The sequence below is a fragment of the Hemitrygon akajei genome, chromosome 22, assembly GCF_048418815.1.
Source record: "Hemitrygon akajei chromosome 22, sHemAka1.3, whole genome shotgun sequence".
Lineage (NCBI taxonomy): Eukaryota > Metazoa > Chordata > Chondrichthyes > Myliobatiformes > Dasyatidae > Hemitrygon > Hemitrygon akajei.
In genome coordinates, this window is record NC_133145.1 from 9,237,866 (window position 1) to 9,375,518 (window position 137,653).

General features: G+C 42.2%; 1 protein-coding gene across 1 annotated transcript; it reads right to left on the reverse strand.

Moving 5' to 3' along the window:
* Positions 1 to 26,756: 26,756 nt before the first annotated feature.
* On the reverse strand, positions 26,757 to 109,850 carry LOC140714962 (envoplakin-like). Its single transcript, XM_073026667.1, has 22 exons — positions 109,614 to 109,850; positions 90,332 to 90,419; positions 84,118 to 84,272; positions 80,872 to 80,995; positions 78,174 to 78,305; positions 73,775 to 73,816; positions 72,088 to 72,249; positions 70,623 to 70,730; positions 67,103 to 67,198; positions 61,297 to 61,419; positions 60,570 to 60,716; positions 60,078 to 60,232; positions 58,851 to 59,002; positions 58,468 to 58,625; positions 56,927 to 57,105; positions 50,477 to 50,615; positions 47,268 to 47,461; positions 40,127 to 40,277; positions 38,692 to 38,775; positions 37,622 to 37,732; positions 34,631 to 34,723; positions 26,757 to 30,550 (listed from the first exon to the last, which is right to left on the reverse strand). The coding sequence occupies exons 1-22, from the start codon at positions 109,655 to 109,657 to the stop codon at positions 27,089 to 27,091; spliced, it is 6,099 nt and encodes a 2,032-aa protein (XP_072882768.1). The 5' UTR covers positions 109,658 to 109,850; the 3' UTR covers positions 26,757 to 27,088.
* Between the last annotated feature and the right edge of the window lie 27,803 nt (positions 109,851 to 137,653).

The following is a 137,653-nucleotide window of genomic DNA, read 5'->3' on the forward strand; positions in this document are numbered from 1 at the left end:
TCACCATGTATACCTAGCAACTGAATCTTCCTAACTAACCTCCCATGTGGGACCTTGTCAAAGGCCTTACTGAAGTCCATGTAGACAACATCCACTGCCTTCCCTTCATTCACTTTCCTTGTAACCTCCTCGAAAAACTCTAATCGATTTGTTAAACATGACCTACCACGCACAAAGCTGTGTTGACTCTCCCTAATAAGTCCCTGTCTATCTAAATACTTGCAGATCCTATCTCTAAGTACTCCTTCCAATAATTTCCCTACTACCGATGTCAAATTTACCAGCCTATAATTTCACAGATTACTTCTAGAGCCTTTTTTTAAACAATGGAACAACACGAGCTATCCTCCAATCCTCTGGCACCTCATCCGTAGATACCGACATTTTAAATATATCTGCCAGGGCCCCTTCAATTTCAACACTAGTCTCCTTCAAGGTCTGAAGGAATACCTTGTCAGATCCTGGGGATTTATCTACTCTGATTTGCCTCAAGATAGCAAGCACCTCCTCCTCTTCAATCTGTATAAGTTCCATGACCTCACTACTTGTTTGCCTTATTTCCATTGACTCCATGCAAGTTTCCTTATTAAATACAGATGCAAAAAAAGCCTATTTAATATCTCCCCCATTTCTTTTGGTTCCATACATAGCCGACAACTCTGATCTTCAAGAGGACTAATTTTATCCCTTACTATCCTTTTGCTCTTAATATACCTGTAGAGGCTCTTTGGATTATCCTTCACCTTGACTGCCAAAGCTACCTCATGTCTTCTTTTAGCCCTCCTGATTTCTTTCTTCAGTATTTGTTTGCACTTTTTATACTCCTCGAGTACCTTATTTGCTCCCTGTCTCCTATACATGTCATATATCTCTCTCTTCTTCTTTATCAGAGTTCCAATATCCCTTGAAGACTAAGGTTCCTTATTCTTATTCATTTTGCCTTTAATCCTGACAGGAACATACAAACTCTGCACTTTCAAAATTTCTCCTTTGAAGGCCTCCCACTTACCAACGACGTCCTTGCCAGAGAACAACCTGTCTCAATCCACGCTTTTTAGATCCTTTCTCATTTCTTCAAATTTGGCCTTTTTACAGTTTAGAACTTCAGCCCAAGGACCAGATCTATCTTTATCCATGATCAAGTTGAAACTAATGACGTTATGATCACTGGAACCAAAGTGTTCCCCTACACACACTTCTATCACCTGTCCTAACTCGTTTCCTAATAGGAGATCTAATATTGCACCCTCTCTAGTTGGTACCTCTACATGTTGATTTAGAAAACTTTCCTGGACACATTTTACAAACTCTAACCCATCTAGAGCTTTAACAGTATGTGAGTCCCAATCAATATGTGGAAAATTAAAATCCCCTACTATCACAACTTTATGTTTCCTGCAGCTGTGTGCTATCTCTCTGCAGATTTGCTGCTCCAATTCTCACTGACTATTGGGTGGTCTATAATACAACCCCATTAATGTGGTCATACCTTTCCTGCTTCTCAGCTCCACCCATATGGCCTCAGTAGACGAGCCCTCTAATCTGTCCTGCCTGAGCACTGCTGTAACATTTTTCCTGACTGGCAATGCCACACCCCCCCCCCCCCCCCACCCTTCATTCCTCTGCCTCTATCACGTCTGAAACATCGGAACCCTGGAACATTAAGCTGCCAGTCCTGCCACTCCTGTAGCCAAGTTTCACTAATGGCTACAATGTCATATTTCCATGTGTCAATCCATGCCCTCAGCTCGTCAGCCTTCCCCACAATACTCCTTGCTCTGAAATAGACACACCTCAGAAGATTATTACCACCACACACAACCCTTCTATTTGTGACTTTGCATGAAACTTTAACATAATTTATTTTCACCCCAGCTCCATTATCTACTCTGTCACTCTGGTTCCCATCCCCCTGCAAATCTAGTTTAAACCCTCCCCAATAGCACAAACAAACCTCCCTGCAAGGATATTGGTCCCCCTGTAGTTCAGGTGTAACCCGTCTCTCTTGTACAGGTTTTGTTATTTTTTTTTGATACTTCTTTATTATATCCCTTTTTGAGGCTTTATTTTAATATAGTTTTCTGAGAATTTGTTAAAATTGACCCTTTTTCATTTTTGAATACTGAGTTATTTGTCTTTTTATGTTGTCTCTTGGCAGGGACATAATTTGAACTTGAAGGACTGGAGTTTCTGTCAACAGGATTTTTTGGGGAGGGTACTTAGTTCTTAGCTCATTGACTGCCTATTGGTCAGCCTTCTGGCTTTGGGTGGGGGAGGGGCTAGGGCCTATTTCTTTCTGGGAGCTGCGTTGGGTTGATTATATGATTGCCTGTTTGACTACCTTACCTTACCATTTGCTTTCTAGTTTTAAAAGCTTATGGCCAGATCTTTTAATTACATGATGATTTGTATTTAAAATGGTTCGAAATATTAACTTATTTAGTTTGAATATGAAAGGGCTGAATCACCCCATTAAACGAAACAAAGTGTTTGCTTATATTAAAAAAATTAAAGCACCCATTATTTTGTTACAAGAAATGCACATACACAGCTGTGATAGCTTACGTTTTTTTACTTGGTGGAAGGTGTATCCAGTGATACCGGCCACGTGACAGATGCACTGCCACCTGGCTGGTCGGAGGACACACCACATGCCAATCAACATTTGGTCCCTCCCAACTAATCAATGCACACCTAAATTATTGGTCACCTTAATTGGATTATCGCACCCAGCCCCATGCTATAAAAGGTGAGACTTGTCCCTGGCTCGGTCTCTCTTACAGACCACCTCATTGAAGGTAAGTGCATTGATTTATGTTTGGGAAGGTCTATCGTTTGTCCTGGTAAGGGAGCCGCGGCTATCCAAGGTCAAGGGGGATAGCTGTTGTAGTGCTTTTCCCTTGTTCTTTGTATGTGTAACTGTACCCTGTCCCCACACCGCTTCCTGTGTATTGTAGTTGCTTGTGTTGACCCGACTTCCCCTTTAATAATAAATTCCTTATTATTAAAACTGTGTGTGTCCAGGCCTCTACTGTTGAGACTCAAAGAACCAGTTATTTCCATCACAACAGAAGGGTATGCAATTTTACTCTTTGTTTAATGCAAAATCACGTGGAGTTTTGATTTTTATAGATAATACAGTTTCCTTTATTCAGCATAAGTTGTTTAGGATCCTAATGGTCGATTTGTTATTGTACCAGGGAGTTTAGACCGTAAATTGATTGTTTTTGCTAATGTATATGCCCCCAACATAGACAATCCAGGATTTTTTGAACGTCCATTTTTGTTTTTTCCAGATTTGTGTACTTACTCTCTTGTAATGAGAAGAGATTTTAATTGCTGATTAGATCCAGTATTCGATCAATCATCTGTCAAACCAGTCACACTTAAGAAATCAACTAACCAGGATTGATTATTTTTTTATTGACTGTCGAATGATTCCATTGAATCGATCGATCGAATGCAAAGAGATTGCTATTTCTGACCACTCTCCTGTACTTCTATCTTTAAATCTTCCTGGTCCTATCCCTATGAGTAGATTTTGGCAATTTGACTTAACTCTGCTATCCGATGAGGACTTTTAAAAAATTTATGAAGAATCAAGTTACTCTTTTTTTAAGAAAATGCGTTGGAAGAGACGTCTAGCCTTATTATATGGGATACTTTTAAAGCATATATCTGGGGTCAAATTATTTCTTATACTGCAAACATCATTAAAAAAAGCTAACAAAGAGAGAAACAAACTAGCTAATCAGTTAAATATGCTTTGGTACCTGATCCTGAAACATATAAGAGGCATATTGAAACCAAAACTAAGTACAATCTCCTTTTAACGTATCCAATTGAAAGCCAGCTTTTAAAAGATAGAATTCAATTTTATATTCACGGAGATAAAACTGGTAAGCTACTGGCTAATCTATTGAAGCCATTTATAGCCAAGCGGCAAATTAAAGAAATATGTAAAATTAATGGGGATATGATAACTGATCACTTTGAAATTAATGACACTTTTAGGGAATTTTATTCCAAATTGTATAGTTCTAACTCTATTAATGATAATATTGCAATGAATAATTTTTTAGATCAATTGAATATTGCTAATCTTTCAATAGATGATCGTAGGCAATTGGATCAACCCATTTCCCAGGAGGAAATTGCTCAGGCTATTTGAGAATTGCATTCTGGGAAATCTGCAGGACCTGATGGATTCTCTGGAAAGTTTTATAAGGCTTTTTCCTCCTTGCTTATACTACATTTATGTTCTACCCTTACAGATTCCTTCAAAGTAGTAAGTCTTTTTACGAAGCTTCCATTTCACTTATTCTCAAAAAATTGATTCTCAAAAAGAATAAGAATCCTACTGAATACTCTTTGTATAGACCTATCTCTTTATTCAATTTTGATACTAAAATTTTATCTAAAATGCTGGCTCGCAGACTTGAAAATATTATATCTTCTAAAGTTTTGGATGATCAGGCAGGATTTATTAAAAATCAATATTCCTATTTTAATATATGGCATTTGTTAAATGTTATGCATTCTCCATCTAAGGAAATATCAGAATGTGTGATATCTTTGGATGCAGAGAAGGCCTTTGACAGAGTTGAATGGAATTATCTTTTTACATCCTTAGAAAAATTTAATTTTGGACCTAATATTATTTATTGCATTAAATTACTTTATTTATTTTCCTCCGCTCGGGTTCTTACTAATCTTCAGAATTCTAAACCCTTTAAACTCCAACACGGAACTAGACAAGGTTGTCCTTTGAGCCCTCTGCTTTTTGATTTAGCATTAGAACCCTTAGCAATTGTTTTTCGAGAGTCTAAAGAGATTACTGGTATTTTAAGGAGAGGTACTATTCAAAAAGTGTTGCTCTGTGCTGATGACTTATTGCTTTTTATATCTAATGTTACAATCTCTTACCATTTGTAGTCTGTTTATTGACTAATTTTAGTCAGTTCTCAGGATATAAATTAAATTTACATAAGAGTGAACTGTTTCTTTTAAATAGTTTAAACCAACTGATATTAACCTTTTAAAATTTTAAGAAAACAATTTACATATTTAGGAGTAACAATTACTAAGAATTATAAAGATTTATTTAAGGAAAAATTTTTAACTTTTTTTCTACAAACAACAACAAAAAAAGATACAGCACATCCACAAAAACCATGACCATAACAAAATCAAATTAAATATTGAGCAGCAAAATGGAGAATAATATAAAGGCAAAAGTAAACTTACACAGCAGAGGTGCACCGCACCAAAAAACCTCAGTCCTCACCCCGTATGAAATACAGGGCCCCATATCCTTTCAAAGATTACCCCTCTGTCCTCATTACATAGTCTCAGTCTCTCCAAATGTAAAGTATTTGCCATTTCTCTCAGCCACAGATCGTATGTAGGCACAGTGTCCATTTTCCACATTTGCAGGATTAACTCCTTAGCAATCACCATTCCATAAAATACAGCCATTTTTTCATACTTATTGGCTGAAGATGGGAAGCTTGTTGCTCCAAAGATGTCTATGAGCGGGTCCAGTTCCCACTGCTTCCCATGAGCCTCAGAGAAACAGTGAAAAATACTTTTCCAGTATGCATAAAGCTTACAACATGACCAGAATGAATGTGACAAGTTACTGTTCTCAGATTTACATCTATTACAAACTGGTGAAACATCAGGATAGAAACTGTGCAACTTTTCTTCGGAATAATAGAGTCTATGCAATGTTTTAAATTTAAAAGTCTGTGTCTGACATTGACCGAACAATCATGTATACTCTTTAAATACTCAAACTAAAGGTAGTAATCTCAGGATTCCGGCAATGCCATGCAACAGTGAGAATAGGAATAGAATGAGGTGGAGGATAAATGTGTGGCTGAGTGATTGGAGCAGGGGGCAGGGATTCAGATTTCTGGATCATTGGGACCTCTTTTGGGGCGGGTGTGACCTGTACAAAAAGGACGGGTTGCACTTGAATCCCAGGGGGACCAATATCCTGGCGGGCAGGTTTGATAGAGCTGTTGGGGAGGGTTTAAACTAGTTCGGCAGGGGGATGGGAATCAGAATGTGAGTGCAGGGATTAAGGTAGAAGGACAAGGGCATGATGCTAAGAGTTCTGAGTTGATGAGGAAGGACAGGCAGGGGACAGAACATAATTGTAGCCAATTAAAGGGGTTGAAATGTGTCTATTTCAATGCTAGGAGTATTAGGAACAAAGAGAATGAACTTAGAACATGGATTAGTACGTAGAACTACAATGTTGTGGCCGTTACTGAAACTTGGTTGGAGGAAGGGCAGGATTGGATGATGCAGGTCCCGGGGTTCAGGTGTTTTAAAAGGAATAGGATGGGAGGTAGAAAAGGTGGGGGGAGTGGCATTGCTGGTCAGGGATAGTATCACGGCTATAGAAAGGGAAGACGCTGCACAAGGAGTGTCCACGGAGTCAGTCTGGGTGGAAGTCAGAAATAGGAGGGGATCAGTCACTGTGCTGGGAGTAGTCTATAGGCCCCCAAATAGCCCTCGGGACACCGAGGAGCAGATAAGCAGGTAGATTTTAGAATGGAGCAGGAAATACAGGGTAGTAGTTATGGGAGATTTTTTTTTAAAAAAAATAAATTTTTATTTAATTTTAATCTATAATTTTTTATACATTCATAAGTACACATTGAGATAATATAAAAGGTAATAAGGCACTTAAATAGATAATTATGTGCAGTTGTAATTCCAACCTATTAGACTAAGCAATGACAATAATTGTTAAGAAAAATAGTAATAATAGTGGATTAATAATAATTTCCATGTATCTCTTCTGAACCATTACTTCTGGTCCAAAATATTATATGTAACCCTATGTAACTACCATTGTAGGATTTTATATCCTAACTCATTCATGTTTGCTCCTACCCCCAAACATAATTATCCAATTCCTATGTATTTATTTACTTAATTTTTCCATATTTTTCCCCTTTCCCAAATCTTTTCCTTTACTTGAATTAACCCTATTTTCAAAAAAAACAGTAAACAATCGAACCAAGGGTGCTTACATGAGCAATATTACTGTGTTGATGAGAAGAGCAGTATAAATCATTAGGAGAGTCAACCAGAGTCTGCTCTGTTATTCAATTATATATTCAATCCATTTATTCCAAATTTGATCAAATTTTTCTTATTGAATTCTCAAAGAGTAGGTCATCTTTTCCATTTTAAATATTTCCAAAATAATTTCATGCCAATCTTCTAATGTAGGTGATATTGGATTTAGCTACTTTCTGGTGATTGATTTCTTACCTGCCACTAAGAGGACCTATAGCAACTTTGTCTTTCTTCTGATCCAAAAACAGTACATGTCCCAAATAGAGCATTTCAAAGTTCACAGGTATCTGGGTCCTAAATACCTGACCTAAAGCTCTATGAATAACTTTCCAATATAAAATTAATTTAGGGCAATCCCAGAAAATATGGAAATCATTTGCCTCCTTGGAGCCACACCTTCTCCAACGCTTCACGTTTGTGTCTTTATATTTTTCCTGATATGGGGTCTTGAAGTATCTTATAATATTTTTCCAACAATGTTCTCTCCAAATCAAAGAGTTAGTCGAATACCACCGAAAGCTGCATATTTTCCCCCAAACCTCCTCTGAAAGTACCAACCTCGCTTCTTTAGTTATGGGTGATTTCAACTTCCCTCATATTGACTGGCACCTCCTGAGTGCAAGGGGGATAGATGGGGCTGAATTTGTCAGGTGTGTTCAAGAAGGATTCCTGACATAGTATGTGGACCGGCCGACGAGAGGAGAGGCCATACTGGACTAGTTCTGGGTATTGAACCTGGTCAGGTGACAGACCTCTTGATGGGGGAGCATTTTGGTGAGAGTGACCACAACTCCCTTGGCTTCAGCATAGCTATGGAAAGGGATAAAATCAGATGAAATGGTAAAGTGCTTAACTGGGGAAGGGCTAACTTTGAAGGGTTGAGGCAGGAACTAGCGAGAGTAAATTAGAAACAGATGTTCAAAGGGGAAAGCACAGAAGTAATGTGGGAGAAGTTTAGGGACCACTTGAGCTGGGTTCAGGATAGGTTTGTCCCAATGAGGCAAGGAAAAAATGGTAGGAAAAGGGAACCGTGGCTGACGAAACATGTGAGGCAACTCATCAAGAGGAAAAAGGAAGCATATGTTAGATATAAGAAGCAGGAAGTAGGAGGGGCTTATGAGAAATATAGGGTGGCCAGGAAGGAGCTAAAGAAAGGACTTAGGAGAGCTGGAAGGGGGCATGAGAAGGCCTTGGCATGTAGGATTAAGGAGAACCCCAAGGCGTTCTAGGCATATGTGAAGAATAGGAGGATGACGAGAACAAAGGTGTGACCGCTAAAGGATAAAGAGGGCAACATGTGCCTGGAGGCGAAGGAGGTTGGGGAGGTCCTACATGAATAATTTGCATCAGTATTCACAAGTGAAAAGGATCTTGATCAGGATGAGGTCGAAGTACAGCGGGCCTGTGTGCTGGACAATGTGGAGATTAAGGAAGAAGTGCTGGATCTTCTTAAAAACATTAAGATTGATAAATCCCCAGGGCTGGATATGATCCACCCCAGGTTGTTCTGGGAATTGAGAGAAGAGATCGCAGGAGCATTAGCCATGATTTTTGAATCCTCTTTGGTTGCAGGGGAAGTGCCGGAGAATGGCAAATGTAGTTCCCTTGTTTAAAAAAGGTAATAGGGAGAAACCTGGGAACTATAGACAGGTGAGTCTTACATCAGTGGTATGCAACCTACTGGAAAGGATTCTTAAGGATAGGATCTGTGAGCATTTGGAGAAGTACAGTCTACTCATGGATAGTCAACATGGCTTTGTGAAGGGAAGATCGTGTCTCACGAGCCTGATTGAGTTTTTTGAAGAGGTAACAAAAGAAATTGATGAGGATAGGGCAGTGGATGTGGTCTACATGGACTTTAGCAAAGCAGTTGACAAAGTCCCTCATGAGAGACTCATCCAGAAAGTCATGAGGCATGGGATAAGTGGAACCTTGGCTGTTTGGATAAAAAATTGGCTTAAAGGAAGATAGCAGAGGGTAGTTGTGGAAGGAAAGTATTCTGCCTGGAGGTCGGTAACTAGTTGAGTGCCACAGGGATCTGTCCTGGGATTCCTGCTATTTGTGATTTTTATAAATGACCTGAGTGTAGAGGTGGAAGGATGGGTGAGCAAGTTTGCGGATGACATGAAGATTGGAGGAGTTGTGGATGGAGCTATAGGTGGTCGAAGGTTACAAGAGGATATAGGCTGCAGAGTTGGGCAGAAAAATGGCAGATGGAGTTCAATCCGGACAAGTGTGAGGTGATGCATTTTGGAAGGACAAACAAGAAGACTGAGTACAGAATTAATGATCAGTTACTTAAGAGGGTGGACGAACAAAGGGACCTTGGGGTTCAAATCCATACATCCCTCAAGGTCGCTGCACAGGTTGATAGGGTAGTTAAGAAGGCCTATGGGATGCCAGGCTTCATTAACAGGGGGATTGAGTTCAAGAGTAGAGAGGTCCTGTAACAACTCTATAAATCTCTGGTGTGTCTGCACTTAGAGTATTGTGTTCAATTCTGGTCACCTCATTATAGGAAGGATGTGGAAGCTATGAAGAGGGTGCAGAGGAAATTTTCCAGGATGTTGCCTGGTTTGGAGAACAAGTCATATGAAGCAAGGTTAGCAGAGCTGGGACTTTTCTCTTTGGAGCGTAGAAGAATGAGAGAGGACTTGATGGAGGTCTACAAGATTATGAGAAGCATAGATAGGGTGGATAGTCAGTACCTGTTTCCCAGGGCACCAATAGCAAATGCCAGAGGGCATATGTACAAAATTAAGGGAGGGAAGTTTAGGGGAGACATCAGGGCTAAGTTTTTTACACAGAGGGTTGGGAGTGCCTGGAATGACTTGCCAGGGATGGTGGTGGAGGCTAAAACATTAGGGGTATTTAAGAGCCTCTTGGACAGGCACATAGATGAAAGAAAAATGGAGGGTTATGGGGTAGTGTGGGTTTAGTACTTTTTTTAAGGATTATATGGGTCGGCACAACATGGAGGGCTGAAGGGCCTGTACTGTGCTGTAGTGTTCTATGGTTCATCCCAGATCTCCTCAGTCCGTTCTATACTCAATCCACCCATGCCTGTTTAATACCTGCAGTATTCACCCAAGCACCATTATGTAGGATCTGATAAAAATAGGATATGGCACTACGAGTAACCGGATCAAATTTTTTTATTGCCTCCAGGGACTCATGTTTGTCTAAAACTTCGAAATTAGGTATATATTTCCTAACATAATCTCGAACTTGTAAATATCTTAAAAAAAAAAACTAGATGCAGGGATATTGTAAACTGCTTGTAACTGTGCAAATGAGGCAAAGTTTACATTAATATATAGGTCACCTACACTACAGATGCCACTCTGTTTCCAGGACGAAGAAACAGTATCATTCAGGCCAGGCAAGAAGGTATGATTGTCACAAATCGGAGTGTCAATATAAGTTTTTGGGGCCTTAATGTGTAGTTGAATCTGCTTCCAAATTCTTATAGTGCTGCCAACCACAAAGCTTTTACTAAAATGTGACTTATTAACTGCAATGGAGCTATTAAGGAGCGCTGGTAAGGAAGTCTTCTTACAGAGCACTCGCTCTGAGTAACCATGCTGGGCACGAGTCTGAGGTAGATGGTGGGCCTTTCTTCCACCATGCAAGAATGGATAGGTGGGCAGCCCAGGAATACATTTTAATGTCCGGTAGAGCAAAACCTCCTGCTTCCTTGGACTTTGACAAGTGTTTTTTAGTAATTCTAATGGCTTTATAATTCCAAATAAAGGGTATAATAATTGAATCCAATTGCTTAAAATATGACAGAGGAATAAAGCATGGAATTGACTGAAAAAGATGAAGAAATCATGGCAATACAATCATCTTGATTGCATTAACCCTCCCCACCAAAGAAATTGGAAGGGTTTTCCAAATGTCAATATTGCATTCAACCTGTTCAACTTTGTTTCACCAATTCACTTACAAAAGGTCATCTGGGTTTTTTGTAAAAGACACACTAAGATAGGAAAAATTACCATGTTATTTTAAAGGGAATAGACTGTAAATACTCTGTATTAACCACTGCAGTGACTGACATTAGTTCACTCTTATCCCAATTAATAGAGAAACCTGAGAAGCTACCAAAATTATTATTTAGAGTCAGAAGGGCGGGTATTGATGTTTGTGGGCTGGAGATATATAAAAGGACATTGTCAGCATATAACGAAAGGTGATGTTTCATATCAATGCATATCAATGGGAGATATCAAAGGACACACACAAAATGCTGGTGGAACACAGCAGGCCAGGCAGCATCTATAAGGAGAAGCACTGTCGACGTTTCAGGCCGAGACCCTTCGTCAGGACTACTGAAAGGAAAGATAGTAAGAGATTTGAAAGTAGTGGGGGGGGGGGGGAATGCGAAATGATAGGAGAAGACCAGAGGGAGTGGGATGAAGCGAAGAGCTGGAAAGGTGATTGGCAAAAGGGATACAGAGCTGGAGAAGGGAAAGGATTGCGGGACAGGAGGCCTCGGGAGAAAGGGAGGGAGGGAAGCACAGGAGGGAGATGGAGAACAGGCAAACAACTAAATATGTCAGGGATGGGCTAAGAAGGGGAGGAGGGGCATTAACAGAAGTTAGAGAAGTCATTGTTCATGCCATCAGGTTGGAGGCTACCCAGCCAGTATACAAGGTGTTGTTCCTCCAACCTGAGTTTGGATTCATTTTGACAGTAGAGGAGGCCATGAATAGACACATCAGAATGGGAATGGGATGTGGAATTAAAATGTGTGGCCACTGGGAGATCCTGCTTTCTCTGGTGGACCGAGCGTAGGTGTTCAGCGAAACGGTCTCCCAGTCTGCGTCGAGTCTCGCCAATATATAAAAGGCCACACAGGGAGCACAGGACGCAGTATACCACACCAGCCGACTCATGGGTGAAGTGTCGCCTCACCTGGAAGGACTGTCTGGCGCCCTGATTGATGGTGAGGAAGGAAGTGCAAGGGCAGGTGTAGCTCTTATTCCGCTTACAAGGATAAGTGCCAGGAGGGAGATTGGTGGGAAGGGATGGGGGGGACAAGTGGACAAGGGAGTCACGTAGGGAGCGATCCCTGCGGAAAGCAGAAATGGGGGGAGAGGGAAAGATGTGCTTGGTAGGAGGATCCTGTTGGAGATGGCGGAAGTTTCGGAGAATTATACGTTGGACCTGGAGGCTGGTAGGGTGGTAGGTGAGGACAAGGGGAACCCTATCCTGAGTGGGGTGGCGGGCAGAAAGGGTGAGGGCAGATGTGTGGGAAATGGCAGAGATGCGTTTGAGAGCAGAGTTGATGGTGGAAGAAGGGAAGTCCCTTTGTTTAAAAAAAGGAAGACATCTCCTTCGTCCTGGAATGAAAAGCCTCATCCTGAGAGCAGATGCGGCAGAGACAGAGGAATAGTCCAGGTGGCTGTGAGAGTCCGTAGGCTTATAGTAGATATCAGTAGATAATCCATCTCCAGAGATGGAGACAGAAAGATCAAGAAAGGGGAGGGAGGTGTCGGAAATGGATCAGGTAAATTTGAGGGCAGGTTGAAAGTTGGAGGCAAAGTTAATGAAATCAACGAGCTCAGCATGCGTGCAGGAGGCAGCACCAATGCAGTCGTCGATGTAGCGAAGGAAAAGAGTGAGACGGATACCTGTATAGACTTGGAACATGGACTGTTCCACAAAGCCAACAAAAAGACAGGCATAACTGTCTGATGCTAACAACCAGTGGCTCAATGGTAACTGCAAACAAAAACGGAGAAAGGGGGCAGCCTTGACGAGTCCTACGATGAACTGCAAAAGGGGAGGAAATATTCTTATTAGTGATAATAGAGGCAGATGGGTGTGAATAAATTATCTCAATCCATTTGATGAAAGATGGTCCAAATCCAAATTTCTTAAGCGCAAACATCATATATGGCCATTCCACTTGGTTAAATGCACGTTGCGCATCTAATGAAATGACTACAGCCTCTTCTGCATGTTTTGTATATAAAATATTGAAAAGATGACGTAAATTACCTGGCTACCTGGCATAAAGCCAGTTTGATCTGGATGAATAATAGCACAAATGCATTCTTTTAACCTATTGGCCAGGACTTGCCCGAGAATTTTGGTTTAAATGCGCAGCAGCAAAATGGGGTAATATGATGAAACCACCTCGGGATCATGGCCTAGTTTTGGAATTAGAGAAACATTGGCTTTACATAAAGTAGGTGGCAATCTGGAAGCTGTCCTGGAGTGATTCAACATTCGTAAGAGCAGAGGTGACAATTTTGGACCAAGTACTTTGAAGAATTCCATGCTAAAACCATCCGCACCCGCCGCCTTATTAGTGGGGAGGGAAGAAATGACCTTCTTGATCTCATCTAGGCTTATATCAGCATCAAGTATATTTACTAAACCTGTTGACAGCGTGGGCAGATTCAGATTATCAAAAAATGCTTCCATAGCTTCAATGTCTGGACCTTCGTGTGGTTGGTAAACATTAGCATAGAACTCCGCAAAACACTTACTAATTTTTTCCGTGTCCGTCAATAAAAAGCCATCTTTTGCCTTTATACGATGTATGGCCCTGGAGGACTGCATCTGTCTTAACTGATGGGCTAATAACTTATGGGGCTTTTCACCAAGCTCAAAATACCTCTGTCTGACTTGTGTCAGTAGTTTTGCAACACTCTTCGGCATTATAGAATTATACTCATACCATAAGGCAGTAATCTTATTAAGTAATTCTGCTTCCTAGTTTATTTTATAAGAGGCTTCCAAATTTGCCAACTGATCATCTATTTCAGTTAACCTTCCCTTGAATCTTTATTTTTGCTGTCTCATATGCTATTATGCAACCTCTAATAACTGCCTTCATGGCCTCCCAAAGAGTGGAATCATCCTTTAAATAGTTTAATACCAACTGATATTAACCTTCCTTCTAAAATTTTAAGAAAACAATTTACATATTTAGGAGTTAGGAATTACTAAGAATTATAAAAAATTATTTATTTTTTGTAATTTATTTTTTTATTGAAGTTCATCATCAAACAAGCATTTCCATAAGATGTATTTCAGACATTGTACATCTATATCATATATATCACAAATCTCCACAAAGTATTTACCTGCCTGAAGTATACACTTATAGAAAAGAGTGGAAAGAAAAAACGAGCAAAAGGAAAGAACTATGTACAAGTAGGGAGTGATTTTTTTTTTACAACAGATTCATTGATTTGTGAGAATAAAATCAGGCCTATGAGGCATCATCTAGTTAAACCATTTTTCCCAGTATGAATCAAATTGTTCCAGCGTATGATTAACAGATGCTGTTATCTTCTCCATTTTGTAAATGTCCATTGTAATTTCCTTCCATGTATTTAAAGTTGGGCTCTCCTGTGATAACCATTTCCTGGTAAGAGTCTTTTTACCAGCCACCAACAGTATATTCATTAAATATTTATTTCTTTTCAACCATTCTTGAGGTATATATCCAAAATATATGGTCTTACTCTCTAAGGGTATTTCATATTTAAAGATGTCTTGTAGGGCATTGTGTATCCCCCTCCAATAGTCTTTGATAACAGGGCAATCCCAAAAAATATGATAATGATTTGCATTTTGATTTCCACCATTTCTCCAGCAAACAGGGAGGTTACTATCATAATGGGATTTCTGAGAGGGTGTAATAAAATATCTTATCAAGTTTTTCCATCTGAACTCCCTCCATTTCTGTGAACTGGTACACTTCCATTGATACCTCCATATTATTGTCCATTCTTCCTCTTATTAACATATTGTCTTAAGGGTCTTATTAACATATTGTCGCATCTGTAAATACTGATTAAAAAATCATGTTTTTCTAATAAGTGTTTCTGTTTAAGCATTTCAAAACTGAACAGTGTTCCTTCTTTCATTATGTTGCAAAGAACTGTTATTCCTTTAGCTGTCCAGTCCTTAAATCTAGCATCCAATTTATTTGGTGTAAAATCTGAGTCATATGCACACCATTTAAGAATTGCAATATCTCCCTCTAGATTATATTCTTTTATAGTAGTTTTCCATATTTTAAGAGTCAATTTCACCCATGGGTTATCAATAGTATTTATGTAACTTTGCAGGTTGATATCAGCCAAAATTGCTTGTATGGGGATGGGAAGTGCCCGCTTCTCAATGTTTTTCCATTGAGCGTCATATGATGGGTTGCACCAACATATCACAGCTCTCAACTGTGCTGCAAAATAATAATCTCTAAGAGAAGGTAGGCCCCATCCCCCCTTTTCATTTGCTAATTGCAAAGTTTTGAGACGAACTCTAGGCCTTTTACCCTGCCAAAATATACCTTGATAGCATCTTGTTCCATTCATTGAATTGATTTTGATTAATCTCTATTGGTAGGGTCTGAAAGAGATATAACAGTCTGGGCAGTATATTCATTTTAATAGACTCAATCCTTGAACTGAGACTGAAAAAAGTAATCAGGTTCCATCTTGCCATATCTTCCTTAATTTTTTTATATAAAGGCTGATAATTACATTCTGATAATTTTGCCAGATCTTTTGGCATAATGATACCCAAATATTTGAAAGAGTCTGTGTGCCATGCCCAGGGGTATCAACTTTCAATTTCTCTTGGTGGGCTATAGTAATATGAAAGTAATTGGGTTTTATCTATGTTGATCTTGTATCCTGATAATTGACCATATTGTTCAAAGGATTGCATCAATTTAGATAGAGTATGTTGGTTGCCCTGGATAGATCAAAATGTCATCTGCATAACAAGCCAATTTATGCTCTGTCCCTTTAATAGTAATTCCCCTGATATCTTCATTTTGTCTGATGTATTGAGCTAATGGTTCCAGATATAACGCGAAGAGTAGCGGTGACCATGCACAACCCTGTCTCATGCCCCTTTCTAGGGTAAGACTATTTGATAAATATCCATTGATTTTAATCCTAGCAGTAGGGTTGTCATATAGTGTCTGTATAGTTTTAATAATTGTGTCTTCGAAACCAAATCTATGTAAAACTCTGTAAAGAAAATTCCAATTAACCAAATCAAATGCTTTTTCAGCATCCACGCTTATCACTATTGCTTTAATTTTATTTTTTTGTATATGATCCATAATGTGAAGTGTCCTTCGTATATTGTTTTGTGTTTGGCGTTGTCGTATAAAACCTGTCTAATCATTACGTATCAGTATGGGTAGAAACTCTTCTAATCGTTTGGCCATGATGGAGGTAAATAATCTATAATCTACATTAAGAACGGTTATTGGTCTAAATGACCCGCATTCCATTTTATCCTTGCCTTCTTTCGGTATAGCTGAGGTTATCACTTCCTTCCAACTGGGTGGCATTTGTGCCTTTTTTCGAGCCCAGTTCAGTGTGGGGAGTAAAACAGGAATTAACTCATTTTTAAATTCTTTGTACCGCTCTGTCGTATACCCATCTGATCCTGGTGACTTGCCTGCTAATTGCAGCTTTTAATTCAACTTCAGTTATGTCAGCAGTCATCGTTCTATTTTGTTCTTCGCTTAAAGTGGGTAACTCTAGAGAATTCAAGAAGGTGTCAATTTGGGTTATGCTTCCCCCTGGAACTTTGGAATATAGAATTTTGTAAAACACTTCAAAAGCTTCTTGAATTTCACTTAGCTTATTTTTTATCATTTTCGTTCGTGGGTCCCTAATTCAATGAATTGTATTTTCTGGGGTTTTTTCAGCTTCCACGCCAGTATTTTCATAGTTTTAGATCCATTTTCATAATGTCTCTGTTTCAGAAACATTAAGTTTTTCCTGATTTCTTGCGTAGCCAAACTATTTATTTCATTCTTAATTCTTTTAATTTCCCCTAATGTATCCTGTGCCAAATTCAATTTGTGTTTTTTCTCTAGTTCCTTCAGCATATTTTGTAATTCCTGTTTTATTCCTTATTTTTTTCTTATATGAAGATATCGCTATAATTTTCCCTCTTAAGACCGCCTTCAGAGTATCCCATAAAATGGGAGGTGAAACCTCTCCATTATCATTGAATTCTAAGTAGAGACCAATTTCTTTTTTAATTTATTCCTTAAAGTACGGATCATTGAGTAGACTTGTATTTAGTTTCCAAATAGTATTCTTTGGTTATAGGTCAAAATCAACAGATAAATATGTAGGTGCATGGTCACTTACATCTATTGTCCCAATTCCACAGGTGTTTATTTTGTTTGTCTTTTCCAAATGTTATGAAATAGTCTGTTCTTGTATATACAGAATGGGGAGCAGAATAATGAGTGTAATCCCTTCTGTCAGGGAAAAGGTCTCTCCATATATCAACATCCTCCAAGTGTATTAACTTATGTAAGGATTTTGTTTCATAGGTTTTTCTATTGGAAGAGTCTAAGTTTGGTTGTAATTGTAAATTTAAGTCTCCCCCACATATCAGGAGACCTTCTGTTTCCGTTACCATAATATCAGTAATTTTCTGAAAGAAACCAATATCACTTCCCGGAGTTGCATATATATTCAATAGAGTAACTGAATTTCCGTCTATATTCCCCCTTACCAGAATATATCTGCCCTCTTTATCTCCCATTTCAAATACTTTTTCAAAATTTAGCTTACTTGAGATAAGAATAGCAACTCCTCTCCTATGTCCTGATTTATATGAGGAGAAAAACAGATTAGTGAAGCCCATTCTCTTTAGTTTTTTATGCTCATTATCACTTAAATGAGTTTCCTGTAAATATACTACATGGGCTTGTTCTTTTTTCATTTTGGATAGAATTCTATTACGTTTGATTGGATTTAATAGCCCATTGACATTAAAAGAACTGAATCTTACCTTGTCCTTAGCCATCTGTATTTATCTGTCAATGTATCATTGAAATTAGAATAAAACATAATCGATCTACTCCCTGAACAAATAAGAACAAAGAAATGCAAATAACAAAAATGGCAATGGACATGTGATTCCAAGGCTGCGGTCTCTAGTAGATGACCCTGCGTTGAGCTAGAAGAAATGTCTAGCTGCAGGGGATAACCCCTCCTTCTTGTGAGTACATTGCAGTATTCATAAAAGTCTGTGAACAAATCCATTACACAGAAAAGATTTCCCTGTGTACTCCTATATATACATATACACACACATATATACATACACATATATAGACGGATTTTGGTGGGGAAAACAGAGTAAGAGAGCAAATAAAGAATAACAACTAAGTAATATAAAATCCACATTATAATAAGTATTTCTCGAGATAGGTACATCATCGTGTACTTTTACTTCCGTTTAGCTTCTCAACATTTTAAAAGTTAGCCAAACCTTATGGCTCTTCTGGAGGAGGTGAGGACTGTCTTTGGAAAACTCCCGGTCTCTTCCTGATATATTTCTCTCGACCTCCTCCCGTCTCCTGCCTTCTCGATTCTCACTATTTCCCAAGCTGAGCGGGATAATTCCTCAGCCAGGCTTTCCCTCATTTTGGTCACGCTGACGGCCAGCCCTCTGGCCTTCATGTCTGTAGTCACCTCTTCCACTGTCTGGTACAACAGCGTCCCGTTGTCATAAAACACTTGAAGTTTAGCAGGGTACGGAGTTTGAAATCTAATCTTTTTTTGCTTTAGTACTTGCTTCACTTCAGAGTATTCTTTGCATTTCTGCAGGACTGCGGGGGGGGGGGTGGTTAATCTTGGTCAAAATATATTAATTTATCCTCTAAAAACACTCTTCTTACCCCAGGTCCTTTGTAGAATCTCCACCTTGGTGCTGTACCAAAGGAACTTAATTATTATTGAGCGTGGCTTATCTTGGGTAGACTTCGGGACTAACTTGCGGTGGGCTCTTTTGACTTCCAGCTCCGTAGCCGAGGGAACATCCTGCATGTCCCGCAATAACTTTCCGACAAACTCTGTCATAGACAATCCCTCCGCTCCTTCGGGAACGTTGTAGATTCTGATATTTTTCCGCCGTGATCCTCCCTCCAGGTCAAGCAGTTTACCTTCCTGGTGATTTAATATTTTTATTGTCTTACTCAGTATCCGTTCCACGTTTTGAACGTGATCTTCCACCTTCTCAATTCGAGTCTCTGCCACCGCTATTTTTTGATTGACGCTGGCGAGCTCTGACTTAATATCACGGAGCTGCTGCTTTATTGCTTTCTGGAACTCCCTTATCTCTTTCAGAATTTCAATCATATTCGCCGCTTCGCCTGAACGAGGCCCAGTGTCCGCCTCACTAGCACGCGGTCAGGTAGGCGAGCCGCTCGCTGCACTCCTCTTGGCTGCAGGCTCCGCAGTGTCGCTTTTTTAATTTCCATTCTTTTTCCCCACTCTTGCCCCTCTTTTCAGTTCAAATATTTTTTGAAAAATACTATATTTGATGGGTTAAATATTTGAGGAGCTAGTGACTTAAACTGCCATTCTCAATGATGACATCACCGGAAAAAAACTAAAGATTTATTTAAGGAAAATTTTTTAACTTTAATGAATTATGTTTTAAAAAAAAACACTTTCTAATAGGTCGCCTCTCTCTTTATCACTGATTGGTCGAATTAATTCTATTAAAATGAATATCTTACCTAAATTTATATACCTTTTTCAAGCTGTACCTGTTTCTGTTCCTAAATCTATTTTGACTCTTTGGATTCAATTCTTTCTTCCCATATATGGAAGAATAAAAAACCTTGAATAAATAAAGCTCACCTTCAACAAACCAAACAGAATGGAGGCTTTGCCATACCCAATTTTAGATTATACTATTGGGCAGTTAATATACGAAATATTATGTTCTGGATATTACATTAACCGTGAGAAATGCCCTATATGGGTTTCTTTGGAAGTCAACCCTGTTACAAAATTTTCCATTATTACTTTACTTGGATCCTCGCTTCCTTTATCTTAAAATGAACTAACTGACAATGTGGTGGTCAAACATACTTTGAGGATTTAGTTACAGTTTAGAAAACATTTTGGTTTATTGAGATTCTCCCTCTCGAGTCCCATCTTTTCTAATTGTATTTTTAAACCATCTTTAATTAACCTATCTTTTAAAGAATTGGATAGATTGGGTATTAAACAATTTCAGGATTTGTTTGATGGAGGGAATCTCTCCTTTTGTGCAACTTCCAACAAAATTTAACCTTTCCAATACTCACTTTTTTCGGTACTTACTGATTAGAGATTTTTAAGATCCCAACTACATACTTTTCCTACAAGTCCAGATAAGAACATTATAGGTATTATTTTTAATCTGAAACCTTTTGACAACAGTTCAATATCTCATATTTACAGTCTGCTGTTGGGACTGAAAAAGGCATCTTTAGATAAAATTGAAGGAGACTGAGAAAAGGATTTACTGATTTTTATATCTGAAGAGAGCTGGAAGATTATTTTAAAACTGATTTATTCTTCATCATTATGTGCTCGTCATTCTTTATTACAATTCAAAGTGGTACATAGAGTTCATATGTCTAAAGACAAGCTTTCTTGTTTCTATGCAGATATTTCCCCCTATTGTGATAATGTACTAATGGAGTGGCCACACTAATTCATGTTTTGGACATGTCCAAGCCTTGAAAAATTTTGGAAAGATAACCATATAACAATCACAGCACGGAAACAGGCCATCTCGGCCCTCCTAGTCCGTGCTGAACTCTTAATCTCACCTAGTCCCACCTACCCGCACTCAGCCCATAACTCTCCACTCCTTTCCTGTCCATATACCTATCCAATTTTACCTTAAATGACACAACTGAACTGGCCTCTACTACTTCTACAGGAAGCTCATTCCACACAGCTATCACTCTCTGAGTAAAGAAATACCCCCTCGTGTTTCCCTTAAACTTTTGCCCCCTAACTCTCAAATCATGTCCTCTCGTTTGAATCTCCCCTACTCTCAATGGAAACAGCCTATTCACGTCAACTCTATCTATCCCTCTCAAAATTTTAAATACCTCAATCAAATCCGCCCTCAACCTTCTATGCTCCAATGTATTTCAAACTTTTTCTGTACTTTTCAATGTTAGTTTTAAGCCTAATCCCTTGACTGCCATGTTTGGTATTGTTGAGGATAGTATTACAAAACTGAAGCCAATCTAATTTGCGGGTTTTGGCCTTTATGTCTCTTATGACCAGGAGGGCGATCTTGCTCAAGTGGAAGGAGGCTGCCTCACCCACTCATGTTCAATAACTATCTGAAATTATGTTGTGCCTTGATCTAGAGAAGATTCGTTGTTCGATTTCTGATTCTAAACATGATTTTCTAAAGTTATGGGGACCCTTTCTGAGTTATTTTCATAATCTTTGAACTGTTATTAAAGTATGGATCTGAGCCATTATTATTATAATATCATATGGGAAGGTACTTTTTCTCTTTTTTTTCCACCAACCGGCTCATTTTGGTAGTGGGAGTAGATTTTCTTTGTAATAAAATACAATTATTTTTATTTCATTTCATAATTCAATTTTTTTCTACATGATTGATTTGGAATATGGGATACTGTGATCACATTACTGTGATTTAAATGTAATGTGATTCATATTAGTTGTATTCTTATAAATTTTCTATTTGTATTCATGCGATTTATATAATATTAATAAAAATATTGAAAGAAAATGAGACAGGAGAAATAATAATGGGGTACAAGGAGATGGCTGATGAGCTAAATGAGTATTTTGTGTCAGTCTTCACTGTGGAAGACACCAACAGTATGCCTGATATTGTAGTGTGTGAAGGAAGAGAAGTGAGTGCAGTTACCATTATAAGAGAGAAAGTGCTCAAAAAGCTGAAAGACCTAAAGGTACACAAGTCACCCGGACCAGGAGAACTGCATCCTAGGGTTCTGAAAGAGGTAAATTGCAAATGTTACTCCACTCTTTAAGAAAGGAGGAAGGCAGCAGAAAGGAAATTATAGACGAGTTAACCTGACCTCAGTGGTTGGGAAGATGTTAGAGTCAATTGTTAAGGATGAGGTGATGGGGTACTTGGTAACACAGGACAAAATAGTACAAAGTCAGCATGGTTTCCTTCAAGGAAATCCTGGCTGATGAACCTGTTTGAATTCTTTAAAGAGATTACAAGTAGGATAGATAAAAGGGATGCAGTGAATGTTATGTATTTGGACTTTCAGAAGGCCTTTGACAAGGTGCCACACATGAGGCTGCTTACCAAGTTAAGAGCCATGGTATTGCAGGAAAGTTACTAACATGATTAGAGCATTGGCTGATTGGTAGGAGGCAGCGAGTGGGAGTAAAAGGATCCTTTTCTGGGTGGCTGCCACTGACTAGTGGTGTTCTGTAGGGGTTGGTGTTAAGACCACTTCTTTTTATGCTGTATATAAACAATTTAAATGATGGAATAGATGGCTTTGTAGCCAAGTTAGCAGATGATACAAAGATTGGTGGAGGGGCAGGTACTGTTGAGGAAACAGGCAGGATGCGGAAGGACATAGACAGATTAAGAGAATAGGTAAGGACAATGTTGCAAAATGCATGGTCATGCACTTCGGTAGTAAAAATAAATGTGCCAACTATGGGATCTGAGAGGCAGAAGGAATTGGGAGCTCTTGTGCAGAACACCCTGAAGGTTAACTTGCAGGGTGAGTCAGTGGTGAGGAAGGCAAATGCCATGTTAGCATTCATATCAAGAGGTCTAGAATACAAGAGCAAGGATGTGATGCTGAGGCTTTTTAAGGTACAGGTGAGAATTAGAAAAGATCTTAGAAAAGATGTGCTGGCATTGGAGAGAGTCCAGAGGAGGTACACAAGAATGATTCCAGGAATAAAAGGGTTATCATACAAGGAACATTTGATGGCTCTGGGTCTATACTCACTGGAATTTAGAAGAATGAGGGGAGAATCTCATTGAAACTTTTCAAATATTGAATGACTTAGGCAGAGTAGATGTGGAAGGGATGTTTCCCATGGTGGGAGAGTCTAGGACAAAAGGGCACAGCCTCAGGATAGAGGAGCAGAGAAATTTCTTTAACCAAAGGGTGGTGAATTTGTGGAATTTGTTACCACATGCAGCTGTGCACATGCACATATCATTCGATGTATTTAAGGCAGAGATTACTAGGTTCCTGATTGGACATGGCATTAAAGGTTATGGAGAGAAGGCTGGGAACTGGGTTTGAGGAGGAGATTAAAAAAAAAAAAAGTATCAGCCATTATTGAATAGTGGAGCAGAGTCGATGGGCCAGATGGTCTAATTCTGCTCCTACGTCTTATGGTTTAATATAAGGTGTTGCCCCTCCAACCACAGATCATAAGACCATAAAATATAGGAGCAGAAGAAGGCCATTTGGCCCATCGAGCCTGCTTTGCTATTCAATCATGGGCTAATCTAATTCTTCCATTCATCCACACTCCCCTGCCTTCACCCCATTCCCTTTGATGGCCTAGCTAATCAAGAACCTATCTAGCTCTCCCTTAAATACACCCAATGACTTGGCCTCCACAGTTATTCGTGGCAACAAATTCCACAGATTTACCACCCTCTGACTGAAGTAATTTCTCTGCATCTCAGTTCTAAATGGACGTCTTTCAATCCTGAAGTCATGCCCTGTTGTCCTGGCATCCCCTATCATAGGAAATGTCTTTACCATATCTAATCGGTTCAGGCCTTTTACCATTTGGAATGTTTCTATGAGATCCCCTGTCATTCTACTGAACTCCAGGGAATACAGCCCAAGAGCTTTCAGATGTTCCTCATATTCATTCCTTGAATCATTCCTGTGAATCTTCTCTGAACCCTCTCCAATGTCAGTATATCCTTTCTAAATAAGGAGCCCAAAGCTGCACACAATACTTCAAGTGGGGTCTCACAAGTGGCTTATAGAGCCTCAACATCACATCCCTGCTCTTATACTCTATACCTCTAGAAATGAATGCCAACATTGCATTTGCCTTCACAACTGACTCATCCTGGAGTTAACCTTTAGGGTATCTTGTACAAGGACACCCAAGTCCCTTTGTATCTCTGCATTTTGAATTCTCTCCCCATCTAAGTAATAGTCTGCCCGTTTATTTCTTCCACCAAAGTGTGTGACCATACACTTTCTAACATTATATTTCATTTGCCACTTCTTTGCCATTCCCACAGAGTGGCCTTATCATTGCAATAGAGGAGGCCAATGGACTGACCTGTCATAATGAGAATGGGGACTGGGATTAAAACAGCTTACCCGTTGCAGAAAGGGAGAAAATGCTCAACAAAGCAGTCCTCAATTTGTTGAGCACCTTCTCTCCATCTGCAATGGGGGGGGGGGGATCACCTTCCAGCTGTACTCCTTCCTCTCCCCCCACCTTCTTACTCTGGCTTCTTCAGTCCTGATGAAGAGTCTCGGCCCAAAATGTTGACTCTTTATTCCTCTCCATAGATGCTGCCTGACCTGCTGAGTTCCTCCTGCATTTTGTGTGTGTTACTCTGAATTTCCAGCATTTGAAAAATCTCTTGTGTTTATGTAGAAGCTAATGCTCAGGTTGATGTTGGGATGAAAGAAAAATACAAATAAACCCTAAACTATTCCCATCTGAAGTCAAAGAGTTGTAGAGCTATAAAGCTGGAAACTTCCCTTTCAGCCCAATTGGGCCATGCTGAACAAGATTCCCATTTAACTTCTTCCCATTGCCTGCATTTGGCCCATATTCCTCTAAACCTTTCTTATCCCTGTACCTGTCCAAGTGTCCTAATCTGTCCAAGTCCTTTTGCAATCTTACTCCTTCCTCAACACCTCCTGCCTCTCCATCTATTTTGTATCTTCAACAGACTTGGCCACAAAGCCATCAATTTCATCATCCAAATCATTGACATAAAATGTAAAAAGATGTGGTCCCAACACAGCTCCCTGCACAGCACCACTAGTCACCAGCAGCCAACCAGAAAAGGCTTTCTTTAATCCCATTCTTGTTTCCTACCAGTCAGCCAATCCTATATCCATGCTAGTATATTTCATGTAATACCATGGGTTCTTAACTTGCTTAAAAGACTCATTATGTGGCATCTTGTTAAAGGCCTTCTGAAAATCCAAGTAAATATTATCTATTGACTCTGTCTACCCTGCCAATTATTTTCTCAAAGAATTCCAACAGATTGGTCAGGCAAGATTTCCCCTTAAGGAAACAATGCTGACTTTGACCTATTTTATCAAGTGCCTCCAAGTACCTTAAAACTTCATCCATAATAGTAGAATCCAACACTTCCCCAACCACTGAAGTCAGGCTAAATGGCCTATAATTTCCAGACTCTTGCTTCCTTCTCTTAAAGAGTGTAATTTGCAATTTTTCACCAATCCAAAACCATTCCAGAATCTAGTGATTCTTGATCAATCACTATTAATGCCTCCACAATCTCTTCAGCCTCCTCTCTTAGAATCCTAGGGTGTAATCCATCTGGTCCAAGTGACTTACCTACCTTCAGCTTCAGTGTCTGTTCCTTAGTGATAGCAACAACACTCACTTCTGGCCCCGATACTCTTGAATTTCTGGTGTACTTGCAAGTGCCTTCCACAGTGAAGTCTGACGCAAAATACCTATTGAGTTCATCCGCCATTTCTTTGTCTTCCCCCCCCCCCCCCCCATTACTACCTCTCCAGTGTACTTTCCCAGGGATCCTTTCTTTGTCTGTATTTTGGCCCATATCACTCTAAATCCATCCTAACTATGTACTTATCCAAATATCTTTAAAATCTTGTTATTGTACCTGCCTCAACCACCTTGATGCACCTTCCCTGGGCATGGGACTATGTATGTTTCATCTATTTCACCCCATCGTTTTATACATCTTGATAAAGTTATCCCTCAACCTCCTTCATTCAATTGAATAAAGTCCTAGCCTACCCAACCTCTTCCTATAACTCAGGCCCTCAGGTCCTGCCAGCATCCTCATAAACTATACACAGTAGTTCAAGTGAGGTCTCATCAATGTCTTGCACAACTGCACCTAAAGTTCCAGCTTCTATACTCAGAGCTCTAACTGACAAAGGCCAGCATGCCGGACTCCCTCACCACCCTCTCTACCTGTGATGCCACTTTCATGGAACTCTGTACTTTTACTCCCTCTGTCCACAACACACTCCAGGGCCTGACCATTCACTGTATGTCCAACGCTGATTTGACTTCCCAAAGTGCAATACTTAGTACTTAACTACATTGAACACCATTTGCCAATCTTCAGCCCACTTACGTAGCTGATCAAGATCCCTGTGGTAATTGATAAACTTCTTCACAGCTGATGACACCACCTATTTTAGCAGCATCTGCGAACTTACTAACCACACATTGCACATTCACATCCAGATTGGTTATGAACAGTTATCAGGAATGGAACCTTGTTGTAAACCTGGGACATCTTGTAAAACATTATCATGAGGGGATATTGGACTTCAAGTTTGTATTCCTTCCCCTCCCCCCACCCAACCTTCTTCCCAAGCCACACTCTCTTCCAGCCCATCGAGTCCCTTACCCTGGACACTTCCACTCAATGCAATAGCTCTTCCATGAGGCTGAGACACCTAGAAGAGGTGAAAAGAACTCAGGACCACTCTTTGACCCCCAGCCAAAGTCAAATATATGCTTAATGTTTTTAAATTTTCCTAATATTTAGAGGCATTTTAAAATTACATGAGTCAATAAGTATTTTTTAAGTAATTGAATTAGCCTATGATAACATTAATTGTTTAACTGAATGGAACAAGACTTGAATATTTTTCATATTCATCTTTATTAATGAAATATTTGATGCTGTAATGAAGTCTCTATGACACAAGAGCAGACCAATGTTTCACATCCTGCACCTTACCATTTTCCACACACTTACTATAGAAATGTGGCAGACAGAATGAGATAGCATTGAAATCCCCCATTATATAAACCTTTAAATATATAAAAAAGAGACTTGATTAGAACAGCCTTAAACCCATGGTGAAAGAAAGTAAGGAAACACGTAATATAATTCAAAACAGTTAGTAAGATTGTTTGTTTTAAAATTTGAAGGTAATGCATGCTTAACACTCAGTGGTATCTGTTGGCAGTGGTTAATACAAGCCAGAGTATGAAGAGTAGTGAGGCCCAGTGTCGAAGCGGCTTGGTGATTGATAGCTGGAAAACACATGTGGGTCTGACTTGGCTGGGAGAAGCAAGAGGCCAGAAAGCTCATCTTTCTTGCAGCGCTTCATCAGTTCTTTGTAATTGACTCTCTCCTCTGTCATGGGATCAACAAGATCCCTGGCATAGTTGGATTCTTCCTGGAGGACTCTGGCGGTGTTGTTATCGATCATGTTCGACATGAGGGCATCCTTGGTAGACACACGGCCGGAGCGGTTGGGGTCCACCAGTCCCCCAGTGAGGTACTGGGCTTCCAGGTACTGGTAAGCAACATCATTGGGCAGCCAGCCCTTCTGAAGAGCCACCCCCACAGAAAGGCGTTCCTTGGTGACAGGGTCTTCAAGCCCAGTGAAAGCCTTCTGGGCATTGAGCAACCTTCTCGCATGGGTTCTGTCAATCAGGCTTCTGTCTAAAGCCTTATGGACTGAATGCCTTTCCCGAGTTGAGATGTCTATGATCCCACCTGTAGCTGCCTGTGCTTCCAGCAGCCTTTGAGCTGTGATGGGCTCGAGTAGCTTCTTGTTTAAGGCACTGGTGATGGATATCTTTGTGTTAGTGGTGTTGTCAAACACTCCAGCTATGGGTTGCTGATCACGGTCAGTGTGCCCCCGGTAGGTTGCAAAACCTGGGCTAGAATAGTTTGTTGATTGATACCTTGAAGAAATTGGTGGCATGGAATTCACGGTGCTGATATGGAATGCTGTTGGTTTCTCTTCACCTGCTACCAACAGTGCAAACTCAGATATTGGAAGCTTTCCATCCCTATAGCGTTTCAGCTCTTCCTTTGTGATTCTTCTGTCTTTCAGAGCAGCATCAATGGAGTATTCTTTCCCACTCTTCTTGTCTCGAAGGACAGAGGTTTCTCCTGATATTCCATGGGTGAAAATCTCTTCCCAATCACACTCCAGCTCTTGTAGGTTGATGTATTGTTCCCGATCTATTATGTTCCTTCTGTAAGCCTCATAGGGTGACAATTCCTTTCCAGTATCTGGATCCACAATGGATATCTTTGTAGACAGATTGGTTTCTCTCATCTGGATGTCTCGTTGACGCGCTTCTTCCCTGCTGATCTGTGACTCAAGGTTTCGGATTGTGTACTCTTTCCCGTGGACTTTGTCCCTCTCCTGCATGATTTCCTTCTCTATCCATGATACTTTATCATCCAGCTCTTGTTTTCTTTGCTTTTCTTTCACATGGTGCTGACTCAGACGTTTGAACTCCTCTTTATGGACAAAGGTCTTTTGTTCTCTTTCTGCCTCCAGGTTCTTCAGTTCATCCTCCAGTGCTGACTTCTCATGGAAAGCATTATCTCTGGCTTTTCTCAGATCTGATTCCAACTTAGTTCGTGATACCATCGTGTTTTCCAATTTCTCGCACCTGTCCTTAACCCTTCTTATTTCCTCTTCTATGTCCAGCCTGGAATTCTTCTCCTTGTTGTATAAATCTCGTGTGTGGGCACGCTCTTCCTCCAAGGCCTTGTCTTTTTCTATCCGGATAACTTCCCTGCAGATGAGTTTTTCTTGGGATTTCTCTTTGTGGAGAATCTCCAACTGGAGTTGAATTTTCTTGATTTCTTTGTCCAAATTAGTAACTTTATTCCTTTCTTGGTCTAGCTGCTGACGTAAGGATCCAGCTAATCTTTCGAGACCTTGATCCTTTTCTACCTTGAGGACTTCTTCGGTGACAATCTTCTCTTCCAAGGGAGGAGGATTGGACTCTAGGTTGCGTATTTTATATTTGATTCCTTCCATTTCATTTTTGATGGTCTGGTGAATACTCTTTTCCTCCTCAAGGTTTAGTTCTTTCTCTCTTTCCTCTATCAGAGCTTTCAGATGCTGGACTTCCCTCTCCAGGTTCCGCCTTTGGTTTCGTTCTTCATCTAAGGTTGTGTTCAGGCTGTAGTGTTCTTTGGCAAGTTTTGGATCCTTTTCTAAGCGAACCATTTCCTGAACCACAATCTTCTCTTCAGGCTTTTGCCTCTGCAACTGAGAGTACATATTCTGCAAATCAAACACTATTGCTTCAATATTCCTTCGTTTCTCCGATTCTTCACGGATTATTGTTCGGAGTCGCTTCACTTCCTTATCCAGCATTGGGTCATCTTCATACTTCACAACATCTTTGGTCACTACTTTGGTCTCAATCTTTGACCGTTCTTTCCGCCACTCATCTCTTTCATTTTTCAACCTCTTAATCTGTACCTGCATATCACCATGTTCATCATCCATTTGAGGGAGTTTATGTTTGAGTTGATCAATCTCCTTAAGCATTTCTGGGCTTTTCTGAAGCTTCACAACTTCCTTGGTGATATCTTTATACTGAATTTGAGGTTTCCTGTCTTTCAGCACTTCTAGGTCCCCATGGGCGATGGTGATTTCCATCTCCACATCACCCCTTCTCTTTGCAGTTTCTCGTATTTCTTTTTTCAATATTGTTATCTCTTGCTCAGTTTCAGGAAGGATACGGAAATTCTCTTGAACTATTTCTTTTGTTTCTATTTTTGGTTTCTGATCATAGATAATTCTGTACTTCATCTGCAGCTCACTCAGTTCTCTCTCTAGATCACTATTACTCTGGCTTTCTTCCTCACAAAGCTTCCTGAATTTGACCAAGTCCTTTTCAAGTTGAGGATCCTTTTCTATCTTCTTGATCTCCTTAATCATTACCTTTGGACTAGTTTTTCCGGCTTGTTTCTCCAAGGTCTCAATCTGAGTTAGCATATAGCGTATCTTTTCAGTCAGCACCTGTTTTTTATGACACTCGTCTTCAATCTCGCTTTGAAGACTTTTGGAAGCCTTCAACATATTCGGGTCTCTTTCTACCTTCACTTTTTCAACCACAACAACCTTTTCTTTAATGTTGATTGGCTTCTGCTCAAGGATGGTGACCTCTCTTGTTAGACGATCCCAGTCACTAATAGTTATCTGCTTTTCCCTTCTCAGAGTATTAATTTCACTGCGTAGATTTTCAGCTTCAACATCCAAAGCAGGGAGCCTCTCAATTTTCTTCACCTCTTTAGTGAGCAGCCCAGTATTGGCATTTTTCTGATCATCTGCCAGCAAATTAATTTTCTGCCTAGTTGAATTTATATTACTCTGGGTGTCCTGTCTCTGTTTCCGCACTTGGTGGATTTCATTGCGCAAGTCAGAAAGGCTGGCTTCTATTTTGGGGTCCCTGTAGTACTCCACCACCTCTTTCTCTTCCATTTTATCCACTGGCCGACGTGTTCTTAGAAGACTAAGTCTCTTGCTCTCCTCCTGAAGAGTTTTTTCAGCTAATTTGGTCTTCTTTGCCTCATCTTGGTATTGTTGTTGGATGTCACCACCTTTGCTGGCAAATGTTGACTTCACATTCTGTTGCATAACAACGTCATCTATTGGACTTTCTTGGTGCTTAAAAGAGATAATAATAATAAGTTTTAGATCAATGTACATTATTTACACAGTATTGCATGTTATTAAAAACAAACAGGCCATTTGCCCTCTAACAGTAGTACTTATATCTTTCACTATTAAACCTTTTCTGCATATCTTTGCACTGCTTTCCTAAAGTATTCATTTGCCTTAACCAACCTATAAGGTGGTGAGTTCCACATTCTAACTACTCTCTGCATAGAGAAGATCTCCAAGTTTTTTTTATTGGATTAGTGTTGCCCTAGTACCGGTGTATGTGAATCAATGTTCAGTCATCTGACCATCAGACATAACAACAAAGCTTAGTCTGACAAACCACATCACAGCGGGTCATCCAGTCATTGGGGTTCATTAGTTGTCATTTGCAACTTTCATAACATCTTCTTTTAGTTGATCAGAACTGACTTACTTTTTGATTTTTAACTGCAAAGAGTCTGTCTCTGCTTTAAGAGGAGGGTTTGAATCCAAACTTTAAGACAGAAGCCTATTATTGTGGGTAAATGTGAAGCCCATGACCCATAATCAGTCTTATTTAGTGTGGTCTGGTACAGTGACACAGACAATGACACTGCAGATAATTTCAGGTCAAGTGAAGCACACAGGTATGGAAATTCAACCAGAGCCACACACACAGCAGAAAGTACTCCAATTCTGAAACTCAAAAGCAAGGCTTAACATTGTCACCACTACATTTATCCATTTTGATAACTATGCAAGAGCAAACATCCTATGTTTTGTCCATAATCGAGAAGTACTCTGTAAATAATGAGAGGAAAATAAAATGAAGAGCCCATATTTAAACAGTGAATGACATGCCTTCTGTTACAAATATGTCATATGATGTTGTTAAACCAGGGATGCTAGTGATCTGTAATGAACATCACTAAAACTCTCCCTCACTCAATATTCAGTTCCTCCAGATGGCAGAGACCGTGTTAGAACCCAAACCTATTTGGAGAAGCTACCTCAGCTTTGGTTTGCCTAATGTGGGAAAGAGAACATTGATTAAGGTTCTCACTTTCTGATAGCTGGCTATTTTCCGAGTAATGACTTCTAATAACATTGTCCACAATAGTGTCTTGAGAGGCAGAAAGAGGGAGGAAGCTCAGAATCAAAATCAGAATCGGGTTTATTATCACCAGCATGTGACGTGAAATTTGTTAACTTAGCAGCAGCAGTTCAATGCAATACATAATCAAGCAGAGAAAACAAATAATAATAATAAATAAACAAGTATTTTGCTTTAGTGTTCACAATGAAAAAGGATCCTGGTGATTGTAGGGATTGCTTACAGCAGACTGAAAAGCTTGAGCATATAGATATTAAGAAAGAGGATGCACTGAAGCTTTTGGAAAGCATCAAGTTGGATAAGTCACCGGGACTGGAAAAGATGTACCCCAGGCTACTGTGGGAGGCGAGGGAGGAAATTGCTGAGCCTTTGGCAATGATCTTTGCATCATCAATGGGGACAGGAGAGGTTCCGGAGGATTGGAGGGTTGCTGATGCTGTTTCCTTATTCAAGAAAGGGAGTAGAGATAGCCCAGGAAATTATAGACCAGTGAGTCTTACTTCAGTGGTTGGTAAGTTGATGGAGTAGATCCTGACAGGCAGAATTTATGAAAATTTGGAGGGGTATAATATGATTAGGAATAGTCAGCATGGCTTTGTCAAGGGCAGATCATGCCTTATGAGCCTGATTGAATTTTTTGAGGATGTGACTAAACACATTGATGGAGGTAGAGCAGTAGATGTAGTGCATATATATTTCAGCAAGGCATTTGATAAGGTACCCCATGCAAGGTTTATTGAGAAAGTAAGGGGGCATGGGATCGAAGGGGATATTGCTTTGTGGATCCAGAACTGGCTTGCCCACAGAAGGCAAAGAGTGGTTGTAGATGGGTCATATTCTGCAAGAAGGTTGGTGACTAGTGGTGTGCCTCAGGGACCCCTACTCTTTGTGATTTTTATAAATGACCTGGATGAAGAAGTGGAGGGATGGGTTAGTAAATTTGCTGATGACAAAAAGGTTGGGGGTGTTGTGGATAGTGTAGAGGGCTGTCAGAGGTTACAGAGGGACATTGATGAGATGCAAAACTGGGCTGAGAAGTGGCAGCTGGAGTTCAACCCAGATAAGTGTGAGATTTTGGTAGGTCAAATATAGTATTAATGGTAAAACTCTTGGCAGTGTGGAGGATCAGAGGGATCTTGGGGTCCGAGTCCATAGTTGACTCAAAGCTGCTGTGCAGGTTGACTCTCTGGTTAAGAAGGCATACAATACATTGACCTTCATCAACCGTGAGATTGAATTTAGGAGCCAAGAGGTAATGTTGCAGCTATATAGGACCCTGGTCAGTTCCCACTTGGAGAGTACTGTGCTCAGTTCTGGTCACCTCACTACAGGAAGGATGTGGAAACCATAGAAAGGGTACAGAAGAGATTTACAAGGATGTTGCCTGGATTGGGGAGCATGCCTTATGAGAATAGGTTGAATGAACTTGGTCTTTTCTCCTTGGAGCGACGAAGGATGTGAGGTGACCTGATAGAGGTGTATAAGATGATGAGAGGTATTGGTCACATGGTTAGTTAGAGGCATTTTCCCAGAGCACGAGAGCGCACAGTTTTAAGGTGCTTCGATGATGGAACAGAGGAGATGTCAGGGGTAAGTTGTTGTTTTTTTTCTCAGAGTGGTGAGTGCATGGAATGGGCTGCTGGTGATGGTGATGAAGGTGGATACAATAGGGTCTTTTAAAAGACTCCTGGGCAGGTACATGGAGCCTAGGGAAATAGAGGGCTGTGGGTAACCCTAGGTAATTTCTAAGGTAAGGACATATTCGGCACAGCTTTGTGGGCCAAAGGGCCTGTATTATGCGGTAAGTTTTCTATGTTTCTAAGTAAATCAATTACAGTATACGTATATTGAATAGATTTTTAAAAACATGCAAAAACAGAAATACTGTATATTTTTTTAAAAAGTGAGGTAGTCTCCAAAGATTCAATATCCACTTAGGAATCAGATGGTAGAGGGGAAGAAGCTGTTTCTGAATCGCTGAGTGTGTGCCTTCAAGCTTCTGTATCTCCTACCTGATGGTAACAGTGAGAAAAGGGCATGCCCTGGGTGCTGGAGGGCCTTAATAATCGACGCTGCCTTTCTGACACACCTCTCCCTGAAGACGTCCTGGGTACTTTGTAGGCTAGTACCCAAGATGGAGCTGACTAGATTTACAACCCTCTGTAGCTTCTTTCAGTCCTATGCAGTAGCTCCTCTCCCCATAGCAGAAGTGATGCAGTCTGTCAGAATGCTCTCCACGGTACAACTATAGAAGTTTTTGAGTGTATTTGTTGACATGCCAAATCTCTTCAAACTCCTAATGAAGTATAGTCACTGTCTTGCCTTCTTTATGACTACATCGCTATGTTGGGACCAGGTTAGATCCTCAGAGGTCTTGACACCCAGGAACTTGAAACTATTCACTCTCTCCACTTCTGATCCCCCTGTGAGGACTGGTATGTATTCCTTTGTCTTACCCTTCTGGAAGTCCACAATATCTTTTCCAGTAAGTGTTTTGGGATTCCACACTGTTCATGTAAGGTCCATTGTAATACTGATACAGAGAGAACTTGCTAAGTAAATCTAAGATTCCACAAATAATTGACCCACGTAGTCTCCCCTGCAATCATTTTGTAATAGTTGTACCTCTGGTGTATTCCAGGGTATAAAAGTCACGTGCATGTAGGAGCAAAATTCTGAGCACTGGCCACTGGATGATAAACACTCACTGATGTGAATTTCATGAAACCATGAACTGTAAAGGGCATTGGGCATCCTGAAGTGCAGCCAAATGTGAAGGGAAATGTTATCTGAATTCATCCAGGAGAGCCTCAAGGAGTCAGCTCTCCCTGCAGCCCATGATAATGAATTATGGATCTGCTGCTGGGTGGCAGGTTAGACCTTGGAGAGTTGTACCAGAATTAAAAGACGGGCGAGAGTACATTCATCAACAATGTGTAATCCTTAACTCTCAGGTGCCAAGAACTCTCAGCAGCTATCACTTTAATTACCTTTTGCTTAACCTTTGTCACAAATTCCAGCTGGCTCAGCAGCTGATCATTTGACGATGAGACTTCAGCAAAGCGTTTGACCATGTTCTTCTCCTGTAAAGGAAACAAAGAATGTTATTTGGGAGTCACATACAGTATATTCACTGTAATTGGTGTCTGAAAAAGGGTGAGTGAGGGACAAGGACATTAATTCACACGACACAGAAGAAGTCCGGCCAACCCATTGTAACCATATTGGCTTTTAAATTATTATATAATCAGTTCCATTTCCATAAGACTATAAGACGTCATGGCTGATCCTTGATCCCACTCAACCCCATACACCTGCCTTCTTGCCATAACCTTTGATCCCTGACCAATCAGGAGATTATCAACTTTCGCTTTAAATATACCCGTGGTCTTGGCCTCCACAGCTGCCTGTGGCAGAGCATTCCACAGATTGAACTATTCTCTGGCTAATAAAATTCCTCCTTACCTCTGTTCTTACACTCCTATTCCTTCCTTTATTTAAAAAAAATAAAAATAAAATACACAGCTACATTTTGGGGTTTTTTGTGTCTGCTTTATCAGCTCTTCAAGTAGTGTGGCCCAGGTTGTAACAATCGGTGACACCAAAATATTCTCCTCTTCTTGCTGTCAGTTTCCAAACATCCTGTCAATGGAATCAGCTTACTTCCCCTATTAGAACCATCTGCTATGTTTAAATATATTTATTAAATCTTCCCTTCACCTTCACTTCTCTAAGCAGAATAATCTTGACATCTTTGAGCTTTCATTATAATAGGTGTACCTTACTGTTCTTCTTACTATAACCACTTTGAATCAATTTGGATTTGTAGGGGTTTATGATCTAATTGTGTTCTTTCATGTTAAATTATGTATAATTTATGATTAATTCATGTTTTTTTTCAAGTAAACATTGTGTATGTGATTTTATGTTCCTGTAACACACAAATTGCTGGATGAACTTAGCAGGACAGGCAGAAAATATGGAAGAGTAGACAGTCAACATCTTAGCCAAGACCCTTCTTCAGAATCTCAGCCCAAAAACGTCGACTGTACTCTTTTCCATAGATGCTGCCTGACCTGCTGACTTCCTCCAGCACTTTGTGTGTGTGTGTGTGTGGATTTCCAGCATCTGCAGATTTCCTTATGTTTATGTTCCTGCAACATTTTTCATTGTACCTGAATTTTTCATTAAACTTGAATGAGTCACCTTTCTACTGTGACGAGATCTGAAGGATTATTCTAAAGTGGACTGTTCCTGTAACAAGGGAAAGAGGGAGCGAACAGCTTGTGTGCTAATTCAGCAACAGGGAGAGAGAAAAAGTCTGAGTTGCCTCGGAAACTGAAGGACAGAGCTATCTGATGGACAGCTGGTGTTCTGCACTATTGAGATATATACAAGGTCGGTTGACTTTTTAATCAGACGCACAAGAGACACACGACACCAGAGGCAAGGAGGACACTGGTGAGCTTTGTGTGCCCATGGGTGGGGTTTTGCTCACAGTGTGGACAAAGGAGTGACTAGTTGGGGAGCTATCGGTGTGTTTAACCCTGGCCTGGGTTGATAGCTCACTGTGGAAAAACCGGCATTCCTCTTTCTGTGGTCACAAGTTGGTGACTTTAAATAAGTTTCGGGAGCAGGAGGATGACATGGAGGATTGGCATCGGCATTGGGAAGACAAACCAACTTTCTATCTCTCTCTCTCCAACTCTATTCAAATCAAATTCCAGAACTGAACTGATTACTTACTATACCACCGTAAGACTGTATCACCTAACCACCTGAGCTGGGGAAGCATGGGAACCTTATTTACTCACCTATATATATGCATATACTTTGCTAACCTGTTTACGGAAGACTCGGACCCCAGGTGTGTCCATTTCTGCTGGTTCTTTTTAACCCTTACGGGATATGTAACACTACTATGAGATGCATAGTCCATCACAGAGTACATCAGACCCCAGATATCACCAATAAAGGAACTTGAGTCACAAATACTTGTACTGAGCTCATGCCACAGTGACTGCAAGAAATTGCAGAGAATTGTAAACACACCTTCCCTTCTATGGACTCTGTCAATACTTCCCATTGCCTTGGTAAATCATCCAACATAATCAAAGAGCCCCACTAATTTTGGTCATTCTCTCTCCTGCTTTCAACCAATGGGCAGTAGCTGTAAAAGCTTGAGGACACATTCCACAAGGCTCAAGGGCAACTTCTATCCTTTTGTATATAAGACTCTTGAATGAATCTCTTGTACAAAAAGTACTCATGACCTCACCATCTATATCGCCATGGCCCTTGTACTTTATCAACCTACATACACCACACTTTCTCTGTAACTGTATACTACATTCTGCATCTGTTATTATTTTTCCTTTTGTGCTTCCTCAAATAATCTGTCTGGATGGCACACAAGCAAAGCTTTTCACTGTCTTGTAGACATGTGACAATACTAAACCAATTACCTGTAACCCAGTCACTGTCTTCAGCACTGGCTGAAATCACTCCTGATGTCTCACCAAATTTCCCCAAATGTTAGCTGATCTGCATTCACCTGGAAGATTGAAAATGATTTTGGCATGGACTAGATGGGCCAAAGGGGCTGGTTCTGTGCTGTACTTTTCTATAACTCTATCTTATGACTGATGGTTGGTTCATGCTGGAGTTGCTAATCTCCTTAAGTAAAGAAAGGCAAGTGGTCATTGAGATGACATGACTGATCAGACGTAGATTACACGGAGTTTTAGAAGTCATACAGAACATACGCTAGAGGGAAAGGTCTTTGAGTCCATCAGATTGAGTCAGCATTTGTATTTCCCATTGTATCTTCAGCTACCCCTCCTTTTCCCCTTTTCACTTCATTTAACCTATCAGCATATGTGTCTTTACTTGAATATATCCATTCTTTTCACCAAACCTCTTCCCTGTGGTGATAAGCTGCACATTCTAAGCACACCTTGGTGCCAAGATCTTGTCTTTACCTGATCCTTAATGCTGTCTTGCAGTGTCTGAGTTCTTAGCTTCTTCGGGCCAGATGGGCCAGAGATAGGGTCCAGAGATGCTCGGTACTTGTCATTGTTGGTTTCATAATCCTTTGGGGAAAAGAAAACAAGCAAAACATTACTGATTTCATAAATGCAGGCCCAGAGAAATCCCCTGTGTCTTGAACCCCATCTTTCCCTCTTGTTCAGAACCTTCAGCTCAACGCCACCTTGTGAGGAGTGGGTTGGGGTGGAAGAGGCTGGCTAAATTAGGCAGCTGGTCCAAAACAGTGCAATAATGTGGCTTTGAGCTGAGCAGAAATTGTTGGGGTGGAGGGGAGCAAAGAAATAGAAGAATGTGACTTTGAGCAGCTCAGAAATTTGGGGGGCAGGTAAGAAATAGAAGAAAGTGATTTTGAGCAGAGTAGAAATTGGGGGGGGTGTAAGAAATAGAAGAAAGTGAGTTTGAGCAGCTCAGAAATTTGGGGGGGTGGGTAAGAAATAGAAGAAAGTGAGTTTGAGCAGCTCAGAAATTTGGGGGGGGTGGGTAAGAAATAGAAGAATGTGACTTTGAGCAGAGCAGAAATTGGGGGGGGGGTAAGAAATGGCAGAATTTGACTTTGAACAGAGCCAAATGCAGCCATCCTCAGCTGAAGTAAAACTCAACCTCTTCCCACCCCTACCTCAAAGTGTAAATATCATTATTGCAAAATGTCATTATTCTAATCCAAACCTCTGTGTTGTAGAATGGTAGAATAATACAAGTCATTCAGCCCACTTATCCATGCCAATCTAACCTTGTCTGATCTATCTGCACTTATCCCATGACACCTCCAATCCACGTACCTGGCAATGCACAAAATTAATCCTTTCTTCCTACCTCCAATTTTTTTTCTGTTGGTTTCTTTGACACCTGGCTGTTTCTAAAGCTGGAATAATCTTTTTAAGTTAAACATCTCCCTGATCCAGGGTCTACTTTGCCCAATCATGTTTGGAAGCAGCAGTTACACCTGACAACAGGAGTAATCAGGTGACGAGAAATTGGGAGAATCTCTAAAGCCAACACATACCTTCAGTGTTGACTGCAAGTCTTGAGAGAGATGGACAAGTTCATCTTTCTTGGATTCCTGGTTCTTGATATCGTCTACCAGTTTCTGTAAAATCAAAGATGTTACAATGGAGTGAGCCTAGGTCCCCTTGGCTCTAACATGTGTATCAGGTTGAAGAATAAATCAAGCTTGAGAAGCATCTCAATCAATGTTTCCATCAAGTTGGGTGGAAGCTCAGAAGGCATCCACCCAACTTGTGCCAAAGATTGCATTATGCCAAACCCTGGTTATCTTCAGTGAGGTGATATTAGCTCAGGCTTGGAAAATATTGTGCGCTTGATACATTGTTTTCAGCACAGGTACGTTAACGTGTCTGCTTCTTTTCATAGTCCAAGAAAAGTTGTCCATCGAAAGTTCACCAGGTGGATAAGGAGTACACACTTAGAGTTACAGCTTGTAACAATCAGAGATCATCAGTGTGACCACCAAGGTGTTATTGATCTTGGGGGCAATATCTTAGTTTCTGATTTGTTTTCTAAAGAAATGCTATTCATACAAAAAGAAGTGTGCCGTGCTCCTTGAAAATGTGAATGATTACTAATGCTCGAACTTGAGTGATTACAGCCATTCCAAATAAGTGAACTGCATCAATACAAAACTGAAATGTGATCACCACAAAATATGGACAGGATTACAATTAAACAATGGATTATTTATTCATTGTGATACTGCACAGTGAGCTGCACCATCCGGTTATTCCCCGATTAAACCCTGGCCTAATCACAGGACAATTTACAATGACCAATTCACCTACCAACCAGGATGTCTGTGGAACATGAGAGGAAATCAGAGCACACAGATGAAACCCATGCAGTCACGGGGAGAATGTACAAACTCCTGACAGGCAGTTACGAGATTTGAGCCCTGGTCACTGGTACTGTAAAGTGATGTGCTAACCACTAGGCTATCATGCTCCCCCCATGAAAATGAAGTAGATTCCCATGAAATAGAGTGGATTACCATGATAATTTGGGTAAATTACCATGAAAGAGTTGATTGCCATGAACAATTGATTGGATTATCATGAAACAGAATAGATTACTAAACAAAATTGAATGGATTACCATCAAATTGTGTGATTTTTCTGTGAAAATTTGATTGGATTACCATAAAAAATGAGTGGATTTCCATGAAAAAGACTACATTGATGCAGCATGTGTTATTTTTTCTTCATTGTTCTATCTAGTTTGACAAGTTAAGTAAAGGAACTTCAAACCAAGTATGGCGTATTGAAAATGAACAATAGTCGACAGCAGGACACGATGTATCAGACTTCATATCATGTGGTACAATAGTTTTAAAAGATTCATACACATGCAATACATACAATTGTTATCAAACATGGACTGAAAGAGAGGTTTGAATTTCTACTTCCTTGTGCTTAAATAACATGTACCTTCTGGGCTTGGAGTTTGTTTTGGACTTCACTGAGGCTGGCAGTGGGTTGCACTTGGTTGTTAGGAAGATTGTCCATCCAGGTGTTGAGTTCCTGCAGGGATGTTTTGTAACGCTGTTGGGCCATATCAGCATTCTGAAGCATGTCCTCTCTGAAAAGATGAGAGAGCAAGGGTGAAGCTCTGGCACAAAGAAGCTAATACAGTGAATAGCTCATGCCTACACTGGTCAGGTATGTAACATTTATAAGATTCTCCCAATGGAAGCTTTAATGATCAAAGGTTTGTTTTGGAGGTATCGATCTACAACATCATGCAAGTGCAGTGGGAGATGGACATGAGTTGAGCTGGATGCCACCCCTACCTACCCAAAACTCTAGCTAAGGCCACAGCATCTCCTCACCCTAACATATCTTTGCACTCCAAAAAAATGAGAACCCAAAATTCTACAGCTGTGATGGTGGAGAAAACAGCAGAAAGAGAACAGCAGCAAACTAACATGAGAAGCAGTAGTCTGCACAGGATCATCATGGTACTCTGTCTTTAATAACAGGATGCTTGCCTAGGTTTTTAACATGCAAACACTTGTATTTCAAAAACTATCAATCAAGCTGCCCATAAATATTGGAAATGTTTTTACAAACAGTTGATAAGGAAACATAAGAATTATATTAGAAATAGGGCAAGATTCAGATCAGAATCCGGTCAAGATGGCACCAAGCTGCAGTCCCTGTTGAGGGCATGGCTCAGACTTTGTTTTTTTTAGATTTGTACGGATGATTTTCAGAGCAGAGGGTGAGTTAGGGATTAGGTTAGGGTTTAGGGACAGGGATGTAGGGAAGTTAGCGGTCATGCTAGATTTGAGGTCTCCACTTCACACTCCATATTCGAAGACCAGCGATGTGGATGTGTGACAGAGGACATCCATAAACAGAAGTCACATTGGCAAGCACTGTGGATGAAGACCAGCGAGGATGAAAGCTGGAGGCCCCAAAGATCCAAGGTCATTGGGTCCTCCCACATCAGAGAGACTTCCAGGTTGGTGGTTCCTCCTAGGACAGTGAGTCCTGGAATCAAAGGTTCAGTGGGCAGGACGCATAACAATGACTGACCCCCTAAGTATGTGACTCAGCAAGTCTAGAGTTCAGGGTCAGGGTTCAGTAATTGACAAATCCAGAGTTTGAGGTCTGGAGTTAGGGGCACCGTCATCAGTGAGTACTGTGGGTGATATGAAAAACTGAACGGAAGTCTGGAAGTCAAGACCCGATGGCTGAAGTACTGTGTCTGTGAGTCTGGGGAAGTTGAGGCGCAATGTCTGCAAGACCACAAGTCCGCTGGAGGCCCAGAGGTGGCCTCTTGTGAGGTTAGAGGATGTGTGTGAGTAGATTGGTGGGAGAGAGGAAAGGGGGTTGTTTTGCTATTGTTTGTGTTCTGCTGAACATTGTGAGCATGCTATATTGGTGTCAAGATGTGTGGCAGCACTTGTGGGCTGCCCCAGTACATCCTTAGGTCATGCTGGTCGTTAACACAAATTATGGACTTCACTATGTTATAATGTACATGTGAAAAATAAATTAACCTGAAGATTTTGATCAGAATCTCTCAATTTCCTATGTTCCAAGGAGCAAAGTCCTAGCATGTCTAACCTCTGCTTGGTTAAAGTCCTGAGACTCCCTCTGCAGCAACACACTGTGAGTCAATTTGCCACAGTGAAGAGTTGAAGTAGCTGGTGCACCACTACCTTGAGGACCTGGCAAATACAACATCTCACTGGGGATGACCTTTTTCTTTTAAATTAATTTTTTTATGTGTTTCTACAGTAAAACTACAAAAAAATCAACATGAAAATTAATACAGTACAAAACAAACGTATCTAATATATAATTCATAACAATAAAGAAAATGCACCTGAAAGGGGTTTCTTTTATGTTACTGCTAAGGCTAATAAAATGGCTTCTTTGTTATGTTAACTGCTGAGAAAGTGCTTTTCTCTCGCAGCTTGGTTGGGTTATAATTACTGATAACTAGACTTGTATTCATTTGTTAACCAATTGGGATAGATGTTATTCTTTCTTGTGGGTCTGTAAGCTATTGTTTCGCGGACTTTGGGGAGAAGGCGCGATGGGGATAGAGAGAGGAGACGCGATTCTGTAAGCTAGGCGACGGAACAGACCCCGAGCGGGAGTCCGAGGCCCAGGGTCTTCAGCGATGAGAGGAGATGAGGACAGATTCATGTGCAGTGTCTGGTCGACCACCGTTGTTGCGGTGGCGGGTCGAGGAGGTTGGAAGGGATCGAATGGTGGCAAGAAAACGTCGTTAACTGAGCTCCAACGGTTGTGCATGAAGTGGTTGGACTTTGGTGCCTTTTAATTTTCCTTTTATACTGCATCTCTATTAAGTACAGAGATCCAGTAAGATCTATAAAGTGTAGTCATTTAATCGCATATGGTGTACTGTCTGTTATTTGGTATGGTGGGGACATCACACAGCATCTACACAAGCTGATTACCAGTTTGGTGGGGCCGAAGGCTGCTCCCCCTAGACGGAAGTGAGCTGAGCGAGCCTGAGGCTTACGAGGGGGTTACATTGTGGGGGCTCGTCCGGGATTGGATTTTGTGGAAGCTGTGTGATCGCCCTCTTTAAATTATGCATGCTGTGGGGACGGAAAGCTGGTGTGCCTCTGTGGGATTGCTGGTTATCACTGCATGTGTGTTGGGTGGGGTGGCTGTTGGTACCCTGGAGGTCGTTGTTCAAGTTGAGACTAGTGCTGATGAAATGGTGGTGGGACCATGGACTGTCCATACTGTTAGGAGAGAGAGGAAAGACTGGTCAGAATGTTCCAGCTATAGTAGGCTCTGTCCGGTTGTTGGAATAATGTCCAGCCCTAAAGGGGCAGAGTGGACCTCTCAGTTGTTTGGTGAGTGGCAATGCTGGCTGAGGGAAAGCGGCAGGGATTGGTTGGAAGTTTGAGTAGGCAGGCTGGTGACGTTGTTAGAATTATCAGGTCCAATTACCTCAAAGTGACTGATGCCAGTTATGGGAAAGTGTGGGAAAATGCATTTGGTTCGACTAGAAGTCAAATGCTGCAGCTGGGGGGCTTACCATATCTGTAGCAGGAGATTGGTGGGAAGTTTTCAGGGTATCTTCTTTGGCTAGAGGGGCACGTAAATTGTTTGCTGTGCCAGGGGAATTAGTCAAGGGGATCAGCCCCTACCTCAGTTGTTCAGTTGATCCGAGAGGTGTTGGGAAACTTAGAGGAGGCCCAGTGGGGGAACGGCTTGGGGTCTCTGGGGGAGCACGTTCCCGGCAATGTACCAAGGAACTCCAGAAAGGAACAGACCCTATTCCTGAAGGTTTAGAGGGACCATGTACTCGGGTGTCATTACGGATAGATGGAAGCCACGCTAAAGCCATCCTCGACACCGGAGTGCAGGTCAAGTTGCTGTACAGTTCGTTTTATAACTGGTATTTGAAGCATTTACCCTTGACAACATTGAGGGCAATGGAGATTTGGGATACTAGTGCCAGTGATTATCCAGACGACGGTTACTGGTCAGTGAAAATGGAGTTCTTGGAGGCCAATGTGGGGGTGACTGACTTTCGTGAATCATTAATGCTGATGTGTCCGGACACTGTCGAGACAGGCAGCGTTTCAATTCTGGAGGGGACCAACAGCCCGCTGGTGAGGAGGTGCATGTGGGGCCTGCCAGGAGGAGGCGGGTGAGAGCTGTTTGGAGGCATTGTCGATGCACCCAGTGTTTCAAGCTGCTTGTGAGGACGTGTGTAGCAGCATTGGGCCGGTACCGAATTTAAACGAGAGCCGGTGGTGGTACGGCCTGGGGGAAGTATCTGAGGGTGAGACCTTCTTAGTGGACGCTCCGAAATACCACGAGGACCACTGGACACTTTGGTGAGAGAGAGGTCGTGGCGACTGACCCCTGCAGACATGGAAGACATAGGCAGTGTGTGTGTGGATTATAGGACTCTGAACAGGCGCACTGTCATTGATCAGAATACGGTCCTGAGGGCCGAAGAGGCGATGGCCTGTCTGAGTGGTGCGAAGTGGTTTAAAGTGCTGGATCTAAGGAGTGGATGTTGCCAGATCCCGATGAGTGAGACCGACAAGGAGAAGACGGCCGTTCTAGGTCCCCTAGGATTCTTCTGGTCCGAAAAGATGCCACAGGGCATTTCCAGAGCCCTTGCAATCTTCCCGCAGGGCACGTGGAAGACCATGGGGGATGTGGAGGTGTTTGGAGTTTTGGCGTATGTGGATGATCGTCTACAGTTTGGATTTACCTTGGGGGACTATGATGCGAAGCGAGTGCCGGAGCCCGGGTGACAAAGAATTAATGAAGTGGAAAACCTGAAAGTTGACCTGGAAGAAGTCATTAGGAAGAAAAAGCTGGAGATAAGTTCAGTGAACACTAAACTGGAGGCTGACCAATCTTTAACTGCTGCTTTTCAGGTCAGGGTGCAAGAAGCTGGTGGAGTAACTGCGTCCCAAATGGAGATGAACATGAAACGTGAGTCAGAACTGCTGAGACTGTGGCGAGAGTTGGAGGAATCAGAGAAGAAGCTGACATCTTGATTGCAGGAGGCTGAAGAGGCTGCAGAGGCAGCCCAGGCCAAGTGCTTCGGTTTGGAGAAAATCAAACAGCAGCTACCGATCACGGAAATGAGGAAGAATACGGATTCGAAGGATGACATGCTGGATGTGTGGTACATGCTGCCTTTTGCTAACTTCCCCTTGATTGAGGAACACACCTTTGGCCCTTCTCCCACTGAGTCAGGTGTAGTGGGAGGGCTAGCTGTGGGAAGCCTGGGTTACTGCAGGACCCTTAAGGAAAAGAAGCACTTCCCCGGGACACCACTGCTCAATACAAGAGGACATGGCTTTAAGATGAGGGGAAGGAAGTTCAAAGGGGGATATTAGAGGAAGGTTTTTTACTCAGAGAATGGTTGGTGCCTGGAATGCACTGCCTGAGTCAGTGGTGGAGGTAGATACACTAGTGAAATTTAAGAGACTACTAGACAGGTATATGAAGGAATTTAAGGTGGGGGTTTATATGGGAGGCAGGGTTTGAGGGTCGGCACAACATTGTGGGCCAAAAGGCCTGTAATGTGCTGTACTATTCTATGTTCTCTAGACACGGGACGGGGGCTCCGAGTTGCAGTGGGGGCTCGAATGAGAGATTGAGAGAGGAGTTGGCAAGCAGACCTGAGGTATCCCCGGTTGTGTCCGAGCCTTAAGGGTTTAGATGAGGGGTATGGAGGTCTCGGAGGGTTAGGAAACTCCCAGATAGGTTGGTAACTATGTAGCGCCTGAGGAACAGGGCGTGAGGACATTGTTTGAGGAGCAATGTCACCTGGTTTGTACCTGGATTAGGTTTTGTGTCTGCAGGAAGGGTTGGCGAATTATTTAGAAGTCATGAGGACATGACTAAATTTGATGGGGGGAGAGTGTAAGGGGTTTCTTCTTTTATGTTACTGCTAAGGCTAATAAAATGGTTTCTTTATTATGTTTAAAATAAAAATGCTTCTTTGTTATGGTAACTGCTGAGAAAATGCTTTTCTTTCACATCTTGTTTGGGTTATAATTACTGATAACGAGAATTGTATCCATTGTTAACCAATTGGGATAGATGTTATTCTTTCTTGTGGGCCTATATGTTATTGTTTATTGTTAAGGCTGCTGCCCTTAGACGGAAGCGAGCTGAGCGAGCCTGAGGCTTACTAGGGGGGGCTACACACCCAAAATAAAATATAAAGTTAATATCTTCCCCACCCTCCCACTACAAAACTCAAGGCCAACCATTACAATATGTAAAAGAAAAATTAATCAGAGCGTTCAAACCCCACAGAGCTGTAAATATATATATTTAAAAAAGTATAACGCCTACTACCAAAACTATATTGTAATTCCCGTCCAAAAAAACCCTAAAACTTACAGGAAAAAAAAGCTGAAAGTAATGGATTATGGTATAGAAAAAAAAGAATAAACTTAATCTAAAGAGGAGTTATGAAAGTTTTCAAAAAAAGGTCCCCACACCTTATGAAACTATGTCTGAATTGAGAAGTGAATAATGAATCTTTTCAAGGTCTGAACAGGACATAATATCACTAAGCCATTGAGCATGAGTGGGTGGGGCAACAGCTCTTTACCTGAGAAGAATTAAGTGTTTAGCGAAAAGAGAGGCAAAAGATAGTGTTCAACGTTTAGTTGGATCCAAATGCATGTCTACCTCACCCAAGGTACCAAAAAGGGCAATCAGAGGGTTAGGTTTCAAGTGGCAATTAAAAATATGGGATAAAGATAAAAAACTTCTCTCCAGAATTTCTCTAGCCTAGGACAAGCCTAGTACATATGAATAAGAGAAGCCTCGCCCTCTTTACACATGTCACAAACAGACTAATGTCAGGATAAAACTGTGATAATTTAGTTTTAGACATATAAGCCCTATGTACAACCTTAAACTGCAAAATAAAGAGGTTGAATTAACTGATAAAGAAATATTTAAATCATGCTCCCAAGCAGTTCAAATTTTATCAAAGGGGCACACCTCAAGGTCACTAACTTATCATGATTAGAAGATATTAAGCCTTTACCCAGTGGACTAATACAAAGAAACAGGTCCATAATGTTTTTCTCAGGCATCTCAGGAAAATTTGTTATTAAAGGGTTAATGAAATGTCTAATTTGAAGGTATCTAAAGAAATGAGTATTAGGTAGGTTAAACTATACAGACAGTTGTTGAAAAGTTGCAGAACAATTATCTATGAAAAGATCTTCTAAGCGCCTAATGCCCTTTCTATACCAATCATGAAATGTTGAGTCTTGCGTAGAAGGTAGGAAAAGATGATTGTTTAAAATGGGAATAGAGAGAGAGAAACCATGAAGGCCATTATATTTTCTGAACTGAGCCCATATTCTCTGAGTATGTCTAATAAGAGGATTAACAATTAGTTTAGGCAAGTGACAAGGAAGTACAGATCCAAGAAGTGCAGAAATGAAGAGATCCTTACTAGAGTTCAGCTCCATTGCCACCCATTTTGGGCAGTCAGACTGTATGAAAGACGGACCAAAAAGTAAGACTATGAATATTGGTTGCCCAATAGACCCTTTTAAGAATGTGCATTGCCTACCTCAGGTCCAGTTGATCACTGGCATTCTGAAAGCGTTTGTTCAACTTTTGGACATCTGACCGTTGTTTCTTGATATCTGGACAGTATTCCTGGAAGTTCAACTCCAAAGTTCTGCAGCTGTCCTCTGTCTTTTTCAGATCCTGGTTCACCTTCTGCAGCTTGTCCTGGTCATTGTTTAGGTCTCGCCTAAGCCTCTGAATGAGAGAGAAGTAATGACAGGAGAGGGAAGGTTTCATGAGAGGAATAATCCAAAAGGACTCAAAACTATGCAGCATTCTCTTCTATTTTATGAGATCTTTATCCTTGCTCTGTGTATGTCTCAAATCTAAAACAAGATTGGATAACAAAGCATACCATTGTCCTGTTAACAAAGGGTGGGCTTCAAGAGCTTCTGAATCCCTTGCTAGAGGTGAACAGTAGTATAGTTTTATTCATCAAGAACTCCTAAGTAGAACACAATTACAGAGTGGATTCCACTCCAACTCACAGTGACAGGAATGCTAACTAAGGGGAGCCTTAGAACTCAGAACACTGCTTGGCTCTCACACTGGTGTGGAGCAGCCTTCATCACAGCCTATTCAATGGCAGCCACACAAGGACTCAACGTAACTGTTTCACTGCTGAACTTGCTAAGAGAATCAGTGAATGCCATAATTTACATTTTCAGTACTATAGTAAAGTCCCCTGCTTCTGCTGGGAATGCATATCAAGAACTTCTTATAGGAATGAGTGAGGCTTAGAGATACAATACCTCTCCAACTCATTGACCAATTCAGCCCTGTAATTTGTATCTGGCAGAATGCCATTGACACCATGTGAGACTCAACAGGCTTTCCTCAATGCCGAGGTAAATCTCAACCCTACATATACAGGTGGCCTCCAGGTTCTGTAGCTGAGAACTGTCCATAAGCTGACTTCTCCTACCATCAGAAACATCTGTTTTTGATAGATCCCCATACACTATTCTACATACGTTTACTAGAATTCTGTTATTTCATTAAATAGTCACGATAAAACTATCTGTAATAAAACTAGTAGAATATCTCCTGGCACCAGAATGCTGCATAATCAATGTCATGAAATGTTGTATTAGTATTATTATTATTGCTATTAACTTGTAAAGTGCTTTAAAATGTAGGGTAGAATTTATATACAGTCAGGTCATTCATAACCTGGGGAGTCACTGTGCTTTGTTACCTTGTGAGGTTACCCATCCTCACTCAAGGGTTCCCCCTAGAGTGAAAGACAGTGTTGGGAGAGGCTTCATTGAAAAAAGGTATGCAAACACAATTCAATATCTGTTCTTAAGGTGCATTCATTTTCATTTAAAGCGCGCGCGCGCACACACACACACCCCCCCCCAAAAAAAACAGAGTTGCATGAAAAGTTTTCTTCATCTGAAACTGGCACAACATTGCCAAAAGTGCAGAAGATTGCAGTTACAGCATAGTCATTTCAAATAGATCACAAACATTTAAATAGATAATTTCCTTCTAAAAGATTGACTTTGGAGTTTATAGTAGGAAGTTCTGGCACATAGAATGTTTGCAGACATAGGATGTGGTTTATTTTACTTTTTATTGGATTTTTGAGACAACTTGATGAACCCATGAGTCTCCTCCCGGCAGTAAGCTCTTGCTCCCCCTGAGGGCAGGCATTGGTGTGCTGGCTTGGTGAATTTCCAACTGTTAAGCAAATCATGCCTTGTCTTTTCCTCTGTATCCTCTGTATTTTGGGGTCAAATATATTTCTTAAAAAAGACTGCTCTCAGTGCCACTCTATTAGGTAAAATCAAGAAATTCTGCAGATGCTGGAAATCCAAAACCCCACACACACACTCACACACAGCTGGAGAAGCTCAACAGATCAGGCAGCAGCCTACTCTTTCATCCCTTCATCATTTTGTGTGCGTTGCTTAGGTAATCCTGAACCTAATAACGTGGCCACTGAGTACATGTTCATGGTCTTCTGCTGCTGTAGCCCATCCACTTCAAGGTTTGATGTGTTGTGCAGTCAGAGGTGCTCTTCTGCACACCACAGTTGAAATATGTGCAACGCACACAAAATGCTGGAGGAACTCAGCAGGTCAGGCAGCATCAATGGAAAAGCGTACAGTCGATGTTTCAGGCCAAGACCCTTCAGCAGACTGGAGATGAAAAACTGAGGAAATAGATTTAATAGGTGGGGGGGGGAGGACAGAAAGAAACACAAGGTGATAGGTGAAACCTGAAGGGGGAGGATGAAGAAAAGAGTTGGGAAGTTGATTGGTGAAAGAGACAGAAGGCCATTGAAGAAAGAAAAGGGGGGAGGCGATGGGCAGACGAGATAAAGTGAGAGGGAAAAGGGGATGGAAAATGGTGAAGGAGATGTGGGTGGGGGGCATTACTGGAAGTTTGAGAAATCATCGTTCACATCACTGCTCCCCCTCTATGATCTCTGCAGCCCACGTGCTCACCCAGTCCTGCTACCACAGCCACGTATTCTTTCTGGGAACATGTCTTCACCACCAGCTTGTCATCAATCACCTTGTGCTTCTCTCTCCCCTCCCCCCACTTTTTGAATCTACTCCAGTTTTCTTTTTCCAGTCCTGCTGAAGGGTTTCGGCCCGAAACGTAGAATGTACTCTTTTCCATAGATTCTGCCTGGCCTGCTGAGTTCCTTCAGCATTTTGTATATGTTGCTTGGATTTCCAGCATCTGCAAATTTTCTCTTGTTTGTGGTTGAAATGTGTGCTTATTTGAATTACTGTCACCTTCCAGTCTGGCCAATCCTCTTTGACCTCTCTCAAAACAGAACTGCCACTCACTTGATGTTTTATGTCTTTTGCACCATTCTCTGTAAAGTCTAGGAACTGTTGTGCATGAAAATACCTGGAGACCTGCAGCTTCTGAGATACTCAAACCATCCTGTCCGGCACCAACAATCGTTCCACAGTCAAAGTCACTTAGATGACATTTCTTTCCCATTCTGATGTTTGGTCCAAACAACAACTGAACCTCTTGACCATGTCTGCTTCCTTTTATGCATTCAGTTGCTGCCACATGATTGGCTGATTAAATTGACGAGCAGGTGTACCTAATAAAGTCAACACGGAATGTAGATTGATGGTGTGAAGTTTGAGTTCAAATCTATGGGCAAAGGACCAGCTTTTCCTTTCTTGGCTGTTTCAACATTGTGATCAGTTTTCCCTGCTCCCCCAAGGTAATTACCTGTAGCTCAGTCTTCCTCTGCTGCATGGCATTGGAAGTAGCAGGAACCACAGACTCCTCTGCAAGACCGGATTCGATTCTCTTAATGGCATCATTCGCTTTTTTAATGTTGGTTTCCAACTCTAATTGTGATGATGCTCTGGTCAAGGTAAAGACAAACATTTTTCAGAAATGTATAAACTTGATTTTGGGGAGTGACTACACTTTGTGACCCACATATTCATCCATTAACTTTAAGAATAACAAATAGCAACGAGAAGTTCAGCATGCCCTTGATACCTTTCACCAATTCAACATAGAAAGCATCCTGACTGGATGTATCACAGACTGGTATGGCAACTACTGTGCCCAGGGTAGCAAGATATTGCAGAGAGTTGTGAATGCAGCCCAGTCCATAACATAAACCACCTTCCCCTCTATTAACTCCCTCTAAACATCACTATGCAAGCAGGCTTTTTCCACTGAGGTGGGGTGAGACTGGAACTGGAGGTCGTAGGCTAAGAATGAAAGGTGAAATATTTAAGGGGAACCTAAGGGGAAACTTCTTCACTCAGAGGAATGTGTGAGTGTAGAATGAGCCACCAGTGGAAATGGTGGATGTGGGTTTGATTGCAATGTTTAAGAGAAGTTTGGGTAAGTACATAAATAGGAAGGGTATGGAGGGCCATGGTCCATATGTGGGTCAATGGGCTTAGGCAGAACAACTGTTCAGTACAGACTATATTGCTCGAAGGGTTGTGCTGTACTGCTCTACGACTCTATGCCAATCCTATTCTACCCAGTGAACTGGTCATATTCTCCATGTCTCCTCCTCAAGCGTATCCAATTCCATCCCATTTATATATACAATTCAATTTTGAAAGCTTCTTTTGGAGCTGTTTCCACTACCCTTCCAGATAGTAGAATGCACTCTGATTACAACATCTCAAGTCTAAAAATCATTTTCATTTCCACTTATTTCTTTTCACCTAAATTGGTGTCCTCTGTTCACCAAGCTTCCTGCAACTATGAATATATTTTCCCTTATCTAATTCCACCAAAGCCATGGTGATTTGGAGCAGTTCTGAAGAACTTCTTAACCTACAGTGATGTGAGAACAACAAGCCAGCTCCTCCAGGGTTGAATAACACAGCTGCCACTCAGTGCCCTGGTTCTGACTAGAGACAGGAATCACAGAAGTTGGAAAACTCAAGGTGGGAGTGATGATGGTGTTACGCCTGCGCCCCAACTCTGAGGGGCCGAAGGGTATAAAGTAGCCCCCTCCTTTTTGAGAATCGCAAGATCGCTATTAATTCAGGTCAGGAGACCCAGGAAATTAGAGAGAGACGCAGAATCCACAGGGGGTTTGGAATGTCCTGGCCCCTCAACGATACAAAGCCATGGGAAACGGCCATTGTCTCTTGGAGACGGAATTGTGTATTGAGCACTATGCTATTCATCGACGTCCTCAAGGAATGAGCAACGTGGGCTGGTTGGGGGGATGGCATCCTCCCAACCTGATTGACACCTGAGACCCCGTGAGTAAGGATAAAAGAGGGTCTGGGGAACAACCCCTTTTCAGACGCACCAGGAGACACGCTAGAAATCCCGTGACAGCGTAATAGCGGCAGCCGGTGGAAAGCCCATGTGCGTCCTTTTCCATTTGCCTCTGAATTGGTGGGACTGACCACGGAAGACGGCTTAGCTAAAAGGAAAAGGACACCGACGATATTTCGAAGGATCGACATCGTAAAAAGGAAAACGGGCAAGTTCTAAACTCCGTCTCTCTCTCCAACCAAAAGCTGCAGCTTGAATGAACTTGAGTGACTTTTATATTTCCATCGGACAATACATTATCCCCAGACAACGATAGAGCTATTTCTTATTGATTATTATTATACCCGCGCTTTTAGATTTAGTATTGACGACATATATTATCTGTATGTTTGCATTGATATTATTTTTGTGTATTTTTATCAATAAATACTGTTAAAAATAGTCCCATCAGATTTCAACGGACCTCTCTATCTTTGCTGGTAAGTGACCCAGTTACAGGGTACGTAACAATTTGGGGCTCGTCTGGGATTTGACACCAAATTGGGAGGCCAGTGAATCGGGCTTGTAAGTCCAAACTTGGATCTGGTACGCGGGTAGCCAGACGGGAAACCAACAAAGATGGACGTGGATGAATTTATAGAAAACCCAACTCTGGAGGCACTAGAGGCGGCCACCAAATCGGACTTGATAAATATGGCGAAGGGGCTAAACCTCGCAGAGGTGAGGTTGTCAATGAAAAAGCGGGAGGTGCAAAGGGCCATAACTCAGTATTATATTGAGAAGAATGTGTTTGCAGCTGAGGTATTGGAAAATATCCCTGAAAAGGTACCAGCTAGTGGGACGGCTCAGTTAGAGTTGGAGAAATTAAGGTTGGAACATGAAATTAAATTAAAGCAGCTGGAAGCAGCTGAGAAGGAGAAAGAAAGGGCCGACAAACAAAGGGAGCATGCGCTCCAGCTAAAGGAGTTAGAGGTGAAACGGGAGCATGAGCTCCAGCTAAAGGGGTTAGAGGTGAAAAAAGAGCAGGACAGAGCTGAGAAGCAAAGAGAGCATGAAATTCAGTTAAAACAGCTGGAAGCAGCAGAGAAAGAAAGAGCTGAGAAAGAAAAGGAAAGAGCCGAGAAGGAAAGGGAGGCAGAGAAACAGTGGCAACATGACTTGGATATGGAGAAATTAAGGCAAGAGCGAAGAGCTCAAGGGTCAGACCGAGTGGAGCGGTTTAATGTTAGTCGGGAGTTGAGGGTAGTGCCTCTGTTCGAGGAGACGGATGTGGATAGTTATTTCTTGCTTTTTGAAAAGGTGGCAGTGAATCAGAAGTGGCCCAAAGAGCAGTGGGTGGCACTGTTACAAAGTGTGTTAAAAGGGAAGGCACAACGAGCATATGTGGCGTTGTCCATGGAGGAGGAAGAGGCGGAGAATTATGACAAAGTAAAAGCGCTCATTCTCCGGACTTACGAATTGGTACCTGAAGCGTATAGACAAAAGTTCAGAAATTTAAAGAAAGGGTGGAATCAGACGTATACAGAGTTTGCCTATGAGAAGGGTGTGCTCTTGGATCGTTGGTGTACAGCAGAAATAGTGGAAGAGGATTTTTGGCGTCTCAGGGAGTTAATTCTGATTGAGGAATTTAAAAGTGGTGTTTCGGAGGATATCCGGATGTATTTGAATGAGAAGCCGAATAAGTCCATCTCCAAATTTGCTAGGTTTGCAGATGAATATGCCCTAACCCACAAGACAAAGTTTTCCTCGAATGAAAGTTCCCAGAGAGACCGTGGGAACAATAGAGAAAGCCCGCCGGCTGAGGCAGAGGTCCCGCCGGGAGCTAGTGGTAAGGTTGGGGAGGAGAGGCAAGACGGCCAGAGATTTCCGGGCTTGACCTGTTTTAATTGTGGAAAGGGGGGACATATTGCATCTAGGTGCTTTGCTCCGAGGAAGGAGACAGGAAAAGGGAAAGCAGCCGTCCCTATCGGATGTACCGTGGTAATCAGTAAATCGACAAGAGAGCCCCGGGTAGACAGAGTACGAGAAGGGTCTGAGACTTGTATGTCAAACGGAACCGTGTCTGTGAGAGAGGGAGACCCACCAGTTCCCGTGCGAATCTGGAGAGACACGGGGGCTGAACTGTCATTGATTAGCAGTAAGGTACTGGATTTTGGTCGCAAGACGGGAATGGTAGCTGTGAAAGGAATAGGAAAAGGGACGGAAACGGTGCCCTTGCATAGGATCATTATGAATTGTGAGCTAGTCTCTGGACCAGTTGAAATGGGGGTGCGATCAGAATTCCCGAGAACTGACGCAGACGTCCTTCTGGGTAATGATTTAAAGGTAAAGGTTTGGTCAGCAATGAAGCTGACGAGACAGCCGGTGGAGGCCCCGCCCCTAGATTCCAAGATCTATCCCGCATGCGCGATCACTTGCAGCATGTCGAGAAAGGCAGCTGAGAACGAGAGCAGTTTAAATCCGGCCAGTATCGATTTGGCCGAGACGTTTTTACCGACCCTGTACCACGAGGGTTTAGAGGGTGGTAAAACTAAGAGTAGTAAAATGAAAGAGAGTAAGGGAGAGGAGGTAGACCTGTCCTTAGCAAGGAGAAAATTTCTAGAGGCACGAAATAAAGATGAGAAACAGATAAAGCTGTTAAAAGGTCCAGGGTTGGACATGGATGATCTGTCTGGTTTGGCAGAACTGTTTGAAAAAATGGAAAATTCTAAAGGTGTTCCCGATAATGAAATGAGGGCAGTCCTAGATGAAAAGGGTGCCCTTACCTTGAAGTCTGCTGGGTTGGCAGATGAGGTTGTTTCAGCCCGTGGGGTTGAGTTTACTCCAGAAGGGAGTTGCCCAGAGAGTAGCTGGGAGGATCAGGGGAATTTAGAATTTGGACTGGGTACGGGTATTGAAAGCCTGGAAGAGGCAAATGTCCTGTTTGAGTGTGTCCAAGATGTGGATGCACGTGGTACTGAACCTAGTAATGGAGCTCAAAAAAAGTCTGAGGTATTTGATTCAGTTGAAAAGGAATGCAATCCTTGTGGGTCAGATGGACTTGGTTCAGTGAAAAAAGGGTTAACCTTGGTAACAGTGGGAAGTGAGAGTTCCCAGGTGTTTGTGCTCGAAGGTGTGGTAAAAGTTAGTGAGGAGATCAAAGGTGGTGGGGTGAATATTATTATTGAAGGAAAAGGGAACTGTGTAGTTCCCAAATTGAATGAAGAAAATTTTAAGGCTGGACTGATATCAGAAGCAGCAACCAGGCTACAGAGACAATGACTCGGTACCACAAAGCCTGTGAATCAATTACAGGTTGAGTTGGAAGGTAAAGGGGCCCCACACGCTATTGTTATTCCAGAGTGTGGTGTGAAAAGGCAGAATTTGAAATGCTGTTTGAACAAAGAGTTTAAACTGAAAACTAATAGACTGAAGGGTCCTGAAGAGAAAACTAGCAACTTGCGTAAAACTAAAGAATTGGGTGTAAATTCGGGAAATGGTCTAAGTTTGGAACACATTGTTGATAAAATAACTCCTATGAAAGGAGTGGATGAAAGCCTATTTCGCCAGGGTGCACAAGCTCCCCACGTGGGAATTAACCGGAAAAGAGGTGAAGGTTAATGGGGACGCCATTTTTAAATAGCAGAAGCCGGTTTTAAGGGATTTTGACAAAGCATATGAATAATAAAGACAACCCCCATGGAAGCCTGCCTGTTAAGTTTGAAAGTAACATAAAGATTAGTATTTGCATGAACTTTTGTAGTATACCCGTAAGCTAAGATCACAACTCTTTAGTTTTTGTTTGCTACAGAAAAATAACTAAAAATAGGTGGTTATTAAATTGGAGTCTGATGCTACAAGATGTTAGTAAGGTACAAGATGTTAAGATATTAAAGGAAGTGACAATGTAATCAGTAACTATATAGATGTTGAATTGAATGTATAACTGTATTACTCGGTAGAAAAAAAATCTTTTGTATTGTGTTAGATTCTAAAATCCTGTAAGACTCTGTATTACTTCGTTTTTACCAATGGTAAAAACGCGTTGAAGAAAGGGGGTGTTACGCCTGCGCCCCAACTCTGAGGGGCCGAAGGGTATAAAGTAGCCCCCTCCTTTTTGAGAATCGCAAGATCGCTATTAATTCAGGTCAGGAGACCCAGGAAATGAGAGAGAGAGAGAGACGCAGAATACACGGGGTTTGGAATGTCCTGGCCCCTCAACGATACAAAGCCACGGGAAACGGCCATTGTCTCTTGGAGACGGAATTGTGTATTGAGCACTATGCTATTCATCGACGTCCTCAAGGAATGAGCAACGTGGGCTGGTTGGGGGGATGGCATCCTCCCAACCTGATTGACACCTGAGACCCCGTGAGTAAGGATAAAAGAGGGTCTGGGGAACAACCCCTTTTCAGACGCACCAGGAGACACGCTAGAAATCCCGTGACAGCGTAATAGCGACAGCCAGTGGAAAGCCCACGTGCGTCCTTTTCCATTTGCCTCGGAATTGGTGGGACTGACCACGGAAGACGGCTTAACTAAAAGGAAAAGGACACCGATGACATTTCGAAGGATCGACATCATAAAGAGGAAAACGGGCAAGTTCTAAACTCCGTCTCTCTCTCCAACCAAAAGCTGCAGCCTGAATGAACTTGAGTGACTTTTATATTTCCATCGGACAATACATTATCCCCAGACAACGATAGAGCTATTTCTTATTGATTATTATTATACCCGCACTTTTAGATTTAGTATTGACGACGTATATTATCTGTATGTTTGCATTGATATTATTTTTGTGTATTTTTATCAATAAATACTGTTAAAAATAGTCCCATCAGGCTTCAACGGACCTCTCTATCTTTGCTGGTAAGTGACCCAGTTACGGGGTACGTAACAATGGAGAGACTATAAAGGTGGGTGCTGTGAACTCACTTGTTCTGGTATTGGTTGGCCAGCGAGGTGACGTGTTTGTGCTTATTCATTACATCGTTGAGCTTTTTTGGAAGTTGCGATGCAGAGGGCCCTGTGGGTTTCTTCAGAAGGTGTGAATCGCACTCATTCTTTACAGAATCTTTCTCTACTCCAATCTTCTGTAAGCGATTATTTATATCCTGCAAATAGAGTCAGATTGGTAAGTTGACCTACGGAATGTTATAGTAAATTTTCATGTGTAATCCATGAAAGGAATCAATCCCTTGTTTGCTATTTAGTACAAATATGCCTCCCTCAGGATAAACATTCTTTGCTAAGCTCTTCTGCTGATATATTCCTACACTACACTTACAAGACTACAACTCTACAGAATACAGGGTAACTTTCAGTAATGTGAACCTTTATTTCCCATCGAATCCCATGTTATAAATGAAGATATATCCCTATGGAAATTTTTCCTCAATAGTAATGATCCAGCAGGTGTGTGGTCATTAGGCAAGTAAAGCTTGTTATATTGTCAGTAGAAGGGAAGGGTTGTTGTTTTAATGAACAAGATTTTACAATTTGATGAAGTATCATTGTACATGTATCAGTACTATAGAGTGCCTTGTCAGTTTCCAAAACAAATCTCTTAAGTGATCTCCCACTGTGAACTAGCAGCCTATGATTGTTGTCCTTAGTAAATTATTTCAGTTCTCTATATACATTGTGTGTTTATATTATTTTTCAAATAAATTGTGTAAAAGTGAATTTTTATTCCATTACTCAGATTTTTTTTTAGTAATGTGTGGATTCTGTAAGGCTGAATTTCCATTACCTGTAAGACGAGGATTCACTGTACATGTGGCTGAATGTTCCAGTTATAAAATAAATCCTTACAACAACCATACCATCCCCCTCCCCAGGGAAGTACCATCCTTATAGATCAGACAGTCGTGCCCAATGGTACAAAAGTACTGACACAAAATCACTGAAGCTGAAATTTTCCTCCACTCTACCCCAAGGACTTTTTTTTAACATTCAAGGTACATTTATTTTCAAAGTATTTATGCCGTATACAGTCCTGAGGTTCGTCTTCCCATAGACAGCTATGAAACAAAGAAAGCCATGGAAACCATTCAAAGAAAAACATCAATTACCTTCCCCTTGCAAAAAAATTCTTACATTATTTTTACCTCTCTACCTCTTCAGGATGTGTCTGCCTTCTACCTGATTCATTTCCTTCTACATACTCCTCCTTCAGGTACAGTATGTCAGGTGTACTTAACAAGTCTGTTCTCCCCTCTCTCTGCTGTCATCACCAGCATCATTCAGACTCACTTGGTCTCTGCGCTATCTCAGGCATTCACTTTGATCTCTCCACCCTTCCATCTGCAATTTCAGACGTGCCTGGTTTTCTAATGCTTTTCTTGCTCTGATGTAAAGCCATCGACCTGAAACATCAATCTACATCTGTCCCCACAGATGCTACCTGACCTGCTGAGTATTTCCAGTATTCTCTATTTAGTTTTTAAATTTCAGGATTGATTGGTTAGTCCTACCTGCTGGTCCTTGAGACGGTCAGCGATGTCCTGACTGGGAGCACTTCGGTTGATTGGCATATGAAGATGGGACATCACATCCTTCTCAGTATCTTCCAATTGGTCATTGATCCTGTTGAGCCTGGACAGAAGATCTTTGCTCTGGGGATCATCCTTTCCTGAATCAAGGCAAACAGGCAAGTGACAGGTCATGTGATGTAGCAGAAGCAAATAGGGTAATAGGGTTACCCTTTTACTCTAGGTCACAGATCTAGTATTAAGGGTGACCCAAAGATTCAACATAAGCACTACAGCCTTAGTCTGTTGATTGGTGCTTGGAGATATTCCATTGAATAGAAAACAGCTAAAAAATAACATATGCTCCATTAACACCCTTCTCTCACCTGGTGCTGCAGCTTGGGTCAACAAGCTGGACTCCTTGGTTGTGTAGTCCCGTTGTGTGGGTTTCATTTGCTTTAATTCATTGTAACGGTTTTTCAATTTATTCTCAGTGTCTGACCGTTTCTTCTTCAAATCATCCAGTTCCTTTGCCAGTCTAGAGGTAAACAGCAGACACCGACTGAGCAAAGACACAAGAGATTTTGTAGGTGCTAGAAGTTTGCAGCAACACACAAAGGAGTGGACGAACTCAGTGGGTCAGGCAGCATCTATGCTGGAAAATGGACCGTTGACATTTTGGGCCAAGGCCCTTCATCAGGATGGAACTATTGATTAGAAAGGAGGTAAAACTCTGTTCTGGGTTCATTCTGCACTTAGAACATGACATAGTGGAGGTTTATTTGGTATCTAATCAGGGTTGTACCTGCCATGGGTCAGTGCAAAGAGAGATTTATTGTATGTACTTGTTCAAGTAGTGCTTGATCAAATGGTATGGAGAAAGCCTTACCTAATCCACATCTTACGTGTATGACTACAGGTGAGGCAACATACAAGCAGCTATTTTAGCACTGCTATTGAACTAAACGTTCCAATGCAAGGTTTCAACCTCAAACTTCACTGTTAGGGTCTGTTGTATGCTTCCTTAACTATATTACCTCCTACCTTCAGGAATCTGTGAATGTACACCCAAGCTCCCACTCTTCCTCTACTCTCTTGACTGCACTGAACTGAATGCCACTTGCCATTATTCTTCTCATCTGCATTGTTTATTGCTATTTGTGTCTAATCAATCCACATCCAAATCTTGTACCGTCTGCCGGCCTTCTTATAATGACTCCTACATTTCAGTCTAAATGATTGTAGTACATACAGGATTGAGCTGCGCAGAAACCAACAGCAAACAGCCCCCCAGTCACTAAATCATCCTTTCTTCCCACCTCAAGCCAACTATTTTCCAACTCCCTTGGACCTTACATTATCAAGGACCTTGCCGCTTTCCATGTAGTCTTCATCATATGTAAAATTATTAGCAACATTCCACTTTACTTCCTTAAAGTTAGTCAAAGATGTCCTTTCTTGTTCATGAAATAGTAGAAAATCCATCCACATTGAATTTCCACATTCAAGTCTACCAGATTGCTAATAGCTTGCAAATAATTGCCACTTGGATTTGCGTTGAATAATAACCACTTGATTTTGAAAATAAAATCCATAGTTAAAATGGGGCTTACCTGTTTGCTTGACCAATGACCTCTGAGTCAGGAGGAGGGATGTTGAAGCAAGCCCCAGGGACACGCTGGGTCTGTTTAGCATTGTTCACCACCACCCAGTTCTCTAAATCATTGTTGTCTTGGAGCATTAGCTTCTCATCACGAGTTACTTCATTCTGAAAAGGACAAAAAGGATTCTAGTTAGGTCAGTCACCTGATAGCACAGAACAAGCAGACACTTTAGTTGGCACTGTCGGTCTTCCTCACTCTAAAAACCCTGCTGTGGTCATTTAGGACATCAATAATTCACTGTGATTCATAGTGGCACAGCAGGTAAGTGCAGCTGCATCACAGTTCCCATCGACCCAGGTTTGGTCCTCCAGTGTTGGCTCTGTGGAGCTTGCACACTTGGCCAGTTACTGTTAGAGTTTCTCACTCTTCCTCCATTTTCATCCTAAACACATGCTGAATGGCTGTTTAATTAATTGCTGGCTTGTCTTCCTTTTACCTCACCTCTCCATCATTCCAGTCACACAGTGCAGTCACTGGAAAAGGTTTGAAAACAGGAGTGCGTCGGGCTTTCAGTGGTGCGATCTGCTGGCTCCGTCGTCTCAGATCATTCAACTCTTTGTCCATTTGGTTAATATTTTTCTCATCATCCTGAGAGAGAGGAAGAAGTGCGAGTTAGGATCCTGTAGGATTGTGGAATCCAAAACTTTCCATCTCACTTTTAACCACATGGCTAATTTTTGTACTGTCAACAAATCTCATCATCATGGCCACTCTATCTAGGTCTACATCACTAAAAACTTCAGAAAAAATCAAGAGATTAGTACTGGACGGTGTAGGAATAAGTAACATCATTCCTGTTACAAAACTACTTTACAATGATTACCCCTGCCTTCCAACTACAGATCCAATCAGCCACTCACCTTAGACCTCATAAGGTTTTCTTTGACCGGCTTGCCCTGAAAGCTTTTAAAATTTAGACTACTTCAAGTGTACTGCCTCATTAACCCTCATTGTTAAGCTGTATTTTTAGGTTCTGTGGAATTTTCTTCCCGGTTGCATGCTTCATTAAAACACAAGTATAATGGTGGAAATCTGGCCACTCTAGACTCTAAAACTTTGTCTTCATATCACTTGTTCCATCAGGAATTTCAATGATATAGAATACTAAATCCAGTAATGTAGGATTGAAAGAAAGGCGGTTGATAGAATTAAGACTAAAAGCACTCACCTCAAACTGGTGGAGCAGGTCAGACACATAGCGGGGATTGTCATTGTATCTGGAGTACTTGTTGTCCAACTCTGCATTGTGCTGTTTGATTGACTGGCTGAGATTCTCTGCGTCATACTGAAACTGGGGTAGCAGAGAAGATAAAAACAAGGTTGAAAGGGTGTGAAGCAGTGAAGGAAAAATATTTCACAAGTTGGCAGGTTTCTACAACAGAACAACTTGGGCTTAGACATATAACAGAGGAGCACCATCAAACACAATTTGACACTGAGACCCTTGAGATGGTAAACAAAGCATCAGACAAGGAGTCCTAACAAAGGGTTTGGACCTGAAACATTGACTCAACATTTCCCTCAAGAGATGCTGCTTGATGCATTGAGTTCCTTGAGCTTTATGTGTGTTGCTCCAGATTCCCAGCATCTGCAGTTTCTCTTGTGTCTCAGTGAAAGTGAAAGGTTCCAAGGAGGAAAATTAGGTGGAAAAGCATAGAGGTTAAGGAAGACATTCCCAAACTTAGAGAAGTAAAAATATGGTTGACATTGGATACGCTGGAGAAGATCTGAGATTTTGATATAGGTAAAGTGAAGACGATGGACCTGGATAATGAGATATTTCAAAGTGGACTGGACCCAATCTAGCAGCCAATGTCAGGGTGAGGGATGGATATAGAAATAGATAAACCCCTAAAGACTACAAGCTGGTGTGAGCTGGTACAATCTGAACAGGGATTCACATTAAGTAACAAACAACCTGCTGGAGGAACTCAGTGGGTTGAGCAGCATCTGTGAGGGGAGAGGAATTGCTGACGTTTCAAGGAAAATCCCGTATCAGGAAGTTGCATGTTTCTCCAGATTCCAGCATCTGCAGTCTTGTGTGTTTCTGTTCACAATAAGGCATTGAGTTCTCCTCTCCTCCACTCTCCTCCCTGCCCCAGATAATTCAATGTTGGGTTACTTTCTGTTTTGCAAAAATCTTAATGGCTGAAATTTGTTAGTTATCTTCTTAGCTGAAACCCTAACAGAGTGGTCATAAACAACAAACACGAGGAAATCTGCAGATGCTGGAAATTCAAACAACACACACAAAATGCTGGTGGAACACAGCAGGCTAGGCAGCATCTAAGGTCATAAACAATAATGGTTAGAAATTAATGAAACCAGAGGAGTACATTAGTGACAGCACTATTACTTGGTGCACCAGCTAAACGGTATAGTGTCAGCTGTCACTCAAGAGGAGACCTGTTTCCCCCTCCTCTTTTCTTCCATCCCCATCACCCCATCCTATCTCTAACAATGTGCATCCAAGTGGTGAGAATTTACTCAAAAGAGAACAATCACTCAGCTTTCCAGAAGATATTGGAATACATTACAGGGAGTAAAGCATCACACTCCTCCTCCCTGTCACGCATTACACCTTCTCCTGGCTGAGGGAAAAGCAACAACAGAGTAGAGAGTAAGTGTAACAGAAAGTGCAGGCAGACAACATGCAAGGCCGTAACAAGGCCAAGAGTCCATTTTGTTTTACAAAGGGAGCATCCAATTATGGATAAAAGCTTTCTTTGAACCTGGTACCTGAAAGACCAAGAACAAGCTGACACTGGGACCTGGGGAAGCATATTCAATCACTGTGGGATTCTGACCATTGTGTTGTACAGCTCCCTCTAGTCTTTCAAGAGCTTGCAAAGGTCAGTGTGTTGAGTGCAGCTAGTTGGGGCAAACTGCAATGCATGCAGAACTCCATCAGGCACACAGCAAAGTTACCAGGAAATAATAAATGTTGTTTTGGTAGCAGAGAGAGGGGCTGGAAGGTTTAACAGCCCACCCAGGGGGCAAAGGTAGCTGAAGTAAGATTAGTGTCCACAGGAGACACGTTTATTTCCACTTCAGATCTGCAGAGTTCCTCAAGGGTGCAGCCAGGTGATCTGGCAGGAAATTGCTAGGGAGGCCTCAATAAATACTCTTGTGCATCTCTCTCTGTGCCTGCAATTTGAGGAATTCACAATGCAGGAAAATTCCTGCATTGCCTGTTCCTGGGGATTGAAAGAAAGCAGAAGACGTCTCCTCTCCTTGAGGAGGATTCAGGTACACCTAATGCAGCAGCAAGCAGCAAACCAAGCGATGTGCCAGAGTCACCCTATGGGTAGGAATCTCAGGCAGTGCTCCAGCTCTGCCCAACAGCACAAGAAATTGCAAGGAGTTGTGAACACAGCCCAAGCTATCACCAAAACAAGTCTCCTCTCCACTGACTCCATCTACACTTCCCATTGTCTCAAGAAAACAGCCAACAAAAGATTAAAGAACAAGCAACACCAGTCTCAAGGACAACTTCAATCCCATTTGAATGGTCCTCTTTAATGATAAATATGAACACTTGACCTCACAATTTACCTTGTCATGTTCCTTGCACCTTACTGTCTTTGCGCACTCCACTGGGGAGGTCAAGTCAGGCCACTGGGCCGGGAGAGTTGAGTCAAGAGAGGTGGGATTGGGTTCAGAAGAGCTGACCTGGGTGGAGACCATGCTGCTGTCTGCTGTTCAGAGGCGCCTGAGTTGGTGCGAAGGTGGCATGTAGTGAAACCATGAGTGACTGTCTTGGACATTTCTTTTGCAATGACAACACCCTGTTGGATATTGATTGCTGCAGGCCTGCTTCCCTTGTTTGGTGGAGAGACAGGTGTTGCTTCGGTTGTAGCGAGGACAAGGTCTCATTGCTCAGGCTTGCATTGTAGCGTGGCTTCCGGACATGGTTGGGGGCGCCCTCGCCCATCAGTGCTGCCCTCCAGTGTTGGATTGGTTGAATTGCAGTCTGGTGTGCCTGGAACCATCAATTTGTGGGGACTTGTCGATCAGGGTCTTGGACTAAAAATATGTTTTCTCACGTGACTATTTTTTTTTTTTCATTTTTTGTTATTTTGAATGTGTGTGTATGTTTTTGCACCTCGGCCCCAGAGGAACGCTGTCTCATTTGGCTGTGTCCAAGTATGGTTTGAATGACAATTAAACTTGATTTGATTTATTTTCTCTGAAAACATAACACTATATCCTGGAAGTTATTATTTTGTTTTCCTTTTATACTATCTCAATATGCTTATGCATGGAATGATCAGTTGGGATAACATGCAAAACACCTCCACTGTATCTTGGTGCATGTGCCAACAATAAGCTAATTACCATTTACCAGTGTGTGACTACATGCGAACTTTCAGTGAGATCAAAGTGCATTCTGATTAGCGCCTCTTTAAACAGCACAGTTTCAGGGAAGCAGTTGCTATAATCTGAGTATCAGGTGATTAAATAAGAGCTGTTGTTTTTCAAACTAGTGAGTGACAGCAGATGTACTTTATGTTTTACACTACTGATTGGCTGGGTAAAGAAGTGCTGGGTTAAACAAAATGTCTTGCTGAAGTGTTGAAGATAAAATTTCTCAAGGAGAGTTGAGCTCCGGGTTAGGACTCGATGGGCCAAATGGCCACCTTCTGCTCCTTTATCTTATGGTCTTATGGATTAGGAATATTCAGCTCTGGGTTAGGAGTGTTCAGCTGAACAGTGCAGTATCTTTGGATTTATGTAAACAAGCCTCAAAGCAGTCAGATCAGCCAGCTGGCAGCTAATCTAAATCTCACCAGTCTTGCCATAGCACCTCATCTTCAATACCACTTATTGATTCCACCTTGGATCACAGAAAATTCACTTCTCAGAAATAAGCCAATTGGCATTATGCTGTTGCTGGTAGAAAAGGGGCTCTTCCAGCCTCATCCCTCTTTCTAGCGTCTGTCCCTGCAGTTCACAATTCTTCAGTTGACATCCAATGCCTCTGCGTGAAAATACTTTGCCTCAGCCTCCTGCTAAGACTTCCACCAATTAGTTTAAATCTACACCCTATCTTTGACCCCTTTCTGAGTCTTTCTGATTTTATATCTAAGACTCCCCATTGATTTAAACAGGCCATCTGTCTTCCTCAGTTTTCACTGTTTCAAAAAAAAATTCCCTCCCTACCCTTTCAAAGCACTCCTCAGTGTTCTCTACAGTGTAACCACATATTCCATGTAAGATACATAATTAGACCGGTACACATTTCCATAGATCTTCACATCTACAGTGCTTTGGGGGACAGAGACTTCTAATTTCTCTTTATGGGCAGAGGTACAGAAAAACGTGGCTCCTCAAATTCCTACTAAACTTTTCCTCTATCTTCTTATTCTTCTTACTCTTTTCAGAAGATTGTTAATCTCTGTCACTATCCTCTCAAATCGCTTTTTAAATATCTTGAATTTCTATCTACTAAGCCTTGTCTATACAAGATGAGGCCATAACTTAATCACTTTAGCTCAAAATCAAAATTCCAGAGTGCCTAGAAGGAGAGACGACATCAAAACATAAGTAATCAAAAGGGACGGGATTGGGTGCTTTATGCCTGTATCACTGTTCAACAGCTGGTCTTTTACCTCAGCACCACATCCCTGCTTTAATCCCAATCATGGACTCCCTTATCATTTGAAAAAGCTGTCTCCTTCCTCAACATCAGTGGCAGAATTCCTTACCATCTTAGATATTGCCCCACCAAAGATTCTGCTCACTCTGGATGAAGACATGTTTCTGTCATATGGCTGACCTCTGAGTTTGAGACTGTGACCCCTAGATATCCCAGCCAAAGGAAATATCATCCCTGCACTCCCATTTCAACAGAGACAAGGATACTGGAGATTCTGGAATCTAAAGCAAGAAAGAACCTGCTGGAAGGACTAAGTGAGCTGAGCAGCCTCTGGGGAAAAGGGAAATGCCAATGAATCGGGTTGAAACCCCATATTAGGATTCCTCTAATGCCAAATCCCGTAAGGATTTCTTACCCACCTCTTATTCTTCCAAACTTTAGGGAGTCTGGTTAACCTCACCTCAAACTCCGTACCAGGAAATGATTTAATCCCTTTGCTACAGGTAAATGCTTTCTTAGGTACTGAGATTAGATCCGTACTAATGCTCCAGATGCAGAATAACTAGGATCCAAACACGTGGAACAAATATATCTCTACTCTTCTACTCAAATCTTCTTGTAACGTACCATTTTACTTTCTAATTGTCTGAAGAGCATGCATGGTAACTTCCAGTGATGCTATTGCTCCTCTGAGCATCAGCACCTTTCAGTCTCTTACCATGTAACCCTCTCACCATAGGCTTGGAAGGAGTTAGCTATTACTGTGAGTACAGACTAACAGCAATGCATTTGGTCTCTCAATGAAAGGGCCATTTCCAATAAATAAACAGGAATGATTCTTGCCTTGAGTGTGAGAGGTCCTAGGTTCAAATCCCAATTGCTAGATCTCTGGATACATTCTAAGGGCATAGCCTCAGGATAGAGGGGCACCCTTTCAAAACAGAGGTGTAAAATTTCTTTAGCCAAAGGGTGGTGAATTTATGGAATTTGTTGCCACATGCAGCTGTGGAGTCCAGGTCATTGGGTGTACTTAAGGCAGAGATTGATGGGTTCTTGATTGGACATGGCATCAAAGGTTTCAGGGAGAAAGCCAAGAACTGGAGTTGAGGAGGAGATAGAAAAAAAGAATCAGTCATGATTGAATGGCTGAACAGACTCGATGGACCAGATGGCCTAATTCTGGTCCTATGTCTTATTGGTTGTCTGGTGTTGTTCAATCCTGAGATTGGCCTTTAGCCATGCCAGATTCTGATCTCAATTTTTGTTCATCAACTTGGTTTCTCTCTTCAGAGTTGCGTTGCCTAGAATATATCATTCCTCTGAAAAGTTAACTCCTTCACAGGGAGCCCAAGGCATCTACACTGCCTATCAGTACCTTTCTGTAATCCTCCACGTTCTTCAGGTGTGCCTCCTGGCAGATGCAGAGATTCAGAAACTGTTGCCATTCATTCTTCACAGCATCCCTGTGAGCCTGCAAGAGAGGATCTACATATGTAAGGATTTCCATCTAATGCACATAGGACAGGACTCTTCATCCCAAGTCAAAAAACAAAGATCTAGATATAAAGATGACACGTATTCATTCATATATTTCTATGGTTGCTTGTCAATAAGATGTCCAAATGCAATGGGACAACTTTACAGATGAACTTCCCCAAAACAAATGCATTTTCTGGAAGCAGCCAGCTTAGTGTGACAAACTCCTCAGGAACATTCTACCTTACTAAAAAATCAGAACTGGGTCTGATCAGTCATCACACAGCATGCTGACTAACTACATTCCTTGGGTAAAACCACACACAGGAGGTGGGAAACAGGATTTAGAACATGTTGGACTTTGTTAATGCCAACATCACCCACTTCTCTCACTATCTGAAATATATGATACTTTCACTAAGTATACTTAGTTGCTTAGAACTTGCTTGGTTATTTTGCAAGGCGGGATTAAATTGTCTTCAATCTTTCTGATTGTTTGGAACTGTAGTCTATGTTTGATAAGTTTTAGTTTGATTTACTTTGGAGTTGGATGGTTGGATTGGAATGGTTCAGTTTTTTTTTGGTTGGGAATCTATCCACAGGGTGTCAGTTCAAATTAATTGACTGAGTAAAGTTAGTTTCATTGATTTGGACTGAGTCTATTTTTTTTAGTTTAGGATGTTTCAATATTATTGATTTGATCGAAGAAACATAAGAATATAAGAAAATAAGATTGGGGGAGGCCACTCAGTTCCTCGAGCCTGCCTGTCAATCAATATGATCATGGCTGACCTATCTATGGCTTTAATTCATCCTCTGCCCCTGATGCCCTTAATTCTGCCATTTTTCAAACATTTACCTAGTTCCTTTTTCAATGCCCCTAGTGATCAGAGTCCACAATTCTTTGTGATAGATATTTCTAGCAATTCACCATCCTCTAAATGACAATTCTATGTACCTCACTTTAAAATGACCCGCCTTTAAACTTCTGTGCCCCCTCTTTCGTTATTCTCTCACTAGTGGAAACATCTCAACATGACCTGCTCCCTCAGTATCTTATGTTTAACCCCTTATTCTTTTAAGCTCCAAAGAACACAGATCTAAGGTCATTAGCCACTTGTGATAGGTGACTTCGGAATAGAAACACTTGATTTGATATTGTTCACTCTGCTTACTTAATGGTTATTGCATTTGATTAGTGATGCTCATTTGACTTTGGTCTGGTTTGATATGTTCTTCCCATATAGCATCATAATTGATCTACTAATCCCCAGTGTATGCTCTGTCAAGCAGGAAGATTGGACAATGTGATAAATGAAATGGAAAGACTAAAGATTAACATCGTGGGAGTTAGCGAAGTTCATTGGACAGGTGCTGGAACATGTCAGAATGGAAATAAAACACTAATTTATTCTTGTGGAACATCCCATACTAATGGAGTAGGAATTCTTATGGATGAAAACATGGCAAGAAATGTTTTAGGACATTGAGCAATATCTGAGTGTCCCTTGTTAGATTCAGAGGACAACCATTTGATTTAGCAATTATACAGGTATATGCACCAATAACAGATGGAACAAATGAGGATATAGATAAATTCTATGAAGACCTTGAACAAGCAAAGAATGGATGCAAATCTCAAGATCTTGTTATTGTCATGGGAGATCTAAGTGCTAAAGTAGGACAAGGTGCTGATGGAAATACCATAGGAAAATTTGGACTAGGGGAAAGAAATGAAAGAGGCGAGAAATGGGTAGAATGGTGCAAGATGAATAATCAGGTCATTATGAATACCTACTTTAAAAACCATCCAAGATGCTTATGGACCTGGAAGAGTCCAGGTGATAACACCAGAAATCAAACTGACTTTATTACTATAAACCATAGATATAGGAACTCAGTGACATAAGCAAGTCTTTATGAATTAGTAATCGAACAAATTATCGCTCTTGAAGATTATGGAATTGAAAAACTTACTCATATAATCAATGATATTTATGAGACTGGAATAATACCAGAAGAGATTTTAAAAAATCAGTATTTATCACTCTTCCTAAGAAACCTGGAGCAATAGAATGTGAATTATATAGGACCATAAGTTTAATAAGTCATCTCACCAAGATACTTCTAAGAATTTTGATGACAAGAGCTAAAAGTAAGATACAAACTGAAATAGGTAAAGAACAATGTGGTTTTGTGAAAGACAAAGGTACAAGAAACGCGATATTGATGTTAAGGATACTATCAGAATGAGCTATTCAAGTGCCAAAAGATTTGTATGTTTATTTTATTGACTACACAAAAGCATTTGATAAAGTGAAGCACAGTAAGTTATTTGAAATATTACAGGAAACTCTAGATCTAGATTCAAAAGACCTCCACCTAATCAGAAATCTGTACTGGGAACAAACTGTCGCTGTAAGAATAGATGGAGAAGTGATTCAGTTTACAAAAATCAAGAGAGGCATTAGATAAGGGTGTGTTTTCTCCCCTGATTTGTTTAATGTGTACAGTGAAACAATATTACAAAAAAATAAGAGACATCTTGGGAATCAAAGTTGGCAGTGAAAACATCAATAATTTCAGATATGCGGATGACACTGTGTTAATTGAAAGTACAGAGGAAGAACTACAAAACTTAATTGATACAGTTGTTGAAGAAAGTACAAGAATGGGTCTATCTATCAATTGCAAAAGACAGAATGTATGGTGATATCCAAAAAGAAGGAGAATTCTATCTGCAGACTGAGAATAAATGGGGAAGATATAAAACAAGTACAGAACTTTTGCTACTTAGGAAGCTGGGTGACATCGATCACAGGTGTGACATGGACATCAAAAGAAGAATAGGGACGCAAAAGGCACCTTTACGAGAATGAAAAGTATACCTACCATTACTAAACTAGGCATGACAACCCACCTCAGAGTACTGAAATGTTACGTTTATTCAGTTATGTTATATGGCTCAGAATGTTGGACAATATCTAGTAACATGAGGAAACAAATTGAAGCAGCAGAGATGTGATTTTTGAGGAGGATGTGAAGAATATCATGGATGAAACGAATATCTAACGAGGATGTCATGAACAGAGCAAGCACAAAAAGAGAAATAATGTATGAGATCATGAAAAGGCAACGTAACTTCATTGGACATGTGATTAGGAAAGAGGAGTTAGAATACACAGTAATTATGGGAAAGACTGAAGGGAAGAAAGCAAGAGGAAAGCACAGACAAATGATGATGGAGACAGCAGCCAGAGAACTGGAAATGAATACCAATGAATTGATCCACTTGACCTGAAACAGGAGTGTGTGGGCCATGGCAGTCAAAGCTCAAACTGGGCATGGCACCTGATGATGATGCTGATGTATGTTCTGTCAGTGATAGACACAGAAGGTGGAGAACAGGTGGCATGTACCTCAACTGCAGGGCTGCCTGGGTGCTTGAGCTTCATCAGACGCTCTCCATTGTCCTGAATTCTATTGACAGCTTCTTCCTCTGCCAACAGCCCATTTTCTTTGAAACTCTGGAGGAAAATAAAGATCAGTGAATTACATTTCCTTGTGAATCTTGTCTAGAATATTAGGATGAGGCAGTGCCTGGGGCATGATCTAGATAGGAATGATGGAAAAAATTAAGAGGCTTTCAGGACCTAAGCATCACAGTCAAGACCAACATTAATGTCCCCTCCATAATTGTCCCTTGAAAATGTGCTGACAACTGGTGGCTTTCTGGATCATTGTTAACGGTCAACCACATTGGAATCCCACATATGACAGATCAGGTACGGATGAAAGATCTCTTTCTCTCTTTCCTTGGATGGCATGAATGAGTTTGATGGGGTTTGTTTGCCGCAATCTGTTAGTTTTTGCAGTGAACAATGCTAAGAATAATTGTTTTAAATTCTGGTGTATTAACTGAATTTGAGTTTTTCAGCTGCTGTGGTGGGGTTTGAACTTAGGTCTCTGATCTGCTAATACAATAGATTACTAATTGTGTTAGTTAATCACTGCACCATCAGCATACCCTTCACCTCAAATTGCTTTTGGATGATTCATCTCATGGCATCCTCCCTAAATAACAGGGCTAGAGTCTAATCTCATAGCAGTTTGCTTCCTGTTTACAGTTAACAAATCCTGTTTACAGTTGCTGTTCTAGAGATTTGCTAAGTATGCCCACAGAAAAAGAATCTCAGAGTTGTATGTGGGGACATGTAAGTACTCTGATAATAATTTTTACTTTGAACTTTTTTTGATCAACCAAAATTGTTTTTGTCTGGTGATAAATATTGAGTTCCACACCAGGGAAAAGTTGTGGGTTCTTCTTTAAGGCATTACGGTAATTTGGTGAGCAGATATATAAAAATCTAACTAGTACCTCCTGTTTTATCAGAAGAAATATTTGTGTTTGGTTCTGGGATAAAATCTGAACTCTCAATCTTGTGCAGCTGGTGTGGACAGAGGGAGAGATGGAGGGCCAGCCAAGGGAAGGAATTTCAGAACTTTGAGCCTAAGCGGCTAAAATCATGGACAACAATGAAATGACAAGCAATACCACCAATGAGCAGGGTGCCAGAATGGGAGGAGTGTGGATGTCTCAGGGGTGTAAATTTGAAAGAGCTTAAAGATTTGTAAGGGGACTGAAAATGATAGTGAGGATGTATATCGAGACATAATCGCAGTGAAGGAAAGAGAAAATAATTAAATAAAATAACTAATTAATCAAAAGGTAGAGTAGACAGTAAACGATATTAGTTTAGAAACACTTATCATATAACACCTTGTTCATTGTCAAATGTCATTTAAAACATTTTGTTGAAGTCAACACATAATTTATGTTAATGTTGTCAATGATAATGCCAAGTTTACAGGAAGACCAAGCACCTCATACTGCTTGCGCACTTCCTCGGGCTCCAACATTCGGTCGCTCCAGTCCTGCCTCTGGATCTTGTCCTGTTGCTCATTCATGAACACCAGCTGCTTGGTGCAGTCCTGCATGTAGTTGTAGAGCTCGTCCAGCTGGTGGCCGCGCTGCTTGGAGGAGTCCTGAGTGAAAATAAAAGCAAGGTTTCTAGACATTGCTTCCATCAGGCAGGAGGTACAGGTGCCTGAAGTCCCACACCACTAGGTTCAAGAACAGCAACTTTCCCGCAACTGACTTACATAACGTTAATCCCACTTCAGGATTAGAGCACATCAGTACACACCTCGCATTACCATGGGCTTGCTATCAAGTAAGTCCTGGTTTTTATTTGCACCAAAGACTTTGCTTTTGCACAGTCATTTCTATTTTATCACTATAAATTTTATATAAGATTTATGTTTAATTTATATTCTGTGTATTGCCTGTACCTTTGTGCCTCTGATGCTCTGCTAGCAAGCTTTTCATTGGACCTGTACCTCACTGTGCTGTGCAGATGACATTACATTTGACTTTTCTTTTTGTAATTTTTTTATTGAAGTTCATCAAACAAACATTTCCATAAGATGTATTTCAGACATTGTACATGTACATCATATAATCATATATATCACAAATCTCCACCAAGTAATTATCTGAAGTATACACTTATAGAAAAGAGTGGAAAGAAAAAACAAGCAAAAGGAAAGAACTATGTACAAGTAGGGAGTGATCTTTTTTTAACAACAGATTCATTGATTTGTGAGAATAAAATCAGGCCTATGAGTCATTATGTAGTTAAACCATTTTTCCCAGTATGAATCAAGTTGTTCTAGCTTATGATTAACAGATGCTGTTATCTTCTCCATTTTGTAAATGTCCATTGTAATTTCCATCCATGTATTTAAAGTTGGGCTCTCCTGTAATAACCATTTCCTAGTAAGAGTCTTTTTACCAGCCACCAACAGTATATTCATTAAATATTTATCTCTTTTCAACCATTCTTGAAGTATATATCCAAAATATATGGTCTTACTCTCCAAGGGTATTTCACATTTAAAGATGTCTTGTAGGGCATTGTGTATCCCCCTCCAATAGTTTTTGATAACAGGGCAGTCCCAAAAAATATGATAATGGTTTGCATTTTGATTTCCACAATTTCGCCAGCAAACAGGGAGGTTACTATCATAATGGGATTTCTGAGAGTGTGTAATAAAATATCTCATCAGGTTTTTCCATCCAAACTCCCTCCATTTCTGTGAATTGGTACACTTCCATTGATATCTCCATATTGTTGTCCATTCTTCCTCATATAATTATCCCTCCTTCCTTCTCCCATTTTGTTTTAATGTATGAAGTCGAATGTGTTTTAAGATTTGACAACCCCTTATACATGCTTGAAATGATTCTACTACCATTATCTGAATTATATGCTTTTTTAAAGAGCTCTATCAAGCATGTATTTGCCTTGGTTACATTTTTAAGCGTTACATTTGACTTTTCAATGCCATCAAGGCAACCATGACATATGCTTTCTTCACCACAGTCAAGGACTCTAACACCTCTCTGTTCAACAACTGAACAATCATCAATGAACAATGGATTAACTTGATTCCAAACTGTGGCAGGTGCTCACTGACAATTCTGCACATGTAAGAAACAGTGACTTACCACCAGATTTTTGTATTGCTTCTGAACTCTCTTGAGTTCATCCTGTAAGAAAAGAAAAATGATAATCAATTCCTCTCACTTTTGTCTTTTAGAAGGTTTATCAACACCTGTTTGTAGATTCTTGAAATAATTGGGTCTTTTCTCTGGCAGCTGTGACTGTGGCAGAAGCCATTGTGTTCCTCTACAGAAACACAAAAGATTCTGCAGATAAGAGATAATTTGCAGATGCTGGAAATCTGAGCAACACACATAAAATGCTGGAGGAACTCAGCAGGCCAGACAGCATCTAGAAAAAGAGTACAGTTGACGCTTCGTCAGGACTGGAGAGAAAAAAGATGAGGAGTAGATTTAAAAGGTGAGGGGAAGGGAGAGAGAAAAACACAAGGTGATAGGTGAAACCGGGAGGGGGAGGAATGAAGTAAAGAGCTGGGAAATTGATTAATGAAAGAGATACAGGCCTGGAGAAGGGCGAGACTGATAGGAGCAGAGTGAAGGCCATGGAAGAATAAAAAGGGGAAAAGGAGCCCTAGATGAAGGTGATGGACAGGCAAGGAGATAAGGTGAGAGAGGGAAAAGGGGATCGGGACTGGTGAAGGAGAGGGTGGGGGGTGGGGGGGAGCAGCCATTACAGGAAGGTTGAGAAATCGATGTTCATGCTATCAGGTTGGAGTCTACTCAGAATATAAGGTGCTGTTCCTCCCACCTGAGTGTGGCTTCATCACGACAGCAGAGGAGGCCATGGATGGACATATCAGAACGGAATTTAAATGGGTGGCCACTGGGAGATCCCGCTTGTTCTAGTGGATGGAGCGTAGATGCTCGGTGAAGCAGTCTCCAAATCTACGTCGAATCTCAATGATATACAGAGGCCACACTGGGAGCACCAGACCCCAACAGACTCACAGGTGAACTGTTGCCTCACCTGGAAGGACTGTTTGGGGCCTTGAATGATAGTGAGGGAGAAGGTGTAGGGGCAGGTGTAGTGCTTGTTCTGTTTGCAAGGATAAGTGCTAGGAGGGAGATCAGTGGGGAGGGTCAAATGGACAAGGGAGTCCGTTGGATGTGGGGGTAGAAGGGTGAGTTGGCAAGTTTGCAGACGACACAAAGGTTGGTGGTGTTGTGGATAGTGTAGAGGATTGTCGAAGATTGCAGAGAGACATTGATAGGATGCAGAAGTGGGCTGAGAAGTGGCAGATGGAGTTCAACCCAGAGAAGTGTGAGGTGGTACACTTTGGAAGGACAAACTCCAAGGCAGAGTACAAAGTAAATGGCAGGATACTTGGTAGTGTGGAGGAGCAGAGGGATCTGGGGGTACATGTCCACAGATTCCTGAAAGTTGCCTCACAGGTAGATAGGATAGTTAAGAAAGCTTATGGGGTGTTAGCTTTCATAAATCAAGGGATAGAGTTTAAGAGATGCGATGTAATGATGCAGCTCTATAAAACTCTAGTTAAGCCACACTTGGAGTACTGTGTCCAGTTCTGGTTGCCTCAGTACAGGAAGGATGTGGAAGCATTGGAAAGGGTACAGAGGAGATTTACCAGGATGCTGCCTGGTTTAGAGAGTATGCAATATGATCAGAGATTAAGGGAGCTAGGGCTTTACTCTCTGGAGATAAGGAGGATGAGAGGAGACATGATAGAGGTATACAAGATATTAAGAGGAATAGACAGAGTGGACAGCCAGCGCCTCTTCCCCAGGGCACCACTACTCAGTACAAGGGGACATGGCTTTAAGGTAAGGGGAGGGAAGTTCAAGGGGGATATTAGAGGAAGGTTTTTCACTCAGAGTGGTTGGTACGTGGAATGCACTGCCTGAGTCAGTGGTGGAGGCAGATACACTAGTGAAATTTAAGAGACTACTAGACAGGTATATGGAGGAATTTAAGGTGGGGGGGGTTATATGGGAGGCAGGGTTTGAGGGTTGGCACAACATTGTGGGCCAAAGGGCCTGTAATGTGCTGTACTATTCTATGTTCTATATTCTATGTCATGTAAGGAGCTGCAGATATTTGAAATCCAGAGCAACACACGCAAAATGCAGGAGGAACTCAGCAGGTCACACTGTTGCAGGGTCACAGCCCGAAACCTTGACTGTTTACTTCCTTCCATAAGTGCTGCCTAACCTAGTGAGTTCCTCCAGAATTTTGTATGTGGTCTGACCTTTTTCTGCTTTTCTTTAGCTGCAGTGTGTCTGTAACAGCAGCCTAACTGTTATGCACCGAAAGCACATAATCTATCCAGAATATTCATAAATTCAACAAAATAATGACCATGAAACCCACTGGACCATTATTAAACCTTAGCAATTTCGTCAAATGTCCAGATTTTTACCCTTGTGGACATTGGTGAGAAATTTTGGCTTTCACTTAAGGCAGCACAGTTGTACAAGGGGCAGAGGCCCGACTCTGGGTGCTGTGTGTGTAAGGTTTGCATTTTTCCCCTGTGACTCCATGGGTTCCTTTTGGGTGCTCCAGTTCCCTCCTACATCCAAAGACATGTGGATGAGTAGGTTAGTTGGCTGCTGTAAATTGTACCTACTATGGTAGTAATTAGTAGAATCTGGGGGAGAGTTGGTGTCAATGTGGGGCAAATAAAAAGTAGAATTGAAATAAATGGGTGGTTAATATTTGGTATAGACTGAGTGGGCCAAAGGGCCTGTCTTTATGTCGTGTCTCTCTATGAGGGAAAATGGCACTGGCCATCCATTCTATCAAAGCCTCCTCATAATCTTACAGTATATGCACCTCTCTCAATTCACCTCTCTTCCCCCTTCTCTCAAAAAGAAGAGCCCTAGATCACCCAATCTCTCCAAATAAGCCATTTTCTCTAATGCAGGCAGCATCCTGATAAATCTCCTCTGCACCCTCTCGAACTTCCACATCCTTTCTATCATAGAAACATAGAAAACCTACAGCACAATACTGGCCCTTCAGCCCACAAAGTTGTGCTGAACATGTCCCTACCTTAGAAATTACTAGGCTTACCTATAGCCCTCTATTTTTCTAAGCTCTATGTACCTATCCAAAAGTCTCTTAAAAGACCCTATCGTATCTGCCTCCACCACCATTGCCGGCAGCCCATTCCATGCACTCACCATTCTCTGAGTAAAAAAACTTACCCCGACAATTCCTCTGTACTTTAAACCTGTGTTGTCTTGTGGCAACCATTTCAGCCCTGGGAAAAAGCCTCTGACTATCCACACGATCAATGCCTCTCATCATCTTATACACCTCTTTCAGGTCACCTGTCATCCTCTGTCGCTCCAAGGAGAAAAGGCCAAGTTCACTCAACCTATTCTCATAAGGCATGCTCCCCAATCCAGGCAACATTGTTGTAAATCACCTCTGCACCCTTTGTATGGCTTCCACATCTTTCCTGTAGTGAGGCGACCAGAACTGAGCACAGTACTCCACACAGTCTGACCAAGGTTTTATAAAGCTGCAGCATTACCCCACAGCTCTTGAGCTCAGTCTACTGACTAATGAAGGCCAATGCACCGTACACCTTTGTTACTATCCTATCAACCTGTTTGGCAAATTTGAGGGATCTACGGACTCAGACCCCAAGATCTCTCTGTTCTTCCATACATTTAAGAATCCTACCTTGTACTCTGCCTTGAATTAAAACTGACAACACTCTTTAAGTGATGTTGGCTGAGGAAAGCAGAATGGACTCTACTTCCTCATGGCTTTCAAAACAGTTGCCATGGTTTATGGCCATCTGAGAAGGCAGAGTTTAATATCTTACCTCTGATAGTGCAGCTTTCCCTCAGCACTCCACTGCAAACCTCAGCATAGGTTCCAGCTCATTTCTCCACTGGGTATTTGAATCCACAGCCTTTTGACTTGGGAGTGAATGAAGACACTGGGATACACCAATGTGGAAAATGGCATCTTCATCTACAACTGAAATACTCTACTCCTGCACTGAACAGGAGGAACTGAGCACATACACCCCAAGAGGAGGGAGCCTTTTCCTCCTTCCCTGCCTCTCTGTATTTTTTGGACCAACTCAGAGGTTATGGAGACTGCAAGGCACAGAAAGCAGTGCTTGGGATAGCACGGTACTGTAGTGGTTAGCACAACTCTTTACAGTATTGCGACCCAGGTTCAATTCCCACCACTAGGAGAGTAAGGAGTTTGAATGTTCTCCCCGTGACTGTATGTGTTTCCTCACACACTCCAAAATGTACCGGCAGGTAGGTTAATTGCCCCATGATTAGGCCAGGATTAACTCAGGGGATTGCTGGACAGCATGACTCAAAGGGCCGTAAGGTTAAATTCTGCGCAATATCTGAATAAATAAAACCCCAGAGGCTGACAGTTTCCAAATAAATGCTGGAACAGAAGAATGATGGCAGCATCTGTAACTCAGCCATCACGGCTATTCTGCCTTACCGGATCGGAGATGGACTGTCCGTTGATCTGTGACCCATAAGCCTCGATTTCCTTACTCAGGATGTGATGGGAGGCAACCTGCCGTTCAAGTTCTGGCAGTTGTGATCCATAGCCACCCTTATTGATCTCTGCCTGTGAATAGGGAAAGAAAGCACATTAAAATGAAGTGTATATGGAATGAGGAATATAAAACAATTCAGAACAGGAACAAGCCTTCCAACCCATGATACCTACTCCTAATCATCAAGGAGGTGGGAATTGGGAATCAGTGTACAACACAGAGACCAAAGGCAATGGGAATCAGTTTATAACACAAAGGCAATGGGGATCAGTGTACTACAAAGCAATGAGAATGGGAACGAATGTAACACTAAGCTAAAACATGGAACATAGAAAACCTACACCACAATATAAGCCCTTCAGCCCACAAACCTGTGCCGAACATGTCCTTACCTTAGAAATTACCTGGGGTTACCCATATCCCTCTATTTTTCTAAGCTCCATGTAGCTATCCAGGAGTCTCTTGAAAAACCCTATCGTATCCACCTCCACCACCGTCGCTGGAAGCCCATTCCATGCACTCACCACTCTCTGCGTAAAAAACTTATCCCAGACATCTCCTCTGTACCTACTTCCAAGCACCTTAAAACTGTGCCCTCTTGTGTTAGCCATTTCAGCCCTGGGAAAAAGCCTCTGACTATCCACACGATCAATGCCTCTCATCATCTTATACACTTCCATCAGGTCACCTCTCATCCTCCATCGCTCTAAGGAGAAAAGGCCGAGTTCACTCAACCTATTCTCATAAGGCATGCTCCCCAATCCAGGCAACATCCTTGTAAGTCTCCTCTGCACCCTTTCTATGGTTACCACATCCTTCCTGTAGTGAGGCGACCAGAACTGAGCAAAGTTTCCAAGTGGGGTCTGACCAGGGTCCTATATAGCTGCTACATTACCTCTCAGCTCCTAAACTCATTCCCAGGACCGATGAAGGCCAATGCACCGTATGTTTTCTTAACCACAGAGTCAACCTGCGCAGCAGCTTTGAGTGTCGTATGGGACATGGATATGGACCCCAAAATCCCTCTGATCCTCCACACTGCCAAGAGTCTTACCATTAATACTATATTCTGCCATCATATTTGACCTACCAAAATGAACCACCTCATACTTATCTGGGTTGAACTCCATCTGCCACTTCTCAGCCCAGTTTTGCATTCTAACAATGTCCCGCTGTAACCTCTGACTATCCTCGACACTATCCACAACACCCTCAACTTTTGAGTCATCAGCAAACTTACTAACCCATCCCTCAACTTCCTCATCCAGGTCCTTTATAAAAATCACAAAGAGTAGGGGTCCCAGAACAGATCCCTGAGGCATGCCACTGGTGACCGACCTCCATGCAGAATATGACCCGTCTACAACCTATCTTTGCTTTCTGTGGGCAAGCCAGTTCTGGATCAATCCACAAAGCAATGTCCCCTTGGATCTCATGCCTCCTTACCTTCTCAATAAGCTTTGCATGGGGGTACCTTGTCAAATGCCTTGCTGAAATCCGTATACACTAAATCTACTGCTCCTCCTCCATCAATGTGTTTAGTCACGTCCTCAGAAAATTCAATCAGGCTTGTAAGGCACAACCTGCCTTTGACAAAGCCAAGCTGACTCTTCCTAATCATATTATGCCTCTCCAAATAGAGTGGACAGCCAGCACCTATATCCTCAACTAATACTAGAGACCATTAGTTTAAGACAGGCCCTGGATGTCAAAGGTGTGAACGATGTCATTCACACAGAGAATGACAAGTCCCTGGAAGGCACTGCGGGGTCTGGTGGTACAGGCTGATATGAAAGGGACAGTGAGATAGGCACATAGAGGGTTCTGGGCTGTGTAGGAGGGAACGGTTAGATTGATCATAGAACAGGTTTATGTAGGTCAGCACAACATTGTGGGCTGAAGGGCCCAACTATGCTGTTTAATGTTTGATGTTCTAAGAATAAGGAACATTTTTAAATCTCTTTCAGATTCTTGGACCAAATTTTTAATTGACTTTTATCTACATTTTCTTATCATTCTTCTATTTTCCCATGAAGCTATTTCACTCAACTTCATCTCCAAAGACTGTATGAAAGAATACCTGCTGGAGTTTATCTAATGTTAGTGATGGTGATCAGTATTGTTTCACAAATGTCCCTTAAGAAAGGAAATTGTCCATATCTATCTAACCTGGCTTGTAAGTGACTACAGACCAACAATCATGTAGGTAACTTTTAATTGACTGCTAAAATAATCCTCCAAGCCAGTCAGATCAAGAGTAAATATCAATGGGCAGTAGGTGCTGGCCTTGCTAACAAGGCCAACACCTCTGATGGACAAATTAATAGAGAGAATTGAATTGTTGAGCCATTGTCTTGGGGTCCAGAGACCCCCTGAGCTGTTGCAATTAGAAAAAAAAGCCATAATTTTTGAGGAATTCCTAATTTTAGGAGGCAGGACAAGCAGAATCTGCTTTGGAAAATGTCCTGATAGACTGCACTTTGAGTTACAGATTGATAAGTCAACAAGCCATTGTAACTATCCAACAGAACACTGTCAGAAACACAGCACCATTAGTAAGGACAGGAGGATAGGGAAGTTGTTGTGTCCTCTTGATAGGTCCTCCTGAATAGGTGAGAGTGAAGGATCATACTCTACCTGCTTCTGTGCCAGGATGTTAGACCAGTCCATGGAATTATCTGTATTGGGCAGTTTGAGTTTCTCATAGAGATCCCGATACGTTGCACATTGTTGTGCCCAGCGTTCATGCATTCTCTTGACACTAATCAGAAACATACATGAAACCCACATTAAAACAATCACTCATTCTTGCTGGCTTATCTTGCAAGTCTAATTCTACCCTCGGTGCTTTGCAGTGAGTCCAGTTGAATATCAGCAGGTGGTGGATGGTCATACAAGCAGTTGGTACATATCACAAGTCCTGGTTATGTGACTACTGACACCAGACAATTTCTGAAGAGTATTGATAATGGCTGGGGTCACCTGTCTTATAAAAACACTGCCCAGAAGAAGGCAAGGGCAAACCACTTCCATAGAAAAATTTTCCAAGTACAATCATGGTCATGGAAAGGCTATGATCATTTACGTCATATAACACAACACATAAGGAACGTATGAGTGGTAGCTTAACAAAAGCATGCTCTCTGGTGGGTCAGAAGATTCATCCCAATACAGGGACACAAAAGGACAATGTAAGAACAATCAACAATCCACTCCAATCCCAGCCTGTGATTATTCTCCATATCTAGAACTCCTTGTTCATGTTCCTGAGGTTCCTTTCTCAGTGGGGATTGATTCTCACAAGTAGCACGTTCACTTGTAATTACCCATCATGTATAATCATCTCCTGTACTTCCAGTGTCAGCTGCCAGCATACAAAAGCCTCAGCTGGCAGGCAGACTCTGAAATACTGACTGATTACACCCAACAGAGTTTTGAAGCACAGAATGGGATCCAGTCTATCGTGGTCTGTGTCAATGATTTAGACTCTTACTCTGTTTTTCCTTGCACCTTCAGACGGAAGGTGGCCATTATGGGCAAACATTGCATGTTACAAGTGTGTAATCGTCTTCGATGTGGATGTAGCTGTGGGATCGGGATGTAGGTGTGGGATGTGGATATAGTATGTGGGAAGTGGGATGTGGATGTGGGATGTTGATGTGTGATGTGGATGTAGGTGTGAGATCTGGATGTAGGTGTGGGATGTGGATATAGTATGTGGGAAGTGGGATGTGGGATGTTGATGTGTGATGTGGATGTAGGTGTGAGATCTGGATGTAGGTGTGGGACGTGGGACGTGGACATGAATGTAGGTGTGGGATGTGGATGTAGGTGTGGGATGTGGATGTAGGTGTGGGATGTGGGACGTGGAAGTGGGACATGGATGTGGGAAGTGGGAAGTGAGAAATGGGATGTGGGAAGAGGAAAGTGAGAAGTGGGATGTGGGATGTGGATGTGGGAAGTGAGATGTGGGATGTTAATGGGGGATGTGGATGAGGATGTAGGTGTAGATGTGGGAAGTGGGATGTGGGATGTGAATGTATGTGGATGTAGGTGTAAGTGGGATGTGGATGCAGGTGTGGGATGTGGATGTGGATGTAGGTGTAAGTGTGGGATGTGGATGTAGGTGTGGGTTGAGGTTGTGGGATGTGGAAAGTTGGATGTGGGACGTGGATGTGGATGTAGGTGTGTGTGGGACGTGGATGTGGGATGTGGGAAGTGGGAAATGGGATGTGGGAAGTGGAATGTGGATGTGGGATGTGTATTTAGATGGATGTGGATGTTGGAAGTGGGAAGTGGGAGTGTTTGTGGGAAATAGGTGTAGATTTGGGATGTTATTGGGAATGCAGGTTATGGGGAGTAGGTGTGATCATGGGGTGTGGATGATTGGCGCTCCTGTATATTGGTTATATTAAGTATTGGGGTTAAGTTACCAGTGTAGCAATCCAAAACCACAAGGTGCAATCCCAAGGGGAAGAGCAAACTACATTTTACTACAGAGAAACCCTTTAATAACCAGATTATCATAAAGCTCATCTGATTCACTCCAGCAAAGAAAATCTTTCACCTTTACCCAATATATCCTTTATATTATTCCTGACTCACTGCAATATAAACATTGTTAAGAAATTAACTTAGGGGCTGTTGAAAGATCTGCAGTCCTTCCCAATGGTGGCAATTTTTTATGAATGATTAGAAAGCCAGGGATTTCTGTGGTTTAACGGGGGCATAATTTACTAAGGTGAGAGGGGAGAAGTTTAAAGGAGATTTACAAGGTAAATTAATTTACACAGAGTGGTGGATAGCTGGACTGTACTGTGCTGTCAGGGGAGGGAATGGATGCAGATACAACAGTAATGATTATGTGGCATTTGACCTAGAAATTGCTGATGCCATATGAAAGTCCATTAACCACTCAGTGGGCGGCTTAAGGATTGCCACTGAGAAATGCAGGAGTGCACAGGCCATTGTTAGGCATGCCAGTGAAATGACGTTTGGTGAAATTGCAAGGATCAAGTCCATGGGGTTAGGAGAAGACAGGCTGGCAAGCAAAGTTTGCCAGTGGGTTAGGATAAGGTGTCGAGAGTTGCATGTAAGTGAGTGAGGCGGGAAAGAATATCACACAGAAGAAATTGATTTGGGAAAGGTTATTGGTGCAGCTCAGTCAATAGGTAAGAGGAAGAGATGAGGGTCACAATAGAAATGGAAACTTGAGGGGGCTGTAATGCTGCCTCAGAATGGGAGAGTGGCTGCCCTAATGACAAAGGTAAACACGCAACTCTGGGGAGGGTGATTGCCCCAGTTAAATCATAGCACATGTTCACAGATATCCAGGGTGAGAGCCTGTGTTAGCTTAAACAAAGTATTGTGAAAGCCTTCAGAGGTTGGATGATACATACAAAACACTGGAGGAACTCAGCAGGTCAGGCACCATCTATGGAGGGAAAGGGACAGTAGATGTTTTTGGTCAAGAACCTTCATTAGGACTGATGTACAGGTCTTATCATGAAACATCAACTGTTCATCTCCTCCATTGATGCGTCCTGGCCTGTTGAGTTCCTCCAGTATCCTGCGTTTGTTCCACCAGATTTCCAGCATATCTAGTTTCTCTTGTGTCTCTGGAGTTTGGATGATGACGGATTTGGAAGTGGCTCACATACGTAGCTCATGAGCACCGTGAAACTGTGCCACCCAACCTTCAGACAATGGGTCCTCCAGCACTTTTATGGTCACATTTACTGAGGCTTGCTTAATATTTGCATATTCTCTAGAATGCAAACTCTCAACATACTCTGATGGGATTTGAACTCACTGCCTCTGTATTATTAAACATAGCTGGTATGTTAATAATGTCCTTGAGAACATCAGGACATGTCAACTCACTCTGTTTCAATCTCCTGAGACTGTGGGTGCTTCAGCTTCTTTGCTTTGTCCGCATCCAGGAAAAGGTCCTTAAGAAGTCCTTCTGACCGAGCTAAGTTATCTTTGTTCACAGACTGGTATTTGAAAGGACGATTGTTCTCATGGTGTAACTTATCCTGTAAAAAAAAATCAAGATAAAACTGAGCATATCTATCAACAAATGTTTTAAAAATGCCACATTGGTGCACTCTTAGGATACAAAGCATAGAACAATACAACACAGGAACAGAGCATTTGGGTCATGATCCCTTCGGCCAAATCAAACGGCATATTGAAAATCTGGTCGAGTACTGCCACAGCTGGCAGGATGTTTCCGGCACATACATCTTCGTGTAAAAAATACTTACAGCACACATCTTTAAACTTTCCATCTCTCACCTTTTGGAACACCACTCATCACTGAGAACCAAGCAGAATACACTGAAATCTATATAAACCACATCCACCGCTCTAGCTTCATCAATTTATTTTGTCACCTACTTGATAAAGTGCAGGTGAGGCACAGAGAGCCATGGTGGAAATATACTATAACTTTGCTTCTCAAAAAGCTCATAAATCCTGTTCCTTATAATCCAATAGTTTGCTCACCACTGACATAATACTCACAGGTCTATAATTCCATAAGACCATAATATATAGGAGCAAAAGTAGGCTATTTGGCTCATCATGTCTGCTCCGCCATTCAATCATGGCTGATCCAATTCTTCCAGCCATCCCCACTCCTCTGCCTTCTCCCTATACCCTTTGGTGCCCTGGCTAATCAAGAACCTATCTATCTTTGCCTTAAATTCATCCAATGACTTGGCCTCCACAGCCACTCGTGGCAACAAATTCCACAGATTTACCACTGTCTGACTAAAGTAATTTCTCCACATCTCTGTTCTAAATGGACGTCCTTCAAGCCTGAAGTCGTGTTCTCTTGTCCTGGACTCCCCTGCCATGGGAAATAATTTTACCACATCTAATCTGTTCAAGCCTTTTAACATTTGGAATGTTTCTGTGAGATCCCCCCCCCCCCCCCACCCATTCGCCTGAACTCCAGGGAATACAGCTCAAGAGCTACCAGATGTTCCTCATACAGTAACCCTTTCATTCCTGGAATCTTTCTCGTGAATCTTCTCTGAACCCTCTCCAATGTCAGTACATCAGTATATCCTTTCTAAAATAAGAAGCCCAAAATTGCACACAATACTCCAAGTATGGTCTCATAAGTGCCCAACAGAGCTTCAACATCACATCCCTGCTCTTATATTCTATACCTCTAGAAATGAATGCCAATATTTCATTTGCCTTCTTAACCACCGACTCAACCTGGAGGTTAAACTTTAGGGTATCTAGCACAGGGGCTGCCACGTCCCTTTGCATCTCTGCATTTTGAATTCTCTTCCCATCTAAATAAGTCTTCCCATTTATTTCTTCCACCAAAGTGCATGACCAACATTGTACACTTTCCAACATTGTATCTCATTTGCCACTTCTTTGCCTATACCCCTAAACTATCTAAGTCTCTCTGTTTCCTCAACACTACCCGCTCCTCCACTTATCTTTGGTATCATTGGCAAATTTAGCCACAAATCCATTAATCCCATAGTCCAAATCATTGACATGCATCTTAAAACGCAACAGTCCCAACACTGACCCCTGTGGAACTCCACTGGTAACCAGCAGCCAGCCAGAATAGGATCCCTTTATTCCCACTCTCTGTTTTCTGCCGATCAGCCAATGCTCCATCCATGCTAGTAACTTCCCTGTAATTCCATGGGCTCTTATCTTGCTAAGCAGCCTCATGTGCGGCACCTTGTTGAAGGCCTTCTGAAAATCCAAGGTCACCACATCTACTACATCTCCTTTGTCTACCCTGCTTGTAGTTTCCTCAAAAAATTGCAGTAGGTTAGTCAGGCAGGATTTTCCTTTCAGGAAACAATGCTGGCTTTGTCCTATCTCATCATGTGACTCCAGGTACTCTGTAATCTCACCCCTAACAATCAATTCCAACAACTTCCCAACCACTGATGTCAGGCTAACAGGTCTATAGTTTCCTTTCAGCTGCCTCCTATCCTTCTTAAAAGCGGAGTAACATTTGCTATTTTCCAGTCATCTGGTAGAATGCCAGAATCTATCAATTCTTGAAAGATCATTGTTAATGCCTTTGCAATCTCTCCAGCTACTTCCTTCAGAATCCAAGGGTGCATTCCATCAGGTCCAGGAGATTTGTCCCCCCTCAGACCATTAAGCTTCCTGAGCACCTTCTCAGTTGTAATTTTCACTGCACATACTTCACTTCCCTGACACTCTTGAATGTCCGGTATACTGTAAGTGTCTTCAGCTGTGAAGACTGATGCATAATACACATTCAGTTCCTCTGCCATCCCTGCATCACTCATTACAATATCTCCAGCGTCATATTCTATTGGTCCTGTATCTACCCTCAACCCTCTTTTACCCTTTATATACTTTAAAAAGCTTTCAGTATCTTCTTTGATATTAGTTGCCAGCTTCCTTTCATAATTCATCTTTTCCTTCCTAATGACTTTCTTAGTTTCCTTCTGCAAGTTTTTAAAAGCTTCTCAATCCTATCTTTCCACTGGTTTTGGCTTCCTCTTCTGCTTTTTTTCTTTGGCTCTGATTTCACTTGTCAGCCATGGTAGTGTCCTTCTTCCCTTTGAAAATTTCTTTGTATTTGGAATATATCTGTCTTGCAGTTCCCTCATTTTCCAGCCATTGCTGCTCTGCTGTCCTTCCTGCTAGTGTCTCTTTCCAATCAACTGTGGCATTGTAATTTCCTTTATTCCACAGTCACATTGGAATTCAGTTTTTCCTTCTCAAATTTCAAAGTGAACTCATATTATGATCATTGTTCCCTAAGGGGTCATAGAAACATAGAAAACCTACAGCACAATACAGGCCCTTTGGCCCACAAAGCTGTGCGGAACATGTCCTTACCTTGGAAATTACCTAGGGTTACCCATAGTCCTCTATTTTTCTAAGCTCCATGTACCTGTACAGGAGTCTCTTAAAAGACCCTATCATATCCGCCTCCACCACTGTTGCTGGAAGCCCATTTCACGCACTCACCACTCTCTGAGTAAAAAACTTATCCCTGACATCTCCTCTGTACCTACTTCCAAGCACCTTAAAACTGTGCCCTCTTGTGCTAGCCATTTCAGCCCTAGGAAAAAGCCTCTGACTATCCACATGATCAATGCCTCTCATCATCTTATATACCTCTATCAGGTCACCTCTCATCCTCTGTTGCTCCAAGGAAAAAGGTTAAGGTTCGTTAACCATAAGCTCTCTTATTACCTCTGGTTCACTGCACAACACCCAATCCAGCACAGCCGTTCCTCTAGTGGGCTCAATGGCAAACTGTTCTAAAAAGCCATCCCTTAGACATTCTACAAAATCTCTCTCCTGAGGTCCAGTACTGGCCTGGTTTTCCCAATCTATTTTCATGTTAAAATCCCCAGTGATTATCATGACATTGCCCTTCTGACACGCCTTTTCTATCTCCTGCTGTAATTTGTAATCCACATTCCATATGCTGCTTGGAGACCTGTAAACAACTGCCATTAAGGTCCTGTTACCCTTGTCATTTCTTAACTGAACCCATAGAGACTCTACCTTCTGATCCTATGTCATCTCCTTCTAATGATTTAATTCCTAGAATAATCCTTATTATCTTTTTTGAAGAAAAGAACAGCATTTGCTGTCCTCCAATACAGTCCTCTATTGCCACTCTTGTAGCAAGGGATGATACAAAGATCATCCATCATCAATGCACCAGCAATCTCTTCACTTGCTTCCCATCGTAACCTGGGGTGTTTCCCTTCAGCCTGAAGATGGGGAGTCCGTGGAATTCATTGCCACAGATGGCTGTTGAGGCCAAGTCATTTAAAGCCAAGATTGATAGGTTCTACATTACTAAGGGTGTCAAATGTTGCAGGGAGAAGACTGCATAATAGGGTTGAGAGGGAATAATAAATCAGCCATGATTGATTGGCAGAGAAAATTTGATGGTCTGAATGGCCTAATTCTGCTCCTATGTCTTATAGTAATTGCATTCATTAAGGAGAAGAGGGGAGGTAACTGTCAGCATGCTACAGCATACCATTCATACTAGCTGTGGCTTTGAATCTCTGAAGCACCAACCTCCCTAACTTGAGACAAACATTAATATTTTGCATTAGATGAGGCGTTTTGGTCCAGTAATGTGACAGGAAGATTCATAGATCAACCATCACCCATTGTCTGAGTTGTGGTTAGGAGGGATTAAGAATAATGTGTATTGGATTTTATTTCCTTTGAGAAAAGAAACCAGATGTAAGGCAAGAGGATTTTAAAATAAGGAGTGGCTGTCATAGAACAGTGGGAGATTACTTCTAATGGTCTATAACCAGGGGGCACAAGTAAGGTGTTTGCCAAAAGTAAGAAGGGTCCATGAAAGAATCATTTTACAACACAGACATATGGAGTATGATGCCTTATATGATGGAAGGGGAATCAACGATTATTTTCCAAATGGGAATACTAGAAGAATACTTGAAAAAGCTGTTATTATTCAGGTTGATGCTCTAATGAAGTACTGATAAAAACTATGCCGATTGAAGTTAGAGATGGAACTGGATGCATTTCAGCTCTGGCAGGGTTTGCAAAGTGAAACCCGACATCACGAATGGCTGTGACGCTTCACTCCAGATGAGCTCATGCTTTGAAAGGGAGAATAAAACTACACCTTTGAGGATCCCTTCAGCACCTGGTGACCCTGTGATCTGTGTCTTGGAGGCCTACATCAGAACATCTTTCAAGAGGTAAACTCTTGCAGGGCGTCAATAATATCTCTTCCTCACTAACGATCAACGATGATGCAGCTCAAGCATGCATGCTTAGCTCACTGCTCTACTCTACACCCATGATTGTGTGGCTCAGAATGGCTCAAATGCTATTGATAAACTTGCCAATGACTCAACTATTGTTGGCAGAATTTCAAAACGTATTGAGGAGACATACAGGAGCCAGATAAATCAGCTGGTTGAGTGGTGGTGCAAACTTTCCCTTGACGTCAGTATGACCAAGGAACTTATTGTGGACTTCAAGAAAAGGAAGTTGAGGAAACCCCACACCAGTCCTCATCAAGGGATCAGGAGTGGAAAGGGTGAGCAATTTCAAGTTCCTGGATGTCAGCATCTATGAAGGTCTATCCTGTGCCCAACATATTGATGCAATTACTAAGAAGGCATAATAGCAACTATATTTCATTAGAAGTTTGAGGACCCTTGGTTTGTCACCAAGGACTCCAGCAAATTTCTACAGGTAAACCATAGAAAACATTCTAACTGGGTGCATCACCATTTGGCATGGAGGGGACACTGCACAGGATCGGAAAAAGCTGCACAAAGTTGTAAACTCAGCAATCTCCATCATGGGCACTAGCCTCCCAAATATTGAGGACACTTTAAAAGGTGATGTTTCAAAAAGGCGGCATCCATCACTAAGGACCCCCATCATCTAGGATGTGCCCTCTACTCATTGCTACCATCAAGAAGGAGATACAGGAGCCTGAAGACACACACTCAATGTTTCAGGAACAGCTTTTTTCCCTCCATCATCAGATTTCTGAATGGACAATGAACCCATGAACACTATCCCACTATTTTTTGCTCTTTTTTTGGACTGCCTATTTAATTTTATTTTTTATATACAGTATACTTCTTACAGTAATTCATTATTTTTTATTATTATATTTCAATGTACTGCTATCACAAAACAACAAATTTCATGACATATGCCAGTGATAGTAAATAATATTCTGATTCTGAGCAAGGTAACACTGTTACAGACGTCATTGTTTGGATCAGCTCTTAGACGGAGTTCTTGTCAACTTCTTGTTTCTTCAAGAAATTGCATGAAGCAAATTCAAAAAGAACAAGACTGATCCATCTGAGTAAGAGTGTTTCGCTCACAGATGATGTGGTTATTCATTGTTATTTGTTGGTCACTTAGCCAATGCATTACCAAGCATTGGAACAAGCTACTTCTCTTTACAAATACCTGGAAGATGCTTTGAGATGTTCAGAGGTCATCAACACAACTGCAAATTCTTTTTTTTATTCAACCATTCTTCCTTTAGTTATCTCATGTTTCCTGCTGCAACCCTAAATGAAGAAAGCATACTCACCGCTCGCAGTTTTTCCTCTGTGTCTAGAATGTCCCTTTCCACCTGATCTCCATTGTTCTGCATTCGTGTAATCAGCACAGGAAGATCACTGGAAAAGTAAACAAGGAATATCAGAAGAGGACATATGGGATCCAGTGCAGAAACCGAGCAAGTGGAACAGTACAAAAGTTAGAGGGGAAAGATTTAAAAGGGGCTTGAGGGTGGTGAGTATATGAAACAAATTATTAGAGGAATTGGTAGAGGCAGGTGCAATTACAACATTGATAAGGCATTTGGACAGCTACAGGGATAGACCATGTTTAGAGGGATATGGGTCAAATGCAAGCAAATGGCACTGGTTCAGTTAGACAACTTAGTTAGCACAGCCCAAGAGCATGTTTCTGTGCTGCAATACTCTATGACTGTGACTTTCATTATGATACTACATGTAGAAGGCCATTTGGCCCATTGGTCTTTTGTTAGGTCCTTAAAGGACTTCTCCAGTGGCTTCCACTCATCAGCCTAAACTCTCGGTCCTTCACTTTTCCAATCCCTTTGAAAGTCACTATTTCATCTAATTACCCCCATTTCTGTCACTGCTTTATAGGAGAAGTTTGGCATATTTGCATCTTTGGTTTCTAGGCCTTTCTCCTGTAAAGAATATTCACTAACACAAGAACAGTTCCTGATGTTTGAACAACAATATTAAATTTCCCTCCTGCTCCTACACTCTAAGGAGATTGATGCTAACTCCACAAAGCAACAAGCAACCCTTAGTTTGATGAAAAGCATGGCAAACGTGGCTGTATTCTCCTTGGAGTTTTCAAAGTGTCAATAGAGCAGGTGAGAACATCATACTTGTGGGTAAATTTGTTACTAATACAAAGTCGTAAGAAGCTACAGTTGTGCCTGTGATGGAGCTGGTTGAGTCTACAGCCCTCCCCACGAATAAGAACATCTTCAGGAGATGCAAACACTAGGAAATCTGCAGATGCTGGAAATTCAAGCAACACACACAAAATGCTACTGGAATGCAGCAGGCCAGGCAGCATCTATAGGAAGAAGCACAGTTGACGTTTCGGGGTCTCGGCCCGAAACATCAACTGTGATTCTTCCTATATCTTCAGGAGATGGTGCCTCGGAAAGGCAATATCCATCAGCAAGTATCTTCGCTGTCTGGAACGAGCCTTCGTCGTATTTTAACCATCAGTGAGGAGGTACATGAGCCAGAAGACCCACACCCAATGATTCAATATTGGCTTATTGCCCTACTCTCCCCTCCGCAATCAAATTTCTGAACAGTCCATGAACCTATGAACACTACCTCATTATTGCTTTCTTGTACAATTTATTTGTTGAGTAATTTATAGTAATTTTTTGTCTTTGCACTGTACTGCTGCTGCCAAATAACAAATTTCATGTCTTATACAGTAAGTCAGTGAAAATAGACCTGATTCTGATTCTGTCATAGATATAACATCATTAGGAAGATGTCGTGAGACTTACAGCACAGGAACAGGTCTTTTAGCCACTAAGTACGTGGCAACCATACATTCCACACTAGTCCGGCATTAATTTTAACTTTTTATTCTCCCCATATTCTTAACCCCTCTGCCCCTCCCAGTTCTACCACTCAGCTACACACTAGGGGCCATTAAGAGATGAAAGAGATGAAACCCACACAGTCAAAGGAAGAACATGCAAACTCCACACAGAGAGCACCTGAGATCAGGACCTAACTCCAGCGCAATGAAGCAGAAGCTCCACTTGCGGTGCCACTATGCTTACCCACGGGGTGAGAGGAGCTATGAGAAGCCCTTTCATTCGGCATGCAGTCAGAAGCTGGAAGACTTCACCTTGGAGAAGTGTGAAGTCCAATACCGCAATTAATGTTAGAGGACGAGTGTTTGTTCTTGTGGAACTTAAATGGGCTACAGGTAGTTGGAAGTGATAAGAGAATGGTGTGATTTATTTGTTCTTTTACAGGAAATGTCAGCATTTATTGTCCGCTCTATTTGTCTCTAAACCGAGGAGGCAGGTAAGAGTCAGCCATTTTGGTAGCCTGGAATCCTATGGAAATAAGGTAGGATAAAAATTGACACAGCTTCTTCACAAAGGGATACGAGTGAACCACATGGGACTTACAGCAATCCAGTTCTCTCATGGTCACTGTTGCTGAGAATATTTTTTTAGTTCTGGATACTTAAGTCCCACAGGCTAACATGGTAAGGTTGATTACTCATGCTTCTGATTAATGGTCCCACACCCTGGTTGTTGGTGCAGTAAATGAACCACCTTGTTCCTTCAGTAAATGAACCACATTGTTCCTTCAAAAAGTCAACACAAGCAACACACTCAAAATGCTGTGATAAGTGAGATCAGGTTAGGGAGAAGGTGGGTGGGTGGTATTTTCCTCCACAGATCTGCCAGACCTGTTGGTTTCCTCCAGAATTTAGTTTGTGTTGCTCAAGATCTCCAGCATCTGCAGAACCTTTTGCATCTATAAAATAGTGTTTGAGTCTGGGAGGTGGATGCAGCAAAGGGCTGTAAATAGTGGAAATGGGAGAGAAAGTGAAACATGGAAGCAAATAAGGGTGTCATGGTCCGGTCCATAAAGTCTGCATTCCGGTTCATGGTCCGGTCCAGCGCTCCTTATTCCAGGTTTTCTGGTTTTCCCTTGTTCTGTTGGGTGCTCTAATTGAGGTACCTGATTCTCATTTTGGGCTGGCTACATAAATATCTCCTGGGTTCAGCTTCATTTGCTGGACTGTTCCCTTCCCTTCACCTTCCTCCTTAAGCCTGTCTGAATTGTTGTGAAGTTCTACTGCTGGAACAAGACCGGAGCCTTGCTGTGTCTGGATAAGGAACTGTCTATCGTTGTTTGGAACTGTCTCTGTGTCCATGCCTTCGCTAGGTAGGTCCGGCTGTTTGTCACTACCTTGTGTTGGGAACTGTCTCTATGTTCTGTGTATGAGTCCTGGCCCTGACTCTGTGTAGAGCCCCGGCCCCAAGTCCTGTACCTAAGGAGAGGTCCCGGCTCTGTGTTCCATGTCCCTGTGCTCCTGTCTCTCTCAAGAGCAAGGCTCCGAGCTCTAGTCCAAGAGCTCAGATGTGGGTCAATTGGCTTCTCCTCTAGCAGATTGTTCTATGCAGTATGTTCACTACCTTCTATATAAAAACTTGCTCCTTGTGGTCTCCTTTAAGTCTTTCTCTTCTCTCCTTAAAACTACATCCACAAGTTTTAGACCCCCGCTGCCCTGGTATATGACCGTGGCCCTCCACTTTATCTACAGTATGTTCTTTGTGATTTTTTACAAACTACTTGTGCCCCTTGTGATGATAGATACTTCAGAAATGTTTCTGTCTCCTCCACATTGAGTTCTATCCCCAAATCTCTTTGCTTCCCTATCTCATGCTCATGGGGTTAGATACTTTGAGATGATGGAAAGCTGTAAAGGAGCAGAAAGACCATGACAAACAGATTGCATCAAAGGCTGCATTTTCTGTGTAATTCTGTAGAAAACAAAATATGAAATTTATGATTTCATGTCATTTAACATTTTATATTTCACAACACCCATTGATATAAAAAAAGCTGAGTGGGATTTCCCATTCAGAGATTTGACCACATCATTACATCAAAAGAGCCAGTGCCCCTTCAATTCATTAATGTCTTTTCTTCTTCTCATTGCCTTAACCGCCTCATTGCCTCCTTTTCTAACACACAGGCTAAATGTCAGACCCAGCACACTGACCAACCACAGACTCCAACACTTAGAATGAAATTCACACCCAATGAACTGAATGAACTAAAACACATCATACTGAGTAACACACTCTCTCGATCTTAGACTCCAACATATTTACTGATCCCAAACCAAACACATTTAATGACAGCGGGGAGAGTAACTAACTTTCAATTCATATGGCCTGTCCTGGGCTCAGCACATAGATGCAATCACAAGGAAGGCACACCAGCATCCGTCCCATCTCAGAAGGTTAGGAGGTTCTGCTTGTCACTAAACACTCTAACAAACTTCTACAGATATATCCTGTTTGGTTTCATCATGTTTAAGTACAACAAGAATGTAAGAAGCAGCAGAGAGTGGTGAGCTCACCCAACACATCACAGGCACATCCCTCTTCAATATCAGTAGCATCTACAGGTGGTGGGGCCTCAGGAAGGCAACACATCATCAAAGATCACCAACACTTGGGCCATGCCATCTTCAGCTATCATCAGGCAGGAGGTATAGAAAACTGAGCAACACAATGACCACTTTTAACATTTTGACCACTACATTAGACTGTTCAAACACGAGGAAATCTGCAGATGCTGGAAATTCAAACAACAACACACACAAAATGCTGGTGGAACACAGCAGGCCAGGCAGCATCTATAGGGAGAAGCGCTGTCGATGTTTCAGGCCGAGACTCTCGGCCTGAAACATCGACAGCGCTTCTCCCTATAGATGCTGCCTGGCCTGCTGTGTTCCACCAGCATTTTGTGTGTGTTGACATTAGACTGTTATTTGTTTTTGTTCTAAACATGATCTTCGTTGTGTTCAAATTGCATCCAACACATTGAACAAACTCAGACCTCAACAGAATGACTGAACCTCAGCATCCAACACATTGACTCAAGCTCAGATCATAACAAGCTGGCCTCAGTTAAAACACTGGAGCACTCTCTTGCACTTGCTCTGTTGATTGAATCTGCTCTCACCCAACATTCTCAAATAGCACAGAAAAAGAGATCCCCTGATCATCACCTCCTCTTATATTTAGCACATCATAATTCCTCATCCCTGCCAGCTGCAATATGATCCCACCACCTGCTCATTGTCCCAACCTTCGGGATAACTCCAATACACTGACTGAACCTCGGACCCAACACACTGACCGAACCTCGGACCCAACACACTGACCAATCTCAGACACAGCTCAAAAGATTCAGGAAGTTAATGGTTGAGGGTAAAAGCCAGGTAGGTGGAGTTGAGTCCACAGCCAGATCAACCATGATCGTATTGAAAGGTGAAGCAGGCTTGACAGGCTAGATGGCCAACTCCTGCTCCTATTTCTTTATGTTCTTATGTTGCTTTGATTAAATATTGGATTAAAGATGTACCTTTACAGAGTGCTCAAGAAGGCAGTGCTGATAAAAATGACAGTCTGCAGTTGACTGGACCAAAGTATAGAACAAGATATACATTCTAGGACATCAGATGAGTTGTGAGTGTTTGTCAAAGCTTGGAGATTTGCTGTGTTGTGATATTTAGTGTCTGCCATCTGGTTTCCCTCGCTGCAACAGAAAGTTGTACAAAGGCCCGCAAAGTCCGATGTCATTGGAGACTGTATAAGGACAGAACTACAGTAACAGGAGATGCCCTGAGTGACAAACAATTCTTGAGGAACATTGTTGGAATATGGTTTGGTGGGAATAGTAGTCTTGCTAACTTCAAGCAGATGTAAGGAACAAGGAGGCTCAAGATGAGACAATATAACTGGTTCTCCGGAACGCTGGGACAGCCGCTATCCAAATGTAGAACTTACTGGGAGGATGAAAGGAGAGAAGATTAATGTGTGTGTTGTATGAAGACTGTAACTATTGGTAGGGTTGTGGTATTGTGGAGCAGGAGGCAGCCCAGTTCCCCGGGAAAGGGGTTGGTGTGAAAGTCAGAGTCCTGTTCACTAAGCTGCTGGGCTGGGCTCAGATTGTGATCAACAGAGGCACTTAGACCCAAACATTACAAGGTGATGTTTCTTCAGACCTGGATGTACTTGTATGTTGGTTCAGTGATCTGTAACCAAGACTACAGCAGGACAGTAAGTAATGTTGCCTGGGTACCATCCAGAGACAGGTGGTGAGAAATGAGTGCCAGTACTCAACCAGGTATCCTACAAACATTCCTAAGCATCAACTGCAATTCCATAACTTAACATATCCCATTAACAATGCCAATAATTAACAATAGACTTTCCTTCTAATTCTGATTGTAGACTTCAGGAAGGTTAAGACGAAGGAACACATACCAATCCTCAGAGGGATCAGAAGTGGAGAGAGTGAGCAGTTTCAACTTCCTGGGTGTCAAGATCTCTGAGGACCTAACCTGGTCCCAACATAAAGAAGACAAGACAGCAACTAAACTTCATTAGTTTAGTTATATCAACAAATACACTCAAAAACTTCTATAGTTGTACCATGGAGTGCATTCTGACAGGCTGTATCACTGCCTGGTATGGAGGGGCTACTGCACAGGTCCGAAAGAAGCTGCAGAGGATCATAAATTTAGTCAGATCCATCTTGGGTACTAGCCTACATAGTAGCCAGAACATCTTCAAGAAGCGGTGTCTCAGAAAGGCAGCATCCATTATTAAAGACTTCCAGCACCCAGGGCATGCCCTTTTCTCACTGTTACCATCAGGTAGGAGGCACAGAAGCCTGAAGGCACACACTCAGCGATTCAGGAACAGCTTCTTCCCCTCTGCCATCCGATTCCCAAATGGACATTGAGCCCATGAACACTACCTCACTTTTTTAATGCATATTATTTTTCTGTTTTGATTTACTTATTTATTTTTACTGTTTTCTTCTATATTATGTATTACATTGAACTGCTTTTGCTAAGTTAACAAATTTCACGACACATGCCAGTGATAATAAACCTGATTCTGATTCTGATTATGAGTTGTACTGCAACAACAACCGCTCACTTAGTGACAGCAAAACAAAAGAGCTAATTATTGACTGCGGGAAGGCAAACATGCACCAATCTATACTGAGGGATCAGTGATGAGAGGGACAGCAGTTTTCAGTTTCTGGATGTTAATTATTGGATGATCTTTCCAAAACCTGGCATACGGATAGAATCATAAGCAAAGTGTGCCAGTGTCTTTACTTTCTTAGGATGTTAAGGAAGTTCAGCTTGTCACCAAATACTCTTGACAAACTTTTACAGATGCAGTGTTGAAAGTATTGTGGTATTTTGAATGTGCAGCAGCATAAGAGGTTACAGAAAGTAGTTGTCTTTGCTCAATACAACATGGGCATATCGCCTCCACTGTGGCCAATATCTCCAGGAAGCGTTGCCCCAGCAAGGCAACATCCATCATCGATGATCCCCCCCAGCCCACGCTTCCTTTTTGCCACTGCCAGGTGCCTCACGTCCCAAGCCACCAGGTTCAAGAACTTCCCTTCAACCATTCATTTCTTGAGCCAACCAGCGAAACCTTAATCACTACAGTTTAATAACACTATGACTACTTTGATCACTTTGCACTAAAATGGGCCATTTTTGCTCTAATTGTACTCTTTCTTGTATAAGCTGTGAATAATTTGTTTTCTTGTGGAGGCTGTTTATATGATACTATGAGCCTGAGATACTGCTGCACCTTGCACCTTGCGCACATGCATTTGACAATAAACTCAGCTGTATCTTTGATGTATATTCAAGACTCGATATTTAAGGTTAACACCTTAGAATATGGTTAGATCATCTGTGAGTTTATCAGGAACCAGTGTATTTAGCTGTAAGAATTATTAAGTTTTGTTTATGTTGTGGAGTGTTGAAAGAATCAGGAGTTTGTATGCTCTCCCCAGGACCGTGTGGGTTTCCTCTGGGTGCTCCAATTTCCTTCCACAGTCCAAAGGTGTACCAGTAAGAAGGTTAATTGGTCATTGGAAGTTGTCCCGTGATTAGACGAGGATTAAATCAGGGGATTTCTGGGTGGCGCAGCTCCAGGAGCTGGAGGGACCTATTCCATGTTGTAGCTCAATAAATAAAAAATAAAATTGGAAAATCATTAGGTTTGTATTCTTCTGTCTATAGTTATTGACTGATATAAATGCTTGTAAATAATAAATTTTGGTCTTGTGCAGTAGCCCCTCCATACCTGACAGTGATGCAGTCTGTCAGAATGCTCTCCATGGTACAACTATAGAAATTTTTGAGTGTATTTGTTGACATGCTAAATCTCTTCAAACTCCTAATAAAGTATAGCTAACTCCCAATAAAGTGAAGTTGAGTGTGGTTATCGTTTTTATTCAAGAGACTGATGGATGAGGAGCAGTACTGTTCTTGAACCTGGTGGTGTGAGTCCTGAGGCTCTTGTACCTTCTACCTGATGGCATCAGTGAGAAAAGAGCATGACCTGGGTGGTGGGGTTCTCTGATGATGGATGCAGCTTTCATATGACAAGTGTTTCATGTAGATGTACTCAATGGTAGGGAGGGTTCTACCTGTGATGTACTGGGCAGAATCCATACTTTTTGTAGGATTTTCCATTCAAACGCATTGATGTTTCCATAACCAGGCTGTGATGCAGCCAGTCAATATACTCTCCACTACACATCTATAAAGTTTGTCAAGGTTTCAGATGTTGTGTCGAATCTCTGCAAACTTCTGACAAAGTAGAGGCACTGTCATGCTTTCTTCGCAATTCCACTTATGTATTGGGTCCAGGACAGGTCCTGTGAAATAGTAGCTGATGGTAAAGGTTTCAGTGGGGTTACATTTGTTGGGATCTGCTACACACAGACCCTCATTAGATACAACTGGCTAGGTTAATGGTGAACATTTGAACACATTTGATCACTGGCAAACAAGACAGCCTTCATCAAGCACGCAGTGATAGTCCCACCCATCCAGACTTGTTCAGAACTGACTGCAAAAGAATTTCCTGCTCCACCAGTATCTGGGTGTGTTGCATTATGCATATTAAGGCTAGTATTTAGTGATTGCAAGGGCAGGTTCAGTGAGAAAAATTTGCATTAATTTATTTTGAAAATAGCTCAAATCCTTTACAGTCTGAGCAAACAAGTTGCCAGCACAACACTGCCCAGAGCGATCATTACTAGATCATCTGTGTTTCCTTTGGTGCCGTTGTCTACAGAATAATTATTGGTCCTTTTGTCAGGAAGTGCCCTCTTAATTCTCTCTTCAAAATGATGCAAAGGGATATATTTCATCCAGTTTACAGGTTTTGGTTTCCTGCCCAGTCTGAAAATGGTACCAGAGGGAGGAGCCTATCTGACTATATCTCTGTGTCATGTTAATACTTTGATCGGATCCCTCTTCACTTTTTAAACTTAAGGGATTGCAAGTCAAGTTCATAATTATCCTTACGATCACACCTTGGCTTCATTCTGGCTTACATCTGGTTCATATCCCTTCTGATTAAGATTCTCAGTCATCAAGCCAGATTTGGTTCAATGCAATCACAGGAGGTTCTGGCTCCTTGTAAATCTCCTCTGTACCCTTTCTATGATTACCATATCCTTCCTGTAGTGAGGCGACCAGACCTGAGCACAGTATTCCAAGCGGGGTCTGACCAGGGTCCTATACAGCTGCAACATTACCTCTTACCTCTTGGCTCCTAAACTCAATCCCAATGCACCGTATGCTTTTTTAACCACAGAGTCAAACTGCGCAGCAGCTTTGAGTGTCCTGTGGACTCGGACCCCAAGATCGTTCTGATCCTCCACACTGCCAAGAGTCTTACTGTTAATACTATATTCTGCTGTCATATTTGACCTGCCAAAATGATCCACCTCACACATCTGGGTTGAACTCCATCTGCCACTTCTCAGCCCAGTTTTGTCCCACTGTAACCTCTGACAGCTGTTATGATCCCAGCCCCCTCCTTAGTGAGAATCGCCAGAGCCCTAGTGAAGGGGGGGTCAATGACCCAAGAGAAGAGAGAGATACATGCGGTGTCCCTCGTTTCATGGCGAGGCAAAAGCTGGCGACTGTGGTCATTGTCTCGTGGAGACACCTTTGTGAATTGGGAACTGTACTACGTGTGTAACACTTACCCACAAAGGCTGGTATATGTCTGGGGAAAAGGAGATCCAGCCACACACCAACCCACCTCCCTTACATGCAGGTGCTGTGAGAATCGAGTTTATGCCTCGCGCCGCTCACCATATCAACTTCACACCAAATACCGTTATGAAATACACTTTATAGAATTTACTAACATTAACTAAAGAAGTATTAGGGAATACAATATACCTATATAAAAGGAAAGAAAAAAACAAAAGGCGCCAACTTATCAAAGTTCAGTCAGTGTAATGCACATTGTAGGAGCTCAATCAACGAATCATCCGACAGCCTCGTCGTCACCCCTGGGACCAGCGCCAGTCGCGGTGGTCCTACGAGCCGTCCAGCGCCCATCCACCTTCCTTGTTCGTCTCTCCTCCCGACTCTCCTCACACCCCAAGCCCGCGCAACCCCTCCCCCAAGTTCCCAGCCTCATAAAACACAATAACATTCCCCATTGATTAACAAATGAATACAATTACCATATCAGCCATTCTAAAGCGAAGCAACGGCGAGAGAAACTTTTAACAGACAAAGAAGCATTCCTACTCGTAACAAACCAAAGAAGCCCTTTTTAGTAACATACACAGGACATTGTACACGTGTATACCCTCAGGGCAACGTGGGTGGAGAGATGGAGAGAGATTGCATCATCCCAACCTGATTGACATCTGAGACCCCGTGAGTTCAGATAAAAGAGGGGTTGTAAAGACGGCCCCCCAGACGCACCAGAAGACACGCTAGAAATCCTGTGACAGCGTATAATAGCGACAGCCGGTGGTGGGGTTCGTGTGCGTCTTTTCCTTGCCTGGGATTGGTGACCTCACTACGGAAGAACGGCTTAGCTACAGGAGAGGCCACAAGTGAGCGTCCATTCCCCAACGAGACTCCGACGGATCGAACTCATAAAGGTTGGAAAAACCTGCCGGGTAACTGTTCCATTCAATCTCTATCTCTCTCCCTCCAACAAAAGTGCACCACCGCGACACCACAAAAGACAGCAGCTGGTGGAACTGCAGTGACCGCAAGAGACTTTTAGATATACAGCAGATAATATATACATTACCCCTAGACAACGATAGAGCTTATTTCTTATTGATTATTACTATACCTGCGCTTTAGATTGAGTATTGATGATGTATGTTATCTGAATGTTTGTATTAACCTTACTTTTGTGCCCCTTTATAAAATAAAACGTTTAAAAATTGTACCATCAGACTTCAGCGGACCTCTCTATCTTTGCTGGTAAGTGATCCAGTTACGGGATACGTAACACAGCCCTCTACTCTATCCAGAACATCTCCAACCCTTGTGTCATCAGCAAATTTACTAACCATCCCTTCACTTGCTCATCCAGGTCATTTATAAAATTCACGAAGAGTAGGGGTCTCAGAACAGATCCCTGAGGCACACCACTGATCACTGACCTCCATGCAGAATATAATCCATCTACAAACACTCTTTGCCTTCTGTGGGCAAGCCAGTTCTGAATCCACAAAACAGCATTCCCTTGGATCCCATGCCTCCTTACTTTCTCAATAAGCCTTGCATGGGGTACCTTATCAAATGCCTTGCTGAAATCCATATACACTACATCTATGATTCTACCTTCATCAATGTGTTTAGTCTCATCCTCAAAAAATTCAATCAGGTTCGTAAGGCACGACCTGACTTTGACAAAGCCATACTGACTATTCCTAATCATATTATGCCTCTCCAAATGTTCAAAAATCCTGCTTCTAGGATCTTCTCCATCAACTTACCAACCACTGATGTAAGACTCACTGGTCTATAATTTCCTGAGCTATCTCTACTCCCATTCTTGAATAAGGGAACAACATTTGCAACCCTCCAATCCTCCGGAACCTCTCCTGTCCTCATTGATGATGCAAAGATCATTGTCAGAAGCTCAGCAATCTCCTTCCTTGTTTCCCATGGTAGCCTGGGGTACATCCCATCCGGTCCCGGTGACTTATTCAACTTGATGCTTTCCAAAACCTCCAACACATCCTCTTTCTTAATATCTACATGCTCAAGCTTTTCAGTTTGCTGTAAGTCATCCCTACAATCACCAAGATCCTTTTCTGTAGTGAATACTGAAGCAAAGTATTCATTAAGTACCTCTGCTATCTCCTTCAGTTTCATACACTTTTCCATAGTCACACTTGATAGGTCCTATTCTCTCAAATCTTATCCTCTTGCTCTTCACATACTTGTAGTATGCCTTGGGGTTTTCCTTAATCCTGTCTGCCAGGGCCTTCTCATGGCCCCTTCTGGCTCTCCTAATTTCATTCTTAAGCTCCTTCCTGCTAGCCTTATAATCTTCTGGATCTCTATCATTACCTAGTTTTTTGAACTTTTCGTAAGTTATTCATAAGTTCCTTTGTCTCATTGGAACGTACCTGTGCAGAACTCCACACAAATATCCCCTGAACATTTGCCACATTTCTTCCGTATGTATGTGACTGACTTAGATTGGATAGATACTTTTAGAAAGAAAGGTAGGAAAGGAAGACTTACACAGCACAAAGCCACAATATCAATGTGATATTGACCAGGTATTTTTCTACTGGGTCTTTATTAGGACTCAGTTTTAGTTTGTCTTCTTTTGCACACTGGCTGATTGTCAGTCTTTGCATGTATTCCTTCATTGATTCTATTGTATTTCTCTGTTCTACTGTGAACGCCAGAAAGAAAATGAATCTCAGGGTGGTACTTTGGTATATCAGTACTTTGATAATAAATATACTTTGCACTTTAAGGCAATGAAAAATGTTTTGTAGATATAAGTTCTTTTGTAGATTGTGGAAGTAGACATGGTGCATAACTATCTACCATTGCACATAATTGTGTTGAAGTGACTCAATGCCAGAATTTTTGATGCATCTGGCTACTCTCTCACTCCTTCTCTTCTCCTCACATGCCCATCACCTGTCTCTGGTTCCCCTCTTCCTTCCCCTTATTCTGTGGTCCACTCTCCTCTGCTATTTGATCCCTTCTTTTTCAGCCCTTTAACTCTTTCACCTATCACCTCCCAACTTCTCACAGAATTTCCTTCTATCCCACACGCCTTCCCCTTCGCCTGGACCTATCTATCACTTGCCAGCTAATGCTCCTTTCCCTTTCCCCCACCCCCACTTTCTGGTTCCTGGCCCCTTCCTTTCCACTTCCGATGAAGGGCCACAGCCCAAAACATCAGCTGTTTATTTCCCTCCTTAGATGCTGTTTGACTTGCTGAGTTCCACCAGTGTGTTTGTGTATTGGGGAAATCTCCCTGGTCATTTTAGCGAGCAAGACAATGGGCTTCCATGGCAATGTGGCTCATTGTGGCTCAATGTGGCAATGTGGCACATGTGGCATGGCAATGTGGCATAAGCTGATCAAAGGTTCAACTCTCTGCATGAAGGATGACTTAACCTATTGTTTCTGCTGTGGCAGGCGTGGGAGGAAGTGAGACTGGCAGGTTGCCTGCAATGTGGTGAAGTATTTAATCATAAATCTTAATCACTCATTTTCTCCTTTCCTGATACTCAGTGACTGCCATCTGAATCATCTACAAATTGCAATGTAGTTACTCACCCAGGCTCACCCAGGATCCAACACCCTCCCAGGAACACATGACATCGAGGAACAAGCCGGACAAATCAGCAGGTGCTTGGACCAGCACATCTGCAGGTTCCCCTCTCAGTCACAAACCCACTCCAATCTGGAAAGTTATCACTAGACTAATGTTATCGCTGGGCCCAAATCCTCCCTTAACATCACAGTAGGATCATCTTCACTAAAGTAATGTTGTGGCTGTAGAAGGCAGCTCATCTTCCCCCACCCCACCCCTAGAGCAATTAAGGATGGACAATTAATGCTGGCCTTGCCAAAAAATTCAGTAATTGCATTTCTTTCTCTTGAAACCTGCCTCTCAAAGGCTCCACACTCCGTCCTTAAGGTCAGGATGCTGAAGGCCATTAAGTCTTTCTGCATTTTTTATGTTAATTTCGGAAAGACAGTTCTATGAGATCAGAGAAGTAATTGCAAGTCCACTGACTGGGACATGGTGCATGGAGTCATTATGAGAAAGCCTTCCTGTATTTCTAAGCTTCTCAACTTATCCCAGCCAACTCGCTTAAATAGTTGGATGTCCCGGCACGTTGGCTGATGGTAAAGCCATAACATTCAGACTCAGGGCTCATAATTTATCCCTCACTGAAAGATTATTCCAGAAACTGGAATCTTTTCTGCCCAGATTTTAACAAATACAAAACTCATCTAGTTGAAGTCTCCTCCTCCCTGCAATTGTCTGCACGGACACTGATGTCTCCACCATGCAACACTCCCCTGCTCAGTCAGGTTTGGTGTTGCATTTTTCACTCACCATCCAACAAAGTGCCAGCGCTGCACCAAGTTTCCAATCATACATGAATTAATGTGTTCCCTCCCTCCCGCACACCAGTGTTTCCCCACTGTACCAAAGTGAAGACTGGCTCTGCTATGACAGCAGATCTCTCCCCTGTGTAATTCAGAGTGCAGCAATTTTGAACCACAGAAACCAGATCTCATGATCTCTTCCTGTTTGATAATGTTGTGCATGATAGTACGTTGGGGACATTTAGAGGACAGCACAGGCACAGGCCCTTCAGCCCACAATGTTGTACTGTACCAGGTAAAGAGTAACTCAAAATTACCCAAAAGCTAATCCCTCCTACCTACACAATGTCTTTATCTCTCCATCTTTCTCATATTCATGTGCCTATCTAAATGTCCCTTAAAAGCTTCAGATGTATTTGACACTTAGGGCAATGGAATAGATGGGTGAAGAAGTGCAGGGCAAATGCATTCGCAGAAATGCGTTAGCTCTCCCCATGACCCTCTCATCTTCCTCACCTCACAGAGTACAGCACAGAAACAGGTCCTTCAGCTCAACTCATCCATAGCAAATAAAGTGCCTACCTGAGCTAGTTCCATTTGCTCATGTTTGGCCGCATTCCTCTGAACCGTTCCTATTCACATACCAGCCCTAGTAGAACATGGAACATAGAACAGTCCAGGGACTTTGGCCTTCAATGTTGTACTGACTTGTTAATCTATCCTATTATCAATTTAACCCTTTGTTCCTACACAAACTGTAATCCTCTATTTTTCTTACATTCATGTACCAGAGTCTCTTAAATACCTCTATTGTATCAGCCTCAATCACCAACCTACCTTTAACATCTCCCATAAACTTTATCCACTCATCTGAAACGGATGTCCTCTAACTTTAGACTCTTACTTCCCTGAGGAAAAGACTGTGACCATCCACCTTACCTAGTCCTTTCATGATGATATAGATGTCCATAAGGCTGCTCCTCAGCCTTCTTTGCTCTGGGTGAACAGTCCCAGCCTATCCAACCTCTCTGTATATCTCCAGCCCTTAGTCCTGGCAACATTCTTGTGAATCGTTTCTGCACTAGCTCTAGCTTAATCACATCCTCACCATTGTACTGTAGGGCTGCCATGGAGAGTGGACTTTATGGCATTGGAACACTTCCAGGTCAATAAAGGATAACAGCAGTGACAAGCAATGCATGCAGCTGACATTGATAAACATGCAGGAGAAAATGTGGACAACTCTTTAAAGGAAAATCTCACAATTTTTTATGCAAGTCTCCGTTTAGCTGTTGACATTAAACACAATATCCATTTAATGTGACAAAAAATGGGTTAAATCAAGCTTCAAGGCAATCCTTGAGTTCTCAAGCTGTGTTTGTCTGATTTTACTCAACACATTTTCACTGCTGTTTCTGCATTAAAACAATGGCCACAGATTGAAAGTGCTCCCACAACCAAAATGTGTTTGGAAGTCCAGAGATCCTGGGACGAACTTCCCTCCCATAATGTGAATGTGGCCAAGGAGAGCAGGTTACCTTGGTTCCAGATCATCATCCATGCCATGTTTGGTGATCCAGGTGTTGACTTAACTGACCAAAGTGTACACTGATCGAACCTCAGTAGATCACCTGCCTGGGTCCACTAGCGAAGCATATCCCTGTCCAAACACATCCTCTGGAATCACCAGGGAATTAACGATGATTAAACAAGGAACTAAAGGGTGACCAGGCCCTATGGAATTGTGTGTGCTACCTTCCCAAGAACCAGAGGATGGGAGGATACACAATGGGTTGGCAAGGGCTGTTGAGGGTCTAGATTTGGACCCTGGAAATTTGGGTTTGTTCATCTGCTGGTTAATGATACAGAGAAATGCACACAAATTACTGGAGGAACTCAGCGGGTCAAACAGCCTCTAGGAAGGGAGTAAACAGTTAATGTTTTGTGCTAACACCCTTCATCAGGATTGGGGTCTCGGCCTGAAACATCAACTCTTTATTCCTTTCTATAAATGCTGCTGGACCTGCTGAGTTCCTCCATCATTTTGTCTGGGTTACTCTGGATTTTGAACATCTGCAGAATCTCTTGTGTGAATTGGCTTCTGGAGTTCTCACTACCAGGCAGCACTTGGCACCTTCATAGTGAAGCATTCCTTCCCTTTCCACTGGTGTTGATGTGAGGTAGATGTACAGGCCAATTCAGTACAGAGAGGCACTGAGCAGAGAGGTCAGAAATGGCTTGGATCTGTAATCACGTCCTGTTCGGATTGAAATAAATCACAGCCACCTTGTGGAATCAATAGTTAATCGTTTTGATAAAGGTTCTACTGCATTGGAAGAATGGGGTGTAGTCCTTTCCTTTACATACTTTCTCTCCACCCTGAATTCCTGGCATTCTTACGAGTGCTTGCAATGACAAATGGGCTTTTCAATCACAATGGAAAATCACCAGTCAGTGTTCACAAAACCAAACTAACAACTTTGGAACTTTGAAATGCAATTGGCTGAAAATGAACTGTGATGCATCAGCATCTGGAGAGGCTCAGGCTCAGGCTCAGAAACATCAGCACTTTCACCTTGCTTGCACCCAGCTTTAACTCTGCAGCTCTGAGCACTGGTTAGACTGTCAAGTGCCCAAGGATTATTGATGGAGGAAATTGATCTGCTGAAGTGGTGGGAAGAACTAACATCTATATGGTTTCTTTTAACAATGCACCTCACAGCTGGGATATACACAACAAGATCTCACAAACACAGACAATTGAGTCAAAGATGAGGCATTGCTTCAAGTGGGGGAGGGTGGTGTTCACTGAAACACTCCTGGAGCAACACACACAAAATGCTGGAGGAATTCTGTGGATCAGACAGTATTCATGGAGGGACCATGGTAGCGTAATGCTTCTACAGCTCAGAGTGTCAAAGTTCAGAGTTAAATCCCAACACCATCTGCAAGAAGTTTGTACATCCTCCCCATGGAATGTGTGGGTTTTTGTGGGCACTCTGGTTGTCCTTCCACAGTTCAAAGACATACTGGTTAGTAGGTTAATAGGTCATTGTCAAGTGCCACATGATTAGGCTAGGGTTAAATGAGGGGTTGATGGGTGGTGGAGCTGTAAGGGCCAATTCCATGCTATATCTCTAAATAGATAAACAGTCAACATTTCGGACCAAAACCTTTCATCTGGACTAGAAAGGAAGAGGGCAGAAGCTGGATTAAGAAGGGTAGGGGCAGAAGGTGAAACAGGAGCTGACAGGAGATATGTAAATCCAGGTGAGAAGAGGAAGGCAGGAGGTGGTGTGGGGTGGGAATAATGTGAGAAAGCAATTTGTTTTTCTTCAAATAAGATTACCTGATCAGCAGTTTAACATATCACTCACAAGAATGAAGTTCCTCATATTGGTATAGGCTGCCTACCTCTAACTTGCCACTAAAATGTCACCTATTTTTCAGCATATAGACAGCTGACTTAGCCAAGAGTACAACCAAGTGGTTTGAGGATAAGAAGAATGAATTGTACAAACTGTATTCATTAACCACCTTTACAAACCTCAGGAAATCCCACATTATTTACCAAGTGAAGTGTTAATGAAGAGTAAACACTGTTGTAAAGTGGGCCACAGCTCCCACAAATGAATAACAAAAGGAGATCTACAAAGTACAGCATCCACAGCAAGGTGAAGCTGTACCAGAGCTGTGTTCTGTCCACACACTTGTACGGGTCAGAATGCTGGTGCATGACAGAGAATGACCTTGCCAAGTTGTTGTCATTCCCTACCATGAGGTTACGGAGATACTCTGTATTTTCTGGCCAAGACAAATCTCTAGCCACACCCAACTCCTTCAGTGTCACCAAGAGGACATGACCACAATCAACATGAGAAAATGTTGGAGATGGAGTGGGCATGTGATGAGAAGAGAGGCCATCTCCATCATTAAGACAGCACTTCGTTTGAGGAAACGTGGGAGACCAAAGACAACTTGATGCCATACCACAGAGACGGAAATTAGGCTGGGGCACAATAGGGAAGGTAGCTAAGGACAGACAAAAATTGAGGACTTTCATTGCTGTCCTAAACACCAGTGGCATAACAGGCATTTTATGATGATGTTGATGCTCCAACAAACCAGTCACCGGTGAAGGGATAATGGTCCAAGAATAAGAAGGTCTAGCAAGAAACCCCTGCCTTCTCTGAACAGGGTCATGGAATTCACAATAGCCAGTTTGGAGGGTGTTGGGAGTTTGTATGAAAGACACCCCTATACCACAATGAAGAGTCATCTGCATGTGTTGGATGATTGAACCATTGGTCTATCAGCTCAGAATCCCCCACTGAGTTGCTGCAGGTATTAGTCTATGAAAGTTCAAAATTATACTGTTCTATAGATACTAATTATTAGCAATCACTTTGTTTCTGGTATTCATTATTCAGTGTTAGAATATTCTACAAAGGTTAGTTGAATCAACTCAATGCTTCTGAAGAGGAGGTTAACTGACAACCATTTCTTTGATTTATTAAATATGAGAATCATCAAATATTCTTAATTTACTCCTCTAAATCCAGTTCAAAACTGAGAACAAAGAAAAGTATTGTTGTCATTGAACTGTCTGCTAAGATTTTATGGTAACCCTACCTCTGCCAGTATGTCTACACATTTCAGAGACCTGGATTTGAATTTATGGAAAGTTTCAGTCAAAAGATTGCGCTGAAACATGCTTCCAAAAGCTCTCTCAATGGCCAACTCAAAACCGAGTTTACAAAAGCAAAATTCACAAATGCACTTTCCAAACACTTCCACAACACTCAGCCTCTACCTCTGCCATGTGTTGCTAAATTTCCCACCTCAGCTACCTATTCCACTTGTTCCCCTGCTGGAACATTGACCGACCCCGCATTTTGGCTGTGAACCCATAAGTGCTGAATTAATTCAGCTCCTGAAACCTGTTGTGTCACCCAGCAGCCTTCCTGCTCTCCATTAGGTGAAGTTTTGTAAACTCAAGCTTGTTCACTCTGTTTAAAGCAAATTCAGAACTGAATCAGGATGATGTTGCTCACCCACATCAGAGCAATCCAGCTAGACTGCCAGCACTAAATTCCCAATTTGGAAGGTTTCCTACTTACCTGGATTGCTTGCTACCTGAAGAGACCTTCTTTTTTGAGAACATGTTTCCTGATCTCCTTTGAATCAGTTCCTCTCACGTTGGTTTTCTTTGTAAGTCTTTCTTTGCCAGCATGGGATTGTGTCTCCTACACACACTCACACATACACAGGGACCGTGTATGTGCACTAAGCACTTCAGCTCTCGATTAGAGCTCAGTTTGGAGGGAGGTTCCTTTTCAATGGCAGCTGATTCGACAAAGACTAGGTATAAGTTTCAGCTTAATGTGAAACTCACAGAACTGGTTCTGAAGTGAACAATGAAATGTAGAAGTCACTCGCTCCACCCATCCCTGCCCACTAAATCATAAATAATAGGATACAAAGTCTAAATCCCAATGAGCAGCCCTTGCTATAATCACTTCGCCATTATTAGTCAACAATAACATTGAGCAATTTCATTTTACTGATTTATTTCAGGTTTGGAATAGCTATTTACAACAACTTGCCAAAATAAACAAAAATTGTGTTAACCTTGGTGTGTTTTTGCACATTACACCTATAACAATAACTTGCATTTAACTCGTACCTTTAACAGTAGTGTTTTCAAACAAAATTTGGGCGGCACAGTAGCATAGTGGTTAGCACAACACTTTACAGTACAGGTGACACACACAAAATGCTGGTGGAACACAGCAGGCCAGGCAGCATCTATAAGGAGAGGCACTGTCGACGTTTCGGGCTGAGACCCCAAACGTCGATAGTGCTTCTCCTTATAGATGCTGCCTGGCCTGCTGTGTTCCACCAGCATTTTATGTGTGTTGCTTGAATTTCCAGCATCTGCAGATTTCCTTGTCTTTACAGTACAGGGGACCTGGGTTCAATTCCCAATGCTGCCTGTAAGGAGTTTGAACGTTCTCCCTGTGACCATATGCGTTTCCTCCCGGTGTTAACACACCATGAAGACTACTGCTAATTCTTCCAAGTCACCATTTTCATATTTCATATTGTGTTGTGACATGGCTGCTCAGCCCATTATCTCCAGGATAATCTCCTGCAACCTTGAGTGATGCTGTGGATGACCCGATTCCATGACTGAAGCATTGTGAGAGATCAGAACATTGAGACAGCAGGGTACACTGCTGTCAAAGTAAGCGATGCTGCAGACTGTAACACTGAAATAATGAGCTGTTGGTCTTCCCTCTCGCTAAGGCAGGAGTGATGGCTCTCTCTCCCTCATCAGTGAGAAAGAGAGACAGTCTGTGGGATGTCAAACTCTTGGGATGGACAGTGGTTTTTGATGGTCTCTTGGAGGCTTTGCTATTGCTTGCATGGTGGGTGGGGGAGCTGATGGTTTTGCTAAGGTAGGTGGGGAAGGAGGAGGGGGAGGGTTGGTGCTTTGCTGCTGCTTGTGTGGGGGAGAGGAGAGGAGGGCTTTGGGATTCTAACACTTTTCTGTCATTCATTCTCTGGGGTTTTTCTTCTGTTTTGAGGAAATCTACAGAAAGTAAAAGTTTCAGGTTGTATACTGTATACATTCCCTTATATCAAATTGAACCACTGAGTTTATGTCAGTTTGCAAAGCAACCCCTCAATCTCATTTCACCTGTATATTTCTCCAACACCTATTCTCATGACTATTAACTCTCCACAACTCTCCCACCCACACTAGGAGCAATGTAGAGCAGCCAATTAACCAGCACATCTTTGGGATGAGCGGTAACTGGAGATACCGATGCGGTCACAGAGAAAACATGCCTGCTCCACCCAGATTCTGTGCAGAGCCACTGTGCCCACTCAGAAGCTTGCTCTGTACTTACGTATGACAAGTACACAAAGTGAAACACAAGAAACTGCAGGAGCTGGGTGTCTGAGATAAAACAGAAAGTGCTAAAAATATTCATCAGCTCAGTGGTGTGGGAAGGTGTCATGTGATGTGAGGAAGTGGACCAGGGAGTTGTGGAGGGTATAGTCCCTTCAAAATGCTGAACAGAGATACATCTTGTGAAGACTGATTTCAGAGGATCATCAGTTCAATGCCATTTTAGATCTCGATCCATTCCTACACCTCCTTTGTTAACCAGTTCCATTGGATAGTTGTCGACTTGTAACACTGATGCATTGACTTTATTTTTCAGACAGTTGCTGACTATTTCAATGAACTTGAGGTGATTAGGGAGCTGAAGGTAAAAAAAAAAACCATAGGAAGCAGTGATCACAATACGATTGAGTTCAACTTGAAATCTGATAGGGAGAAAGTCAAGTCTGATGTAGCAGTATTTCAGTGGAGTAAGGGAAATTACAGGGGTATGAGAGAGGAGTTGGCCAAAGTAAATTGGAAGGAGATGCTGGCAGGGCTGACAGCAGAGCAGCAATGGCATGAGATTCTGGGAAGAAATGAGAAAGGTGCATGATAGATGCATTCCAAAAATGAAGAAATACTCAAATGGCAAAATAATACAACTGTGGCTGACAAGGGCAGTCAAAGCCAATGTAAAAGCAAGAGACAGCATACAACAAAACAGAAATTAGTGGGAAATAGAGGAGTGGGAAGCTTTTAAAAATGTACAGAGAGCAACTAAAAGAATCATTAGGAGTGAAAAGATGAAATATGAAAGCAAGCTAGCAAACAATATCAAGTTGGATAGTAAAAGCTTTTTCATGTCAAAAATAAAAGAGAAATGAGAGTGGATATAGGACCACTAGAAAATGAGGCCAGAGAAATAATAATGGGGGCCAAGGAGATGGAAGATGAAATAAATAAGTATTTTGCATCAGTCTTCACTGTGGAAGACATTAGCAGTGTGCCAGATGTTGAAGGGTGTGAGGGAAGAGAAGTGAGTGCAGTCACTATTGCAAGGGACAAGGTGCTCAAAAAGCTGAAAGACCAAAGAGTGCATAAGTCACCCGGACCAGATGAACTGCACCCTAAGGTTCTGAAATAGGTAGCAGTAGAGATTGTGGAGGAATTAGTAATGATCTTTCAAAAATCGTTGAACTCTGCCATGGTGCCAGAGGACTGAAAATTTGCAGATGTTACTCTACTCTTGAAGAAAGGGGAAGGCAGCAGAAAGCATGTTATAGACCAGTTAGCCTGACCAGGAAAAATCTCATCTAACAAACCTATTGGAATTCTTTGAGGAGATTACATGTAGGATAGATAAAGGTGAAGTAGTGGATGTTGTATATGTGGACCTTCAGACAAGGTGCCACACATGAATCTGTTTACTAAGTTAAGAGCTTATGGTATTACAGGACAGTTACTGCCATGGTTAGAGCATTGACTGATTGGTAGGAGGCAGCGAATGGGAATAAAAGGATCCCTGTCTGGTTGGCTAGTGGTGTTCTGCAGGGGTCGGTGTTGGGACTGCTTCTTTTTATGCTGTATATCAGTGATTTACATGATGGCCTTTGTTGCCAAGTTTGCAGATAATACAAAAATTGGTGGAAGGGCAGGTAATGTTGAGGAAACAGGTGGGATGCAGACAGTTTAGGAGAATGTGCAATAGAGTGGCAAATGAAATACAATGTTGGAAAATGTATGCTCACAAACTTTGGTAGTAGAAATAAATGTGCAGACTATTTTCTAAATGGGGAAAAATACAAAAATCTGAGATGCAATGGAACTTGGGAATCCTTGTGCAGAACACCCCGAAGATTAATTTGAAGGTTGAGTCAGTGGTGAGGAAGGCAAATGCAAGTGGTCTAGAATAGAAGAGTAAGGATGTGATGCTGAGGCTTTATAAGGCATTGGTGAGGCCTCACCTTAAATATTGTGAACAGTTTTGGGCTCCTCAATTTAGAAGCCTGCCTTTTTGTTGGCTTTGTGGAACAGTCCATGTTCCAAGTCTATACGGGTATCTGTCCCCCTCTTTTCCTTCGCTACATCGACGACTGCATTGGTGCTGCTTCCTGCACGCATGCTGAGCTCGTTGACTTCATTAACTTTGCCTCCAACTTTCACCCTGCCCTCAAATTTACCTGGTCCATTTCTGACACCTCCCTCCCCTTTCTTGATCTTTCTGTCTGAATCTCTGGAGATGGCTTATCTACTGATATCTACTATAAGCCTACTGACTCTCACAGCTACCTGGACTATTCCTCTTCCCACCTTGTCTGTTGCAAAAATGCTATCCCCTTCTCACAATTCCTCCATCTCCACCGCATCTGCTCTCAGAATGAGGTTTTTCATTCCAGGACGAAGGAGATGTCTTCCTTTTTTAAACAAAGGGCTTCCCTTCTTCCACCATCAACTCTGCTCTCAAACACATCTCTCCCATTTCCCGCACATCTGCCCTCACCCCATCCACCTGCCACCCTACTCGGGATAGGGTTCCCCTTGTCCTCACCTACCACCCCACCAGCCTCCAGGTCCAACGTATAATTCTCCGTAACTTCCGCCACCTCCAACGGGATCCCACTACCAAGCACATCTTTCCCTCTCCCCCCCCCTTTCTACTTACCGCAGGGATCGCTCCCTACACGACTCCCTTGTCCGCTCGTTCCCCCCCATCCCTTCCCACTGATCTCCCTCCTGGCACTTATCCTTGTAAGCGGAACAAGTGCTACACCTGCCCTTACACTTCCTCCCTCACCACCATTCAGGGCCCCAGACAGTCCTTCCAGGTGAGGCGACACTTCACCTGTGAGTCGGCTGGTGTGGTATACTGCGTCCGGTGCTCCCAGTGTGGCCTTTTATATATTGGTGAGACCCGACACAGACTGGGAGACCGTTTCACTGAACACCTACACTCGGTCCGCCAGAGAAAGCAGGATCTCCCAGTGGCCACACATTTTAATTCCACGTCCCATTCCCATTCTTATATTTCTATCCATGGCCTCCTCTACTATCAAAATGAATCCAAACTCAGGTTGGTGGAACAACACCTTATATACCAGCTGGGTAGCCTCCAACCTGATGGCATGAACATTGACTTCTCTAACTTCCGTTAATGCCCCTCCTCCCCTTCTTACCCCATCCCTGACATATTTAGTTGTTTGCCTGTTCTCCGTCTCCCTCTGGTGCTTCCCCCCCTCCCCCTTTCTTTCTCCTGAGGCCTCCCGTCCCATGATCCTTTCCCTTCTCCAGCTCTGTGTCCCTTTTGCCAATCACCTTTCCGGCTCTCAGCTTCACCCCTCCCCCTCCTGTCTTCTCCTATCATTTTGCATTTTCCCCTCCCCCTCCTACTTTCAAATCTCTTACTATCTTTCCTTTCAGTTAGTCCTGACGAAGGGTCTCGGCCTGAAACGTCGACAGTGCTTCTCCTTATAGATGCTGCCTGGCCTGCTGTGTTCCACCAGCATTTTGTGTGTGTTGTTAGAAGAGATGTGCTAGAATTGGAGAGGGTCCAGAGGAGGTTCACAAGGATGATTTTGGGAATGAAAGGGTTATCATATGAGGAATGTTTGATAGTTCTAGATCTGTACTTGCTGGAATTCAGAAGGATGAGGGAGGGTTCTCATTGAAACCTTTCAAATGTTGAAAGGCCTAGACACAGTAGATGTGGAAGGGATGTTTCCCATGGTGAGGGAGTCTAGGACAAGAGGACACAAAGATTTAAAACAAAGATGCAGAGAAATTTCTTTAGCCAGAGGGTGGTGAATTTGTGGAATTTATTACTGCAAGCAGCTGTGGAGGCCAGGTCATTGGGTATACTCAAGGCAGAGCTTGATACATTCTTGATTGGACACAACATCAAAGGTTACAGGGAGAAGTCTGAGAAATAGGGTTGAGGAGGGGAGAAAAGGATCAGCCATGATTGAATGGTGGAGCAGACTCAATCGGCTAAATCGCCTAATTCAGCTCCTATGTCTTTTAGCCTTATGGTCTAACATGCAGGGAATGAAGAGGTACAGGCCACATGCAAGCAAATGGGATTAATTGGCATTGTGGTTAGTACAGATATTGAGGACTGGAGGACCTGTTCCTGTGCTATACTGTTCTATTTCTATGAAAGGATGAAGATTTATGTGTTGCTATAGATCAGGGGTTTTCAATGTTTTTTATGCCTTGGAGCCTTACTATTAACTGAGGGGTCTGTGGGCCCAAGCTGGGAACCCTTGGTTTAGGTGGTTTGTTTCCATCACAGAGATAAAGGCTGTGGCCTCAGGAATTTGGTTGATGTCTTGGTGTAATTGTTGGTGCGCACCTCATGCAAGGCATTCACTACTGTCACAATGTACTGTTGGATAGATCATGTGGATGGTGACTTGAGAGCTTGCAATAAAATAGGAGCCTTAATTAGAAATTCTGTTCATTCTCTTGGTTTGGTATGGACTGTCTGTCAAGGGAAGATTAAATCACTGCACAGCTGCAATCGTCCAGGGAAAGTGGGGACAGTCTCAGAAAGTTTGAAGCATGAAAACACTCTTAGAAAGTCTCTCCTCCTCTCTCTCTCTCTCTCTCTCTCGCTTTCTTTCTTTCTAGATTGACTTTGTTATGATTGCCAAAGATTTATGGCAATTGTTTTTGTTTACAGTGATTTCATCCACATTTTACCACTTCACCTCCCAGCAATCCAACTGCTTCATTGCTTAATGGCTTTCTCTTTACAGACATGAACCTTTGTCTTCAGATCAGAATCAGGTTTAATCTCTGAAGTGGTATTGTAGGTAGACAGGATGGTGAAGAAGTTTTTGGAACAATGGCCTTCATTATCAGGGATGTCATGTTGCAGTTGTATCAGATATTGGTAAGGCTGCATCTGAAATATTGTATTCAGTTTTAGTCAGCCTGCTACAGGAAAAATAACATTAATCTGGAAAGAACAGAGAAGATTTATAATGATGTTACTGGGACTCAAGGAACTGAGTTATGAAGAAAGGTTTTTCAATGGAGCATACAAGAATGAGGGGTGATCTTATCTGAGGTTGGGGTCTCTGTTGGTTGGGGTCGACTACAGATTTTGCATCCTAGCTGTCTACATGATACACAAGCCAGGGAAATATGATATGGAGAGCAAGCTGTTGCCCTTGCAGTAGGCTCTACCCCCATTCCATGCACTGATAAATCCAAAGGAACAGCAGAGACTGATACAGTTTGGCACCAGCGATATCACAGGGATTGCCAGTCAGCATTGAACTCAACTTTGGACTGCCTTAGGAACTCCAGCTCTAATTTTTCCTTGGGCTTTACTCATAAAGCCTTTCTTATGAGTGGGTATAACCACAAGGCAGAGGAAGTTTGAGATCAGGGTTTTCTCTGATCTTATAGAGGTGTATAAAATTATAAATTATGCATGGATAGGATGAATATGCAGTCTTTTTTCCAGGGATGGGGAAATCAAGAACTAGAAGGCATTGATTTAAGGTGAGAAGGGATAGATTTAATAGGAACCTGAGGGGCAACTTTTTCACCCAGAGAGTGACCAAGTATGGAATGAGCTGCCAGAGGAAGTGGTTGAGGAGGTACATTAACAACATTAAAAAGGCACTTGAACAAGGAAATGGATAGGAAAGGTTTGGTGGGATATGGGCAAATAGGACTAGCTTAGATGAGAATCTTGGTGTCCTACAAATCTTGGCACTGCCCCCAAGCTGCAATGAACAGCCACATCACACTGGGCTTTGCCACACACCTTGCCTCTGTAAACAATAATTGCACAGGTAGAACTGAAGAAAACCTGTTATCTAATCAGAGAATTGTAGTCAACAATTTGTCAGAACTTACTCATGACTAGCCACCGCAAACTTTGGTCTAATGACCATGTACTTTACAAAGTTGTAAGGGAGGATTTAGTGGGAAGGAAAATAGATTGTAGATTGGAGGGACCATCACTTTATACAATATTAACAATTTACGATCAGTATCAGACTATGGGTCCAAGCCCAAGCTAAGGACGATCAACACTGGTACACCTTAGGTATGTGTGCTTAACTCACTGCTCTAATCTCTCTATACCTATGACTGCATGGCTAAGAACAGCTCAAATGCCACCTATGACACAACCATTGTTGGCAGAATTTCAGATGGTGATGAGAGGAGACATACATGAAAGGACATCAGTTAGTTGAGTGGTGTCAGAGGAACAAACTTGCACTCAACGTCAGTGAGACCAAAGAACTGATTGTGGACTTCTGAAAGGGTAAGACAAGTCCTGACTTGTCTTACAAGACTGGCACACCAGTCCTCGTAGAGGGATCTGGTGGAAAAAGTGAGCAACTTCAAATTCCTGGGTGTCAGTATCTCTGAGGATCTAACCTGAACCCAACATATCAAAGAAGCTACAAAGACTCAACAGTGCCTATATTTCATCAGGAGTTTGAGAAGATTTGGTATGTCTCCAAAAACACTTGAAAATTTCTACAGATGTACCATGGAGAGCGTTCTAACAGGCTGCATCACCATCTGGTATGAGGTGGAGGTGTTGGGGGTTACTGCACAGGATCGAAGTAAGCTGCGAAGAGTTGTCAACTTGATCAGCTTCATCATGGGCACTCGCCTCCATAATATATAGGACATCTTTAAGGAGCAATGCCTCAAGAAGACGGCTTCTGTCATTAAGATGCTAATGCACCATCAATAACTCTCGGAGACGGGAGGTGAACGATAGGCTTTTATTAGCAGCAAAAGGGAGCACGGCATCTCGGAGACTGAGGGAGGAGCAGTGCCTCCAATTGCCTTTATACAGGGGTCTGTGGGAGGAGCCACAGGAGCAGTCAGCAGAGGGACGTGTCCAGACAGGTATACATAGTTTACCACAGGTGCTTTGTTCCTTGTTCTTATTGCTACCATCAGCGAGGCATTCAGAAATAGCTTCTTCCCTCTGCCATCCAATTTCTGAAAAGACTTTGAACCCATGAACACTACTTTTTAAAATTTCTATTTTAGCACTACTTATTTAATTTAACTATTTAATATACATTTTTATTTATTTAGTAATCCACGTTTTTCCCCTCTGTTGTTTTGTATTGCATTGTACTGCTACAGCAAAGTCAACGAATTTCTCAACATATGCCAGTGATATGAAACCTGATTCTGATTCTGACTTCTCAAGGTTATATATACTTTAAATGTACTTTGAACTTCATACATGAATTCTGGGCAAAATAAAAAAAAAGAGGGAATGTCAGATGAAGCAGTAAAACAATGCCTTATTTCCCCCTCTCAGGTGGCTTGTATCCCTCAAATTTAAGCATCATAATACTCCCAAGGCAATGGTAATATACTAGTGATGCTTCCTCACAGCTCCAGGACACAGATTCAATCCTGACCTCAGTTACTGTTTCGGTACAGTTTGTCCATGTCCCCCGTGAATGTGTGGGCTTCCTCCAGGTGTTCCACTTTCCTCCCACTTCCCAAAGGTTGGTAAGTTAATTAGCTCTTGTAAATTACATCTTGAGTAGGTAGGTGACAAATGAGCCAGGAGCGAGTTGATGGATATGTGAGCCAAAAGTCTAGAAGGGACAGAGAAGAGGGATGATGACTGATGGAATTACTCTGCTTGGAGATGGTGTAGAGTTGATGGGCTGAATAGCCTCCTACTACTTACAATAAATAAGAAAGAGCAAATGTAGTGGAAGTAACCTCTTTCTGTGCTCTGATTGAATTCCAAACATTCCCATTACAGAAGGCAAACAACAATATCGAGATCTAACAAAGAGGCCAATCATTGATAATAACTTCATCTCAGTTTGAGGCAATATATAAACAGTTTATACTTTCCAATGTGCCTTCTCAAAGGATGTTTGACTGCAGGATTCACATAGGATGAGGTAGGATGGACCTCCAAGAGAGTAAGCTAATCAATCAACATCTCATCTCTCGGAGCCAAGTCCCCTCTACAAGCTGTTGCAGTGATTCAATTCCTCTACCTATTCAATCTGCCAATCACCCATACACTCCTCCAACCAGACCCACTCCCCACTATTCTCGTCTGCCCCCTTTCCCTCCCTTATTTGCTTCCATGCTACACTTTCCTCTCCAATCAGTCTTCACCATCCACAACCATATGTATAGAGTCATAGAGCAGTACAGCACAGTACAGAAACAGACTTTTCAGCCCATCTAGTCCATGCCAAACTATTATTCTATGTAGTCCCATCCACCCACAGCCCTTCATAACCTTCCCATTCATGTAACTATCCAAATTTCCCTTCTGGTCCCCTCACTGCAGGAAGGATGTGGAAACTATAGAAAGGGTGCAGAGGAGATTTACAAGGATGTTGCCTGGATTGGGGAGCCTGCCTTATGAGAATAGGTTGAGTGAACTCAGCCTTTTTTCCTTGGAGTGACAGAGGATGAGAGGTGACCTGATAGAGGTGTATAAGATGATGAGAGGCATTGATCATGTGGATAGTCAGAGGCTTTTTCCCAGGGCTGAAATGGCTAGCATGAGAGGGCACAGTTTTAAGGTGCTTGGAAGTAGGTTCAGAGGAGATGTCAAGGGTAGTTTTTTTATACAGAGGGTGGTGAGTGTGTGGAATGGGCTGCCAGCGACAGTGGTGGAGGCGGATATGATGGAGTCTTTTAAGAGACTCCTAAGTAGGTACATGGAGCTTAGAAAAATAGAGGGCAACCCTAGGAAATTTCTAAAGTAAGTATATGTTTGGCACAGCATTGTGGGCTGAAGGTCTGTATTGTGCTGTAGGTTTTCTATGTTCTAAATGTTGCAGTCAAACCCACATCCACCAGTTCTGCTGGCAAGACTGATGCAAAATACCTATTCAGTTCCTCTGGCATCTCTGTGTTTCTCATTACAATATCTCCAGCATCATTTTCTATTGGTCCTATATTTACCCTCAACTCTCTTTTACCTTTTATATATTTAAAAAAGCTTTTAGTACCTTCTTTGGTATTAGTTGCCAGCTTCCTTTGGTAATTCATCTTTTCCTTCCTAATGACCTTTTTTGTTTCCTTCTGCAAGTTTTAAAAATCATTCCAATCCTTTATCTTCTCACTAGCTCTGGCTTCTTTTGCTTTTACATTGGCTCTGACTTCACTTGTCAGCCACGTTAGTGTCTCTTTTCCATTCGAAAATTTTTTCTTATTTGGAATATATCTGTCTTGCACTTCCCTCATTTTTTGCAGAAACTCCAGCCATTGCTGCTCTGCTGTCCTTCCTGCTAGTGTCCTTTACCAGTCAATTTTGGCCATTTCCCCCCCTCATGCCACTGTACTGTAATTTCCTTTATTCCACTGAAATACCAACACAATAAAATTTTGCTTCTACTTCTCAAATTTCAAAGTGAACTCGATCGTATTGTGATCACTGTTACTTAAGGTTCCTTAACTTTAAGCTCTCTTATCACCTCTGCACAACACCCAATCTAGCACAGCCGTTCTCCTAGTGGGCTCAAAAACAAGCTGTTCTAAAAAACCATCCCTTAGACATTCTACAAATTCTCTCTCGAGGTCCAGTACTGGCCTGGTTTTCCCAATCCACTTTCATGTTAAAATCCCCAATGATTATCATGACATTGCCCTTCTGACATGCCTTTTCTATCTTCTGCTGTAATTTGTAATCCACATCCCGGCCCTTGTTTGGAGGCCTGTCTACAACTGCCATTTGGGTCCTTTTACCCTTGCCATTTCTGAACTCAACCCATAGAGACTCTACAACATCTGATCCTATGTCATCCCTTTCTAATGATTTAGTATTATTTCTTATACACAGGGCCACACCACCCCCTCTGCCTACTAACCTATCTTTCCGATACACCGTATATCCTTGGACATTCATCTCCCAATGGCAGCCATCCTTTAGCCAAGTTTCAGGAATGGCCACAACATCATACTTGCCAATCAGTAGCTGAATTTCAAGATTATCCATTTTATTTCTTATGCTGCGTGCATTCAAATATAACACTTTCAGTCCAGTATTTGTTGCTTTCTGTTTTAACTGCACCATGCCTCCATTGCCCCGTAAATCATTCCACTGGCTGTGATCTCCTGCCTTCCCTTTCTTTCATCTCTGTTGCATGCTATCTTTCATTTTCTGTTTCCCCCTTCCTCAGCTGTATCACTCCAGTTCCCATCCCCCTGCCAAATTAGTTTAAACCCTCCCTAACAGCTCTATTAAACCTGCCTTTTTGGATATTGGACCCCTTTGGGTTCAGGTGTAACTCCTCCTTTTTGTACAGGTTGTCCCTCCCCAGGAATGCGAAACCCTGCCCCCTACACCAGTCTCTCAGCCATATATTAATATGCCTGATTATGATATTGTTACGCTCGTTAGCACATGGCACAGGCAGCTATCCTGAGATTAACCCCCTGGAGGTCCTGCTTTTCAGCTACTCAACTCCCTGAATTCTCTCTTCAGGGCCTCCTCCCTTTTTCTACCTGTGTCATTGGTACCAACATGTACCAAGACGTCCGGCTGTTCACCTCTCTCACCTCAGAAAACTCTGCACCCGATCTGAGACATCCCGTACCCTGGCACCTGGGAGGCAACACACCATGCGGGTATCTCTATTAGGGTGACAGAACCTCCTGACTGTTCCCCTCGGTATTGAATCCCCTATGACTACCGCATTCCTCATCTTCTTCTCTCCCTTCTGCACCACAGAACCAGGCTCAGTGCTAGAGATCCGATCACCATGGTCGTCCTCTGTCAGGTCACCCCCCTCAACCGCATCCAAAACAAGATAACGATTACTCAGGGGGATGGCTACAGGGGTGCTCTCTACTATCTGAGCTCTTCCCTTCCCTGACCGTCACCCACTTGTCTAACTCCTGCAGCCTCGGGGTGACTAACTCCCTGTAGCTCCTATCTGTCTCCTGTTCACTCTCCCTGTAGGTCATCCAGCCGCAGCTCCAGATCCCTAACACAGTCTCTCAGAAGATGCATCTCGGTGCACCTGGTGCAGATGTGGTCATCTGGGAGACTTAAAGATTCCCAGGATTCTCACATCTGACACCCAGAGCAAAGTACTAACCCTACAGACATGCTCCCGATTCCTCAAAAAATTCAAGGAAAAAACAAAGTCCACTTAGCTCACCAAAGCCCGAATGAGCCAAAGCCCTACCACTCTGACTCAGACCGCCCCTTTGATGACTGCTCTGCTAGGCAGTGTCTTCCTTTTATGCCCGGACCTTCCCTGTTCTCCAACACATGATTGGTGGGCCGGTTATAGCTGGTAAAGGAGGACTGGAAAATTGTAAATGTCACTCCACATTTCAAGAAGGAAGGGAGGGAGAGAAGAGGAAACTATAAGTGAGTTAGCCTGACTTCAGTGGATGGGAAGGTGTTGGAGTCTATTATTAAGAATGAGGTTTCGGGGTACTTGGAGCCACAAGATAAAATAGGTCAAAGTCAGCATGGTTTCCTTAAGGGGACATTTTGCCTGACAAACCTGCTGGAATTATTTGAAGAAATATTAAGCAAGATAGATAAAGGAGAATCAGTCAATGTTGTGTTCTTGATATTCAGAAGGCCCTTGACAAGGTGCCACACATGAGGCTGCTGCACAAGCTAGGCTGTGAAACATAGAAACATAGAAAACCTACAGCACAATACAGGCCCTTGGCCCACAAAACTTTTTCGAACATGTCCTTACCATAGAACCATAGAACACTACAGCACAGTACAGGCCCTTCAGCCCTCCATGTTGTGCCGACCCATATAATCCTTAAAAAAAAAGTACTAAACCCACACTACCCCATAACCCTCCATTTTTCTTTCATCCATGTGCCTGTCCAAGAGGCTCTTAAATACCCCTAATGTTTTAGCCTCCACCACCACCCCTGGCAAGTCATTCCAGGCATTCACAACCCTCTGTGTAAAAAAATTTACCCCTGATGACTCCCCTAAACTTCCTTCCCTTAATTTTGTACATGTGCCCTCTGGTGTTTGCTATTGGTGCCCTGGGAAACAGGTACTGACTATCCACCCTATCTATGCCTCTCATAATCTTGTAGACCTCTATCAAGTCCCCTCTCATTCTTCTACGCTCCAAAGAGAAAAGTCCCAGCTCTGCTAACCTTGCTTCATATGACTTGTTCTCCAATCCAGACAACACCCTGGTAAATCTCCTCTGCATTCTCTCCATAGCTTCCACATCCTTCCTATAATGAGGTGACCAGAATTGAACACAATACTCTAAGTGAGGTCTCACCAGAGATTTGCAGAGTTGCAACATAACCTCTCTACTCTTGAACTCAATCCCCCTGTTAATGAAGCCTAGCATCCCATAGGCCTTCTTAACTACCCTATCAACCTGCACAGCGACCTTGAGGGATGTATGAATTTGAACCCCAAGGTCCCTTTGTTCATCCACACTCTTAAGTAACTGACCATTAATCCTGGACTCAGTCTTCTGGGTTGTCCTTCCAAAATGCATCACCTCACACTTGTCTGGATTAAACTCCATCTGCCATTTTTCTGCCCAACTCTGCAGCCTGTCTATATCCTCTTGTAACCTTTGACAACCTGCAGCTCTATCCACAACTCCTCCAATCTTTGTGTCATCTGCAAACTTACTCACCCATCCTTCCGCCTCTACATCCAGGTCATTTATAAAAATCACAACTAGCAGGGGTCCCAGGACAGATCCCTGCAGCACTCTGACCTCCAGGCAGAATACTTTCCTTCCACGACTACTCTCTCCTTTCTTCCTTTAAGCCAATTTTTTATCCAAACACTTATCCCATGCCTCATGACTTTCTGGATGAGTCTCTCATGAGGGACCTTGTCAAATGCCTTGCTAAACTCCATGTAGACCACATTCACTGCCCTACCCTCATCAATTTCTTTTGTTACCTCTTCAAAAAACTCAATCAGGCTTGTGAGGCATGATCTTCCCTTCACAAAACCACGTTGATTATCCATGAGTAGTCTGTACTTCTCCAAATACTCGTAGAAAATTACCTAGAAATTACCCATAGCCCTCTATTTTTCTGAGCTCCATGTACCTGTCCAGGAGCCTCTTAAAAGACTCTATCGTATCCGCCTCCACCACTGTCACTGCCAGCCCATTCCACACACTCACCACTCTCTGCGTAAAAAAACCTTACCCCTGACATCTCCTCGGTACCTACCCTCCAAGCACCTTAAAACTGTGCCATCTCATGCTAGCCATTCCAGCCCTGGGAAAAAGCCTCTGACTATCCACATGATCAATGCCTCTCATCATCTTATACATCTCTATCAGGTCACCTCTCATCCTCTGTCTTTCCAAAGAAAAAAGGCTGAGTTCACTCAACATATTCTCATAAGACATGCTTCCCAATCCAGGCAACATCCTTGTAAATCTCCTCTGCACCCTTTCTATGGTTACCACGTCCATCCTATAGTGAGGCGACCAGAATTTAGCACAGTATTCCAAGTGGGGTCTGACCAGGGTCCTATGCAGCAGCAACATTACCTCTTGGCTCTTAAACTCAATCCCATGATTGATGAAGGCTGTATGCTTTCTTAACCACACAGTCAACCTGCGCAGCAGCTTTGAGTGTCCTATGGACTCAGACTCCAAGATCCCTCTGATCCTCCACACTGCCAAGAGTCTTACCATTAATACTATATTCTGCCATTATATTTGACCTACCAAAATGAACCACCTCTCACTTATCTGGCTTGAACTCCATCTGCTACTTTTCAGCCTATCCTATCAATGTCCCACTGTAACCTCTGACAACCCTCCGCACTATCCACAACACCCCCAACCTTTGTGTCATCAGCGAATTTACCAAACCATCCCTCCACTTCCTCATCCAGGTCATTTATAAAACTCACAAAGAGTAGGGGTCCCAGAACAGATCCCTGAGGCACACCACTGGTGATCGACCTCCATGCAGAATATAACCTGTCTACAACCACTCTTTGCCTTCGGTGAGCAAGCCAGTTCTGGATCCACAAAGCAATGTCCCCTCGGATCCTATGCCTCCTTACTTTTTCAATAAGCCTTTCATGGGGTACCTTATCAAATGCCTTGCTAAAATCCATATACACTACATCCATTGCTCTACCTTCATAAATGTGTTTAGTCACATTCTCAAAAAATTCAATCAGCCTCATAAGGCATGACCTGCCTTTGACAAAGCCATGGTGACTATTCCTAATCATATTATGCCTCTCCAAATGTTCATAAATCCTGCCTCTCAGGATCTTCTCCATCAACTTGCCAACCACTGAAGTAAAACTCACTGGTCCATAATTTCCTGGGCTATCTCTACTCCCTTTCTTGAATAATGGAACAATATCCGCAACACTCCAATCCTCTGGAACCTCCCCCATCCCCATTGATGATGCAAAGATCATCACCAAAGGCTTAGCATTCACCTCCCACACCTGCCACAGTAGCCTGGGGTACATATTGTCCAGTCCCGGTGACTTACCCAACTTGATGCTTTCCAAAAGCTCCTCTTCCTTAATGTCTACATGCTCAAGCTTATCAGTCCGCTGTAAGTCATCCCTACAATCGCCAAGATCCTTTTCTGAAGTGACTACTGAAGCAAAGTATTCATTAAGTACCTCTGCTATCTCCTCCAGTTCCATACACACTTTTCCACTGTCACACTTGATTGGTCTTATTCTCTCACATCTTATCCTCTTGCTCTTCACATACTTGTAGAATGCCTTGGGGTTTTCCTTAATCCTGTCTGCCAAGGCCTTCTCATGGCCCCTTCTGACTCTTCTAATTTCTTTCTTAATCTCCTTCCTGCTAGCCTTATAACCTTCTAGGTCTCTATCATTACCTTTTTTGGACCTTTCATAAGCTTTTCGTTTCTTCATGATTAGGTTTCCAATGGCCTTTGTACTCCACGGTTCCTGTACCCTACCATCCTTTCCCTGTCTCACTGGAACATACCTATGCTGAACTCCACGCAAATATCCCCTGAACATTTGCCATATTTCTGCCGTACTGTTCCCTGAGAACATCTGTTCCCAATTTATGCTTCCAAGTTCCTGCCTGATACCCTCATATTTCCCTTTATTTCAAGTAAATGCTTTCCTAACTTATCTGTTCCTATCCCTCTCCAATGCTATGGTAAATGAGATGGAATTGTGATCACTATCTCCAAAATGCTCTCCCACTGAGAGATCTGACACCTGACTAGGTTCATTTCCTAATACCAAATCAAGTACAGTCTCTCCTGTTGTAGGCTTACTGTAACTACATATTGTGTCAAGAAACCTTCTTGAACACACCTAACAAACTCCACCCCTTCTAAACCCCTTGCTCTAGGGACATGCCAACCGATATTTGGGAAATTAAAATCTCCCACCACGATGACCCTGTTATTACACCTTTCCAGAATCTGTCTCCCTATCTGTTCCTTGATGTCCCTGTTACCATTGGGTGGTCTATAAAAAACACCCAGTAGAGTTATTGACACCTTCCTGTTCCTAACCTCCACCCACAGAGACTCCGTAGACAATTCCTCCATGATTTCCTCCTTTTCTGCAGCCATGCTCCACCTCTTTTGCCTCCCTCCTTGTCGTTTCTGAAACATCTAAAGCCTGGCATTTGTCTGTCTTGAAGGACAAAGGGTGATGATCATCACCACAAGCCTGAGCAGAAGGTATGGTGATCCTTAGATGCCTAGTCGTCAAGATCCTCCTCTCAACCTCACTGGTTTATTCCAAAGGAAAGCTTATGAAGCAATACGTTTGGCACCAGCTTGGCTGCAGGAGCTACTGGAAGGATGTTCAATGATGTCCAGCTGCCTTAGGGGTTCCATTCTGGATTTACTGTCTGGGTTTACTCCTGTGGCCTTCATTTCTCCTGAGGCTGCCCACAGGGCAGTGGGGCTATTTACCCATAGCTGGGGATCTTGTTCATGAGCACCAAGGCATGTCCACACACCGCTGGGCCTCCGTGCTACGTGAGCATGGACCAGATCTCCTCCCCGTCCTCTGTAGTTTGGCCTGCGTCCGAAAGGAGTTCAGTTTCTGTGTCACCAGTGAGGAGGCACTATATGATGCTTGCTGTCGGAGAGGCTATGTACAGGCTGGGAGAAGCTTACACATCCAGCTCTCCTTTTCGAAAGACTGCTAGACGGTGGTGAAATCTGAAAGTGACAAACACTACCCACTACATTGCCACGCTAGACGCATCACAACAACCATTTTGACAGCAAAGGTAAAAGCCTGTGTTATTACAAGAAAGATATTAGAATGGATAGAAAATTGGCTGACTGGTAGGAGACAAAGAATGTGAATAAAGGGAGCCTTTTCCGGTCAGCTGCTGATGACTAGTGGTATTCCACAGGGGTCAGTGTTGGGAACACTCTTTTCCTGCTATATGCCAATGAGTTGGATGGCATTTTGGCCAAGTTTGTGGATGATACAAAGATAGGTGGAAAGGCAGGTAGTGCTGAGGAAGCAGGAGTCTGCAGAAGGATTTAGACAGATTAGGAGAAAGGACAATGAAGTGACAGATGGAATACAGTGCAGGGAAGTGTATGGCCATGCACTTTGGTAGAAGGAATAAAAGCATACACTATTTTCTAAACAGGTAGAAAATTCAGAAATCCGAAATGCAAAGGGACTTGGGAGTGTTCATGCAGAATTCCCTAAATGTTAGCTTGCTGGTTGAGTAAGTGGTAAAGAAGGCAGATGCAATGTTAGCATTTATTTCAAAATAAAATGAAGGACATAATGCTGAAACTTTATAAGGCATTAGTCTGTCTGCATTGGGAGTATCATGAGCAGTTTTGGGCCTCTTATCTAAGAAAAGATGTGCTGGCATTGGAGGTGCCCAGAAGAGGTCCACAAGAATGAGTCTGGGGTTATTGTATGAGGAGTGTTTGATAGCTCTGGGCATGTATTCATTGCAGTTTAGAAGAATAAGGGAGGAATCTAATTGAAACATTTTGAAAATTGGAATATTGAAAGGCCTTAATAACATGGAAGTGGAGAGAATATTTCCTATGTTAGGCGAGTCTAGGACCAGAGAAGAAAGCCTCATAATATAGGGAGGTCTGTTTAGGACAGAGATGAGGAGGAATTTCTTTAGCTAGGGGGTGATGAATCTGTGGAATTCATTGTCAGAGATGGCTGTAGAGGCCAAGTCACTGGGTATCCGTAAAGCAGAGGTTGATAGTTCCTTGATTAGTATGGGCATCAAAAATTATGGGGAGAAAGCAAGAGCATGGGATTAAGAGGGATAATGAATCAGCCTTGATGGAATGGCCGAGCAGACTCGATGAGACAAATGGCCTAATTCAGTTCCTATGTATCAGCTGTGAAGTCATGTTACAGTTTTATAAAACACTGGTTAGACCACACCTTGATGACTGAAAACAGTTCTATAGGAAGGATGTGATTGCACTGGAGAGGGAGCAGAAGAGATACCCCCAGGATGCAGCCTGGACTGGAGTAGATTGGTAATAAGGAGATTTGAGAGTCTGTGTTTGTTTTCCCTGGAGTGGAGAAGCTTGAAGGGTGACCTGGCAAAGGTATACCAAATTAGGAGGGGTGGACAGAAAAAAAACTTTGTTTTCCACGAGGTGGGTGAATCAAAGATGAGAGGGAGGGGGATTATAGGATATCTGAAGGGGATTTTTCTCCCCACAGAGGGTGGTTAGAGTAAGGAACTCACAGCCTGAGGAAGATACCCTCAGGCAGATACCCTCACACATAGTACATAGTATAGTACATCAAAGGAACGGGCCCCTTTGCCAACAGTGTTGTGCCGAACTAGTTACATTAGAAATCAAATGCCTAACTAAACTAATCCCTCCTGCCGACACAATGTCCAATCAATGGAACTTCCAATCAATGGACATCCATGTGCTCACCTAAGAACCTCTGAAAAGCCTTTGTCATATTCAACTCTACAATCGCCCCATTTCAGGCACCCACAACCCTCTGTGTAAAAACTCACCCTTCTCACCTTAAGTGCATGTCTTAGGAATAGACATTTCAATTACTCAAAATTGTCTACTTTTATCAATGCCTCTCATAATCTTATGAACCTTCATACAATCTCCTCTCAGCCTCCGCCACTCCAGAGAAAACAACCCAAGTATGTCAAACTTCACTTTACAGCTTAATTTAGACAGAATCCTGGTAAACACTTAAGAAGTTTCTAGACATGTACTAGAAAACTACAGACCTAGTGTGGGTGAACTGGATTAGTATAAGTGGGTCAATGAGCAGCATGGATGTGATGGGCCAAATGGACTGTTACGCTTTGACTCTAGCATAGACTAGATGTGCTACTCCTTTATTGGACTAACCATTCAGTCCAGACAGGTGTGCTGTAGATAGCAACCAGATGCACTTCACATCTGGCCCCTCAGTTCTACTGCAGGGGGGTGATTCCATTAGGACAAGCTGGTCAACCCAGTGGAAAAAGGTAAGTGTGAATCAATGTATAAAACTGCAGCTATTGGAAATCTGAAACGACAACAAACTGCACAGTAGATGCTCAGCAAGTCAGGCAGTAAAGGGAAATAGGGTTAGCATTTTAATTCTGACAAAGTATCTTGGACCTGAAATGTCAACTGTTTCGGTTTCATATTTCATGCTGCCTAACTTGCTGAGTACCTGCTGCATTTTGTTCTTTTTTTGTGTGAGGAACTATACCAGTGCCTAAGATAAACATGGTAACCTGCTTCAAAGACAATCTTCCAAAAGCACTTACATCCCACAGTGATGAAGTGCTTTGAGAAGTTGGTGATGAAACATCAGCATCTGCCTGAGAAGGGACTTAGATCTGCTCCAATTTGCCTACAGGGGCACCAGGTTCACAGCAGATGCCATCTCATTGACTCTTCAGTCAACTTTGGAAAATCTGGACAGTGAAATCCACATGCCAGAATGCTCTTTATCAACTACAGCTCAACATTGAATACTATCTTCCCCTTAAAACTAATCAATAAGACTTTGCCCTCAATACCTCCTTGTGCAACTGGACACTTGATTTCCTCACTTGCAGACTTCAGTCATTTTGGATTGGCAACAACATCTCCTCCATGATCTCCAACAGCACAGATGCACCATAAGGCTGTGTGCTTAGCCCCCTGCTCTACTCACTTTACACTTATGACTGTGTGGCTAAGCACAGCTCAAATGCCATATTCAAGTTTGCTGATGACACCTCTGTCATAGGCTAAATCAAAGGTAGTGATGAATCAGCATATAGAAGAGAGATTGAAAATCTGGCTGAGTGGTGCCACAACAACCACCTCTCACTCAATGTCAGCAAGGCCAAGGAGCTGATTATTGCCTTCAGGAGGAGGGAACCAGAGGTCCATGAGCCAGTCCTCACTGGAGGATCAGAGGTGGGGCAGCTCAGCAACTTTAAGTTCCTCAGTGTTATTATTTCAGAGGACCTGTCCTGGACTCAGCACAAATATGCAACTATGAAGAAAGCAAGGCACTTCTTGTCAGGAGTTTTCAAAGATTTGACATTGCATCTAAAACTTTGACAGACTGCTATAGATGTGTAATGCAGAGTATATTCACTGGCTGCATCGCAGTCTGGCATGGAAACACCCTAACCCCCACCACCCAGGATACGCTCTCTTCTCACTGCTGCCATCAGGGAGAAGGTACATGCCACAGGTTCAGGAAAAGTTATTACCCCTCAACCATCAGGCTCTTGAAACAAAGAGGATAACTTCGCTCACCCCATTATTGAAATGTTCCCACAACCTACGGATTCACTTTCAAGGACTCTATCTCATGTACTTGATATTTATTGCTTGCTTGCTTGTTTGTTTGTTTGTTTATTTATTTATCTTTTTTTGTGGATTTGCAGCTTGCTTTCTTTTGGGTTGAACACCCAAGCTGGTGCAGTCTTTCGTTGATTCTATTCTGGATTTATAGTGTATACTCACGAGAAAATGCATCTCAGGGTTGTATATGGTGACATATATGTACTTTGATAATAAATTTACTTTAAACTCTGATACACTTCAGTTTGATGTTTTTAATTATTTTCTGATAATAAGCGTGGCTTTGGTTTTAAATAAATAAAATGAAATTATTTTAAAATATTTGGACTGTTCTGAAAATAATCTACCTTAGACTTATTGAAAACATTCAGAAGCATTATCAGCAGCCAGCTATCACAGGTATTCAGGGATTCCAGGGCAGAACAAGCCCTGGAGGCACCCTTGCCTCGCCGACTGGCTCTGCTATGTGGGATGTTCCTCGGGTGCGGTAACTCAGTTTGTTCACCTTCTGCATCGTTATGGGCTGTTGGTGGACAACCTGTCATATAATCCATTTTACAATGGTTGGTGATTAAAGGATAAATATTGATCAAAACACCAGAAGAACCATGCATTGTTTGAAGTCAGAGTCTCTTGTACCATAAGGTACAGGAACAGAAATAAACGATTCAGCCCATGAAGTCTGGTCCACCATTCTATCATCGCTGACTTTTTTCAACCCATTCTTCCATCTTCTCCCTGTAACCCTTAACCTCTATACCAATCAGGAAGTAATCAATCTTTGCCTTAAAAACACCCAAAAGACTTGGCCTCCACAGCCCTCTGTGGCAACAAACTCCTCACATTCACCAGCCTCTGGCTTATAAAAAAAAGACTGCTCATCTCAGTATTAAAGGATGTCCCTTTATTGTGATATTCTGTTCTCAGATCCTAGACTCTCTTACTAATGGGAACATTCTCTCCATGTCCACTCTATCCAGGCCTTTCATTAGATTTCAATGAGATCCCCACCCCATGCTTCTGAAATCCATCGAGTCCAGGCCCACAGATACAATGTTCATCATTCATTCGTTTATCACATGTATTGAAATATAGAGTGAAACATGTCATTTGTGAGGTACAGAGGGACTTGGAAGTCCTTGTGTAGAACACCCTGAAGGTTAACTTAACTTGAAGGTCTAGAATACAAGAGCAAGGATGTGATGCTGAGGTTTTATAGGGCATTGATGAGGCCTCACCTTGAGTACTGTGAACAGTTTTGGGCTCCTCAATTTAGAAAAGATGTGCTGGCATTGGAGAGGGTCCAGAGGAGGTTCATAAAGATGATTCCAGGAATAAAAGGGTTATCATACGAGGAATGTTTGATGGCTCTGGGTCTGTACTCACTGGAATTCAGAACAATGAGGGGGGATCTCATTGAAAGGCATAGACAGAGTAGATGTGGAAAGAATGCTTCCCATGGTGGGAGAGTCTAGGACAAGAGGGCACAGCCTCAGGATAGATGTGCATCTTTTTAAAACAAAGATGCAAAGACATTTCTTTAGCCAAAGGGTGGTGAATTTGTGGCCACATGCAGCTGTGGAGGCCAAGTCATTGGGTGTATTTAAGGCAGAGATTGATGGGTCCTTGGTTGGACATGGCATCAAAGGTTACAGGGAAAAGGCCGGGAACTGGGGCTGAGGAGGAGAAAAGAAAAGGGTCAGCCATGATTGAATGACAGAGCAGATGGCCTAATTCTGCTCCGATGTCTTATGGTTTGTGGTACAACCACAGCCTAACGATGTGCTGGGTGCAGACCATATGTTTATCTTTGCATTCCTTGGATCACTCATGAACCAACCACCTCGGGACACCTCCAGGGTCAGCACATTTTCCCTTAGATACAGGGCCTCAAGTTGCTCACAATATTCCAGATGTGGTCCTACCATTGGCTTATAAAATCTCAGCAGTAAATCATTGCTTTTATATTCCAGTTCTCACAAAATGAATATGAATATTGATTTTGCCGTCTTTATTACCAACTGAATTTGCAAACTAACCTGAAGGGAATTGGGATCTAGGACTTCCAAGCCCCTAGCACTTCTGATTTCTGAATTTTCTTCCTATGTAGTAAATAGATTACATCCCTATTCTTCCTACCAAAGTGCATAAACTCACATTTCCCTATGCTGTATTCGATCTTCCTCTTCTTTGCTCACTCTCTCAAGCCGCTTGTACTTCCACAGACTCCCAGCTTCCGCAAACTACCAGTTCCTTCATCTCTTGGCGTCTCCAACTGTTGAACATTGAATCAAATGTTAGTTTATCACTTCATTCAAACAATGCATCTTCTACATTTCAACTCTGTCTTGCTGCTACATTAAAGGATATGTTGGATTTTATGGAAATTTCTAGAATGGTTTTAGAATCAGAGGCTAGCATTTAACCAGACAGAGCAATGCGGTACAGATATGGATTTTTCAGAAGTCAAGAGCAAGAAGTATGTAACATTCCTATCAGCATTCCTGTATCGAAAAAAAACCCAGAGTGGGTGTGGTAAGAACAGCTCAGGCAACATTTAGTATCGTTGCCTGTAAGAAAAAAAATCACCGGGCCCAACCCAAAAGTCATGCAAGTTTTGAAAGGAGTTGCAACAAATATTTAACAATGCTGTGGAAATACCTCAGATCTTTAAAATGAACCCAACTACAATACAGACAGGTTGATTAACATATAGAGCCATACTATTACCAGCATTTGATGTAGTTCTCAATTTGGGGACATCATAAAGACCTTTAAAACAAACTAGGTTCTTCACTAAAGCCACCTCAATGCTGTACTATATAAATTGTAGAAGGGCTTTTCAAAGGTTAACACTCCATTTGGAGTTTCCATGGCTGGTCCACATTAACTCACAACTGTGGTGTGCAGGTTCCCTGTTTGAATAAGCTGATATGTAGAGAGGCCTTTCACTTATCCCACTGGAAGATGACTAGAAGCCAGGCTAACTTAATTTTAATAACAAAGCCCTTACCATGGAAAATGGTTTAACATTCCTTCTGTTCCTATCCCCTAGGTTAGAATGTCTCTTGGCCATTGTATCTCACTCAGAGATGCAATTTCAATGGGGAACATCCAAGTTTCTGAGTCAGACTCAGGTGTGTCAAGGCTGGGTTGTCCATGATGGTCCTGACATTATAGGTTGTGAACTTCAGAGTTAAATGCCTCTGCTCATCATGACCAGCAAACTGGAAGAAGTCAAGGTCAGTGGAAGCAAACAAAACATGAGAGTAATGGAGGTCATTATTTTGTGGAACTGTTTTTGCCCACTTACACTGTTCTTGGTTCATTCCAGTTTAGTCTTTTGCAGATTTTTACTTCCTTCATGGCCCACACCTCTTGGCGATTTCTTTCAAGATGGATGCACAATGGTCACCACAGTGAACTTGACAGCGAGGACTTGATACAGCTGGAGACCAGATTCTGTTACAAGGGCATTCTCTCACAGACACACAGCACAGCTGGACAACTATGAAAACAGAGCAATAGGTGCTGGAACATGCTGCCAGGGAAGTGATTGAAGCAAGATGAAAGCAATGTTTAAGAGGCATTCAGCTGGACATATGAACAGGCTGGAGAAATTCATCAAGTCAAGCAGCATCTATAGAAATGAACAAACAGTAAATGTTTTGGGCCAAGACCCATCTTCAGGCCTGGAAAGAAAGGGGGAAAATGCCAGAATAAAAAGGTGGGGGGAGTGGGGAGGAGGATAGCTAGAAAGTGATAGGTGAACCCATGTGGGCTGGAATTAAAGGTTATGGGGAAAAGGCTGGTAGGTGGAGATGAGTCCATGGCCAGATCAGCCTTGATCTTATTGAATGGCGGAACATGCTCGATGGGCCAGATGGCCTAATCCTGCTTGTATTTCTTAAGTTCTGGAAAGGGACAAATCTGATGGGAGAGGAGAGTGGACCAAGGGAAAAGGGGAGGAGGAGGAGCACCAGGGGGAAGTGACAGACAAGTGAGAAGAGGTAAAAAGCCAGCCTGGGGAATAGAAGCGAGGATGGGTAGTAGGGATTTTTTTTTTTTACAGGAGTAATCAATATCCACACCATCAGTTTGGAGGCTACACAGATGGAATAGAAGATGGTGTGTCTCCACTCTGAGGGTAGCCTGATCTTGGCACATGTCAGAATGGAATGGAATTGGAATCAAAATGTTTGGGTATCAGGAAGTTCCACTTTTGATGGATAGAGCAGAGTATTCAATGAAGCATTCCTCTAATTTACAATGGGTCTCACCAATGCAGGGGTGACATCAGGAGGACCGAACACAATAGACAACCCCAGCAGATTCACGGGTGAAGTATTGCCTCAGCTAGGACTGTTTGGGGCTCTGAATGAAGGTGAGAGAGGAGGTGAATGGGTAGATGTAGAACTTAGGCCATTTGCAAGGAGGGAGATTAGTGGGGAGGGACGAATGGACAAAAATCATGGAGGGTGCAGTCCCTGCAGAAATCAGAGAGAGGTGGGAAGGTAAAGATGTTCTGGATGTGGAGTCTCATGGGATGGTAGGCATGAAGAGAAACTCTAGCACATTTTTACTAGTGGCTGCCAACAAAATGGATCTCAAAGAATAAGTAGACAAAACCCACTGATTTGTAAACATTTTATTTATTTAGAGATACAGTGCAGAACAGGCCCTTTGAGCCAGGTTGCCCAGCAACCCTTGGATTAACCCTAGCCTAACCACAGGACAACAACTGGTACACCTTTGGACCGTAAGGGGAACCTGGAGCATCCAGAGAAACCCATGCATTCCACAGAGATGACGTACAACCTTCTTACAGAGGATGTGTGCCTTGAACTCCAATGTCCCGAGCTGTAATAGCATCACGCTAACTGCTACACTATTCAGGCCATATGCATTGCACACAGGCAAGCAGACAATAATAGACAGAATAGTTGATTAAGTTTGAGCAGAAGCAAAAGAAAACAAAAATGACAAAACATTGCAGCAGAAAACAGACCACGCAGTGCAAGTGATTTATCCCACGAACATCTCATTTCACCTCTAAAATGAAATGGAACTTTTCTCTTTAGAGCAAAGGAAGATGAGAAATACAGTGCCTATGCAAGTATTCACCCCCCACACTCTCCTGGAAGTTTTCATGTTTCATTGTTTTACAACAATTCAGCTTTTTTGACACTGATCAACAGATACAAGTGTTTTTCGTGTCAAAGTGAAAACAGATCTCTATGAAGTGATCTAAATTAATTAGAAATATAAAATACAAAATAATTGATTGCATAAGTACTCACACCCCTATAATATGACACACCAGATAATCACTGGTGCAGCCGATTGGTTTTAGAAGTCACATAATTGGTTAAATTGAGATTGCTTTTTGGAGACGCATGTGCAGTCAAGGTATTTCAATTGATTGTAGTAAAAATATATCTATATCTGGAAGGTCCAACTGTTGATGAGTCAGTATGCTGGCAAAAACTACACCACTCTAAAAAGTCACTCTAAACAACTCCACAAAAAGATTATTGAAAAACACAGGTCAGGAGATGGATACAAGAAGTTTCCAAGTCACTAAATATCTCTTGGAGTACAGTTAAGTCAATCGTCAAGAAATGGAAAAAAATATGGCACCGTTGTAAATCTGCCTAGAGCAGACTATCCTCAAAATCTGAGTGACCGTGTAAGAAGGGAACTAGTGAGGGAGGCCATCAAGAGACCTAAGACAACCCCAGAGGAGTTACAAGCTTCAGTGGCTGAGATGGGAGAGATGCACATATAACAACTGTTGCCCAGCTGCTTCATCAGTTGCAGCTTAATGGGTGAGGGGCAAAGAGAAAGTCACTGTTGGCAAAAAAATCTCAGGCTAGTTTGCCAGAAGACATGTGGGAGACTCCAGAGTCATCTGGAAGGAAGTTGCATGGTCTGATGAAACCAAAACTGAGCTTTTTGGCCATCAGACGAAACATGATGTTTAGCATAAGCTGAACACTACACATCATCAAAAACACGCCAACCCTGCCATGAAGCATAGTGGTGGGATGCTGTGGGGATGCTTCACTGCAGCAGGCCCTGAAAGACTTGTGAAGGTGGAAGGTAAAATGCAGCAAAATACAGGGGAAGCCCGGAGGAAAACCTGATGCAGTCTGCAAGAGAACTGTGACTTGGGAGGTTTGTTTTCTAGCAAGATAATGACCCCAACCATAAAGCCAAAGCTACACAGGAGTGGCTTAAAAACATCAAAGTTAATGCCCAAGGTCAGAGTCCTGACCTTGATCCAATTAAGAACCTGTGGCTGGACTTGAAAGATAGATAGATAGATAGATAGATAGATAGATACTTTATTCATCCCCATGGGGAAATTCAACTTTTTTCCAATGTCCCATACACTTGTTGTAGCAAAACTAATTACATACAATACTTAACTCAGTAAAAAATATGATATGCATCTAAATCACTATCTCAAAAAGCATTAATAATAGCTTTTAAAAA

Bases quoted from the DNA above. Each gene is read 5' to 3' on its own strand.
- LOC140714962 (XM_073026667.1), bottom strand. From the start codon at position 109,657: ATGTTCTCAAAAAAGAAGGTCTCTTCAGGTAGCAAGCAATCCAG. The intron at 84,273-90,331 runs GTGAGTATGCTT...TTTTTTTTACAG, and splicing joins CAGAGGAAAAACTGCGAGCG to GATAAGTTACACCATGAGAA. The intron at 72,250-73,774 runs GTAAGTCACTGT...ATTTTCACTCAG, and splicing joins AGCAATACAAAAATCTGGTG to GACTCCTCCAAGCAGCGCGG.